This window comes from Microcaecilia unicolor, chromosome 8, assembly GCF_901765095.1.
Source record: "Microcaecilia unicolor chromosome 8, aMicUni1.1, whole genome shotgun sequence".
Classification (NCBI taxonomy): Eukaryota; Metazoa; Chordata; class Amphibia; order Gymnophiona; family Siphonopidae; genus Microcaecilia; species Microcaecilia unicolor.
The window spans coordinates 166,822,963-166,967,141 of NC_044038.1; the positions used below are offsets into that span (position 1 = coordinate 166,822,963).

Consider the following 144,179-nt stretch of genomic DNA (forward strand, 5'->3'; position numbering starts at 1 on the left):
AAAATGGGGATAGTGAAAAGAGGCAGGATTTGACTAAGGAAGAGATGTGTCGAGAGAAAGAAAGTTGAGAATCAACGGTCACACCCAAATATTTCAGGGTGGTCGCTAGAGTCAGGGGGAGGGGATTATGAAGCAAGGGGGCAGAAGAGGGTTTACTCTATCACCACCAGTTCCCATAAAGAACCCCTCCTTGTGCTGAAGATGTGGCAAAGGATAATGCTGGTGTAGTTGGCCCTACGTGGGCTTACCAAATGCTAAATTGGGACTACCGCCAGCCCAATGTGGCCGCCGGCAGTACTTCCTCCCCGAGCATGCGCCATTTCCAGGGGAAAAAGAACCCCCCCCCCCAGAAATGGTTGTGAGGCGGTAATCAGGCATTGCCGTGCTCTGCCCAGTTACCACCATGTTACTATGGGAGCCCTTATTGCCACCTAATGGGTGACGGTAAGGGCTCCCTGTCGCACGGCCACGCAGTAAGAGTTCTTTTACCGCATGGCCACATTTGTCTTGGGGCCTTTTACCTGCTGCAGTAAAAAGGGCCCTGGTGTGAGGGAAAAATGGCCCCTGCTGCTAGCGTAGGACCCTTTTTCCCAGAGCTTGGTAAAAGGACCCCTATGTATGTTACTATGTGAATATCCTGAAAACTAGACTGGCTTGGGTTCCCTGAATACTGGGCTGAGAAACCCTGTATCCAGATAGCAGCATTGAATATGCAGGACTGGCCAAAGGTCAATCCCCCCCTCCTTTACCTTCCTACCTTTCCCTCCTCTATTACATATATATTGATATTCTTTGATTTGACTATTTGATTATTCCTTGTACTTTGCATTTCTCTTCCCTGTATCATTATAAAATTAATAAAAATTTCAAGAGTAGGACTACGAAAAGCCTGTTAACTGAAATAGATATGCCACATGTTCCTAAACTCTTTGTTAAACTAAAGTTGCCGCAAACCTGCAAAACGTCCTGAAGGAAGCTCTTTTTGGCATGATGCAAGCACTACAATGAGAGTTAGCTGTAATTTTGAGAGACTGAGGTCATACTCCACATACCCTGACTTTGGAGTGAGGTTCATGACTGTCATAGTATGTGCAAAACTAATTTATTTGGAGACTTTATCTCCAAGTTTGTGCCTCACATTTACATGGAACACTTCAAAAACTTTAAGATCCTTCAGCAAACATCCTTCTAAATCAAGGGTGGGCAACTTTGGTCCTTGAGGGTCTCAACCCAGTCAGTTTTTCAGCATTTCCCAATAAATATGCATGAGATCTATTTTCATACAATGGAAGCAGTGCATGTTCAATCCTGAAAACCTACTGGGTTGTGGCCCTCAAGGACCAAGGCTGCCCCCCATTCTAAATTGAACTTCAGTGTCTAACAGATACTGTAAACTCCCAATGAAATCCATAAGGTGATGGATTTCATTGGGAGTTTACAGTATCTGTTAGACAGATATAAAGCTTCAAACAATCATATTTGACAGGATATTATCACCAAATACCCCCAAATGAGCTCAAACACTCATTCTGAACCACTAATGTACACCAATAACTCACTATTACATCAACAGTTAGCTAGCAATGTCCCTGTTTCATATGTCTTTTCTGCATAGAACACTGTACTGTAAACTTCATTTCCCTTTAAATACTTGCCACTTTTGACTGCAAGCCTGTGCCAGACAAACTAAATCTGATCCAGTTCAATCGCTGGCTCCAACTGCCATAAACAGTCTAAAACACCAAGAAAGTTTTAGCTCTACAGCCTCTGATTGGTTGAAGGAAATTCCAATAGTTGCAGCTTTTCAGTTTCATTGGTTAGAGTAAAAAACATTGAACTTGAGTGACATGGCCCCTCAGCCAATCTATGTGGATATAAAAACATTCAAATGAGTTAAGATGTACACTCCAAAACCAAATTTTATTCTCATGTTAACAAAGCTCAGATTAAAAGCTTGCAGATAATATTCAAACTTAGAAGAACAAACGTTAACAAATAAAGGGGCCGTTTTACTAAATCATATTAAGCACTTAACTCGCAGTTTACCACACGGTAACTGCTAGCACAGGACTGCATTAAAAGGCTGTATGATAATTTAGTGCTTACCAGGCTTTAAGGGACAGATCTTCAGACCGCAAGAGGTAGCTGAGCTGCTACTAAAATGGTCAGTGGTCTTTGTCATAAAGTGTATGGGGACAGACTTAAAGATCTCAAAATGTATACTTTGGAAGAAAGGTGGGAGATGGGAGATATGATAGAGACATTTAAATACCTATGTGGCATAAATGCACAGGAGTCGAGTCTCTTTCAATTGAAAGGAAGCTCTGGAACGAGGGAGCCTAGGATGAAGGTGAAAAGGGACAGACTCAGAAGTAACCTGAGGAAATACTTCTTCAAAGAAAGGATGGTGAATTTATGGAACGGCCTCCCAGTGGAAGTGGTGGAGACGAAAACTGCATCTGAATTCAAGAGAGCTTGGAAGACGTACATAGGATCTCTAAGGGAGTGACAGGGAGAGTAGACGGCATGGATGGACACACTGGACAGGCCATATGGTCTTTATCTGCCTACATTTTTCTGTTTCTGTGTGATAATATGTGTGGCTAACACTACACAGCATAATGTGATAACTGAAGGACTTAAATTCTTAGTTTCTGATCCGATGTCTATCATCCATGACCAGTACAACTTGCATCCACACACAATAACTAGAGCTACTACAACTTCCATTGAATATGTCAAACTTTATTTGTTTTTGACAACAACACTGTTCAAACCACTCCAATAACCTAGTCAAGGGTGGTATACGTACAGCAGAAACATTGGTGTAGGGTAAGATAGCAGTGCTACCTTATTCAGAAGAACAAAGATAAGTAATATATATAAATGTACTTTTGTCATGTAAACAATATCTGGTGATTTTGATCTATAATTTTACAGTCTTTTAGCCCGGGTTATCCAATTGCTTTTTCAGTAATTATAACATTGATTAAGGATAGTGAGCTATGTTCATAAGTCTATACAAATCTGTATACATGTATCAGAACATCAGGAAGCCACATTATAAATACACATCCATGGATTCAAAGCAGGAAGGAAATGTAACTGCAATTATTAATGCCTACAGCTCTATTGTAATTCTGAGTGCATTGTAAATAATTGTCAATGCATTGTTTGTTGCTGTTTCTATATTCTTTTAAAGTTCCTCACTTTCGTACATTCCAGCATAAGAATCCATATGTTGGAACTCTGTGCCCGGGATGAAGGCTTGTCTCATATTCACTCCTTTTCCATTGAGTGTGGCATATTTGCTAAATGTTGGTCTGACTTTTAGTGGTTTCGTGTTCTGAACCCCTTTGTTGGCATAAGCTGGAACAGAAACAAAACAAAAACACACGGGTACGTTGGTTATTCAAGTAGGAAACGCCAGCCCTGATTTGTCAAAAATTCCCTCATGCTGTACAAGAGAACATATTCCACTGATAAATCAGATATAAACCCCCTAATTGTATAAATGTGCGTGCACAATTTTATGCTTAGCGTGCAACGTTGCATGAGCAAGTTATAGAATAGTGTCAGTTAAGTGTGTAACTCAATGTAATAATGAGCTGTTAATTGGCATTAACTACCAATTTTTGGATTTATGTGCTAATTGGCACTAATTAGCAGTTATCCCCTGGATTCTATATATGGCGCCTGAAAATGTGCTTACGTGCTATTCTAAACTTAGGCACAGTTTAATGCGTAAATCTAGGCATATCCATTTGCACCAACGAAAATGGTGGTGCAAATGCCCATGCCTAAATTTACAAGCAGAACCCCCTTATTCTATAATTGCACATATAATTGCAATCCACATCCACACTCCACCCCGAAACGCCCATGACCGTCCCATTTCCATGCCCACTTTTCTAGGATGAGCATACAATTTAGGCGTGGACCACGTAGCTAAATTTACATACGTACATATTAATTGATTTCAATTAGCACCAATAATTGCTTGTTGAAAAGCCAATTATTGGCACTAATTGGCTCGTTATTCAAGTAAATTGTGTATGCAAATTGGCACATGCCCAAATTTGCTCATGCATTTTTTGGTGACTTTTATAGAATCAGGGGGATAACTTCTGTATGAAACTTATGGGAAACAGGGTGGAATTTTACAAAGCATAGCATAGGGAAAGGAACAGGCCTAAAATGAAACAGTTCTGAGGAGGCAGGAAGGGATGAGAACCAGGAGCAGATGCTCTGGAATTTATTTTCCTTTCCAAAAAAATATAAATACATTAGGGCCTTAATTTTAGAAGCCCAATTCACAATTTACATATATATATATATATATATATATATATATATATATATATATATATATATATATATATATGTTGAAACCCAAATTTTGAAAAACAGGATTTACACATGTAAATTTGCAATACGTGCATATGGCAAGTGGGCGAGGTTTGGGTAACACTAGGGTTGGGCCCAAAATACACAAATATTTCCCAATTCAGAAATGCAATGCACATCTCTGACAACTGTGATCCCCATCAGGATTTGCAGTTGCTGTTGGGTATAAATAGGTTTTGCAAAAGTGCTCATTTTGGACATTACTCTACAGGAGGGATTAGAAGTGGTCACATTTTAATCCCCCCCCATGTTGTTCCCCTTCTAAAATCAATTGTGCTGAATGATTGCGGGTTCTGTACTTAATTGGGAACACAGACATGCAGGTTTCCAAAATGGCATCCACACACATCTATGTATTGGCACTTAACACATCCAGAGGCCATTTTACTAAAGGGTTGCCGTGCGGCAACCTGGAACTACCGCCAGCTCAACACGGCCGCCAGTGGTAGTTCCGCCTCCAGCATGTGCCATTTTCGGTGCTGCTGGATTTTAAAATATATATATACCACAGGGGCTTACCTGGTGGTAATCGCTTCCTGGTTACTGCTGGGATAGCATGGGAGTCCTTACCGCCACCTCAGTGGGTGGCAGTAAGTGCTCCCCCTCCCCCTCCAGCATGGCCACATAGTAAGTGCAAGCTTACTGCATGGCCATGTGTTTTTTTTAGTTTTTTTATCTGCTGCAGTAAAAAGGATCCTGGAGTGCAGCAAAAACAGCCACCGCCACTGCTGCAGGGCCCTTTTTACTGCAGCTTGGTAAAAGGAACCCCCTAGGTTCTGAAATATCAACATACGAGTTACATGCTACCACTTAGACATGTACGTTGCCCAGTTGTGTCCACTGATGTTTTAGACCTTGACAAATGTAAAATGGTTTCTCTTATCCAAGGGTGGCCCTACCATTAGGCCATCTGAGGCAGGGGGGGGGGCCTCAGGCGGCACTCTTCAGGGACTGGCATCTCCCCACTCTTCGGGGAGCAGCATTTTCCCCTTCTTTCCTCCACCCTGTTCGCGGCGTTTACCCGTTTTGTCACGCTCTAAACCTGGCAGCGATTTCCATATGCTGCCCTGCCGCTGGCACCTGCCTCTTCCCTTTACTGTGGCCGCCTCTCTGATGTAACTTCCTGTTTCGTCAGAGGCTTAGGCAGCCGCAGTAAAGGGAAGAGGCGGGTGCCGGCGGCAGGGCAGTGTATGGGAATCGCTGCCGGGTTTGGAACGTGACAAAATGGGTAAATGCCGCGAACAGGGTGGAGGAAAGAAGGGGAAAATGCTGCTCCCCGAAGAATGGGGAGATGCTAGTCCCTGAAGAGTGCTACCTGAGGCCCCCCCCCCCCGCCTCAGATGGCCTAATGGTAGGGCCGCCCTTGGATAAGAGAAACCATTTTACATTTGTCAAGGTCTAAAACATCAGCGGACAGGTAAATGCCGTGAACGGGCTGGAGGTAGGAAAGGGGCAGCATCTTGGCCCGGGAGGGGGAGGTATCTTGGCATGGGGGCAGCATTTTGGCCTGGGGGGGGGCGGCATCTTAGCTCCGCCTCAAGCAGAATCTTGCCTTGGGCCGGCACTGCTCCTACCACATATAACCAGTGTATACGTGTGCTTTTCAGTGTGCATTTAAAAAAATGTTCCACATGTCCTGACATGGACTTCCAAATTCTGATTTCAACATTCTGTCTAAAATGGGGCTGTAAGTGAAAAATATGACTGCACACTTCTGTTAGTTTCAGAAGCAGACTGAAATTCAGGATTCCTATATGATTCTTCTCAGCTCTCCTACTTGTGGTAAGTATAATTGGAAAACTGTAATAACAATGACGCTATTTGTGTCCCACTTCACGGACATCTTGTGCACCCTCTAGCTCCTAAAGTTGGCTGCTGGGTCATCCAGCTCAGTCGTTAACTGTATTACACTCCTGGCACACTGGACTTGGAGTGTACTGGGACCTTATTTGCATAAAAGTGAAATATATAACAGTGAACTGTCTCTTACTTGCAACATCGAGTCTGGCATGGCAGGTTTCTATTCCGGCCTCATTTACTGCAGATATGGTATACCATCCAGCATCTTTCTTGCTTACATTGTGGATCAGTAAGCTAATTTTTCCACTGCTGTCTTGCAAGAGGCTGTAAAAAGAAAGGAAAGGTTAGGCAAACCAAGGCAGATTTCTTAACTTTCACTGTGTTAAACATTGCTTAGTTTAGCTATACTGTATTTTCATTCAAATGACCCCCTGCAACCATAAGGGCTATCGTATAATCCATTATTAAGATAGACTTGGGAAAATCCACTGCTTATTTCTAGGATAAGCAAAGAGAGGTGGGAGAGAGGGGATATGATACAGACATTTAAATACCTCAGTGGCGTGCATGTACAGGAGGTGAGCCTTTTTCAAATGAAGGAAACTTCTGGAATGAAAGGGCATAGCACGAAGTTAAGAGGAAACAGGCTTAGGAGGAATCTGAAAAAATACTCTTTCATGGAGAGGGTGGTGGATATGTGGAATGGCCTCCCAGTGGAGGTTGTGGAGACGGGGACTGTGCCAGAATTGAAGAAAGCGTGGGACAGGCAGGTGGGATCTCTTACGAAAAGGAGTTAGTGGTTACTGAGTATAGGCAGACTGGATGGGACGCCATTCGGCCCTTATCCGCCATCATGTTTCTATGTTTCTAAATGACCTTGCAATTAAAAACTTTTTTTTCTCCATTATTGAGCTCAAACCTGTTAATACTAACACCATATCAGTGACCTGTATGAATTGCTGCAGCGGCTGGTGATCTCAAAGACACGTTTGAAGGGTGCTGTAGCGTGAATATCTCACTTATTCACCTGCTTGATTACTCCCTATTCTTGGCATCAGACATACTGGCATTGCTCCTGGATACAGTCAGGAAAGGAAAAGATTACGTCTGAATAAGTTTTTGGCCGGGTGAACAGTTTGAGCTATTCCATTAAGCCATTGAAACGCTGGTAAATGCACAGCAATGATAGTTGTTATGAAGTTATTCACTGAGGAAGCCTAAAAGTGTGAAAGGCAGGCCATCGTTGGGACCAAGGACATAATATAGGATTTTTTGAGACAACTAATGCTAAGATAAGTGTTTCTTTGATTTGGCTGATATGGTATTAGTATTAACAGGTTTGAGCTCAATGAGTGAGAAAAAAAAAGCTTTTTTAGGCCTATGAATGATAACTACTTAACATTTCTAGAGCGCTACTAGGGTTATGCAGCGCTGTACAGTTTAACAACAAAGGACAGTCCCTGCTCAAAAGAGCTTACAATCTAATGGGCGAAATGTCAAGTATCAAGTGGGGGCAGTCTAGATTTCATGAATAAAGATATGGTGGTTAGGTGCCGAAGGCAACATTGAAGAGGTGGGCTTTGAGCAAGGCTTTGAAGATGGGCAGGTAGGGGGTGTGGCGTATAGGCTCAGGGAGTTTATTCCAGGCACGGGGTGAGGTGAGGCAGAAAGGGCGGAGCCTGGAGTTGCCGGTGGTGGAGAAGGGTACTGAGAGGAGTGATTTCTCTTGAGAGCGGAGGTTACAGGTAGAAACGTAAGGGGAGATGAGGGTAGAGAGGTAGGGAGGGGCTGCAGATCAAGTGCATTTGTAGGTTAATAGGAGAAGCTTGAACTGTATGCGGTACCTGATCGGAAGCCAGTGAAGTGACTTGAGGAGAGGGGTGATATGAGTATATCGGTCCAGGCGGAAGATAAGACGTGCAGCAGAGTTCTGAACGGACTGAAGGGGGGATAGATGGCAAAGTGGGAGGCCAGTGAGGAGTAGGTTGCAGTAGTCAAGGTGAGAGGTGATGAGAGAGTGGATGAGAGTTCGGGTGGTGTGCTCAGAGAGGAAAGGGCAAATTTTGCTAATGTTATAGAAGTCATAGTTTAGCCACCATATTAACTGGCTAAAAATTTTAGTTCTAGACGGTGAGCATGCAACTGCTGAGGCCTCTTCCTCCAGTAGAAGCTGAGCCGATCACTTCTAGGAGTTCATGCAGTTATCATTGGCTAAAACCTGAGAGCGCCTGACGTCAATCTATATATGTGAACGCCATTTTTTTGTGTTTTTTGACATTGCAAGAAGCTGAGCTAAACAGCCACAAAGTGGAGTGAGCCTAAGTTCCACAGACCCTGAGGAAGGTTGCGAAACTTTGGCCTTTGTTGGTAGTGGAATAGAGATATCTGGAGAGATGAAAAGTCAATACATCTCAAAAAGCTCAAAAAGCTTAGTAAATCGCTTGCTTGGACGTTATATATTTTATTTATTTATTTGTTACATTTGTATCCCACATTTTCCCACCCATTTGTAGGTTCAATGTGGCTTACATAATTTCGGAGAGGTAGTTGCGAACTCCGGGGTTAGCAGATACAAAGTGTGAAATATAGTAAAATAGATCAGGTATGGACCGTTCCGAGCAGATTTCAAGGGGTGGGATCCTGTGGCAGGGGATCAAGTGTCATTCGTTTCCTATTTTCGGTGCTATCATTCATTTTTGATGACTACGTTGGTTCTGAGGGGTATGCCTTTCTGAAAAGATGAGTCTTTAGTTTTTTTCAGAAGTTTAGAAGATTGTTCGTGGTTTTCAAGTCTTTTAGTAGCGCGTTCCACAGCTGTGTGCATATGTAGGAGAAACAGGAGGTGTATGTTGATTTGTATTTCAGTCTTTTGCATCTTGGGAAGTGAAGGTTTAGGGATGACCTTGCTGAATCAGTTGTGTTTCTAGTAGGTAGATCGATCAGTTCAGTCATGTAACCTGGAGCTAGGCCATGGATTATTTTATACACCATAATACATATATAATTTAATAAAAAATTTGGGGAGGATTTTTTAGCCAATGATGACTACATGAACTCCTAGAAGTGATCGGCTCTGCAGCCAAGAAGGAGTCAGCTGAAGCTTTTCCTTCCGTTTTTAGTAAAATTAACAAAATTGTTAAAAAGTGATAAAGTTGTATAAGCTTGCACTAAAGTTGCCACTAACACACGGCCATTAAAAATCCTTAGCATGTGAGAGACTTACCGACATCTATTTCGTAGGTGGTATGGACTCACATGGTAGTCCTGCCCTAATCAGTTAGCGAGTGGTAAAGTGGATGTGCTTATTGATTAGCTCAGAAACGCCCACTCTCTGTGCAAAACACACCCCCCTCCAAGAATTTTTTTTTAAACATTTGTTAGCATGCAGGTAGTGAGCATCATTTGGGAACTTAATGCAGGATGCCTGAGCACATCCTGCAGTAAACCCTTTTAAGCTGTGGTAAGCATGAACTAGCGCTTATCGCAGCTTAGTTAAAGGACCTGGAACTGGAATTAGGAAAGGTGCAGAGAAGGGCGACGAAAATGATAAAGGGGATGAAGTATAAAATGTTTAGTACTTTTTGGGGATCTTGCCAGGTATTTGTGACCTGGATTGGCCACTGTTGGAAACAGGATGCTGGGCTTGATGGACCTTTGGTCTGTCCCAGTGTGCCAATACTTATGTACTTATGACCTCTTTGTGACTTAGAACCTTTGAATTAGGGGCTTTGCAGCAGTTTTCCTCATCAAAGACACAAGGGGTCTTTTACAACCTGCACTAGCGTTTTTAGCTCCTGGTAAACACCAAGATGCCCATTATATTCTTATGGGTGTCTCAACGTTGACCACATTTACTGCGAGCTAAAAACGCTAGCGCGGCTTTGTAAAAGGCCTCCACAATGAGGATTCTTGAATAGATAGAAAAACCTATTCATAGCTACCTAGTTACTCAGTTCCAGGTGGGAGATTTTAAGTCATTCCTGGATTTTTAGCAGGTCCCAAAAAACACACAGGCAAGCAGTCTGCAAGATCCAGTACAGCAGGAAAGAAGATCAGACCCACATGATGAAATAGGACAACATTTATTCAATACAAATAAATGAAATCAGCATACAATTGTTCTCTAGCCACACAAGGGCTGTGTTGTTACACCCTGGCACATTTAGGGGGTCTTTTACTAAAGCTTAGCTCGAGTTATCTGCAGCAGGGCCCATTTTATTCCTATGGGACTTGCTGCAGATAACTCGAGCTAAGCTTTAATAAAAGACCCCCTTATTTATTGAAAAATTGCATGTCTGTGCTACTTGGCCTGAAAATGTTAAACTGAGCATGCAAACAGTTAATTCATGTTAATGGATCTCAGAGTAACATAAAACATTGGAATAATAATAATAATAAGATTATATATGTGTATATATATAAGTGCATGCCTTATATGTATATACATATATAATCTTATTATTATTATTATTCCAGTGTTTTATGTTACTCTGAGATCCATTAACATGAATTAACTGTAAAAGTATATTTTTGGAACATCTTACACCACAACATTTGTTCCATTGTTTATACAACAAGTGTCATATCTTTTACTTACATATAAGCATTTTCTCGTTGTTCCACATCATTAGAAGTATATGCTCACTGCCTACAGCGGATAAATGTTTACACCATTTTTGTGCTTCGTTTTACAAATGTGTTAACCATGTCACTGTTTTTCCGTTTTTTTTTTAAATTCCTTGCTTAGAGTTTATATATGATATTGATGTGTCATTCCTATCTCTCTGCGCATTTTAGGAATTTAAGTTTTCATCTGCAACACCACATCTTATTTGGTTTTGTTTGTTTTTAATAATGTTTTAAATTTTGTTAATTTGTAATTGCTTTTCGTGGAAACATTTCATGCATTTTTGTACTTATAAATTTATTTGATGTCTTTTTAAATTATAATTCATGCTTTTATAGATGTCTTCTATTTTAACATATCTATAATATTCTTTTATGATCATTGTTGTTTACAGTTTACAGTCATATTTATGTTTTATATTTGGCTTTGTAGACTCCTGAAGAAGGTGCTACGTCGCCGAAACACGGCTGTGTCGAGTCGACCTGTTATAATAAACATTATACCTTTTTCAAATATACGTCTCCCTGATTGATTGGAAGGAGCCTATCTTCCCCCACTCTTCTCTTTTTTCTTCCTGTATTGTTTCGTGGGGATTAAGTGCACCTCCACACTTTGTGTGGCTTCGTCTTTTACTTCAAACTGAGCATGGTCCCAAGAAATGAAACCAGGTGGAGTAGAAGGATAACTTGGCCTCCATAGACAGAGGCAAACCCCAAACCTTCATGATTATGAGCAATTTTCTTCATGGTTCAGACCCTGTCATTATAATTTGGGGCATAAGAGTCGATATTCAGCTGGATAGAAACCACCAAGCTGTGTTTCGACAGCAGAAATTAAAGAAATGCATTTTTATTCAACATCAAAAAATCTTGCAGAACAGAGGCTACAGTAAGAAGATATGATTGTACCTAATTCTGTCAGTGTTGTTCTGAAGCATTTCATTGTTCCGTTTCAACAAAATCTGCGGAGCAGGCATGGCAGAGATGAGACAATCCATTCGGACAGACTCCCCTTCAAATGCTCGTTGGCTCTGCGGTTTCTGGATAAAAACTGGAGGCCTCCTATGTGCTTGTGCTGAATGGCAGGGAAGGAAAGAGAATTGTTCAAATGGACGACGTTAAATGACATTTGCATTCTCCTGACAAACTATTCACTTTTGGCTCCGAACAATTAAGCAGGGCCAGAAACAAGTCCTGTTCGTGGCTAACTGTTAATTTTCAGTGACGCTTAACCAGTTAGCGCTGCTGAAAATAACTGGTTAGAGTCTAACTGCAAACCAACTAAGTTGGAGGCATTCTGGGAGAGGAGCTGGCATTTGGCTGATTAAGTTCCCATATTCAGCAAACCAGCCCGATTAACCTCATAAATGGGACTGCATAAAAGGATTTATGTGATAACTCATAGCCACAGCGGTGGCCCAAGGCAAGATGCCACCTGAGGCAGGGCTGAGATGCAGTCCACCCCTCCAGGCCACAGACTGGCATCTCCCCCCTTCCTTCCTCTACTCCTTCCCTTAGTCTACCTTCTTTTCACATTTTCCAAAAGGCAACAGCAGCAGCAGCAGTTCCCATGCGCTGCCCTGCCGCCAGCACCAGCCTCTTCTCTACTGCAGCCCACATCTGAGGAAACAGGAAGCTACATCAGAGAGGCGGGCCACAGTAAAGAGAAGAGGCCGGTGCCAGTGGCAGGGCAGCGTATAGGAATCACTGCCACCACCTTTTGGAAAATGGACAAAGAAGGTAAACTTGGGGAAGAAGATAGAGGAAGGAAGGGGGAGATGCCACTCCAGGAAGAGTGCTGCCCGAGGCCTCCGCCTCAGGTGGCCTAATGGTAGGGCTGCCACTGCATAGCCGGTTAAGTGTTGAACATCGCACTTAACCGGCTATTTGGGCCACCTGAGGCGGAGGCCTCGGGCAGCACTCTTCCTGGAGTGGCATCTCCCCCTTCCTTTCTCTATCTTCTTCCCCAAGTTTACCTTCTTTGTCCATTTTCCAAAAGGTGGTGACAGTGATTCCTATACGCTGCCCTGCCACTGGCTCTGCAAAACCAGATATTCAACACTGAAGCTCAGACAGGGCCTGCAATTGAATATTCAGGAATAATACCTCCAGTGGTCAGCAAAACACCGAGCACTGCCTATTGAATATAGACCCCATAGAAGTTATCTTTTCTGTCTTGTTTTGATTGCTCTTTAAAAGAATCCCTAGCATGACGTGACAAATCTTTGACGCTTTCTCCTTCATAGATGGTGGTACTAAGGAACATATTCTGCAATGAGAATGTTAATTGTGGAATGTCTAAACCTTACAAATATCATGTAACGAGACTTGTGCATACACCTTTCATACAACCCTTTGAAAAAGGAACCTTCTTTCTTGTGTGGTTCATGAAACACAAGAGTGGGACAACTTCCACAGCAGAAAACCTTTGAGAAAAGATCAAAGCTGGGCAAGAGAAGGCTTGGTTCATGAAAGAGGTGTAGCCAGACTCAGTAGTTTGGATGGGCCCAAAGGTAAATTGGATGGGCCCTTCTATGCATACGTATCCCACCCCCCCCCCCCCCAAACCAATATGTTCCCAGAGATATTTTTTAAAATACAGATTTTTTTTTACCCCACATCTCTCCCCTCTCCTACACGGCGTCCTGGCATCTGTGCTCTTGTCTCTGAACCCCGTCCTTCCCCAGTGTACAGTACAGGCTTCCTCGGTACCTGCAACGATTTATTCTTGCTGCTTGTGCCGACCCCGCAGGCTTCCATCTGTTACATCCCACTCTCATTGATGTCATCGCCTGTTTCCTGTCTGGCAGAACACAGCAGATGGAAGCCTGCAGGGCCGGCGCAAGCACCGAGGATGCCTGTACTGTACACCGGGAAGGGCTGGGTTCAGAGACAGGAACACAGATGCTGGGACACTGCGGAGGAGAGAGGAGAGAGAGCGCAGTGTAGTGCTGCTGCTGGGTGGGCCTGAACCAAGAATGGGTGGGCCTGTGCCCACCCATAGCTACACCACTGCTTCATGACATACAATGTGAATTGGCAGGGATGCCTGTTGCTGGTAAAAAATCATTATAGGTTTGTTTGTTTTTTTAAACAGATGAAAAACTGAAAAGCTTCCCTATGGATTTATTCTTCTTATCCTATATAATAAAAAGCACCTCCAATGTTCTGAAGCTGACTCCATAAAAGTGAAGCTTTGAAGGGCTTGTGCTCCTGCTGTATCCATCTCCTGAATTGACGTCACGTACTGTGAGAAAGGGGGTGGCAAACCGGAGGGGTGGTGGAGGAAAGGGCTATCTGTGCCCGCCAGGGATCAAAAGAAGAAAGAGTGGGACTATAAGAACTACAAGTCCCAGAAGCCCGAGCTGAGCAGGAAGCAGGAGTGGGAGGAGAAGTCCTCTCAGAGGGGGAAGGGGGAGGAGGTTGATTGGGAGATGAAGTCAGAGGGAGGGGATGAGGAACACCTGTGGGAGAAGGGAGTGGTGGAACAGATGGATTGGCAAGGGGGGGAAGGGGGAGGGGAAACAGAAGAAATGGATATCTCAGCATTTGCTCAGGGCCATGAGGAGAGGAGAAAGAGGGCTGTGTGTACTGGATCACAAAAGGTATGAATTCTTTAACCCGGTGGGTGGTTGTCAGGAGTTAGTGCTGACAAATGAGGGAGGTGGGTCTCTAGGTGTAGCCAGTATGCAGGGCTAAACCTAGAGGAATTCATACCGTAGGGGAAACTTTGGAACTTTATAGTGTTGCTTGAGAAAAGCTGAACTGTGTGATAAACATTTGATTCTGAATAGAGACTCTAAAGAAAGGGGCCTGTGCCAGGAACAGGTCCCGGTCCAGAGGCCTGGTCGGGGACTTAATAGCTGGACTGGAAAGAACCTAGGCGGCTAGTCTATGAGGAGTGGGACTCCACCAGGAAACAGATACTTGCCAGTAGCCGGTAGGGGTTGAACTAGAGGGTGGGCTACTGGCTGGAGAGAACACAACTGTGTAAGCCTGAGGGAGGTTTGCATAACTTGCAAGGATTGCAGACAGCACGGAGAGGTGCGGCTGGATGGTAGACAGCACGGAGAGGTGCAACTAGAGAGCAGACAGCCCGGAGAGGAGCAGGAGTCTGACAGTGGTGCGGCTGGAGTACAGACAGCACGGAGAGGTGCGGCTGGATTGTAGACAGCACGGAGAGGTGCAACTAGAGCGCAGCCAGCCCGGAGAGGAGCAGGAGTCTGACAGTACGTCCGGGTTCATCACAAACAGCAGTGACCAACCACTGGAAGGGAATGCTGCAGAGTTGCCAGGCAATGAAACGCGACGTCACACGCATGAGGGTGTCGTCGTTCCTCCCTTCCTCCCTCCCTCCCTTCCAGTTCTAGGCCCTCTCCCTCCAAATTTTAAAAGTCATCTTCACTTACCAAGTCGAGTTTACAGCGGCCGGCAGCAGCGGTAAAAGGCGTGCAGGCTCGGCCCTTCTCTCTCTCTCAGCTCCAGTCCCGCCCTTGCAGAAACAGGAAATGAGGGCAGGACCAGAGCTGAGAGAGAGAGAAGGGGAACTGGGAGGGAGGTGGGATCCTGGAACTGGGAGGGAGGGGGACCCTGAAACTTGGAGAGAGGGAGGGGGACCCTGAAACTCGGAGGAAGGGTGGGACCCTGAAACTCAGAGGGAGGGAGGGAGGGGGAACCTGAAACTCAGGAGGGAGGGAGAGGACAACCCTGGAACTCAGAGGAAGGGAGGGAGGGGATGACCCTAGAACTCAGAGTGAGGGAGGGAGGGAGGGAGGGGGGGACAACCCTGGAACTCGGAGGGAGGGAGGTAGGGGATGACCCTGGAACCAGTGTTGCCAGGTGGGCGGTTTTCCGCGACCCGCCGCGGGAAATTTTTGCCCGCGGCGGGTTGCGGTTTTTTGGGCGGTTTTTAGGGCTTCCGGGCGGCTTTTTGGGCGGCTTTTTGATTTTTTTCGGCCGCGGGGGGCGGGGTTAGTGACGTTTTTGGGCGGGGTTAGTGACGTTTTGGGCGGGGCCGATGACGTGGGAGGCGGGGCCGATGACGTGGGAGGCGGGGCTGATGACGGGGAGGCGGGCCCGATGACGTGGGAGGCGGGGCCGATGATGGGGAGGCGGGGCTGATGACGGGGAGGCGGGCCCGATGACGTGGGAGGCGGGGCCGGTGACGGCGGGGGCGGGGCCGGTGACGCGGGGGTGGGGGTGTCAGGGGCGGGGTTTGTGTTTGGGCGGGTTTTGGGCTGGTTTCTGGCCTGGATTGGGCTGGAAAAAAAATTTCTACCTGGCAACCCTGCCTGGAACTCAGAGTGAGGGAGGGAGGGAGGAGGGGGCAACCTTGGAACTCGGAGGGAGGGAGGGAGGGGACGACCCTGGAACTCGAGGGAGGGAGGGAGGTAGGGAATGACCCTGGAACTCGGAGGGAGGGAGGGAGGTAGGGGATGACCCTGGAACTTGGAGGGAGGGAGGGAAGGAGGGAGGGGACGGATGACCCTGGAACTTGGAGGGAGGGGACGGACGACCCTGGAACTTGGAGGGAGGGGGGGGGACGACCATGGAACTCGGAGGGAGGGATGACCCTGGAACTCGGAGGGAGGGAGGGAGGGCGGGAGGGGGGCCCATGGCACACACTCTCATTCTCACACACACACTCTCACTCTCACAGACACACTCGCACCCAGTCTCACTCTCTGTCACACACACACACTCGCACATTCACTCTCTCTCTCACACACAGTCACTCTCACACACACTCTCTCAAACATACACACTCCGAGGAAAACCTTGCTAGTGCCCGTGTCATTTGTGTCAGAAACGGGCCTTTTTTTACTAGTTTTAAAATAAAATATTAGCAACTTGCAATACCGGATGCCCTTAGCAGGGTCAGTTATCAGAAAGGGTGGTTCAGCAAAAAGCTAGGTGTCCTGGGTCTGTTCAGACTGGCAATGTAATTGGTTTACTTAGGGGTATCAGACTTCTGTTCTGTTGCTGAGAGGTCAGCACAGAACTTTCATTTTTTGAAGTGAATCACAGGCCTTCACCACTGAAGGAGGCTCTATTTGTGTTACCCTTGCCTGGGGCTAGAAGCTTTGTAAAGGGCAGGACATGAGTCCTGGTTTACATTTGCAGAACTAATCCCCTCTCTTGCCTGACTCCTGTGTACATTCATCTGAGTGAAACAACTCTAATGCCCAATAATATGGATGAGCACTTTTGAAATGATAGGAAAATCACAGTGATATTGGTTTCATTTTGTCTTGTCTTCCATTCAAAAATGGCCAAAAAATTCTCACAGACTTAGGGGTGTAGTTATCAATGTGGGGTACCATTAAGATGTGTTATTTTACCTCTAACTTATGCTATTTTAGCACAGGTCCCATTTTATGCAATGAGGCCTTGTTACTAAATATCTGGGGTTAACAGTAGAATAACACGTCTTAATGGTACCCAAGCTATACCTGCCTCCCTTAATTAAAGAAAAAAGAACTGTCTCTAGAACTGCTTTATGTCATAAAAGTGAGCCAAGTATAGGGCAATCAAGCCACTGTGACATCACTGATGAGGTTGGCTCTTAGGCATTGGTGGAATGAGGAATTATGACATCACAATATCAGCTCTGGTTACTGCTATATGTAATAAACATGAGCCAAGTATAGGACAATCAAGCCATTGTGACATCACTGATGAGGTTGGTTCTCAGGCATTGGTGGAATGAGGCATTATGACATCACAATATCAGCTCTGGTTACCAGAGACTGAAACTCTTCACACTAAGGGGGTAAGTTATCAATGTGGGCTACCATTAAGATGGGTTATTTTAGCACTAACTCATGCTTTTTAGCACAACTCCCATTTTATGCAATGAAACCTAGTTACTAATAACTGTGATTAATAGTAAAATAACACATCTTAATGGTCACCCACATTGATAACATCCTCCCCTTAATTTTGGTTCATTTTTGCATTCTAGTGTGTGCAAAACTGCAGAAACCAAACCAAACGAAAAAATCAAAAATTAGTAAATGAAATGGAAAATATCATTTTTCTATGTAGACCCCAAACTACAGCTTACCAAGCACATCCAGTTGCACCCTAAACTTGGCTTGTCCAGCACGATTAGAGGCGACACATTCATACTGTCCTGCATCATGGGCTCGAACTACTTCAAAAATAAAGGAATGGAAGCCCTTTTCAGATACTATCATTTTATGAAAGTTATCGGGACGGACCAGGCTTCCATTTAGGTACCAGGTAACATCTGGAGTTGGAAGTCCACTGACCTGTAGAAAACAAAACCAGACAAGCCCATGAGAAAAGAAAAATTCTATTAAGAGTTCCTTGTGTTATGGATATGTATTGTGGGCAGGTGTTAATTTTATTTTTGTTACATTTGTACCCTGCGCTTTCCCACTCATGGCAGGCTCAATGCGGCAGGCAATGGAGGGTTAAGTGACTTGCCCAGAGTCACAAGGAGCTGCCTGTGCTGGGAATTGAACTCAGTTCCTCAGGATCCAAAGTCCACCACCCTAACCACTAGGCCACTCCTCCACTAATGCCTCTCAAATTGATTAATCCAAATCTGATAGAGATAATATTACATAATATCCTCCCTATAATGCTAAACCTCAATATTACCTTCAAATCTAGCCTACAGAATCTTCCCTCTTCAATCGCTAAATCTTCAGGTACTTGCACAAAACGGGGTGGGAAAAACTTTTCTTGAATTGACCCGTGTTCTCGTTCTTCTCGGGAAGATGGTCTGCTCCTGTAAAATATATGCACAGAAAGGGGGGGGGGGGGGGGGGAGTCACATGTGAAGCTTTTGTATACAGAGGCTGGTACACCCAAACAAAGACCATGTTATTTAACGTCTGTGTAGGCTTTTGCCTGGTCTCTGATGCAGCCACATTGGGGTTAATTCTTTAAAGTGGGTGCTAACATTTATGTGCTCAATATGCATTTAAATTATTAGGATAATAGCATATACATGGGTATGTGTGCACATATTTGTGTATGCTAAAATTCCACCTAAGGGTTATCCTATAAATGCATGTATATCTTACATAATGTCTATTCTACAGGCAGGTGAACACATGGGTGGGGTTCTCACTTATGTGCATCACTTAGAGAATACTATAAGTTACACATGTATCTACAGCATTTAGCTGCAATCCCTTAAACCAGCTCTATGCTTGTGCCTAAATTCTAGATGCATATTTTTGCTGTTATGCTAGTATTCTGTTTCCTTTACAGAATAGAGGTCACATGGGCGCCCTCTAGGGGCCTAAATAAGAGGGGTCGTTTTACCAAGCTGTGGTAAAAAGGGCCCTGTGCAAGTGGCAGGGGCTGTTTTTGCTGCATGCTGAGGCCCTTTTTACCACTGTGGGTAAATAGCCATGGCCATGCGGTAAGATTGCTCTTACACGTGGCCACATGAGGGGAAGCACTTACCGCTACCCACTGAGGTGTCGGTAAGAGCTCCAGCGCTAATCTAGCGGTAACCGGGTAGCACGCAGCACTGCCCGATTACTACCGGGTAACCCCCTGTGGAAATATTTTTGAATATTTGAAATTTCACTTTAAGCTAAGTGCTTCTTTTCATTGCTGTGTGATGAAAGTGAAATTGTAAAGGCAGAAAGGGTTCCAGATTGTTAATTGATTCATGAACATTGATTTGGACATTGCAGTGGCATTGAAGTCAAGTTGGTGATATTGATGAATGATATTAAAGATGTTTCACATTAAAATTTAAAAATATTGGAGATTTTCGGCCAATGATTGGTCCAAGTCATAAGGTGCTGTGGTTTGTGAAAATGACACAAAGTGGATTAGATGAATTGTACCCTTCTTCCATGGCAATAACCTTTGACTACTGAGGCCTTTTTTCCTTTTAAAAACATTAAGGGGCCCTTTTACTAAGCCATAGTAGGCTCCATGTGCATGAGTGGGTGCCCAAATGAGACTACTGCCAGGCCAGTGCGCCCCTGGTGGTAAATTTCAGATTTGGCGTGCACCCATAACACCTGGATGAATTATTCATTTCCTCCCACACATGCCGCTTCCAGCAGTAATCGGCAGTTGGTGAGCACCGACTGGTCACCACGAGTGTAACGTGTGAGCCCTTACTGCTAGATCAATGGGTGGCGTTAAGGGCTCAGGCCGGTTTTGGACGCGCACTGGTTTCAGTTTTACCATATGCCCTTTTCTCGTCACATTAAAAAAAAACCTTTTTTTGCAGACATGGTAAAAACTGGCCTGGCGTACGCCTAATACATGTGCCTACACTGCCGCAGGCCACTTTTTACTGCAGTTTAGTAAAAGGGCCCCTAAAAAATTAAAAATGTAAAACAAATCAGGAAATTAAGGGCCCTATTTACTAAGTTGCACTGTAGGTGGGCTAGCGTTTTTAGCACTAAAAATTAGCATGCACTAATGCTAGAGACACCCATAGGAATATATGGGTGTCTCTAATGTTAGCACGTGCTAAACTTTAGTGCCCGCTAAAAACGCTAGCGCGCCTTTAGTAAACAGGGTCTTGTTTATATTAGCATTTTTAGCTTGCACTAACCACTAGCGTGTGATAATTGTGTAGGCACCCATAATATTCATATGGGCGTCTACACAACGTGTGCCAGTTTTGTGCACGTGCTAATTTTGTGCACGCACGCTAGCGTACCTTAGTAAACAGGGCCCTAATTTTTTTTTACAATATCACCTTATAATTCTTTGGGTTGGTGTATGGTTTTTCACATTCAATGATTTTTTTTTTAGCTTTCACATGTCAATCATTAAACAGGCCAATATTCAAAGCAATTTAACTGACCAGAAACAGCTCTGGTTAATGCCATTGAAAATAACCGGTTAGCACCGAACCGTAACCTGGTTATTTTAGGGGTGGTCCGGGAGTGAAGTCAGCACTTGGCCAGGTTAACTGCATAGCTGGGACCACATAAAAGTCAGTCCTATCTTTATATGGTAACCTATAGCTGGTTAAGTGTTGAATATCGCACTTAGAGGCCCTTTCAAAACATGGGCTTACTGTTCGCTATTCTGGAACTACTGCCGGGCTACCGCACGAGCCCCACAGTAGTTCCCACCCGCTGCGTGCGCCATTTCCAGTGCTATGTTCTATTTTTGTAGCTCCGATGCTTACCCAGAGGTAATCGGAAAGCGCCGTACACTGCCCGGTTACCACCAGGTTAGCGTGGGAGCCCTTACTGCCACCTCACTGGGTGGCGGTAAGTGCTCTCTCCCAAAATGGCCACACAGCAAGTGGTTCACTTACCGCACGACCATTTCTTTTTGACGAAAACAGCCTTTTTACCCGCTGGGATAAAAGAGGCCTCAGCGTGCTTAAACATGCTAACACAGCTCCCCTTTTACCGCAGCTTAGTAAAAGGACTCCATAACCAGCTATGTGTTAGCTGGCACTGCATAACTGGATATCAATGTCAAAGCCCAAACAGGGCCTGGCATTGAATATTCGGGAATAACGACACCGGCAGTCAGGAAAATGCTGTGCACTGCTGGCTAAATATCAACCTTATTGTTTAAAAAAAAAAATCTTTAAAGAATAACTTAAAGAGGTCAGAACAGATACTTCAATTTGAAAGTGTTTCCAAAGATTCTAAATGGTCTTCAGTCCCTGCTCTTTTTATAGATTTATTAAGCGTGTCATGTGTGCTTATGTGGAATGGAATGGAGTAAAATTACCGCAGCCCTCAAGGCTCTGGTCACAGTGGTCATATAATACTCTGCAACTGGCACAGCAAGCACTGAGAGACTGGAAACTGCTGTACACATCCAGGCAGAGTAGCCTCGTGAATTGAATTTGCTTGAATTAAAAAGAATTACCTGATCAGTGTCGTAGGAACTTGCAGTCTTGAATTCTCAGAGTTTTTCTGTATGGAAATAAGCAATAAGTGTGCACAGTTTTAGATACATCAATACATCTGTTCATGACATAGATGAGTACCAAGTAAATGGAAAATGCAAGCAGTAAAAATCCAGCATGTTGTAATGAGACTACAAGAATTCAACCATAACATTAGCAGTGTTTTCTTGGAATTTGATCACTGTACATGAAGGTCTCTATTCTGCAGCTGATTCAGCAAATCTTAACAAATACATGTGAACAAAACAAAAATGGCAAATAAGAAATGTATTGATAGGTGACATCACTCCCCAGCAGACTCCCCCCACCCTCTACCCCTGATCCTCATCCCCAACTTTTGACTGGCCGTTGCTTTCCCTTTTTTTGATGCATTGAATCAGGGCATAATCTCTAGTATTAAGACTGAGACGTATGTTGAAGCGTTTGCTCTCTTGGTAAATGCTGAGATATGTTTTAGCAATGACAGAGCATTTTGGGGTTGATATATTTTAACACTTTTGTTTTTCTGTGTCCCAGGTTAGAATTTCAAGATTTTGAGCAATCCATGGAAACCCCTTGCCAGACAGTTTTTCTGCTAAATGCCCTCAGTACTTTTCCACTCTCATCTCTCCCTACATTCCTCCCCGGGAACTCTGTTCACTGGGTAAATCTCTCTTATCTGCACCCTTCTCCTCCACCGCTAATTCCAGACTCTGTTCCTTTTATCTTGCTGCACCATATGCCTGGAATAGACTTCCTGAGCCGGTACGTCAAGCTCCATCTCTGGCCGTCTTCAAATCTAAGCTAAAAGCCCACCTTTTTGATGCTGCTTTTAACTCCTGACCCTTATTCACTTGTTCAGAACCCTTATTTTATCATCCTTTCTTTAATATTCCCTTATCTCATGTTTGTCCTGTTTGTCTGTCCTAATTAGATTGTAAGCTCTGTCAAGCAGGGACTGTCTCTTCATGTTCAAGCGTACAGCGCTGCATACGTCTAGTAGCGCTATAGAAATGATAAGTAGTAGTAGTAAGTAGTAGTAGTAAATGCCAGCTTCAGGGACTAACGTACAAGAAGCTCCATTTTACCTACCCCTCTGCTTGCTAAGACGCACTAGCAGCTGCCGTGCGCTAATGCCGACGCAGCCCATTTACTTTGAATAGGTTGTGTCTGCATTGCCGCGCAGCAACTGCTAGCATAGCTTAGTAAACAGGGGAGATAGAATGTAGAAATAGGAATTGAGAGTTCCAGGTTGGGACATGTCAGTTTCTGCTAGTATTTATTAGAAAAGGATCTGACATCATAGATTCTTTAAAAAATATGTGCAGGAATGAATGTGTACATACGTGTGGAGGGAGCGTTGATTTTACAAGTGCCAGCATCAATGGAGCCAACATGACAACATACAAGTCTATGTGCCGGCATATATGGGCATGCCTGTCATTTTAGAAACCTGCAAGATTGTCTCCCCAAACTGGAGCATGGCCCGGCTATATTTTTGCACTAAATTTGCGGTAGGGTGAAGACTCTATCCTGAACCTTTGAGCATTGGTCCTCTGATGTCATTTGCCAGGATCACTTTCAGGGAGGACACTAGGGAATTAAGGGAACATGTTGCAAAATGAGTACCTTCAAATAACCTAAAAGTTTGCAAGAACAGCTGTAAATCTTACATTTCAGTGTTTGAAAACTGCTGAATATCTCAAGAGATTTGACACTTTACTCATCCAATTTTTGAAATACGTTCAAGTTTTCCTTCTACATGTGAGCACTGATGAGGTATATGATTATAATTGTTCCACTGAAAACTCACAAACACAGAACTATTTCAGGATGGTATTTTTGATGCCTCTACAAAATGTTTTTCAGTATAGATATTGTTGATATATAATTTATATCTTTTTGCACGTTCGAGTGGATGCTGGTGTAAATAAATAACATTTAGTAGAATCTGTTTTATGTCTTGATAAGTTTTATAACAGATGACACAGGGACCACTATTTTGTCCCATAACAGGTTATCTCAAAACAATTATGCTTCTAAGAATGCTTTGGAAAGGCCCAGAAATCCATTTCTGTGCAAAATATTTTTACAGGAAGAGAATGGGTACAGAATGCCCTTCTAACAAAGCAAGAATAGAAGTTAGGTCACTTGTGTACCAACAGTCCTACACCTAACCTAATCACACATACTGCCATCTGAAGCTGAAAATGTTTCCACTGTTACATCAGTGAAACATCGAAGCAGCCAGATAATCCGCACACATGTTATCAGCACTATAAATGGACTGAGGATTGTATTCTAATGCTAAGGAACCTTAAAATAAATTTAAAACTCATTGCATCAAATATGCTGATCAGCAAGCAATGTCAGTTAGAATCTTCTGTTGCAGGCTAGAGGGTCAACTGCTTTCTGGAGAGCTGGCAAAGAGCAGTAGTATCAAGTCAAAACAATAGATCATCTCAGCCTCAGAAAGCCATCAGGGCTGGGTGAGTGGACAATTTTCAAGTAGACATTTACCTAGATAAATGGCTTTGGAAATTTTATAAGTTGCTTGAGTTTACAGAGTAGATTTATTCCAAATCTCTTCAGCACAATACAGTAGAGAAATTGGGATTTAGATCAATAAAACAGTCTCTGGTACATGGACACTATTGCTGTCAATGTGTGCTTGTTACAATTTATTACTTATTTGTAGCATTTGTATCAGGGACGTAGCCACGGGTGGGCCTGGGTGGGCCGGGGCCCACCCACTTTGGCCTCAGGCCCACCCAGCAACGGTGTACGCTGCAGGCCTTCTTTCCCTCAGGCCCTCCCTCCCCTTCGGGCAGCGCCACAGTCTACCTGTACAGGAAAGCTGCATGGCACCAGGTCGTCCTGCCGCTACGCTGCTGCCCTCCACTCCGTTGTCATTATCTTTCTGGCACAGAGTTGTTACTCGTTCTTCTGCTGCTTATCTGCAGTGGATCCTTCAAGAAGGCGAGGCCAGCGCAGAGGAAGCAGTCGCAGCAGCATACAGCCCTGGCAGCGCGCGGATCCGCTGCAGATAAGCAGCAGAAGAACGAGTAACACCTCTGTGCCAGAAAGATGATGACAACGGAGCGGAGGGCAGCAGTGTAGCGGCAGGATGACCCGGTGCCGTGCAGCTTTCCTGTACAGGTAGACCGGCACTGCCCAAAGCGGAGGGAGGGCCTGAGGGAAAGAAGGCCTGCAGCCAGCATGTCAGTGAGTGGTGGCTGGGGAAGGAGGGAAAAAAACCTGCAGCATGCTGGCGGGTGGTAGGTTTGTTTTGTGTGTGTGTGTGTTGGTGGGGGGGGGGGGGGTCAGGGAGAGACAGGAGTACTGTTGGGATGAGGGAGTGAGACAGGTAGGGGGAGGGACGGAGAGATGCTGCAAGGGAAAAGAGAGGGAGAATGGTTGGATATGGGTGGGATGGGGAGAGGGAGGGAAAGGGCATGAGAGAAAAAACGTGGTGTACATGAAAGTGGAAGGGAGGGAGAGATGAGAGGGGAAATGTTGAACATGGCATTGAGGTGAGGGAAAGGAAGGATGGAGAGATGGTGGGGGGGGGGGGGGGGGGAGAGAGATGTTAAACCAGGGGCTCAAGGCAGGGAGAGGGAGAAAAGTTGGAGATGAAGAAGGTGGAGAAGAGGAGGGGAAAGGAGAGATGCACAAGCGGGGGAGGGAGAAAGAAAGAAAGAAAGAAAGAGGGAAGATGGATCCAGGGAGAGAAGATAGACAATGGATGGTAGGGAAGAGAAAGGGAAAATGCTGGACAATGGGGGAGGGGAGAGAGATGGGACAGGAAGATGCTGGTGGTGGGAGGTTAAAGGTATAGGGAAATAGGCTATGAGGGTGAGGAGGGTAGAAAGAGGGAACAGATGCTTGGCTGGGGGGGGGGGGGGAGAGAGAAAATTTTGTGCCCACCCACATTGTGCTCAGGCCCACCCAAAATTGGCTGTCTGGCTACGCCACTGATTTGTATCCCACATTTTCCCACAGATTTGCAGGCTCAATTACCTGAGAATCCTGCATGTTTTCTTCATTTTGAACACCAAAAACAGACGCAGCATTTTCTGGTCCCAGCAGCCTGCGAGCCATTCTTTCTTCATATGTTAATCGCTTGAGGAAAATCAAATAAAAATAAATATTCAGAATGTGCTTTTCCACAGGTCTGATTAACCTTTCATCCCTTGCAACATAAATTTACAGTTGCATGCAGGGCTCCCTGTTATCTACCATGGTGATGTGCAGATGCACAGAAAAGCACTGCATTTAATCACAGCAGGACATTATTCAGAATTATTTAAACAAAACGTTACCATTGGTGCACAATACAAGTAGGATAGTGTTATCTTTCTGTGAGCTCTTAGTCTATGCTGACTTCATACATTTCAAATTCTTGCTGACCTCCTTCCAGTGTGCTCTTTTACATGCCAAACAGGACTATTACATCCAGTTGACAAATTCTCTTGGCTCAAACCCTCGATGTCTCTTTGCCACACTGAACTCTCTCCTCAAAGTGCCTTCACCTCCAACCCCCCCCCCCCCCCCTTCACTTTCCCCTCAGACTCTGGCTGAGTTGTTTCATGATATGGTTCACAAGATTAAACTTGAATTCTCAACCAGGTCACCTCCACCTCTCCTTCCCTAAGTCCATTCTCTCAACCTTCCAAACCCTGCCTCCTTTTCTTCCTTTTCTGAAATCACTGAAGAGAAAACTACACATCTTATTCCTTCCTCGAAACTAACTACCTGATCCTCTGATCCTAGTCCCACCCATCTACTTAACACTATCTCTCCTACTGTCATCTCTTTTATCTGTCATATCCTCGATCTTTCACTGTCCACTGCGACTGTTCCCGATGCCTTCAAACATGCCGTAGTCACACCACTCCTTAAAAAACCTTCACTGGACCCTACCTGTCCTTCCAACTATCGCCCCATCTCCCTCCTCCCTTTTCTATCCAAGATACTTGAACATGCTGTTCACCGCCGTTGCCTTGACTTTCTTTCATCTCAAGCAATTCTTGATCCACTTCAATCTAGCTTTCGCCCCCTTCATTCAACTGAAACAGCGCTTGCTAAAGTCTCCAACGATCTGTTCCTGGCCAGATCCAAAGGTCTCTATTCTATGCTCATCCTTCTCGATCTATCTGCTGCTGTTGATCACAGCCTACTCCTTGATATGCTGTCCTCACTTGGATTTCAGGGCTCTGTCCTTTCCTGGTTTTCTTCTTATCTCTCCCAGTGTACCTTTAGTGTATCCTCCTCTACTTCTATCCCACTGTCAGTTGGTGTACCTCAGGGATCTGTCCTGGGACCTCTTCTTTTCTCCACCTATACTTCTTCCCTTGGTACTCTGATCTCATCCCATAGTTTTCAGTATCATCTTTACGCTGACTCCCCCCAGATCTACCTCTCCACACCAGAAATATCAGCCGAAATCCAGGCCAAAGTATCAGCCTGCCTGTCTGACATTGCTGCCTGGTTGTCTCGGCGCCATCTGAAACTAAACATGACCAAGACTGAGCTTCTTATCTTTCCCCCTAAACCAACCTCTCCTCCTCCCCCATTGTCTATTTCTGTGGATAACACTCTCATCCTTCCTGTCTCATCAGCTCGTAACCTTGGGGTCATCTTCGACTCCTCCCTCTCCTTCTCTGCACATATTCAGCAGACTGCTAAAACCTGTCATTTCTTTCTCTATAATATCACCAAAATTCGCCCTTTCCTTTCTGAGCACACTACCAGAACCCTCATCCACACTCTTATCACCTCTCGCTTAGACTATTGCAACTTGCTTCTCACAGGTCTCCCACTGAGCCATCTCTCTCCTCTTCAATCTGTTCAAAATTCTGCTGCACGACTAATATTCCGCCAATGTCGTTATGCTCATATTAGCCCTCTCCTCAAGTCACTTCACTGGCTTCCTATCCGTTTCCGCATACAGTTCAAACTCCTCTTATTGACCTATAAGTGCATTCACTCTGCAGCTCCTCAGTACCTTTCCACTCTCATCTCTCCCTACATTCCTCCCCGGGAACTCCGTTCAATGGGTAAATCTCTCTTATCTGCACCCTTCTCCTCCACCGCTAACTCCAGACTCCGTTCCTTTTATCTTGCTGCACCATAAGCCTGGAATAGACTTCCTGAGCTGGTACATCAAGCTCCATCTTTGGCCGTCTTCAAATTTAAGCTAAAAGTCCAACTTTTTGATGCTGCTTTTAACTCCTAACCCTTATTCACGTGTTCAGAACCCTTATTTGATCATCCTCACTTTAATATTCCCATATCTCTTGTTTGTCCTGTTTGTCTGTCCTAATTAGATTGTAAGCTCTGTCAAGCAGGGACTGTCTCTTCATGTTCAAGCGTACAGTGCTGCGTACGTCTAGTAGCGCTTTAGAAATGATAAGTAGTAGTAGTATGTTATGCAACTCTCTTTCCTTCTCACCTACCCCTGTCGTCATCTCAACTGCAGCTTACTTTACAACCCTATGACGTTTGTACAATAGTTTAAGGGCTTAAAAGCTTTCCAAACAAATGCAATTCGATAAAGTGATGCCTAGAGTTAGGTGCCATGGTTAGGCATCTATATGCACTAGGTGCTGTTCTATAAGATAGCACCTAAGTTCCATAGAGGGTCTTTTATGTAGGTGCGCTGGCGTTTGTAGCGTGCATTAAAAATAGGCACGTGCTAAACACTAAAGATGCCAATGTATTCCTATGGGTGTCTTTAGCATTTAGTGCACGCATATTTTTAATGCGCGCAAAAAACGCCAGTGCACTTATGTAAAAGACCCCCATAGTGCCTAACCACAAGGGGGTGTCCATGTGGGCGGAGCAAAGGGTAGAAGCAAATATCACACTATCTTATAGAAGTGTTCGTGTTCAGAGCAAAGGGTAGGCCAGGTTAGGCACATAGGGGGGGAATTCTACGTATGACACCTAAAAAATCTGTGCGTAAAACAGTGCTGACTAAGCGTATTCTATAAGCGGCGCCAAGATTTAGGTGCGGTATATAGAATACACTTAGTTGATATCCTAGTGCCTAAAACTTATATGTTACATTTTTGCTTTGCCCTTCGCTATCACCTATAATGTTCTATTACATATTGTGTTGACATTGTAAGTAGTATACCATGCCATACTTTGTATTGTTATTTGAATATTTTTACTGCTGTAATTGTCTATTGCTCATGTTTGATCTATTCTTACTGTACACCGCCTTGAGTGAATTCCTTCAAAAAGGCGGTAAATAAATCCTTATAATAGATAAGTAAATAAATTCCGGTGCGTTGATTTAGGTGCACTGGGCCATAGTCTATAATTCTGAACGTAAATTTTAGAACGTCCATGAAACGCCCACTTTCCCGCCCATAACCAAGCCCCTTTTTGCCTGCACGTGTTAGAAAGGCGTATTGCGACTTGTGTGCATAAATTGTAATTGTTGCCAATTAGTGCTCATTATTGGTTGTTAACTGCTGTTATCAACACTGTAAAGCCAATTAAGTTATGCGCATTGTTATAGAATACGCTTGGATTTTGGCATGGATCTCTAGGTGCGCTATATAGAAACCGGGGGATAGAGTTTGATATTCAGCCGGTGGTGATCAGCGTTTTGCTGTCCACCGCCGGCGTTAAACCCAGAAATTCAATGCCAGGCCATGTCTGAGCACCAGCATTGAATTTCTGGAGTCAGCTAACACATAGCTGGTTAAGTGCGATATTCAGCACCTAACCAGCGATGGGTTACGCATAAAGATAGGACTGACTTTTATGTGGTTAACCTGACTGGTTAACTGCTGAATATCTGCACTTAACTTGGTAAGTGCTGACTCCACCCCTATAACGTTCCCAAAATAGCTAGTTTTCAGTTCCGCACTAATCAGTTTTTTTCAGTGGCACTAACCAGTTACTAACCACTGAAAATTAGTGGTTAGCCCCAAACAGGTGATTTAACCGGCTAGGAGCCGTTTCTGCCTGGTTAAATCATTTTGATGGTAGTTTATAGGATGCTATAAAGTACACATGTTCTCTAGCGTACCAAAGGCAGGGGGTGGGGGCGGTCTGCCCCTGGGTGCAAGCACCAAGGGAGCGTGCTGAGCAATCACTTAGCTGTCAGCTCTACCAGTCTCCAGCCCCCTCCGACATCAACTTCCTGTTCCGGGGCAGGGGACCAGCAGAGCCAACAGCCATGTGACTGCTCAGCGCACCCCCTTGCTCAGAGAAGGGAGGGTGGGGGGACGCACCTGGAGGAAGGGGTGCTCCACCCCAGGTGGCAACCAAGGAAGGTACACCACTGCGCATGTTACTTGGTGCACCTAGGCATGCCAACTTATGCCTGCCATTGATAAGCATGCCATTGCTGACTTTTCAGATGGGGGCACCAGTGCCAACCTTCTGCTAGTATTCTGTAATGGAATCTTGGCGCCAAGATGCCATGACAGAATTGGCGCTAAGCGCCTGGCATTAGGGTGTCTAGAGCAAGGCACCAATGAATAGAATTGCCCTTCAAAATTTGTACTTGTCTCTTCTACTATTGTTTTGCTGACCAAAAGAGAGACTGGGGGGGTCAGATCCTACACTTTTCCACTCGAGTGCCTTAAAAACATTCTCACCTGATTGCCGTTATGCAGAATGTTATCTTTCAGTCGCAGTTTTCGTTCCAGGTCTTGGATTAGAGCATCTTTCGTTCCTTGTATCTCTTCATCTGAAGTCTGCTGGGCTAGTGTAGGCATTTTCTTAGTCACTGACTTTGGATAACTACAGTAAAAACAAAATTGTATATTTTTCTACTGCTATAATCCCCTACCCCCTGCTGTTATTTTATTTTAAACTGAAGTGAATTAAATAGTAATAGTAGTGTCTATTGACTAAGAATCTGTGTATTAGAATAAAAATGTATGTTTAAAGAAAATACAAGTGACAAGAAATAAAAGAAAAATAATATCAGCTGTTTGTAGGCACAGCTGATCACTGGGCTTCCAGGAACAAGGAGCAGAAAGACACAGAGGCTAAACACCTTGAGTTCCTGCTGCTAGGAATAAAAGCGTGTGGAGGGGCATAATCGAACAGGGTGCCCAAGTTGTCATGAGGGCGTCCTCGCAGGACGGCCCTGTAAAGAGGTGGGGCAACCCGAATTATCGAAACAAGATGGATGTCCATCTTTTGTTTCGCTAATATGGACGGGGATGCCCAAATCATGAAATTTAGGTTGACCTTAGACAGGGCCAGTCTTAGCAAGTGCGGGGCCCTATGCAGACCAATCTGATGGGGCCCCATCCTAGCCCCACCCCCACCCTAGCTCCAGGGCCGGCCACCCCTCCCTCTGAGCTCCAGGGTGGCCACCCCTCCCTCCGAGCTCCCGGACCATCCCCAGGGCTCCCCAGCTCCAGGGCTGGGCTCCCCAGCTCCCTCCCTCCCAGCTCCAAGGCCGGCTGGCCGGTATCTCTCTCTCTCTCCCTCACACCCACTCCAAGGCCCCCCTCCCTCCCTCTCTGATCCAAGGCCTGTCTCTCTCTCTCTCTCTCCCTCCCACCCACCAGCTCCAAGGCCCCCCACCCAGCTCCAAGGCAGTGGCGTTCCTAGGGGCGCTGACACCCGGGGCGGATCGCCGATGCGCCCCGCCCCCCCGGGTGCAACACGCCCTCCGGAACAGCGTGACCCCCCCGGCGAAATAACCCCCTGGGTGCAGCGCGACCCCCGGCGAAAGAACCCCCCCCGGGTGCATGCCGCTGGGGGGGGGGGGGGGGGGTGCCGCGCGCCTGTCGGCTCTTCGTTTCCATACTCCCTCTGCCCCAGAACAGGAAGTAATCTGTTCTGGGGCAGAGGGAGCATGAAAACGAAGAGCCGACAGGCGCGCGGCACCCCCCCTAGCGGCATGCACCCGGGGCGGACCGCCCCCACCACCCCCCCTTGGTATGCCACTGCTCCAAGGCCCCCCTCCCTCCCACCCACCAGATCCAAGGCCCCCCACCCAGCTCCAAGGCCCCCCTCCCTCTAAATTTTAAGTTATCTCGTCGTCGACGTCGGAGCGGCTGGCAGGTAGTAGCAGCAGCCGTGAAAAGCGTGCGAGCTGCTGGGCGGTGCTTCGGGAGCCTTCCTTTCCCTCGCTCAACTCTGGTCCTGCCCTCAAAACGAGGGACCAGAACTGAACGAGGGAAGGGAAAGGAAGGCTCCCGAAGCACCGCCCAGCAGCTGGCACACTTTTCACGGCTGCTGCTACTACCTGCCAGCTGCTCTGACGTCGACAATGAGGTAACTTAAAATTCAGAGGGCGGGGGAATTGGAGCTTGGGCAGTCGAGGTGGGGCAACTTCAGGCACGCTGCGTGGGGCCCCCTTGAGCGCGAGGCCCTATTCGGTCGCCTCAGTCGCCTCGCCCTAAGACCGGCCCTGATCTTAGAGATGGTCGTCCTTAGGTCATTTTTGAAATGGTCGTCCCTGGTTTTTGGCGATAATGGAAACCGAGGACACCCATCTCAAAAAATGACCAAATCCAAGCTATTTGGTTGTGGGAGGAGCCACCATTCGTAGTGCACTGGTCCCCCTCACATGCCAGGACACCAACCGGCACCCTAGGTGGCACTGCAGTGGACTTCACAAATTGCTCCCAGCTGCATAGCTCCCTTACCTTCGGTGCTGAGCCCTCCAAACCCCCCCTCCCAAAACCCACTCCCCACAACTGTACACCACTACCATAGCCCTAAGGGGTGAAGGGGGGCACCTACATGTGGGCACAGTGGGTTTGGGGGGGGGGGGGTTGAGGGCTCAACACTTACCACCATAAGTGTAACAAGTAGGGGGGGGATGGGCCTGGGTCCGCCTGCCTGAAGTGCACTGCACCCACTAAAAACTGCTCCAGGGACCTGCATACTGCTGTGATGGAGCTGGGTATGACATTTGAGGCTGGAAAAAAATGTTAAATTTTTTAGGGTGGGAGGGGGTTAGTGACCACTGGGGGAGTAAGGGAAGGTCATCCCCAATTCCCTCCAGTGGTCATCTGGTCAGTTCGGGCACCTTTTCGCGGCCTGGTCATGAAAAAAAAATGGACCAAGTAAAGTCGGCCAAATGCTCGTCAGGGACGCCCTTCTTTTTTCCATTATTGGCAGAGGACACCCATCTCTAAATCACGCCCCAGTCCCGCCTTCGGTATGGTGCCGACATGCCCCCATGAATTTTGGTCGTCCCCGCGACGGAAAGCAGTTGAGGACACCCAAAATCGGCTTTCGATTATGCCGATTTGGGCGACAGGATGCCCATCTCCCGATTTGTGTTGGAAGATCGACGTCCTTCTCTTTCAAAAATTCACCTGATAGTTTTCCAATCTGCAAGTTAGAGGAAGCGCAATAGGCAATGAGAATATCTAAGGTTAGAATGCCTTTCTTCTACTAAAAGAGAAAGATGGCTGAATTAGAATACTCTTTCAGCTGTTAATAACAAGCCTATGCCAAGATTTCAGCCCTGGTTACTATTCATTCACCCATTACAGGAGGCGCTGAACGCTCATGAAATGTCCCAGTAACAAAACCTTTAATGATGGCATTATTGCTCACAGATTTCTAACTAACTGTAAGGTACAAAGGGTGGGGCAGTAGGGGCAGTCTACCCCGGGTGCAGACAAGGGCATGCGCCAAGTAGGTGCGTAGCTGTTGGTTCTGCCAGTCGCCTGCCGCAGGACAGGAAGCTGGCATCAGAGGGGGCAGGGGACCAGCAGAGCTGACAGCCACATGCCTGCTCAGCACACCCCCTTGCTCGGGGGGGGGGGGGGGGGGATGCTCCGCCTCAGGTGGGGTAGGTACACCATAGCTAACTAGTGTCATGTCTATTCTTATTTCCATTTCTAGCCTTATGCTCAATTTCTGCTGTGCACTTTTGGGGATAAATTCTACAATTGGGCATCTCCATTTAGGTGCCCCAGGCCATTCTGTAGCGGCTTATCTAATCAGTAATCCAATCTGGGCACTCTCAGTTAATGCTGGGTACAGAATTGCGGTGGACCTGGAAGTTATCTGAGCCCTGCTGACAGCGCCAATGCCCAAATAACCACCTAGGTGAGTAGGACCACAGAAATAGTTGTCCTAACTTCACTATCCCATCCTATCAGTGTTCTATCACTGATATTAAATGGAGAGTTATAAATACTGGAAAAAAGAGAGCAGATCAGTGGTAGAGGTGCTTAAATTTTAATAGTAGAGCTGCCAACAAGTACTTTACACTTCATGTAAAGTGTTCCGAAGATGTAAAGCAAGCAAGTGAAGTTATAGGACCTGTTTTTTTTATTGTTTTGGATGTTATATATGAGAGAACATGCTGATTTTGGCTTTTCTTCACAGAGTCGCTTTCCCTGATGCAGCTAGTAACTGAATCATGGCGCTATGTCGGACTGACTTGCTGTGAAGGAGTATAAGCTTACTAGCTTATGGGCAATATAAAATAAGTAAAATCTTCTGAATTGAATTGAACTGTGTTGGGACTATTTTAAACGAAGACTTGGAATTTACAACTATTTTTGGAGAAGTTTTTTACGGAAAATAAAAAGATTAAAAATATTATAAAAATCATAAATTAAAAATGGATTAAAATGGCTTTGGACCGATGAGGAATCTTGTTACTATTTGACTACAACATTATGGTAAAATCAATCCACCTTCCGATGGTTCTGTGTATGTAGAGAGCTGTGGTTCATACACCAGATCATCTGTCAACACTTTGCCCATGATTGCCGTTGCAATCCGAAATGCTTTTAAAGAAATGAACTGTAAATTATCATATTATCAAATGCGAATTATTCAAATTCAGATTATTGTTTGCAAAAGCCTACCCTACTGTGATGTCATTAACAGTAAGCTGGTACCCCAGTTTGTTTTCCAATAATAGTAGTTTTACAGTGCAAACATTAAAAATCGCTGGGTGGTCACGCTAAAAAGTCTGTAACTTCACTGTGTTTAAAGAAATCTCATTCCACTCAACATATAAATGTAGATCGTAACAACAAATAAAGCTGTAAAATTTCATGTTGAAATTACAAGTGGTTGCTGAAAAAACAGCAAAAAATTGTAGGGGGGGTTACCTTTTTTTTTTGCCTCATCCTGTATATGACGTGGACCCAGTAAAAGTGAAATAAGGATATTTAATACTCACTTTGATTGTACATTAATAGTAGGAGCTTGGTAATGGCTGTTGTATTCAGGATGTGATGGTAATACGGAGGTCAGATAGGCTGCAGGTGACTGACTTTGAGGAAGGGAGACCTGCCCTCGTGAGATGCTTGTAGAAGAACAGGGAGGGGCAGATTCATTAGTGGAATTAAATGGAGGCGATCTCGGGGAACTCATCGATGAGGAAGATGAAGGATACTTCTGCATGCTAGAGCTCTGGGGATGGATTACAATGGAGGTCTGCTTCAGCGGGCTGCTCGTACACTTAGCTGCTTCTGTTCCATTGGGCTGCAATGTTGCTGAACACGTAGGTTGTGACTGGATAAAATGTTTTGGACGCTCGTAATTAAACATGCTTGGCTGATACATGGAAGAAACTGAAGGCAGGCTGGTAATGTTCATGTTAGGTGATTCTAGAGAGTCCTTGACTTTGGTAGTATGTGAAAGTGGCCCTTGAGAGGTCAGAGTCTGGTAAATGTTTGTAGAGTATTTTTGCTTTTTCTCTGAGTTGGATGCTTGGAATTCAAAATCTCTGTCTTGAAGATGTGGATTCCTGCAAAGAAAACAGAAACTGGGTTGAAACAGTTGAAGTAATGTTACGACATCAACATTTGAAAATTCAGAAAACTGGTGACTTTGGCGTACATGTTGGGTATATTTCCACTACTACAATTATTAAATGTCCACAGTACTCTAAGACACCAAAGTGACAGTCCCTGGTCCACAGAGCTTACCATTTACTCAAGAAACTTACAGTGTAGAATATACAACAAACCACAACATATTTAATCTTGAAAAGCAAAAGGGGATCTTTTACTAAATTGCATTAAATATTTGTAAGAAGGGATATTAACATTTACATTTAATGCTTATATGCCGCATATACCAAATGTAGATCACAATCAGAAAAGATGTAGGACATAATCCTAGAATTACAACAATATAAAGCAGTAACATCCAGATAAAATAAATCAAAGCTAAATCCACCAGATGATACCAGCTTCTGAAATAGCCAAGTTTTTAAAGCTTTCTGAAACATCACATAATTAAATGTATGGCTTATCCTTTTCAGTAATTTATTCCACCACTTGGCAGCTTGGTAAGTAAAAGACAATTCTAATTCAGTTTTATAAACAGCCCTATGGGGTGAAGGAAAGGTCTAGACATCCAGAAATGGCAAGTTCAGATCCCACTGCTGCTCGTGATCTTGGGCAAATCACTTACCATTGCCTCAGGTACAAACTTAGATTGTGAGGCTTCCAGGGACAGAGAAATACCCAGTGTACCTGAATGGAACTCACCCTCAAGCTGCTACTGAAAAAGTTATGAGCAAACTCCAAATAAATAAACGTATAGCAGAGCTACACCATGAAGAATAATAATAAATAAAAAATTAGGCAACATAAAAGCAGAATGTGCTTCAATTGGCAGCCAGTGAAGATTTAGAAGCACAGATTTGGCACTCTCAAACCTATACACTTTATAGACCAGGCGGGTCATTATATTTTGTGATATTTGAACTCACCAACCTGAATATTTATAACTATTGAAGAGTACTGTATTTCTCCAGCAGCATTATAAAAATGCTAAGTAGTACTATTAGGAGGCCAAGAGAAAAAGTGGAGGAGTAATCAAGTGATCACAGCACTCAGTTAACGGCCAGGGAAGCCCAGTTCAAATCCTGCTACTGATCCTTGTGATTTTGGGTAAGTCACTTTAACTCTCCATTGCCTCAGGTACAAAATTAGGGGTTCTTTTACTAAAGGGTTGGTGCACCGCAATGGGCTTGCCATGCATCAATCCGGAACTACCACTGGGTGACTGCAAGAGCCCGGCAGTAGTTCCCACCCCCAGCGTGTGGCATTTCCAACGCTACAGTAATTTTTTAGATTTTTGTAGCATGGAACTTAACCAGCGGTAATTAGAAAGCACTGCGCGATGCCCGGTTACTGTCAGGTTAGGGTGGTAAGTGGTGTTGTGGTAAGTGGTTCACTTACCGCACAGCCATTTCTTTCCCCCCAAAATGGACAGCCTTTTATCCACTACGCCTCAAGTCAAAAACATACGCTGATGCTAGCGCAGGCCCCCTTTTACCACAGCTTAGTAAAAGGACCCCAGAGTGTGCTAATGCACATTATACCCCTAATTCTGAAAGTTGTCAAAAATTGCATGCACAGATTTGGCAGTGTGGCCAAATTGCGTGTGCAACTTAATTGTTTAACATGCCATTTGGCGCTAATTGGCCAAGAATGAGCAATTATCAGCCCTAATGGGCATTAATTAGAATTTACTCATGCAACTTCCTACATGTATTCTGTAAAGTGATGCGTGCAAATTTATTTATTTATTTATTATTACATTTGTATCCTGCGCTTTCCCACTCAAAGCAGGTTCAACGCAGCTTACATAGTAAAAGGAATACAGAATATTGTCAGAGAGGGTAAAAGTTAATTATACCAGAATAATAGACGAGATGAATAGGTAGAAAAAGGCAATGGAGAGGGAAGTAAGGTGGGAGATGAAGTCTGGGTCAATGTTGTTATCATGGGGGTATGTGTTAGGTAGATGGTTCATAAGATTAATCTGGATCGTTTGGATAGGCTTGCTTGAATAAATGGGTTTTTAGTGCTTTCCGGAAGGGTAGGTAGTCACAGATTGATCGGATAGATCTGGGGAGAGCATTCCAGAGTTCTAATACGCAGATCGTAAAAGAAGGAGTGGCCATGGGAGGGGCATGGGCATTCCTAGAAACTATGTGTACGGTTGTAGAAAATGCCCGATCCACACCTAAGTTAGGTGTCAGCATTTGCACTAGGTTTTAGCTGGAGTAAATCTGGTCACACCAAAATTTAGTCATGGTCCAGGCGCTATGCATATTCTATAAACCATACCTAAAATTAGACACGTTTTATAGAATAGTGCTAAGCACGTTTTTTTCTACACTGATTTTTCTGACACCATATGTAGAATCTAGTCCTATGTGTATTAAGTGCCATGTGATCCATAGGTATAAAATACGTCATACAGCAATTAGCACGCTCTAATGTCCGTTAGTACATGCTAAGTTTTAGTAAAAGGATTGTAAACCCTCCAGGGACAGGGAAATTCCTCCTGTGCCTGAATAAAAAGGTGTGAGCAAAATAAGGAAAGAAAACCACATCTGGTTACTGTATGGTTTTCATATAGGGATCTTTTTACTAAAGGGCATTAAGTCCTTAATGCAGTTAGTGTGCTATCCCGTGAGGGTGTATTGTGGGCGGAGAATAGGCATGGAAGCGTTAACCAGCTAATGCATTATACTCTGGCTAATGAAGAGTTAAATTGGGAGCATTTAGTCTCCTAACTAGAAAGGTGGTAAGTGATCCCCAGGTTAATGCTGTGCAGGTACCACATGCTAATTACAATATGCGCATGCAACATGCAATAAATATATTTTAAAAATCCCCCAAACTGCTGGGTTAAATCTGGGCTTAGCGCATGGTAAAATTCCATGTTACCATGCATTAAGGCCAGATTCGAGCACATTTTAGTAAAAAAGTTCCTTAGTTTCTGAGAACACGATCAGTTTATTGAACAGCTTCCTACTTAGCTTATCACATGGATCTAGGAGGATATGGGAAAGAGATGTTTTAAAATACAGTTTCTGCACTTACAAGGGACTCCTAATATTTTTTCTTAGAAGCATGAAAATACATTAGGAAAAAGGTATGGAATATGTTGAATTTATCCAGTATTAATTTAAAAGAAAAATAAAAAAATATACCAAGTTGGTGGGGGGGGGGGGGGGGGGGAGGGGGAAGGGAGCAGCGAGAATGTTCACCTTCCACTGCAGCTGCACTGAAGAAAAGGAAGATAGTTTGAAAAGGCTGTGGATTGGTGATCTGTCATGATCTAAATTTATCTGATACGGAGGCATCATGCAACAGGCACCACATGCTAAACTTTTTTCCATAGACACAAAATTGGATTAACTGTATTAGAACATCTGGCCTGTAGGTTGTTAGACAAGGCTCTGTTCTAAAAATAAAGGTGCCCTTTCACTATAGTACATTTTTGCACTTATCACGTTAGGCACGCAAACTAGCACATGGTAATTTCAAGGGTGGTGCAGTAACCATTTGGGAAACGTGTCTAGCATTCCCCCAGCAGTTACACACAGACACAATCCCTAACCCACTTACCCCCGGATTCTGTATAGGTCACCTAAATTTGGGTGTGGATCCCAGATCTGCGCACAAACTAATTAGATAATGAGCTGTTAATCAATACTTGGTGTTAATTGACTAGGATTTGTGCATGGATCTGCCTATGTGCTATTCCATAACATGGGTGCCTAAGCTGTGCAACTCAAAAGGAGGTGTGGCCATAGGAAGGGCATGGGCAGGTCAAGGACATCCCCACAATTTAGGCAACTATATAATAAAATAGGGTCATTTGCGCACCCAACTGCCATCGGTTGGGCTTGAGGATTTATACCAGGTTTCAGCAGGCGTAAGTCCTCTTACCCAAAGTTGGGAATCTGCTCTAAGCGCTATTCTTTACAGGACGCTCTGCACGGAATGCTCTTTATACAGCACAGTGCACATTTTTCCAGCGCCTAACTCTGAGTGCCATTTACTGAATCCGGTCCCTAATGCCAAGCGCAATTGGCATGTACACATCTAATGCCACCTCTTGAGGTGGCGTTAAGCGCACCCATGCTAACTGCACGTTTGACAGCATGGTAATTGATGTGTGCTAACCACACCTAATCTCTACCCATGACCTACTGAGTCATCGCCCCATCCCGCACTAAGCGGTTAGGATAGGATTTTTACCCCAATGGCTGTTATTAACATGGCCATGCACTAATGATTAGCACACACTCAAACCTTCACTAATTGCTCAAAGCGCTTTAGTAAAAGGGCTTCAAAGTGTCAATTTGACCTCAGTGGGACATTGAGAATGCTTTAGGCATGTCAGAATAACCCAATAGTCCATCCATGATAACAAGTATGACTTCCACTAACCATTAAATCATAAAACAGACTTCCCACGGATGTTTAACCATATAACATAAAAAGACATTTATCATAAGTAAATGAGCTTCCTATAAAACACACAATCTTTTCTTGTATTGAATTAGAAAGTGAAATTATGGAAACCACCTCAGAATTTCCCAATAATGCCGATTTCCCTGTGCATACTTGAAACACGTAAGCAATCCTGCCTTTGGATGACTTCCAAAACATTGCATTTTTTAAACCATTTGAGTGTGCCTTATTTTAACCAGTCTCAGATTCATTGCAAGTGTTGCTGAACTTCAAGGACTCAGGGGCGTAGCCAGATGACCCTTCCCACCCCCACCCCTGTATATACATACAAGGGTTTTTTAACCTTTTCCTCTGCTACTGAGACTCTCCCTCTTTCTTCCTATCCATTCCTTCTGCGAATATCATCTTTCTCCCCCTCTGCACACAGCCTGGAATCTGCTACCCCCCCCAACCTGGCATCAGCCTGTGTCTCTCTATAATCCCCCTCCCCCCCCCCCGTGTATTTCCGAGCTGTTGCTGCCAGCAATTCCTGTAGGCAACCTGTGCTGCGTCCCCCACCAGTGAATAAACAGGAAGTGAGGTCACTGAAGGGGAATGTGGTACAGGGCAGCCTGCAAGGCTGGTGAAGGCTGTCTACAGGAATCACTGCCATGATGGCTTCGCGGTAGATCTGGGGGGGGGGGGGGCTGGGGGTTTCAGGGAGAGACAGGCAGATACCATGCTGCCAGTGAAGAAGAGAGAGAGAGAGAGAGAGAGAAGAATGAGATGTTTTGGGAGTCACTACACTGGGTGGGCCTGAGGCAAGAGTGGGTGGGCCCATCCATAGCTATGCCACTGCGGAGTTATTTCAACTGCTTTATTTTCCACACCATGCACAAAGAGGGGGAATTCAATAAATAAAAACTGGGTGTGACTTTAGGCGTACTTTATAGAATATGTGCATGTGCTGTTCTTGCACCTAAAATTTAGGTTCATTCATTTAGGCCACCTAAAACTAGGCCTAAATACCTGCGCCTAACTTAGGTGCAGGTCGAGTGTATTCCATAATAATATGCATAGTTTTCTGAAACACCCACCACCTACCCATTCCACTCCCATGGCCGCACCCCCTTCTAATTAAAGCCAATTAGTGCTGCTAATTGGTTGTTAAGTACCAATTACAGACGCTGATTGGCTTGTTAATCAAGTTGTGTGCACAAGTTGGCCATGTGGCCAAATTATCAGGCACAACTTAAGGCGCCATCTATAGAATTTAGGGGTAACGCATAAATGACACCTAATTTAAGGTAATCTACATCCAATGCATCTGCTGTTCTCGCTCATATAATCACTCATAAAAGATGAAGGACCATCAGGAAGCAATATTCTGCTTGGGATTGCATTACTTTAAATTGTCATCAGTCCATGCTGATCTTCAAAGCATTCATTTATCAATTAATTTCACACTTATTTTTCATGCCTAGTATTTACATGTACAGTTTATTGAATACTCTCATTTATGTGCCTAATTGCCTACATGCCAATATTCCACCTAAGTGTTATTCTCTAACTACACACCTATCTTTGATAATTGATGGTTTGCAGGTGGATATACATGGGGGAGGGGAGAGGGTCTGGGCAGAGCATGGGGGGACATACGGTTATAGAATTACCTTCTTAGGAGGCAGTTTTGAAACTTGCTCACATAAGAACATAAGAATAGCCATACCAAGCAGACCGATGGCTCATCTATCCCATCTTGCTTCCAGCAGTGGCCACTCTAGGTCACAAGCACCTGGCAGAATCCCAAATAGTAGCAAGATTACGGAATCCCAAAGAGTAGCAAGATTTCTTGATACCAATTCATGGGACAGAAGCAAATTCTACAGGTAGGAATATATCAGAGCCAGCCCTACCATTAAGTGGCTAGGCAACCACCTAGGGCAGCACAATCCTCAGTGTGCTGCTGGCACTGATGCAGCACAACAACAGCCACACAAATGCAAACAGAGCAGCTCAATGCCTTGAGCACAGGTATATGCTCAGGCCTGAAGAATCTCACCTCCTTTGAAACAGGAAGCACTTTTACTGAAAAAAAAATTGTATCCAATGTTAACTAAAAATTCTAAACTGGCCAATAATAAAAACATACACAATTTTTAAAAATGTACCTATAAAAATAATAAAACACAAGAATCACAAAAAATGAAATACAGTTCAAAATAAATCACTGCAATCTTACATAAATGTATTAAATCTCATACACAAATAAAAATAAATATATATAGAAATGTATATCATTCTGGCACCTCATTTCCATACTCTAAAGCACTTATTTACTCTAGCTCCATGAAAAACCCCAGAAATAACACACATGTAAAAACAAAAGAAAAAAAAACCTTGGCTATCCCAAACCAAACTACTATCAGTGACTTGGTAAAGTACCTAAAAAACACATGCTGCAGTCTTTTAAGCAATCCAGTCTTTACTATCATTACATTTTGATTAACAAAGAACTGTACTAAAGGGAATGAGAGTAACAAGAAACATTAGTGCACCGGCTGACTTTCTCTGGAAGACAGCTAGTGTTATATGCAAACAAACGAGAGATCAGCTACACTTATTCCTGCTCTGATTTGAGGAGGACAATAGAAACTCTTACGATGGGTTAATAAGCCTTCGGGGGTGGAAAAGAGGGCAAAAAGAAGCCTGACATTAGAAAGTACCGATAGGCTCCATCTCATGCTGGCTCCAAATATCTGTATTCTGGTTCTTGCCATTGACTTTTTAGTGAGTTTGAAAACACAGAAAATAGTAATAGTGACCAATGATTCACATTTCCAGCAGAAAAACTGAAGCTCAATTGTGATTTGCCTGCCGAAGGCTGAAAAATAGCTGGGGGGGGGGGGGGCTCAAGCCCGCAGTCTTTAATTCACAATGGTCACTTCCTAACTATACCCTGCCAGCATTAATTCTAATATTTCAATACAAACATAAACTCTTGCTACACTTTGAACAAAGACTTATTTTTTTCAGTTAAAAAAAAAATAAACATAAAGTTTCTTTGTTGCTGTGTCATCAGAGAGATGTCACTGGGCTGTATATCTCTTTGCCTATTGTCTCAAGCAAGCAAGCCATCCATACACCTCCTAAATCATAACCCCCCTCCCCCACCTCTGATTGCAAGTTTCAAAGCAAAATACTACTACTAATAATGATAATCTGAAAAACACTCTTCTCATGATTTACCTCTGATCTCGGTTCTCTTCTTCACCCCAGTACTGTAAGCAGCAGCCTTACCTTATGGCTGGTGACACCTGAGCTACAAGCCGTGCATGGGGAATGAATAGCCATTCAAAGATTGTAATCCGAGCAGCAGCTCTCTTTAGTATTATAAGACCACTGACTTTTATCTTCTGCCAGTGAATGACATCCAGTGTGGGCACTGGTCCACCTACCAAGGTGAGCATGTCAAAATAAAAGTCCCCAGGCCAAGTGCTAAGAGCTCTATGGAAGCTTTACTGCTCATATCACACTGCCTTTATCAGACCACAACTTTAGCACACCCTAGATCGGAACTCTATTGAAGCTTTTTCAAAAATTAATTTGCACCGACAGCATGGGTATAATTGAAAACAAATTAACAGAATACACATTGCATAGCTTATTTTGCAAGCTGCTTAAGGAATGCAGCTTGTTACATTGATCTTCAGAAGGATTAAATCTCATATTCTAATATAAGAACAGACCTTTTTAAATAATACATTCTGTTGTCTGTTTTACTCATAGGGGTTAATATTACCTGAGCTATTTTTTTTCTATAAACATGAGATACATTTGTGTGACTGCCCTACCTAATTGAATATGATTACTACTATCTTAACTATGGTCACTAAATTTAATCATGTAAATCAGGTGTTTGAATGAGAGTCGATGAAAGTTGCTTATTCTGGGTGTCAATGCAACAGTCATAAAAAAAAGAACAACTTTCATTTGCCAATAAACAATGTTAGTCAAGTAGAAGTTGAAAGGATTTACCTAACGCAATGATCAGTTGAGTGAACATTGAGTAGAGAGATCTGAAAGACAATTCATTCATTTCTAAGTTTCAGGGTCTGCTGACTTTGAACATCAAACTGAAACCGAAGAACAAAGCCAAAGTCCATAGGAGCAAAGGCTAAATAGCAACAAGAAAAAGACAGGGCACCAGAGAATGAAAGCATTGTTCTAAAGCGAAATGCGGTTTTGTTTATGCCTTGATAATGTTGTATGAGTACTAGGCCTAGGGATGAAAAATGCCAGATAAAAGTGGATGTCTGGGTTTAACATCCATTGAACGTATATAACCAAATCAAAAAGAGGCAAGGAAAAAAGCTTCTGTTCTTGAAAGACAAGTACCCTTGTAAAGAAATATCAATGATCAAAGAAAGTGATAAAAGCATGCCACCACTGTTACCATCATCAGCTGTTACCAAATTATCATCTCTTAACCATCACTATGGCCTCCAAAACCATTGCCAAAAATGCCTATGTCCAAAAGAGAAACTCTTAAATTACTTTCATAAAAAGTGTCCATTTAGATTAATTTCAAAAAGTGCTGTGATAAAGTCCTCATCAACTGTTATTAAGTCTGCAGTAGATTTAACAACAGTCCCACAATAAATTAATTTACAAACCAAATTTTCACCTTCCCTTGTTACTTAGGCTCCCAAGGCCGCAGTGTTAAACTCCCCACATGGCCACAGTTTTACCATAGGCTTCTTCAAGGAAGGTTTAAACATGGAGCTGTTCCCTTCTCAGCAGCAGATTTGATCCAAAAAAGGGTACCTTAACTCAGTGTTTTTCAACCACTGTGCCATGGCACATTGGTGTGCCGCGGCTGGTCCACAGGTATGCCGTGGGAGTTCAGGGTCATTAATTAGTAGGACCAGCTTAATTTGTGCTGGAATGGAGTGCACCTTTTAAAAGTTTCCTTCTCTATAGCGGTCAGTGCCAGCGAGCAGCGATTCATACAGCCTGCTTGCGCCAACTTCGGAGCCTTCTCTCTGATGTAACTTCCTGCTTCCACATAAGTAGGAAGTTACATCAGAGAGAAGGTTCCAGGATTGGCACGAACAACCTGTATGAATCGCTGCTTGCTGCTGCCGACCTCTGGAGACAAGAAAACCTTTAAAAGGTAGATGGGGGGGGGGGGGGGGGGGAAGGAATGGTCAGAGACAAGGGAAAATGCCTGGTTGCTGGCTGGAGAGGAAACAGGAGGGAAAGATACTGGACTATTTGTGAGGATGGAGGGAAGGGTGGAAGAGAAGGTAAATGCTGGACTATTTAATTGAGGGAGAAGGTAAAATGCTGGACCATATGTGTGGGGGTAGAAGGTAAAATGCTGGACCATTTGAGAAGGTGTGCCTTGACCATTTTAGCGCCATGTAAATGTGCCGTGAGACAAAAAAGGTTGAAAATCTCTGCCCTAACTGATAGCAGGTACTAACTTCGCTGTTCAACAGCTAATGTAGAAAGAGTTAGGTAATGACTGGGGACTTGTCTTATGGTTTACGCAGAGGTTGTCACTGTGTGCCAATTATTAATGCGGCAAACAATACAAAGCAATTAAAATACAATTCTGTAAGAGGGCATCTCCATTTACACAATAGACGAGCACATAAATGTACAGCAGAACAGATCGGCAGCCTAACGGTGGGTTAAGAACCTGGGGAACTGGGTTCAATTCCCACTGCAGCTCCTTGTGACTCTGGGCAAGTCACTTAATCCTCCATTGCCCCAGGTACAAACACTTAGATTATATGCAGAGAAAGCACCTGCATGTAATAAATGCAAACTGCTTTGGTTGTACCACAGAAAGGTGGTCTGTCAAATCTACGATCCTTACAGAATACTATCCCCATTGCAAGTAGGTGTACGTTTACACCTGTGGCAGAAAAATTGGCATGAACATTTACAAAATACGGTATGTTACACATACTCTTGTTGCATTTAGACCCCAGCAGGTCTATGACTGGCAGCACCTAAAGTTTAGGTACTGATGCTGGGTTACACTAGTATTCTATAGAATAGGATCTCACTGTGCAGCATCAGGCTGCCGAGAAGGAGGCATCATTTGCAGTGTTACCCCCTTAATGCCACCTCAAGAGTTGTAGCTAACTGCATCATCATGGGCCAGACTGTTAACTGACAGTAGTGGTGCTTTCTGTTCCTTAACAGCACAGCAGCCCTCCCCCAAAATGCTGGGAACACCCTCAGCAGTTACTGCATCTGAATAAATGCAAGTTTTTCTGCTGTATCTTTCCATGCGATTACAGTCTGAGCAGGAGTTCTGCTTCTTTTAACATGAAGACTACAGAAGAATTATTTTGTTTTGAAATACAATTTTTTTGTTGAAGTAAAAAGCCACCAAGAAGTTCAAATCCCAAATGGGGAATGTCCAGTCTCACCGAAGACAACATCTCATGTTTCATATTGATTATCGTACAGCTATTTAATCTCACAACACAGCAGCTCAGCTCCAGTTGTTAAAGGCATTCTTAAAGCTAGTAGGACAACATTCCAAAATGAATTAGATCCTAGAAACAATGAAACTATTGAATAGAACATTTTAACCAGTCAGAGTGGCTGATTTCCTTTGGTTAGGTGATCTTCTCCGACATATTTTTTTAGCCTCAGAGTCACCTTTTAGCAGGCCAAAACAGACACCCATTTTCTTACCTTACCTCCAGATTCTATAAATGGCAACTGAAGTTGAGCGTGCAAATCTGCATGCATAGCCAATTTGCGTGCACAACTTAATTGTTAACAAATTAATCCATGTCAATAATTGGCTGCTAACAAGCAATTATTGGCACTAATTAGGATATATCTGTGAAGGCTTCCATTGACCGGGTCCCGCCCTCGCTTTCATCATTTCCTGTCTGGTGGGACCTGGCTGATGGAAGCATGCAGGGCCAGTGCAGGCAGCAATAATTGTATCACTGCAGGCGCTGGGGACACCTGTAAGGTACACCAGGGAGGGACGGGGTTCAGCGATGGGTGGGCAGATGCTAGGATGCCGCGGAGGAGGAGAGATGTTGATGTGAGGTAGGTGAAAAAGTCTATAATTTTTACAATACCTTGGGGGGGGGGGGGGGGGGGCTGTAGAATGCCGTGCCGTGCAAGGGTTCATCTAAGTTAGCTCTGGGCCCATCCAAAATAATGGATCTGGCTATGCCACTGGTTTCAGCAGACTTGTTGCCTGCCTCAGGGGTCACAGGACTTGGTTGAGTCACTGTTCTGTGTATGGTACCTTAAGTAATGTTTGCGTAAGTGTATAGACAACAAATGGATACTGCCAGGGAGGGCAGTTCCGTCAAAGAGTAGCGAGGTTCAAAGGCAATGCCATCATCAGACCTTTTTGGATTTTTCAGCACCATTTATAAAATTCCTCCCTAAATGTAAGTACCATTTGCAAGCCAAGATTGCAGAATACTAACTTTCCTGCACGTGAATGTTGCATTCACTTGCGTAAGTGCTAGGACCATGCTCAGTGATAATTCTATTCTATGAGGGTGCAAGTCATGCAACATGTAAATGCCAGGAGGCACATGGGTGGGGCGAGGATGTGTCAAACATTTAGGTGCCCACCTTTAGACCTGCTATTGACATGGTAGAAGTGGGCACATCTAAACGCAAGTAATAAATGCCAACTTACGCCAACATTCTATAATGGAACCTGGGTGCCCAGATGCTGTTATAGAATTCACACTCGGTGCACTGCAACTTGGCATCTACATTTTGGCCCACTTTATGAAATTGCCCCTAAGCCCTCAGATTCTATATATGGCACTCAAAATTGCACATGCAAATTTGAGTGAGTGCACAATTTTAATTAAGTAATGAGCCAATTAGCACTAATGATCGGGTGCAGACAATCAACTATTGGTGCTAATTGGCAACAGTTTGGATGTACCTGCGCATCTTGCTAAATGCAATTCTATAATGTTGCGTGCGTAAACCTTTTAGCGTGCAACTGAAAAGGGCATGGGTCAGGTGCATTCACTAAAGATATGCAGTGTATTATAGAATTTGGGGAATCTGCGCCTAATTTACACACGATGATTTACACCAGGTAAATCCTCGCGCCCAAAGTTGGGTGCAGATCCTGGCACTCCATGCTTGGAGCCAGGGCCATCCCAAGGCAAGATGCCACCAGAGGCAGAGCTAAGATGCCGTCCCCCAGGACGAGATGCTGCCCCTTGGCTTAGATGCTGCCCCCTTCCTACCTGCTGCTGGCACCTGGCATCTCCCCTTTGCGGCATTGCCCGGCAGTGGCAGTGATTCCCATACGCTGCCATGCTGCTGGCACCTACATCTTCCCCTTACTGCGGCTGCCTGAGCCTCTGATGAAACAGGAAGTTACATCAGGGAGGCGGCCTCAGTAAAGGGAAGAGGCAGGTGCCAGCGGCAGGGCAGCATATGGAAATTGCTGCCGCGTACTGCTGGGGAGATGCCACTCCTGAGAGTGCTGCCTGAGGCCCCGGCCTGGAATACCGTTTATAGAATAGAGCTCAGCGCACATTTTTTTAGCACCCAAATTTGAGCATCATTTACTAGATCTAGTCCAGGATGTATAAGTCAGTCACATAAGTGGATTTTCAGCTGCATAAAAGTAGCTGTTTACTTCTATAACAAAGACAAGCATGACTGTGTAAAAAAGAGGAATTTTTTTTTTGGGGGGGGGGAGGAGGAAGTATTTTGGAAATGTTTTGCATTCCATGTATGCAAGCACCTTACTTTTCAAAAGATATATATGCAGATGGCAGGTCACTAATGAACTTTACATTCCTGCTGAGCATCACCTTTCTATGTGACAGCCCAGATTTCAAGTTCACTTTCAGCAGGTATCTTGTATTTTTATTTGAAAACCAGCTAGGTTTGTGCAGGTTTAAAAATACATGCAGTTACTGTAGGTGCTCCTTTGAAAATTTAGAAAAACTGTACAAATTACTCAAGTTAGGTATTTGTTTTTATTCTCTGGACCCATGCATCTTTTAGTCACTATTCTGTAATAATGTTTGCGTAAGTTTTGGATCTGTGTGTAAAAGAGGGGGTGTGGCCATGGCGGGGGGGGGGGGCATGTGTGGGTCAGGGATGTTCTAGAATTTGCATGCAGTGTTACAGAATTAGGGAGATCCATACCTAATTTAGGTGTGAGAATTTACACCATGTTTCATTTTATGTAAACCCTCGCACCCATAACTGGGTGCAGATCCTGGCGGCAAATGGCATTTAATAAATGTTGCCTAACTTGGAGAATTTTGCCTAAATTTAGTCCTAAATCCCTCTTACTAAGTTCTAAGAGACAAGCTCGTAACTGGTCACTAACTAACTCGTCCTCTCTACGATTCTCTAATGTGTCTGTAACACATGATTCTTATTTGACCATAACACCATTTTGTATTTGTTTCTCTACCGGAGACGGTGAACACCTTCACGGTACTATGTAAGCCACATTGAACCTGCAAATAGGTGGGAAAATGTGGGATACAAAATGTAACAAACAAAAACAGCACAAAAAAAATGACTTGAGCAAAGTTGCTTTAAAAAACAAACAAAACAGAAAACATCTCATCCAGCATTTATGCCCGGATTCTATATAAGTCACTGACATTTGGGTGTCTAGCTTTGGGCATGAATCCCAGTTCTGCACGCAAGCTAATTAAAGAGCGGATAATCCTCAATAATTAGTATTAAATGTCACTCATTTGGGTTTATGTGTGGATCTGCTCTGCACCCTCTTCTATAAAATGAGGGCCTAAATTTTATAGCCAGTGGCGTAGCTACGTGGGCCCCTGTAGATTTGGCGGTGGGAGGGGGGGCAGCGGGGGGGGGGGGCTAAAATGTGCCCCCTCACCTCGGGCTCTTGACCCCCCTCCCGCAGAAGTCTGGCTACTCCCCTGTATAACATACAGGTCAAAAGGGGACGTGACCATAGGAGGGGCATGGGCAGGTCAGGGGGGTTCTCAGAAATTAGTACAATGTTGTAGAAGAATGGAGTCATTTATACACTCAACTGTCATTAATTGTGCACCAGCATTTACACTAAGTTTCAGCAGGTGTAAGTGCCGTTCCCAAAGTTAGGCGTGAGATCTGTTCTGTGCTAGTATTCTATAAAGACGCTCCACACAGAGTGCCCTATGCAGAATACCAGTTTAGTGTGGATCTTGCCAGTGCTTAACTTTGAGCAGCATTGAGACAGACATGGAATGTTGCTACTCTGACATTCTGCATGGAATCTTGTCAGAATAAAACTGTCTTGAATGTATTTAAGTTTTGTACTAGAGATAAATTCAGTAAGTACTTTCACAGTTAGTGGACATATATCTTGTCTAGTGAAGATGTGAACCAATTTAACAGTTAATCAGCTCTCCTAAAACTATTATGCAAGGTTTCTGTGGAAACCGTTCCAGCAGATCTGACAAATACTTCTGGAATTCAACTCCTAGGGAGGCTTAGTACCCTGTCAGACTACCACTCTACCTGATGTTTTTCACTGATTTAGTGTAATCCCCATGAAAGGACTACAATTAACACACCCTTAATCACATCTCACCTCTTCTAAGGATACTGATTATTTCTGTTATTCAGCCAGGTTGCTGTTACTCTTTTTAAAATATATCATTTTACAGATGGCATACTGAACCACATGGGGCAAGGGAAAACAACTGAAAATAGGAGAATCCACTGAACTTTCTTGGTTCAAAGTATCTACCATGAATTCCTGGAGCCTTTTGATATGAGTTTATAGTTTTTTTTCTTGGTCAAAACTAAGTTATGCTTTAAACTAGAACTCATGGAAAGATATGTAGTTGGCACCAAAGTTGGGATGGTCTTACCAGTCAGATGAGGGTGTGGGCTCCAGTGAATTTTCATAGACACCTCCAAAATCTTCAAGGGTTTTATACTTATCATCTTCCCTGCCAGGACTCAAAAACCCAGCTAGATTGTCCAGTTCTGGAAGCCACTGTAAATTGCTTGATGAGGATTTAGATGCCATGTATGTTTCCTGGTTAATGCTTTGACTTTTGTTGGGGAAAAGCTTGCTTTTGGTGGTTTCATGAGAAAACGGCAACTCTTCCAACATTTTGGAATCTGAAAAGCAAAACTGCAGGTCACTATATAACTACTAAGACTGAGACAAATACATAACTTTTCAAATTGATGTTGAAATACAGAAAGACAAATATTTGATATCTTGTTGTACTGCACTACACAACACTTTGGGACCGTTTAAACTAAAGAGCAATAATATTTTGCATTTACCACGTTAACAGTAAAAATTAATTTATGGTACGTGAACAAGCTGTGCAGTAATTGTTGAGGGAGTGCTCAGCATGTTCTCTGCATTTACCCTCCCCTCCCCGCAGTGAAAGTTAAGCGCCAAAATTTGGGCACACTGGGTTTAAAAAAGGTTTGGACAAATTCCTGGAGGAAAAGTCCATAGTTTGCTATTAAGACAGACATGGGAAACAACTGCATGCCTTGGGATTTGTAGTATGGAATGTTGCTACTCTTTGAGATTCTGCATGGAATCTTGTCACTCTTTAGGATTCCAGAATCTTGCTAATCTTTGGGGTTCTACATAGAATGTTGCCACGATATGGGTTTGGCCACTGTTTAGAAAACAAGATACTGGGCTACTCATTAGTCTGACCCAGTATGGCTACTCTTATGTTCTTATGTACGCGCAAGTTAATAGCTAATGAGCCATTAACAATCAATAATTGGGTGCCAACAACCAATTATTGATGTTAATTGGCTGCAATTAGAATTTGCACATGCATCTGGCTGTGCGCTATACTGTAATGCAGGGCGTCTAACTCTTATAGCACACATCCCAAAAGGGGGTGTAGTTATAGGAGGGGCATGGGCATGTCAGGGCGTTCCAAACATTTGTGTGCATTCATATAGAATAATGGCTTAGCACATCCAACTTGGGTGTCAGCGTTTACACCAGATCTCAGCAAGCATAAGTCTGGAACCAAAAGCCAGGTGTAAAATCCATGCTTGGGTGCTATTCTATTAAGGGCATGCACCCCTTATAGAATAGTGCTTATTTATATATTTACTAGGAAAAAATGCCCGTTTCTGAGCGGAATGAAATGGGCGCTAGCAAGGGGCCCCCTCCCTCCGTCCCTCGAAGCTACTTGCCTTGTTCGCTGTGGGCCGTTTCGGCCCTCAAGTGTCAATAGCTCCGCCCTCGACGTCATGACGTTTTGACGCGAGGGCGGTGCAGACACTCCAGGGCACACCGGATATCTCGGGCGCCTCAACTTCCATGGAGGCTTCAGAACGTTGGGGTTGCCTTTTATATATATAGATTAGGATTTATTTACTGCTGTTTTGAAGGAGTTCACTCAAGAAAGCATACAGCAAGAATAAGTCAAACATAAGCAATAGACAATTACAGCAGTAAAAATATTCAAGCAACAATACAAAGTATGGCGTGTATACTACATTACAATGTCAACATAATACACAATAAAATATTTTAATAGACAGCACATGGTGTAAGAAAAGATGGAATATAAAGGAGTCCTTTTACTAAGTTGGGGGAGAAAGGGCCCTTTGGAAGCAGCGGGGGCCATTTTTCCCATGCGCCAGGGCCCTTTTTACCGCAGAGGGTAAAAAGCCCCCTCCCGAAAATGGCCATTTGGCAAGCTAACTTTTAATACATGGCTATGTGGCGGGGAGCGATGCCCGATTACAGCTGGGTTAGCACTACACTATAAAAAAATATTTTTTTTCTGGTGCACCGGAAATGATGCGCGCTCGAACCAGCTGCGTTGGGCCGATGGTAGTCCTGAGTTAGCGTGTGTTAAGTCTGCATTGGACATACCGACACTTTGTACAAGGGCCCCATAGATAGATAAAATAGAGTAACAGAAGAAAATAAGGGACTAATTTAAAGAAAGTTGCAAATGAAGTCAGAAAGGTGCTTGAACATTATCTTAGCTATGGTAGGATAAACATGGCCTACTCCTGTATGATATAGTATAGTATAGCTTAGGGTCAATCTTTTCTGGCACCCAATTTTGAGCGTCATTTATAGAATCCAGCCCTTAGAGCACAGAAATATTCTTTACCATGTGTTAAGGTTATTTGCGATTAGCATGGATGCACTTAAAGCTTCCATTTTGAGGAGACACGTGGAGGGGCATAATCGAACGGGGCGCACAGGTTTTCCTGAAGACGTCCTCACAGGACGTCCCGGTGAAGGGTGGGGAAACCCGTATTATCAAATCAAGATGGGTGGCCATCTTTCGTTTCGATAATACGGTCGGGGACGGCCAAATCTCAACATTTAGGTGGAGTTTAGAGATGGTCGTCCCCGGTTTTTGGCGATAATGGAAACCAAGGATGCCCATCTCAGATATGACCAAATCCAAGCCCTTTGGTCATGGGAGGAGCCAGCATTCGTAGTGCACTGGTCCCCCTGACATGCAAGGACACCAACCGGGCACCCTAGGGGATGGACTTCAGAAATTGCTCCCAGGTAAATATCTCCCCTACCTTGGGTGCTGAGCCCCCCAAAACCCACTCACCACAACTGTACTATACTACCATAGCCCTAAGGGGTGAAGGGGGGCACCTACATGTGGGTACAGTGGGTTTCTGGTGGGTTTTGAAGGGCTCACATTTATCACCACAAGTGTAACAGGTGGGGGGGGGGGGGAATGGGCCTGGGTCCGCCTGCCTGAAGTGCACTGCACCCACTAAAACTGCTCCAGGGACCTGCATACTGCTGTCAGGGAGCTGGGTATGACATTTGAGGCTGGCATAGAGGCTGGCAAAAAACATTTTTAAAGTTTTTTTTTATGGTGGGAGGGGGTTAGTGACCACTGGGGGAGTAAGGGAATGTCATTCCCGATTCCCTCCGGTGTTCATCTGATCAGTTCGGGCACCTTTTTGAGGCTTGGTCGCAAGAAAAATGGACCAAGTAAAGTCGCCCAAGTGCTCGTCAGAGACGCCCTTCTTTTTTCCATTATCGGCCAAGGATGCCCATGTGTTAAGCATGCCCCAGTCCCGCCTTCGCTATGCTTCCGACACGCCCCTGGGAACTTTGGTCGTCCCCACGACGGAAAGCAGTTAAGGAGGCCCAAAATCGGCTTTCGGTTATGCCAATTTGGTCCACCCTGGGAGAAGGACGCCCATCTCCTGATTTGTGTCGAAAGATGGGCGCCCTTCTCTTTCAAAAATAAGCCTAAAAGTGCACTCAAACTGCACAAGTGACAGCGTCTGGAAAGTACCATGCACTAACTGCCATGTCCACGTGCAATTCACGCCCATTCTCCACCCATAACCTGCCCAGTTCCTGCCCCTAACACGGCATATACTTAACGCACAAATGAGTCTGTGCTGTCATGCCAGTGCATTTGGTAAACAGCCCTTTGATTGTGTTTACTGCATTATTTTTCTGAACGGCTCAACTCACTTCCTGAATCCTATACAACATTCTATGGGGTCCTTTTAATAAGCTGCGCTAAAAAGTAGCCAGCGTTACCCCAGCAAGGGGCTTTCTTGAGCGCTGAGGCAGTGAAATGGCCCCATTTTCCATATTAATGGCCATGAACTAATTTCTTCATTAGCGCTTGGCCATTAACGCCTGAGTACTTACTGACAACCTATCTTCTAGGCGGTAAGGGCTAATCACATGGTAATCGGTTAGCGCACAGCGATATAGCTGCACTAACTGATTAACATAGTACATGCCTACTCTCTGCCCCCAGACACACCCAAGCACTAAAAAATAAAATCTGTATTTTACGTGGAGGGGCATAATCGAACGAAAACGTCTATCTCCACGGGTGTTTATCTCCAAGAACAGGTCCGTGAAGGGGCGGACCGAACCGTATTTTCGCAAAAAATAGACGTCCATGTTTTATTCGACAATTTGTGAGCTGGGCGTTTTTGTTTTTCAGCGATAATGGAAAATGAAAGCGCCCAGCTCAAAAACGAATAAATCCAAGGCATTTGTTCGTGGGAGGGGCCAGGATTCGTAGTGCACTGGTCCCCCTCACATGTCAGGACACCAACCGGGCACCCTAGGGGGCACTTTTATAAAAACAAAAAAAAAGGTAAAAGAGCTCCCAGGTGCATAGCACCCTTCCCTTGTGTGTTGAGCCCCCCAAATCCCCCTCAAAACCCACTGCCCAAAAGTCTACACCATTATTATAGCCCTAAGGGGTGAAGGGGGGCACCTACATGTGGGTACAGTGAGTTTGGGGGGGGGGGGGTTGGACGACTAATAAGCATTAAGCAGCACAATTGTAACAGGTAGGGGGGGATGGGCCTGGGTCCACCTGCCTGAAGTCCACTGCACCCCCTAACAACTGCTCCAGGGACCTGCATACTGCTGCCAGGGAGGTGGGTATAACATTTGATGGTGAAAATAAAAAGTTGTGAAACATCATTTTTTTGTGGTGGGAGGGGGTTAGTGACCACTGGGGGAGTCAGGGGAGGTCATCCCCGATTCCCTCCGATGGTCATCTGGTCATTTAGAGCACTTTTTTGGGACCTGTTTGTGTGAAAAAAGGGTCCAACAAAAGTGTCCTAAATGTTCGCTAAAAACGCCTTTATTTTTTCGATTATCGCCCTAACGCATACATCTCTCCTCGGCCGATAACCACATCCAAGTTCCACCTTCGCCACACCTCTGACACGCCCCCATCAACTTTGTCCGCATCCGCGACGGAGTGCAGTTGAAAATGTCCAAAATCGGCTTTCGATTATACCGATTTATTCGTTTTTGTGAGATAAACGTCTATCTCCCGATTTGGGTCGAAATCTAGGCGTTTTTCTCTTTCGATTATAAGGTGGATAGTAACATAGTAGATGACGGCAGAAAAAGACCTGCACGGTCCATCCAGTCTGCCCAACAAGATAGGGCATGGGAAGTGCGTGCTGATCCCAAAACTGCCACCGGATGCCTGAGTGCACCCTGCGGCAATTCACATCAGTGCTAACCACAGCTTAGTAAAAGGGCCCCTGTATTTCCCACAGCTATTATCTAATAGACCTTTGCAAGTGTCAGAAATAACTTAAATCCTATATCCTATTTAGGAAGTGATTTTAGGAGGGTCAGGCACCATTTACAAGTGACAAAAGTAGATTTATATGTGCAATTTGCTATATTCTTATAAGTCCTAATTTTTGAAAAGCTGCTACCTATATGTGGATGAGGCACCATATACAGTCTTAAGGGAGGTGTGTTCTGGGCATGATTTGGACAGACCTTCAAAAATATTTAATTAATTTAATTTAGGAATTTGTAATCTGCTTCACTATCAAGTTCAAGGTGAACAATCACAGATTATATGCAGGTGCATTCTCTGTCCCTAGAGGGCTCACATTGTGTATTCCTCCATATTTCACAATTGCGGGATGTGTAAGCCTGAGAAAATTTCCAAGCAAGCATTTTGCTCCGCCTTTGAGTCACGAGTAACTGTAGGCCCCCAGAGCAGGACCTCTTCAGTTGGTGGGGCTTGGAGATCTCCACCAGCTCAGGTAGTGATTGAATTAGGGGGGATCTGAGGTGGGGGAGGGGGAGAAAAATAGTGTTTGCACATCCACTTTGGGCTCAGGCCTTCCTAAATTGGCATGTCTGGCTACACCCCTACAGGGCCTATTTTCATAGCTCTGAAAATAACAGCAAGTGCCTTCTCCATATTTTGAAAAGAAAGGAACTTCATACACTGGTCCACAGTGCATCAGTTTCTGGGAAAGCAGAAGCAGCAGGAGCTGTCATTTCAAAGCTTGCATTCTTAGGTTTACAAATGATACTAAGCATGAGGGTGGGAGAGAGAGAATTCCAAGTAAATGGTGAAATGTGGACGTTGTAGCAACTAAATATAGCGAAGACGGACTCCAACTCTGTAATTTAACACTGCAACTACAGCAGCACAGAGGAAAACTCCATAGCCATGTTAATTTATGCCCTGAAGCTACTTTAAAATGACAGATTCATTAAAATAAAATATGCAGCATTTACCATGTAAATTTAAAATGTTGTCTGTTCATCTGCATGTCACCTTGAGATGGTCTAGTCCTGGATTTTTGTGATTCCCATTCTAATTAATTCTTCAAATCAGAGATACTTGAGCTATATCAATACTTGAGTTACCGAACCAGGACTGGACTCAGGGTGATGTGGTGGGAGTCTGGCATCAGTACATGAGTTACCAATCAGGAGTGAACTCCTTCATGATGACACAGGGGGAAGCTGGGAGCCCTCAATTGGTTCTCTTGTTGAAACTGAATTAAACTGCTCCTGCGTAGATGCCAACCTCAGAGAATCCAGAGAAGGGAAGAGCTATTAACCACTGCTGAACTGGGTTTCTGGTAGAAAATGGACTACAGGGTTATTTTTCTCAAGTAGATGGATCACATTCTAGCAAATATTACCTTCGTAGACATCAAGGTGTGCACTGGATGCTACTCCACCGTATTCATTTTCAGCAAAGCATTCAAATACTCCAGAATCCTCTGGAAAAGCTTCAGTAATAACTAAGGTACAAACTTCCTCTAAAATAAAAAAAAAAAAAAGGAGAAAGTCAGTTAGAATCATCCACAATTTAAATATTGGTACAAAATTCTGTCCGGGGGGGGGGGGGGGGGGGGGGGGGAGGCCACTAACTTCTGTGCAAAGTGTGAAGTCATTTAGGTCCTCCAGTGTCAATATTACATCTGTCAATGTCACTGCATTGTACATATGTCCATTTTGTTTTGAAACAAAATGACAAATGCAATAAGTTCAATTCATTTTCTTTCAAAATTCAACAAAAACAGGATAGATATGGGGGGGGGGGGGGGGGGGTCATTCTGTTTTGCTTCAATGGAACAATTAGGAAGCAGCTAGTGGATGCACCAAAAACAAAAGCAATGAAATGTGAAACTAGAAAATGAAATTTGAATGAAATTTTAAAAATGTTGAAACTCCCCAGCGGGAGTGTTCATTAGTTTCCCTGCAGAAGGCATGTAGAAGCAGATTTCCCAATGAAGCAATGTTTGAGTCAAAAGTAGGCTATTTCAAAACTATACAACATTACAAGCCACCTGGCTGCCCGTCTTTTGGCTAAAGCAGTGCAATCTTTAAATCTTCCAATATGGTTCCTGGGGGCCACTTTCTGGAAACTGCTATATCTATTCAGGGTCGACTTAACCATTAGGGAAATTAGGTGATTGCCTAGGGTGGCAGCTCAAAGCAAATAATAGGTCCTGACAGCCACATTAATTCAAAGAACCATCAATACATCTTTTTAACTGAAGGAAGGATGAGCACTATTCAAACAGCCCACTTACCCAAGCAAAAGGCTTTCAGAAACTGACCTCATTAAATATAGGTGTATGATATCTATACAGGACAAAGTTTAATATGTATGATGTCTAATTATGCATTTTTACAGGATTGTTCTGGAAGGGGTGATTTTGGGTTGATCATAATCCCATCAATATTCAGCAGACAGCATGATTAGCTGCTGCCATCGGTGCTGACCCTGGATATTCAATGCTGGGCTATATCCGGTGACCAGTATTGAATATCTGGTTTCAGTTTTTTCCATAACAACTTGACCCGTTCAGCCGATATTCAGCGCTAACTGGTTAAGTGCTTAGCAGTTAGAGATAGGCTGCATAAATAGCAGGAGGTGTGAAGGAGTGGTCTAGTGGTTAGAGCACTAGTCTAGATTTTCTGACTGACAGTACATTATTAAAAAATTAGAAAAAAAGAAAAAAGAGAAAACAAACAAGATAAAGATATCAATAAGGAAGGTTTTTTTAGCCAATGATGAGGAGAGGATTGTTTGATCTGTTCAGCTCTGTAAAATCTATATGATTTATGAGCTCTTTGAGGCCTTTTTCCTTCCTTTTATAGGATATTTCTATAAGACATTTTCATATGGTGAATTTTTGTTTTTTGTTTAGTCTAGTGAACCCCAAAGAATAAGAAGATTCTGGAATCCTAAAGAGTGACAAGATTCCATGCAGAATCTCAGAGTAGCAACATTCCATACTACAAATCCCAGGGCAAGCAGTTGCTTCCTATGTCTGTCTCAATAACAGACTATGGACTTTTCCTCCAGGAATTTGTCCAAACCTTTTTTAAACCCAGATACACTAACCACTGTTACCACATCCTCCAGCAAAGAGTTCCAGAGCTTAACTGTTCGTTGAGTGAAAAAATATTTCCTTCTATTTGTTTTAAAAGTATTCCCATGTAACTTCCTTGAGTGTCCCCTAGTCTTTGTACTTTTAGAACGAGTAAAAAATTGATTTACTTCTACTGGTTCTACACCACTCAGGATTTTGTACATCACACCTCCTTGCTTGGCAATATTTATTTATTTATTTGTAACATTTATATCCACTTGGAGATAGCGAGTGTTGAATAGCAATTGTGAAACAGTCAATGAGAAACGGGAGAGGAGAGGACCTCAGACCATTGCCACCTTTTTAATCAATAGAATGATATTCATGTGGCCGTAATCATATAATCACTGGTCCTCTACCAACCTCTATGACGGTGCTACCTATCACACACGTCTATTAACAAATATTAAACACCACAGCTACTTAGCTTGTTGCTGCTCCAACTAGGGGCTCCCCGACGGTCCCGTTTCGCCACCTGGGGCTTCGTCAGGGGAAGAGCTCCCTGCAACACCAAACTGTGGTAAATATCGGGCAAGCCAGTAAAGCCGCACATTTTCTTGGATAGTGGAGGTTCAAATAAGTACGTGACGCTCTGGTTCTGTTTCTGGTCGGAAGATCTATCAAGTCAATCATATATCCTGGGGTATCACCGTAGACAATCTTGTGGACCAAAGAGCAGATTTTGAAGGTAATGCGTTCCTTGACTGGGAGCCAGTGCAGTTTTAATTGGAGAGGTTTAGCGCTATCGAATCGTGTTTTATCGAATATCAGCCTGGCAGCTGTGTTTTGGACTGTCTGGAGCTGTACTTTACATCCCGCATATAATCCATTGCAGTAATCTGCATGGCTCAGAACCATTGATTGTATCAAGTTACGGAATATTTCCCTCGGGAAGTAAGGTCTTATCCGTTTAAGTTTCCACATAGAATGAAACATCTTTATAATGGAGTTAACTTGGCTCTCAAGTGTAAGATGGCTATCAATAGTAACACCTAAGATTTTGAGGCTATCAGAAATAGGAAGAGAATAAACAGGAGTGCTTAGGGTTGTGGGTTTATAATTATTGTATGGGGATGAGAGGATAAGACAATGTGTTTTTTCGGTGTTTAGTTTCAGTTGAAATGAGTTAGCCCATGAATCCATGATATTTAGACAGTGTGTGATTTCATTGGAGATTTCAGAAAGGTCATGTCTGAAAGGGATATAAATTGTGACATTGTCTGCATAAATGAATGCGTGAAGACTTTGACTGGATAAGAAGTTGGCCAAAGGGGACATCATTATATTGAAGAGTATTGGTGATAATGGGGAAGCTTGAGGTACTCCACAATGTGCATTTCACGGTGATGAAATGTTTGTTTTTGATTTAACTTGGTATGTTCTGGTGGTTAAGAAACCCTTGATCCAATTAAGTATATTACCTCCAATCCCGAGGTCTTCAAGTAAACCCAAAAGTATACTGTGGTTTTATCATGTCGAATGCGCTCGACATGTCGAATTGGAGGAGGAATATACTTTTACCTATGGCAATTTCATGTTTGAATTTAGCTAGAAGAGTGACTAGTACAGGTTCCGTACTATGGAAGGGGCGGAATCCTGACTGTGATTCATGTAATAATGAGAACTTATCCATATATTCCATTAGTTGTTTGGACACCATGCTCTCCATCAATTTTACTACTAGTGGGATGGATGCAACTGGGAGATAATTGGTAAGGTCTTTCGATTTTTTGTTTGTATCTTTAGGTACTGGGGTAAGTAGGATGTTGCCATGTTCTTCGGGGAAGAGACCCTGTTGCAGCATGTAATTTAGATAAGATATAAGGTCTTCAATGAAGCAATTGGGGACAGATTTAAGTAGGTAGCTTGGGCAAGCATCCAATTTACAATGTTTATTGGAGAATTTCCAAATCGCTTGGGTAACAGATTCAACAGTGATCAGAGCAAATTTAGTCTAGTAACGGTCAGCTGGGTATTCTTCATAGTTTGGATTCAGAACATTGATGAAGTTAACAAAATCAATGGTGTGTTGAGGAAGTGTATTATGCAAATTTATTATTTTTTCCCTGAAGTAGTTGGCAGTTTCATCTGCAGATGGGATGTCTGTGTTATTTGTTGTGATTTGGGTGGTATCTAGTAACTTGTTTACTAAATGAAATAATTTCTTCAGATCTTTGTAGTCTGGTCCTATTTTAGATTTGTAATAGGATCTTTTAGTTCGTCTTATGGTATATTTGTATTTTCTTTGTGTTTGTTTCCATGCATTAAGTGTATGCTCGTCCTTAGATTTTTTCCATGCTCATTCGAGTTTTCTGGTTAGTGAATATAATCCATAGAAGATACTAGAAACTACGAGGTATCTAGACTGGAGTGGAGGAGTAGCCTAGTGGTTAGTGCAGTGGACCTTGATTCTGGGCGAGTCACTTAACCCTCCATTGCCCCTGGTACAAAATAAGTACCTGAATATATGTAAACTGCTTTGAATGTAGTTGCAACTCCCCCCAGAAAGGTGGTATATCAAGTCCCATTTCCCTTTCCCACTATCTTTGATCCATACCGCCTCCTTCTGCAGTTACTCTGGAACCTCTATGAATGTAATAAATGTTCTCAAGAGACAATCAACAAAAAGATATTGAAAGAGCTACTACTGAAAAAGTGTGATAAAAAATCTACATAAATAAAATTACCTGCTAAATTTAGCCAGTTAGCACTGAATATTTTTGCTTAACAAATTAAGTCATGTGACTGGATTCAGCAGAGATAACTGACTATCTTATAATGTTCTAGTACATATTGTGTTGTCATTGCAAGCAGTATACCATGCCATACTTTGTATTGTTGTTCGAATATTTTTATTGCTCTAATTGCCTACTGCTCATGTTTGATGTATTCTTACTGTACACTGCCTTGAGTGAATTCCTTCAAAAAAGAGGTAAATAAATGCTAATAAATAAATAAATATCTCATGCTGAATAGTAGTGGTTATCTGGCCTGGAGCCATTTCTGACTGGTTAAATAGCACTGAATATTGAGCCTAATGAGTTTAATTATCCAATTTTGAAGGGTGGGAAGGGACCTGACTGTACGTTTGGGAAGGGAGGACCAATAGTGTAGGGAGGAATTTTTCCAGGGGGGGGGGTGCACAGTAAGGTTTTGCATTATCCAACAGAATTTTCTTTGGAGCAGGAAGGATGACACTAATGAGAATCTTGGGGTGGGGGAGGGGGAGACTAATGCCCCTTCTTGCCCCTCCTCCCCACCCTACACCCATAGATTCAGCCAGGGTACTTAATATCCTTGCACCAGTCCTGGCTCTGGACTATGTGCTAAGCAGAAATCAAAATGAAGACATGTCCTGTCATGTGACTGTCTCCTTTGAATTCAATGTTATTTATACTTTTTACTCCATCGGTTTCTCCTCTGCTTTCATTTATAAAAATAGTCCCCATAAAAACACAGAACATTTGACTAGCTTATAAGGAGGGAAAAGTGAAGTTGCTGAGAACCATCTCTCCCCATGATTCTTCCAAAAATCTCAAAATATTACTAGAATAATAGGGTGAAGGAAAAGTGAACCTACCAGGTACTGCTGATGAACAAGCTTCTGAAAGGTAGGTAGAAAAAGAAAGAAAAGATGTGTTAAATACTCAGAGAGGAGAAATTCTAAATATTCTGTCAATTAGAATAATTTAAAAAAATACAATAGAGCAGGTTAGATGATCAGATCGCCAGACATTATAATACAGGTGGGCATGCAGTGATAAATAATGCTCATTATAAATGTTATATGCAATAGCTGGTGAAAGAACAGACATATAGTAAATGACGGCAGATAAAGACCTGAACGGTCCATCCAGCCTGCCCAACAAGATAAACTCATTTTACATAGTATGTGATACTTTATATGTATACCCAAGTTTGATTTGTCCTTTCCATTCTCAGGGCACAGGCCATAGAAATGCTACATTTTTCAAACAAAAGCCGAACTATGTGGATTTTAGAACAGACCTCTTGTCTATAGTTAAGTGGACACTTCTAAATTTAAGACATTATTTTCAACCTAAAAGCACTTTTTTCTGTGCTGTAATTTTGAAAGTTTTTTTTTTAGCATGGTTGAAGAAAAAACTCTCACTCCTAGAGAATTGTTTGATTCTACCTTATTTTCATCCTGATGTCTGCTTTCAAGTAAGGCCAGAATCATTTCTTGGCCATTATGAAAACAAGGAGTTGATATTCAGACTGCGGGAGTAAGACTGGCTAACTCTCGCAGTTGGCGCTGAACCAGGATATTCAATGCCGGATTGTTTCTGGTGACCAGCTTTGAACATCCGGTTTATTTTTGGGCAGTTTAAAGATAACCAGCCAAAGATATCCCACCTTTTCACGTGGCCGCTAAACCAGCTTTAAAATAGGCGAATAGCCAGTTCTATTGAGCGATATAACTGGCTATCAGCTAGCTGCTGGGGATATTCAGCAGGAATAACTGGTTTAACTGGTCAGCAGCCTTTCTGGCCTGTTAAATAGCACTGATTATTGGGGGGACTGTATCTTGGTCATGCTGAGTGGATAACGTATTTTTTGTAGTAGATAATGATAGTTGGGAGATGTTACTGAAGATGTTTTACAGTCATTTTCTGAGTATGCTGAGGGAATGAGCACGTCAGAAAATATTGTCAAATAGATTCTCTGGGACTATTTTGAGGTACCAACAGCTATATGATGGCTTATTGAAGAGATGGATGATGGATTAGAAAAGAAAACAAAAATAGAACAATAGTAGAAATATATGTTTGATCAAGTGATGTGAATTCTGTCCAAGCAGTTTCCAGCAAGGGGCATAAGACAGAAGGAGGCAAGATGGCCCACCGTCTCCAGAACAAATGAAAATGAACAGCAAAGATTATCAGGTATTAGCAGCAGCAACCAAAAGGAAATCAGAACAGGACCCCTCTACCTCCTTTCACAGGGGCTTCTTCCATGTGGGGAGCAGCACTGCAGGACCTCTAAGCATGTGCCAGTCCACAGCCATCATGTTGAATAATCCCTATTGCTGCTGCTGTGGGGCCCAGGACTGGCCAAGTGAGATGAGAATAGGTAAGTGGAGGGAGGAGTCAGGAAGAGCTTCTGAGGAGGGGTAGAAGGGGGATACCCCAGGAAGTGACCTGGGGAGAGGGGACAGGAGTAAGAGGAAATGTCAGTGTCCTGATTGTTGTTACCCTTGGGTTAGCCTGTGAGTCTCTATGCCCTTAAACAGGTCAGATGGGTCACTCTACTCTTCTCTTTAAGGCCCATGAACTTGTGGACTGGTTGTAAATGTTGAGAAGAGAGGGCAAACTCCCAATGCCTGCTCTTTCAACTTCAGAAGAAGACTCCCAATGTCCAAGAAGAAGCAATGGGTGGGGCCCTTCTGAAATTTTGCTTGAAAACCTGGAAGTAGAACTTAGACCACTACTCTCATGCCCAAGCTTAAATGGATGAAATGTGCATACATGGTGGATGTCTTTAGATTTGGACTAGAAAGCTGTGTTTGATGGTCCACATTTTGCCCTTTACTGGCCTACAATGTTCCAGTTTGCCTAATGCTAAATGAATTTAAGTCTTATGCTTCCATTTCAACAGCTATAAAAAAGTAAAAGAGACAGTGTATCATTGCATACTTTTTCGCAGAATTCGGAAGTCTGCAGAATCCATGATGAGTTTACATTCTCTGTACCAGTGAACTTGAAGAGAGGGTGTTGCCCGTATGCGACATTCAAATACAACTAATTGACCTTTTGTAGTTGCAATGTTTTGTAGACTCTGAAGGAAGAAATATATGCTAATTATTGAACCAGACCAAGATACTAATTTAGTTCAAATGAAATCTGAGTATTATTATTATTGTTTTTATCTCGTGCTTGATACCGTCCTCATGGTCACTCAAGGCCCTTGAGCGACTTATATTATAACACTAGTAAAAAAGGCCCGTTTCTGTGAGAAATGAAACGGACGCTAGCAAGGTTTTCTTCAGAGTGTATGTTTGAGAAAGAGTGTGTGGGAGAGATGGAGTGTGTGTGTCAGAGAGAGAATGAGAGAGAGAGAAAGAGTGTGTCAGTGTTTGTGTGTGAGAGTGTGTGTGATGAAAGAGGTGGTAGCAAGTGTGTGTGTTTGTGACAGACAGAGAGAGAGAGAGAGAGTGAGTGTGTGGGAATGAGAGTGTGTGCCAGGGTGCCCCCCTCCCCCAAGGTGCCCCCCTTCCCTCCGTGGTCCCTGTCTGCCAGATGCAAGTGTGTGTTTGTGACAGAGAAAGTTAGTGTGTGCAGTGTGTTTGTGAGAGAGAGAGTGAGTGTGTGTGTGCTTTCATCCCTCTGCCTCTCTCCCCACCTCCTACTCCTCCTGCAGCTTTTTGAGGCTGCTAGCCCTGATGTGTGCTCCTGCTGCTCCTGCAGCTTTCCTGGCTGTCCACATATCCACTACTGAGAATAGGTTCTATGTGTTGTATTTTATGAGGATTTGAATATGTTATGCTATCTATATAAATAAATCTCACCTGAAACATTCTGAAGCTTTGAAGCTCACTCTGTAGCAGGGACACTCACTGTCACTCATGCACCACTCACCTGGCCTCCCCCCCTCCGAGATCGATGCAGGCATCGTTTTCAACTGATTCACCTGACTGAAGTACTCCTGATTGTAAAAGATGCACAGAAGAGCAGAGGGCAGGCTGGTCTTGAGCCTTCCCCTGCTCTCTCTCTGCCTCTCGGCCAACAGGAAATGAGGGCGGGTCGCTGAGAGAGCAGGGGAAGGGTGAAGGCGAACCTGTCCTGTGCTGTTCTATGCTTCTTTTACAATCAGGGGGACACTTCAGTCAGTCAGGTGAATTAGTTGAAAGCGATGCATGCGTCGACCTCGGGGGAGGGGGGGTGGAGGATTCGCGTGGACCTGGTGGGGAGGAGGTGCGTCGATTTTGGGGGGAGGGAGTGCGGTGGTAAGTGCGAGCTCCTGTCGCAGCGGTGGGGCGCTTCCTTTTGAACACAGCTGACATTGGATGGAGGAAGGGGGGGGGGGGCAATGTGTGAATCCGCTGCTGCTGTCGGTGCGGTGGGCGACTTCCTTTTTAATAGAGCTGACGACGGAGGGGGGGTGCAGCGGCGATGTGTGAGGCGGGCATCGGTGCTGCTGTTGCTGCAGTGGGCCGGTTCGTTGTGTAGACAGCTGACGTGGAGGGTGTGCGTCGGTCGCTGTTTGTTGTTGTAGGGGGGTGGAGCATCGGGGTCAGTGCACGTGGGGGGGGGGGGGGGTGGAGCGTCAGAGGGTGGTGGAACTGGGGATTGGTTGAGTGTCATAGCCCTGCCCTTGACGTCATAACGTTAGGAAGCGAGGGCGGGGCAGACACTCATGGGGAAAAAATTTTTGGTCTCTGCCACCTCAAAAACGGAAGTGGCAGCTTCATTTAGAACGTTGGGGTTGCGAATTATGTGCGGAAGGGGCGTGGCTGAGGGCGGGTGTATGAGTGAGAGTGAGTGGTGCATGAGTGACAGTGAGTGTCCCTGCTACAGAGTGAGCTTCAAAGCTTCAGAATGTTTCAGGTGAGATTTATTTATATAGATAGCATAACATATTCAAATCCTCATAAAATACAACACATAGAACCTATTCTCAGTAGTGGATATGTGGACTGCACAATGAAGAGTTCTAAAACCAGAAATTTAAGTTTGGTGTCTACCAAATCATAGATGAATTCCTAGTTGCATCAATCCATTTGGAACAAGAGAATGAAATTAGAAATATGTCCTAAAAGCCAGTGCTTCAGATGGGGCATATTTAAAGCCCTCTGTAGTATGTTTATGTGTTAAAACATATTTTTCTTGAACTGACGGCTCAGTTCATCCTAAATGTGAGACTTCGAAAATTTTTTAGCAGAAAAATATTTGTTTACTTTGATGAATAACTTGCTTAGGGTCCCTTTTACTAAGGTGCAGTAAACAAAAAGGGCTTAGGAGTATATTCTATTCTATAAATAGCGCCTAAAAATCAGTGCCAAAAATTTAATACGCTTAGAGGGCCTTTTTACAAAGGCGTGCCAAAAAGTGGCCTGCGGTAGTTTGGGCACATGTATTGGACGCACACTGGACCATTTCTCCAGTGCGCCTGGAAAAAAGGGGGGGTTTGGCCAGGAAATGGACATGCGGCAAAATGAAAACCAGCGTGCGTCTATTTAAAGCCTGAGCCCTTAACACCACCCATTGACTTAGTGGTAAAGGCTCACACGTTACCCACACGGTAACCATCCAGTGTGCGCCAACTATCGATGACCACCGGAAACACCCCCGTGGTAGAAAATTATTTTCTACTGCTTGTTTTTGGCGCATGTCAAACTCTGAATTACCGCCAGGTGCACGCACTAGCCTGGCGGTAATGCCGATTTCATGTATAGGCCCTTAAGCACCTTTGTAAAAGGACCCCTTACTGTCATTCTATAGAGTATGTGCCCTTTATAGAATCACGCTTAGGCATAAACTGCGCCTAAGTGTAGGCGCCTGAAATTAGGCCTACTATGAACAGGCTTAATGCCGGTGCCTATAGTTAGGTGCAATTTGGCCATTTTCTATATCAACATGCATAACATTTGGGAACACCCCCAGAAATACCCCTATTCATGCCCCCAAATATGTACACACATTAGGATTTACACACACATCGTTATAGAATGTGATATGTGTGCAAATCCTAATTATTGCTAATTAGTACTGGTAAATGGTTATCATCCAATTATCAGGCTGATTGACTTGTTAGTTAATTAAGTTGTATGTGTTAAATTGGGTCCATTGCCCAATTTGATGCACATAACTCGTAGCGCCATATATAGAATTTGGACCTTAGCGCATCCTAATGTGAGACTTTCACATATGCTCATCCCATTTTTACCACAGCTATAAAATAGGCCTTTTTCTTTTTTTCTTTTCGCTGATTTTTCCACTAGCACACTGGACTGGCAAAAATATTAATGTGGGGGCATTTACTGCCTCCTGTTAACTCTGTGTTAACCAGTTAGCACACACTAATGTGAATATGCTAGCTGGTTAGCGCTTCCATGCCCATTCCCTGCCCATGTTATGCCTCTTCCCAAAAACTAATTCCAAGAAATATTGTGTGATTAATATGCGCAAACAAAGAAATTACCATAGGATGCTTTAACACGTCCTTTGGTAAGTTGTTTTTGGTGCACCAAGCCTGTGTTAAGGCTTTGCACACCTTAGTAAAAGTGGCCTTTAATTACTGAACTTCCCAAAGTCTGTTTTGTACTAACGTTTATCTAAGAGAGGGGAGGGGGAATGTCTCTTCTATATACTTCTACTCTGCTCTGTATGTGCACCAGAGCTATAGAAATAATAGTAACAGTAGTAGAAGCAATCTACCTTTGTAAACCAAGGCGCTGCACCATTTGAAGATCCAGAAAAACTTCCAGGACTGTGAATCTAAGGAAGAAAGCAGATTTATAAATATTTTCGGCGATAATGGAAACCGAGGACGCCCATCTCAGAAACTACCAAATCCAAGGCCTTTGGTCGTGAGAGGAGCCAGCATTCGTAGTGCACTGGTCCCCCTGACATGCCAGGACACCAACCGGGCACCCTAGGGGGCACTGCAGTGGACTTCATAAATTGCTCCCAGGTGCATAGCTCCTGTACCTTGTGTGCTGAGCCCCTCAAAACCCACTACACACAACTGTACACCACTACCATAGCCTTATGGGTGAAGGGGGGCACCTAGATGTGGGTACAGTGGGTTTGTGGTGGGTTTTAAAGGGCTCACATTTACCACCACAAGTGTAACAGGTAGGGGGAAATGCACCCACTAAAACTACTCCAGGGACCTGCATACTGCTGTTATGGAGCTGGGTATGATATTTGAGGCTGGCATAGAGGCTGGAAAAAATATTTAAAATTCTTTTTTTGACAGTGGGAGGGGGTTAGTGACCACTGGGGGAGTAAGGGGAGGTCATCCCCGATTCCCTCTTGTGGTCATCTGGTCATTTAGGGCACATTTTTGTGGCTTGGTCGTAAGAAAAAAAGGACCAGGTAAAGTCATCCAAGTGTTCGTCAGGGACGCACTTCTTTTTTCCATTATCGGTCGAGGATGCCCATGTGTTAGGCACGCCCCAGTCCCGCCTTTGCTACGCCTCTGACGCGCCCCCGTGAACTTTGGTCGTCCCCGCGATGGAAAGCAGTTGAGGACGCCCAAAATCGGCTTTCGATTATGCTGATTTGGGCAACCCTGTGAGAAGGATGCCCATCTTGTGATTTGTGCCGAAAGATGGGTGCCCTTCTCTTTCAAAAATAAGCCTGAAAGGGTTAAGTGATATTTGCCCACAGTCACACAAAACCTGAGTGGGATTTGAACCTGCCTTGGGTGACAAAGGTTTAAGTGATATTTGCCCATAGTCACACAGAACTGAGTGGGATTTGAACCTGCCTTGAGTGACAAAGGGTTAAGTCAGTGGTTCCCAAACCTGGTCCTGGAGGCAGCCCCAGCCAGTCAGGTTTTCAGGATATCCACAATGAATATTCATGAGAGAGATTTGCATGCACTACCTCAACTGCATGCAAATCTCCTCATGAATATTCTTTGTTGAGATCCTGAAAACCCTCCTGGCTGGGCTGCCTCCAGGACCAGGTTTGGGAACCACTGGGTTAAGTGATATTTGCCCACAGTCACTGAGTGGGATTTGAAGGGTTAAGTGATATTGGCCCACAGTCACACAGAACCTGAGTGGGATTTGAACCTGCTTTGGGTGACAAGGGGTTAAGTGATATTTGCCCACAGTCACTGATGGGATTTGAACCTGCCTGGTCTGATTCTCTACCTTCTGCTCTAACCATTAGGCTGCTCTTCCTGTCCTGTAGTATAGCCTTCTTTTGCAGTAAGCACCAGTCACTTTGCTGGACCTTGTTCCTTGCTTGGCAGGAGTCCTCAGTAGGCATTACAAAACATTAGCTGTATTATCTCATGGTTTCTGTCAAACTGTTCTCATATATCTTTAACAACTAGTGGGACTGTTTTTGTTTTGCCATATAATAGTACAGGAAATGTTCGATTTTGAAGAAAATATACCATAAAAAATACTGAAAACGTTCTCTTTCTCCCTTCTCTCCCTCCTCCCCTTCCCCAGTTTTGTTTTTCCATCTAGCCAGTTTTTAAGCCTCTGATACTTTGAATTTCTTGTCCCAGGGCCAAGGCAAGCAGCTGTCTCTCCAGGGTCATGCCTGTCACTTGTGAAAAATGCTAATCTGCCACAAAGGCAAGTTATTTCTAACCGAAGCAGCTTACTGTGATTCTCTTTATTTAGTGTTTCTAGGAATAAATGCAACAACCCACCCCCCCCCCAAAAAAAAAAAAATCCCTAACAAAAATGTTCATCTGATTTGAGAAAGACAAACATTGTAACATACTCTGTGATAGTCATGGGATAATGGCTGAACCAAGGTAGAGGAACTCTGATGAGCTGTACTTCTTCTAGAAGTTTCCTTGACTGGTGAACCAATGGTCAGGGAAACGCTGATAGATTTTCTATATGGCCTGAGAAAAGAAAATGGAATCAGATTGATATAGTGAAGTGATAACCCTCTTTAGCTCTCCAGTATGAAATGTGAAATGTTTTATGCACTCAATCAAACCATTCATTTGAAGCAATTACGGAGTTTTATAAATAGTCTGGTCGATATTCAGATTGATTTAATTGTGCAGGGGAGGCTCCTGCCCACTTAAATCACTTGTGGAAGTCTAACTGCCAATATTCAGCGGCACTGAAAAACAAGCTCTCTCTGGTCGGCCATGTTTGAAATGGGCAGGGTAAGTGCGGTACAGGGGTGGAATTGGGGAGAGTTGGGCATTATGTAGGTATCAGCAATATTCAAAGCTGGTACCTGCATAGCTAAACGGGTGAATTTGGGACTGCTTTTGAGTAGTCTTAAATTTGACTGGTTAGCTATGTTGACTGGCACCTGCATAAATAACAAAGAGCCCTCTGCTCCTTCCCCTCCCCTCCCCTCCCTCCCTTCTTCCCCTCCCCTCCTTCCCCTCCCTCCCCTCCCACTGCTCCATTCATGATCCCTTCCCTCCTGAGGCTCAGAATCCTCTCCCATCCCTTTGACAAGGCTCTCCTCCTACCAAGTTCTACATCCCCTCTCACCCTTCACAAATTCAGACCCCCCTCATACACCCCCACAACAAGGCTAGACCTCCATACCCATCCCTGTCAAGGCTAGGCCCCCTCCCAACCACCCTCCCAGTCAGGATAGACCCACCCCCAAGCTTATATAAATTCCTTGGTGGTCCAGCAGTGAGAAGGGGCAAGAGTGAACCCTACTCACTCCTGCCCCTAGTGGCTGTCTTGACAAAAGGCCTACCCCAACCTCTAGCCCAGCTAAATTGCTTATGCAGGACTATCCACTGATGTTCAGTGGCACTTAACTAATTTGTGACACTGAATATTAACACTAACTGCAATTTTGGGGGCATTTTGTGGACAAATCAGACCACGTAAAACACAGTCCTTTCTTTGCCTAGTTTCACTTAGGTGATTAAGTGCTGATTATTGCACATAGGGGTTCTTTTACTAAGCCACGGCAAAAAGTGGCCTGCAGTAGTGTAGGCATGTGTTTTTGGCGCACACCAGGCCAGTGTTTACCACATCTGGGAAAAAGGGCTTTTTTTCAATGGGCCGAGAAAAAGGCCTGTGGTAAAATTGAAACCAATACGTGCTTATTTACGGCCTGAGCCCTTAATGCCACCCACTGATCTAGCAGTAAGGGCTCACATGCTACATGTGCGGTGACCATTTGGTGCATGTTGACAGCCGATTAACACCAGAAACGCCATGCATGGTAGGAAATAAAAAAAATAATTTGTCCCAGCAGCATGGACACGTGCCAAATCTGAAATTACCCATGTTTGTCTGGGGGCTTTTTACCTGTTGTGGTAAAAAGAGCCCTGGCGCAACGGGGAAAACAGCCCTTGCCGCTAGTGCAGGGCCCTTTTTCTCGCAGCTTGGTAAAAGGACCCCTCAGTGCGGAATATCACATTTAACTGGCTATGTCTTCACTGGCTCTGTATATTCAGAAATTCAATGCCGAAACCCAGATATGGCCTGATATTGAATTTATGGGTATAACAGCCGGCGGCAGACAGCAAAACACTGATCACTGACAGCTCAATATCGTGCCAAACATTTATTTATTTATTTATTGGGATTTATTAACCGCCTTTATGGAGAGATTCATCCACTCAGGATTCTCAGGGTCAAATTTACACATAGGATAGACAGGCTACAGCTTAGGGTCTTGCATCACAAGGGAAACCATTAAACCTAAAATTTACTTCATATTTAATCAAAAAGGGGTCTCTTTAATGTTATAGCTTAGGGACCACAATCCCACCCTGAAGGTATTAATCCCAAGAAGGAAGTACTTCATTTTATCACATCTAGGGCCCTGTTTACTAAGGTGCGATAGCATTTTTAATGTGCCTACAATTAGAGCGCACGCTAACCATGTAAGCACCTAGAGGGATATTGTAGGCTTGTACACAGTTAACACGCGTACATAGTTAATGCGCGTTAAAAACGATAATGCGCCTATAACGTGGCTTAGTAAACAGGGCCCCTATTGAGCTCTGCTCCAAGGTCACTTCAGAGTCACACATTTTAAAAACACATATCAGCATTTAAAAACATTGTGACCTTTTTTCGTACTCACTGGAGGAACCCCCCCCCCCCCCCCCCCCGAGATTTTCTAACCTGAGGGCTGCTGGCAGGGTGGTGATACTGTGAGATAACGGTAGAGCCCATAGAATTCTTGTACTAATCACGCTGAGCTAAAATGTTATCTCTTTAACCACCACACATTTCCCTGCATGGGTAAATGTCTGATATGATAGGTATTGTTGAAAGTGACTATGATAGACAAGACAGCTTATTTCTGTTTCTACATTGGCAGGTTGTTGATGGTACAGAACGCGTTGATGTGGGATCACAGTTTCAGTACTTCATCAGGGGTTGTAGCTGCTATTAAATGACAAATGCAGGGGCGTAGTTAGGTGGGGCCACGGGGGCATGGGCCCCCACAGATTTAGTTCGGGCCCCCTCCACTTTTGACCCCTCCCCGCCGACCCTCCCCCGCCACTTTCGACCCGCCACCGCTGCCGTAGCCACCAAGAGGGGGGGCAGGGGGGACAAAATTCCCCGGGCCCGGGCCTCCAAGGGGGGCCTGGCACCACAGTCCCACCTGCCCTCTATCGTTGACCATCTGCCACCGGGCTGGGTCCCCTGCATTGAAATCACAGCACCTCTCACCACTGTGTGAAAGCGCTGCAGGCAGCAGGGCAGCAAATCGCCTCTCTTCAGGTCTCCTTCCCTCCCTGTGTCCCGCCCTCATCTGATGTAAGGGGAGGAGCGGCGGCAACCTCAGGGGGAGTGGAGGGGGGAGTAGCAGCGGTGGCCTCGGGGGGTGGAGGGGGGAGTGGTGGTGGTGACCTCGGGGGGAGGCGGAAGGGGCGGGGCCCCAGGGGCGGCCTTGCCCCCGGAGCCGGCCCAGTCGCTCAGCAGCCCTGGCCGCCGCAAGGTACCTTTGCTGGGTGGGGTCCCCAACCCCTGCCAGCCTTAGTCTTCTTCAGCGCTGGTCTCCGGCGCGTTCACTCACTTCACTGATCTGTGCTGTGAGTGGAGCTGAAGAAGACTAAGGCTGGCGGGGGTCCCCAATCCCTGCCAGCCTTAGTCTTCTTCAGTGCCGGTCTCCGGTGCGTTCGCTCACTTCACTGATCTGTGCTGTGAGTCCTGCACACCACGTGCAGGACTCAAGACTCACAGCACAGATCAACGAAGTGAGCAAATGCGCCAGAGACTGGCGCTGAAGAAGACCAAAGCTGGCGGGGATCTCCAATCCCTGCCAGCAAAAGTATCTTGCGGCAGTGGGGGGGGGGGAGTCGAACGTGGCAGGGGAGGGTCGTTGTTGTCGGGGGGGGGGGTCCGAATGGCGGGAGAGGGGCGGCGGTGGCGGGGGGGTCAAAAGTGGCAGGCGGAGGTCGGTGGCGGTGGGGGGGGGGGGTCGAAAGTGGTGGGGGGGAGGGTCAGCTGTTGGGGGAGGCAGGCTAAAATGTGCTCTCCCACCTTGGGCTCTGGACCTCCCTCCTGCTGAGGTCTGTCTACGCCCCTGGACAAATGTACCAGTCTTGAAAATGTTTCTTTACTCACTGTGACATACTGGTGGGTCATCGAATCAACAGCTGCTTTCTTGAGTAAAGCTGTGCAAGACACAAAAAACTCCTGTTAAATCTGAAAAGAATCTTTATCTGCAAAATTAATTTAACATCCAAGAATCGTACCATAAAAAATAAAATAAAACTACAACTGTACTAGGATAAGTCACTTAGGGGTCCTTTTATGAAGCTGGAGCAAAAGGGGGCCTGTGCTGGCATCGGCGTGTGTTTTTGACATGTGCTGAGGCCCCCTTCTACCGCAGTGGATAAAAGGGAGATCTTTCTTTTTTTAAAGAAATGGCCGTGCGGCAAATGAAGCCATTCCTGTCCAGTTAAATAGCGCTGAATATTGGGCTGTAGTTGTCTAAACATTTACATGCATAAATGTTCCTGCCAGATCTATAAAAAATGCCATGAAAGCAGCTACTTGGAGTTTATTCTATAAAGAAAAGTAATACCTATTATTATAGACATGAGCCATAGAGATAATGTAGATGCTCGTGCTTAGATGCCTCTGGGAAATAACATTTTTATTTATGTGTTCAATTTTATAGCCTGTTCTATCAACTATGCCCAGAAAGGTTTACATAATTTACATTCATACTAAAAACACAAAATTACACATAAATAAAATCAATTAAATCAATCTGCCAACTTATCAAACAATCAATGGGGCCCTTTTACAAAGGTGCACCAAAACGTGGCCTGCAGTAATGTGGGTTCCTGTATTGGACCATTTCTCCACCACGTCTGGAAAAAGGGAGGTTTTGGGGCCGGGAAATGGACGTGTGGCAAAATTAAAACCAGCGTGTGTCTATTTACAGCCTGAGCCCTTAACGCCACCCATGGACTTAGCGGTAAGGGCTCATGCATTACCTGCACGGTAACCGTCCAACTGCCAATTACCACTGGAAACACCCCCGCGGCAGAAAATAGAAAATTATTTTCTACCGCGGGTTTTCGGTATGTGTCAAAGTTGGAATTACTGCCAGGCGCATACGCTAGCTGGGCGGTAATGTCGATTTAATATGCGCTGCACCCACATAGGTCCTTACGTACCTTTGTAAAAGGGCCCCAATCTATATAATAATTGGTAACTCTGCTTCCCTGGATGGCTGGGTTTGTAACAGCATGTTGACATCAGCTCGCCTCCAGCGTTCCCTTCCATCTCAGTGTCCTGCCCTCACGGAAAGATGAAATGATGTCAGAGGAGGGTGGGACACTGAGAGGGACGGCAAGGGAACGCTGGAGGCAATGCGAGCCCAGTCTGCCGCTGCTGCGAACGGAGGTAAGGAACGGCAGGGCGGCAGGAAGGACAGAGTCACTGGCCATGGATGGGAGGGCAGGGGAGGGGAGGATCACTGGACATGGAATGGGATGGGAGGGCAGGGCAGAGGAGAATCACTGGAATGGAGGGGATGCCAGAATCGCGGGACATGGAGGGGATGGGAGGGGAGGGAAGAATCACTGGACATGGAGGGGAGGGCAGGGGAGGGCATGGGAGAGAGGAGAAATCGCTTAGAGGTGAGCCTTCCTAGGGCCCGTTTCATTTTTCACGAAACGGGCTTTGTTGCTTGTATTCTATAATTTACATGTGTAACTGAGTGCACTGCCCATGCTTTGCCCAGACTCTGCCCAACTGTACAACTACCCTCAAACTATGCATTGTTGCATTTAGGTGCCAGTTTATAGACTAGGGCACAGCTGGAATGTTGACATATGCACACAAACATCTGTATGTCGGTATTTTTAGATTGTGATTAAATCTAAAAAAAACAAATGTTAATGACAACAGGAACAACCACAAGTTTAAGAGTTGATAAAGAAGAAAGAGAACTCGAGGACAGTTTCTGCTTCCTGGGATCAATTATCAATGAGTCAAGAAATATGCTGCCAAGAATAAGTCTGGGAAACTCTCTTGCAGCAGTTACGTTGTAGTTATTTTTTCATTTTTGCTTCTCCTTTGTTTCCAGGTCTTGACCATAATCATAACTACTGCTTCATTCTTCTTTAGTCCTATATTGGCTAGCTTCAGTGGCAAGCAGTATCGATCGGCTGTAGCAGCCTTGTGGTGCTTGCTTTTGATACACTGTGACACAACTCCTGAGGCAGGCACTGTGCGCCAAAACCCAGGCGCACGTCAAGTCTGCTTGCATATTTACCATAAAATATCTTCATTACTACTAAACATCTCTTTAGTTGGATTGGAAGGCTATTCATGCAGCCCTACTTTTTCCTGCTTGGACTTTATACGTAGGGTTGTTTTTCCTTTTTTGATGTGTATTTGTAGCTTCAGGAACACCACCATGAGTTTTTCCCTCATCCATTTACCCTTTATATGTTATGATTACATTGTATTTAAATTGTTATTCTCTTTGTGCTTTCCTTTTTGTTTTATAATTTTTGTTGTTTATCCTTGTTGTCTTTGTATAAGTTATTCCTTCCTTCCCCTTTTTATAATTTTGCTAACTGCTTAGACATATTTTTATATGATTTGCGGTATATCAAAAAATATATGTGAACCATTTTTAATGTCACTGTTACAGACTTTCCTCTGCTTTTCGGTTATTTAATCTCCTCCCCACCGAAAAGAAAATTCTCTGTGGATAGCATTACATGATATGACCTAACTAGCCTAGAGAAGCAATTGTGTCATCCTTATTTCAGTATTGTGATGTCACAGGACAGTGCCTCCTGCATACATCACCAGGAGATTTCATGTCTCAATAAACTCACAAAGTTTACATCGTTGGAAAACAAACCAGCATCGGATTTACCTTCGTGAGTCTATCTAGCAAACACAGTGTCCCACGCAAATGGCAACCTTTACTTACTGCAACCCTAGAGCTTTGTGAAAAGGACGGAATTAGAATCGGCCAAATCAAGAGCCTGGGACCTTTGCAACCCAACACCCAAATGACTGTTAGGTACATCCAGATCACACATGCAGTTCACACAAACAAAGACCACAACCCTGAAACTTCTGCAGAATTGCTCTTTGCCCATTAACTGTCTGAGTGCAACACAGAGGGGTCCAAAAATTACAAGATCTTCACTCAACCAGCAATAAAAGGGCCCCTAATCTGTTTTGGAACATAGTGAGTTTCCGACCAGAATTAAATCACATCACAATCCTGCTGTCCCTCCCTTCCCCTCAAACCATAGGGGAAAGAAGTACACTAAGGACTAGATTCTAAAAAATTGACGCTGAAAAAGTGCTATTCTATAAGCCACGCTTAAAGGGCTCCTTTTACTAAGTGGCGGTAAGCCCAACACAGGCTTACCACTCGCTATACAGGAAGTACTTCCTATCCCTAGCGCACCATACCCAGTGGTAATCACTGCAATGAGTGGCGGTAGGGGCTCCCCCCCCCCCAAATGGCCACGTGGCAAGTGCTTTACTTGCTGCGTGGCCATTTCCTGTAGGAAAGCGAGACTTCTATTTTACCAGCTGCAGTAAAAGGGGGCCTTGGCGCGCATGAAAAACACGTGCCGATGCCAGCGCAGGCCCTCTTTTGCTGCAGCTTGGTAAAAGGTGTCCAAAGTTAGCACAGTTTGTAGAATAGCATTTACACCAGAGAATTGCGCCTAACTTCAGGCATAGCATTTGCACCGATTGAAACGTGGTGCAAATGAACGCACCTAAATTAGGCGCATATCCCCATTATTCTATAACAACACACATACATTTTAGGAACATCCCTTTATGCCCATGATCCTCCTATTTCCGTGCCCCCTTTTTCAGATCATGTGTAAATTTTAGGCGCCGATCCGGAACCTAATTTATGCATGTAAATGCCAATTAAATCTAATTAGTGCCAATAATTGTTTGTTAAAAAGCCAATTATTGGTGCTAATTAGGTCGTTATGCAATTAAATTGCACACACAAATTGGGCAAATGCCCAAATTTGCGCACACAATTTTGGGCAACTTTTATAGAATTGATAGTAAGGGAGTAATTGTATAAAAGTTTCCTGAAGTTTGGTCACTAAGTGAAAATTCTATATCGTAAATTATACACATAATTGCTGCTATAGAATGCTAGCGTAAGTCCATGTTATGCGCCTAACTTTAGATGCGAGCACTTACGCTAGCTCAATGACTGGTGCGAATTATTGCGCCTAACTGCTGTCAGTTACGTGTGAAACTGACATTATTGTATAACCTTAGTACATAAGTGCTCGGCATGCCCCTGACCTGACCTTGCCCCTCCCACATCTACACCCCCTTGCCATTGCGCACTATGGATTTTGTGCACTAAGGACTGGATTCAGTAAATGGTACCCAAATTTGGGCGCTGGAAAAAAATCAGCACCTAACGCTATTCTATAAAGGGTGCTGTGAGGGAGTGGATGGTATAGGGAAGAGCACTTCACTATTGATACAGTTCAGCCACCTTCTGGTAGGTGGTGCTGATCTGCCCAGGCGAAGGCTGAAACTGAGCCTGAGTCAGAGGGGTAGGGCTCAGGTCAGGACGATGTTAAATTCCATGAGCCAGAACAGTTCAGGGAGGCCCCGAAACAGAGGTTTCCACCAGGGAGGCCTAGGAGGAGAGAAACTGCCCTGGAGTGAGGGTCACTACAGCATAGTGTGTAGGAGCTACTCAACCTAAGGTAGGCTAAGTTTTAAGCTTCCTAAGCCTTAAGGACACTGTTCTTAAGGTCTGGTGGGAGGCAGACTCGTATAGTAAAACTTGGCAAGTGGATGCATCTATGTGTACAGACTGTTGGGATAAAGCCAGTAGTTTACAAGCTTGTGTAAAGGTTGCCCCTGAACTTAAGAAAGACTTGATTATTTATTTTGCTGCACTGTGAAGAAACAGGGCTCAATGCCTGGTTCATGAAGGAGATTTATACCACTTTCCCCGTTTGTTTGGCTGTATTTTTATGAGGGCCTCCTGCCCTACTCAGTTAACACAATCACAGGCGCTCTGGGTTGAGTGCTCTTTTTGGAACAGTACGTAGTGCTGATTCTCCAGGCCAGATCTGAGCACCAGGACTTACACTTGCTGAAATCAGGTATAATTTCTGGCACCCAATTTAGGTGCGCATCTGCAGTAGTTTATAACAATGTGCAGAAATTTCCGGAACTCTTCTGACCCACCCATGCCCCTCCCACAGCCATGTCCCTTTTGGGTCGCACCATGGGATTTCGGCACACAGTTTCTAGAATAGTGCACAGCAAGATGCATGTGGAAATCCAAATTGGTGCCAATTACCATCAATAATTGATCGTTGGCGCCCAATTACTGATGTTTATTGGCTCATTACCCAATTTAGTTGTGTGCTCATCTCAGGATTGTGCCCAAATTTGATTTCCTTTTATAGAATCCTCTTGTAACACCCCCTGTTAACTAAGCCACGCTTGTGGCTGCCTTGTGCTAATGCTGACACAACCCATTCACTAAGGGGCTGTTTTACAAAGGCCTGCTGAAAAATGGCCTGCAGTAGTGTAGACGCGTGTTTTGGGCATGCACAGAATCATTTTTCAGCGCACCTGTAAAAAATGCTTTTTAAAATTTTTGACAAAAATGTACATGTGGCAAAATGAAAATCGCCGCGTGTCCATTTTGGGTCTGAGACCATTGACCTAGTGGTAAAATCTCACGTGGTAACTGGCGGTAATGGTCAATGCACATAGAATGACAATTACTGCCTGATTACCGCATGTGTGCCAGAAAATAAAATTACTTTCCGGCGCGCCTAGCGGACATGCATCAAAAATGAAATTAAAGCAAGGGCCATGCGGTAGCCAGGCGGTAATTCAAAATTGACGTACATTGGGCGCATGTAGGCGCCTACACAGCTTAGTAAAAGGGCCCCTATGAATAGGCTGTGTTGGCATTGCCACACGGAAGCCGCCAGTGCGGTTTAGTAAACAGGGGGTAAATTTATAAAGTACTGACTAAGTGCAGTTACGTGTGTAACTGCAAATTAGGGCTAATTAACTTCAATTATTGCCAGGGATTGGTTGCTGATGCCAATTAGTGTCTAATTTAATAATTAAGTTATGTGTATGCCATTATTTCATAACCTGCGCACACAAATTTGTATGCTAAGCTCAAAAATGAATGTGCCAGATTCTAGAATGGGACAAGCGTACCTCTGGCATTTCCATTTAGGTGCCCTGTGGGTACGCAGTAGGTTGCTATTCTATAACATCACCTGGCAACCAGGCTCCATTATAGAATATTAGCGTAAGCCCGTATCAGCACACCTAGCATGTGTCCACAGATCAGGGCCTTTTTTGATGAGGTACTTGGGGGTACTGAGTACCGGCACCTTTTCCATTGTCTGCTAAAATTGACCCATGGATCCCAAGTTTTAATGATAGAGCTCAGGCTCTACACACCAACTCTGCATTGTCCTAGATTCTGTAACCGGTTGCAGGGGGTCTGGCTATTGTGGGGTGGATCCCTCAGTGATCACCCCACCCCTAAAGGGTGGCCTGGCATTTGAGTACTGGCACCTTTTTCGCTAGACAAAATACACTGCCACAGATACGCCAGCCACAGACTGCAGGCCAGGGACAGATGAAAATTACAGTATGAAGCCTAACCAAAACAGAACAAAATGAGCAATGTTGTGCATGACACAGGAAACACAGAAACAGAGAAAACTGTAGGTAGGTCAAGACCACATGGCCTATCCAGTCTGCCCATCCATGTAATCTATTCTCCCTATCACTCCCTTAGAGATTCTATGGACTTGTCCCAAGCTGTCTTGAATTCAGATACTGTTTTCATCTCCACCACTTCCCCAGGAGGCTGTTCCATGAATTTACCACCCTTTCCATGAAGACGTATTTCCTCAGGTTACTTCTGAGTCTATCTCTTTTCACCTTCATTACTACTACTACTACTATTTAGCATTTCTATAGCGCTACAAGGCATATGCAGCGCTGCACAAACACCAGAGCTTCCTTTCAGGTGAAAGAGACTCGCCTCCTGTGCATTTATGCCACGGCAGGTATTTAAAGGTCTCTATCATATCTCCCATCTATAGTGCTACTAGATGTACGCAGTGCTGTACACTTGAACATGAAGAGACAGTCCCTGCTTGACAGAGCTTACAATCTAATTAGGACAGACAAACAGGACAAACAAGAGATAAGGGAATGTTAAAGTGAGGATGACATCGCCCACCTTTCTTCCAAAGTATACATATTTAAATATCAGTGACTAATTTAAAGAAAGGTGCACATGAGGTCAGAGAGATGGTTAAATATTATCCTGTAGTATTTTGTAGTAATCAGTGGAATACATAAAGGAGTCTGAAATAATTGGCTGAACCTCTGCAGTCTTGCGCCTTCCTCTGCAGCATAATGTCTCCAAACTTACCAAAGAGGGACAGGATCCTATGGGCTGCAACTGAGAAAACAGAAGGCCCTCTCTCCTCACTCATCTCAGACTTCAGAACCATTTTTAATGCTGCTCTTTGACTGACCACAAGGTGTCAGCATAAGCTCAGTTCCTTGCTCAGCAATCTTCAATGACCATAGCAGACTGAAGAGCAGAAATCTTGAACTAGTAATAATGTGGTGCCAAATCTCTCTCCTTTAGCTATGATCTCTGTGTTTTGTTTTGTATTGTTTGCTTGCTTTTGTTTTGGCAATTCTTCCTTTATGCTTACAAATTTTTTACTGAAAGTTGTACTTTAAACTATTTCAGCTTCTTCCCCAGTGACTTAGCCAACTAGAGCAGTTCCTCTTGCTTCCCCAGTGCCGGGTCATTCAGAACGTAGGGAGAAGCCTTGGAATATGATCTCCTTGGACAGCTGTGCAGATGTAGCCCTACTGACTGCTCCCAAGGGAGTGTGAGAAGGAAATGAATGACTTCAGAGTGGCAACTTCTGCTGACAAGTCTGAGCTCTATAAAAAGTTTGATGCACTGGTACTTGTATTCTGTGCCAGACTATCTGGTGTCCACATACTTCAGGTGTTTGTGAGACAAGGGTGTTTGTGAGACAATTTAATTGTTAATATGTATGTATGTATGTATATAACTTTCTATAGTTTTTCCCTTTTCTGTATTCTGTCTAAAATTGCAATCTTAATATGTATTTAAATACCTTCACATCCCCTCCTTTTCTCATCTTTATGCCATGGGCAATGCCATGTGCGGATTTTCTGCTTTTAATTCCCATGCCAAAAAATTATGAGCTTTATAGTTCTGCTTTCCTTAAGAAAACTATGAAAACAGGCGTTTATTTATTTAGATTTTGCTCATCCCTTTTTCAGTAGTAACTCAAGGTGAGTTACATTCAGGTACACTGGATATTTCTCTGTCCCAGGAGGCTCACAATCTAAGTTTGTACCTGAGGTAATTGAGGGTTAAGTGAGTTGCCCAAGATCACAAGGAGCAGCAGTGGGATTTGAACCAGCCACCTCTGGATTACAAGACCAGTGCTCTAACCACTAGGCCACTCCTCCATAAATCCAAACTACACAAGATTATACCCTATTGGCATGAGAGGCATCTGACTGGCACGGGTTTGGTATAACTGTGCAACCATAAATCTTTTTGAAGCTGAGTCCCTGTCCTTTAGACCTTGCAAGGCAGCAGTTATTTGGAAGATCAGCTGTACCTACTGCATCTAGCATGGCTGCAGTGCCCCCTACTGACAAATTACTGTACCTTCAGGAAACAGGTAAAGACATGTTTGTTCTGTCGGGCTTTTGGCATATGAATTGCTATTTTGTACATTTGATTTTAAACACACGATCCGTGCTGAACAAGACTATGTTAATTCATTATATTATTATTCAGCATGCAGTTGACATGGTTATTTCATGGGTCATGGTTAGAATCCTCTGATATACCTCTTGTTAACTCATGTTGCTATAACTGGCAGTGGGCATGTAGAGAAGTCAGGCAAAGGGGACCGCTGTTGATGATATACTCTGATTGTCTATGGTTTTAAAAGGTGTATATAGATAACATTGCCATGATTGATTTATTGGTGATGAAGAATGCTCAAATGGCTATTGTTTACTTTATTCTCCTCCACTGACATTGCAGCCTGACTGTTTGGCTTTGTGGAATAGTCTGGTTGCTTTGCTTGCAGTCTCGACAGCCATTTTCAAGAAGTATCAACAGTGGGCAGGAAAGAGTGGGGTTCTTTCCTGCCCTGAAGAGGTCCCTAGACCACCAGGGTCATTATGGTAGGTTTGGGGAGAATGGATGGAGTCGGGTGGGTGGGTGGGTGGGTGGAGGGAGGGGGCTGGGAAAAAGACTGGTGATGAGGACATACATGGAAGGGGAGAAGGAAAAAGGGGGAAATAGAGCACATGGATAGAAGGGGATGAAAAGGAGAGGAGAAGGAGACATGCTGCTCATGGATGTTTGTATTTTTTTGGAAATGTACATCTTTTCTAATTTTGTATTTAGCAGAGTATGAAAGAAAATGCATTTCTTTTACTTTTACCAGTATTTTCACAGTTTATAGAATCTGGCTTTCTTGGGGGGGTCAGGGCAGGGGAAGGGTGGCATTTTATTTTGTGTCCTCTTTTTTGTCTCTGCAAATATGGTAACCCTAGAATATCTTTGGCTGGTCTGAATTTAACCGGCTATCAATGAATATCAGCTTGGCCAGTTAAATTCTGACTGTTCAAAGTTAAACCAAATATTTGATGCCGGTCACAGCCTGGCATTGAATTTTGGGTCTCATCGCAAATAGACTTAACTGGTCTATTTCCCATGGTCTGAAAACTGGCCTCATAGAGCCTTTTTGCTGTTCTAACTTTAACAAGGTACTGAATATTGCTGCTAACTGGTAACTCCTGGATCTGCCCAGACTTAGCCCCTGGCCTACCCCTACACTGCCCAAATAGTACCAAGGTGGTTTGTCTAGATATTCAATGGCTGATGCTCTTAGGGAACCTTATTTAAAGGGGTCAGAATTGTAAAAATAGATGGCTTTCTCCCCTCTCAAAGCCCCCCTCCCATTGGCCTGCCAAAGCAACACTTAGTCATCTAGTAGAATGAGGTAGATGCCTGTCCCTTGTGGCTTTGGATTCCTAAAAAGCACGTGACCCCTAGTGGTAGTCTTGCAGTATTACCACTAGGGGGTCTAGCTGCCATATATAAGGGCATTTTCAGCCTTTGCTCATTTGTTAGTGACCCAGTGCTCCTTGGTCCTTCCAGTCTGCCTAGTGAAGTTTCATGCAGTTTGGGTAGATAGTGCAGAGGTGGTCTGTAAGGATATTCAGAGACCCTGTCTGGATAGTGCAACGGTTGTCCTTAAGACTCAGTTATTTCTGAAAGCTGTTCTCTAAGGTAGTGGCAGGGGCGGCCCAACCATTAGGCCACCTGAGGTGGGGACCTCAGGCGGCACTCCTTAGGAACGGCATCTTGGGGGGAGGGCTTCACGGTGTTTTACCTTATCATGGTGACTTCCCAGCAGAGATTCCCATTCGCTGCCCTGCTGCTGCCAACACCCACCTCTTCCCTTTACTGCGGCTGCCTGAAGTAACTTCCTGTTTATCTCAGGCAGCCGCAGTAAAGGGAAGAGGCGGGTGCTGGCGGCAGCAATTTGGGCAGCAGCAGGGCAGTGCATGGTAATCGCTGCCAGGTTTGGAAAGTCACTGTGATGAAATAAAACATCTATGGGTGGTGGCATCTTGGCCCGAGGGCAGCATGCAAGCTCCGCCTCAGCCCTGGGTAGTGAACTGGTTTATAGTGCTTTCTTTGTCTGTAGTTAAAAGATAGTTAAAATGTTAATTGTGTTATAATGTTTTAAGTGACGCTTTGTACTGTGTATGTTTGGAAACCGCTTAGCTGTAGGTGGTATATAAGTACATTAAATAAATAAACAAATAAAGATCTTCATAAGCAGTATCCGGATAGGGCCTCCGAATATTCCGGTCAGAAGCAGTTGTCTCAGTAGCAGGTGCTGTTATTCGGATAAGTACTTTTGAATATTGACCCATAGATTTTCTAATATTAAGGGGATTAACATGCTTTGGATATTTTGAAACACACTTGTTTGCTACAGATGCTTTTATGTAGTTTCTCAGTTTCATGTTACTACATTTTGGGGGCTTAGTTATTCCTGTTCTGCTAATACGGAATGACAGCTATGTGTGTGTGTGTTTATACATCGCATGTCCCATTTGAAATGAAAGATGGATGTTTGTTTCTTTAAGGATGACATATAAATAGATTGTTTTCTGCTTGAGTTAATTTGTGGGGGGGGGGGGGGGGTTTCTTGTTATCGTTTGCTTTGCTCGAGGGGAGGGAGTCGGTACTGGGTTGCATAAGGAATTTTGGAGCCCTTTTCCAGCGCACGCCAAAATGAGACTACCACCAAGCTAGCCTGCCCCCCTGTCATTTCAGATTTGGCACGCGCCCGTACCGCTGGGACAAATTATTTTTGTATTCCCTACCACGCGTAACGTTTACGGCATTAATCGGCAATTGGTTGCGCTGATCGGTCACCGCACGTGTAGTGCGTGAGCCCTTACCGCTAGATCAATGGGTGGCATTAAGGGCTCAGGCCGTAAATAGGTGCACGCTGGTTTCTAGTTTACCGCAGGCCCTTTTCCTGGCCCATTGAAAAAAAGCCCCTTTTCCCAGATGCGGTAAAAAGTGGCCCGGCACGCACCAAAAACACGCGCCCACACTACTGCAGGCCACTTTTTGCTGCGGCTTAGTAAAAGGACCCCTTTGTGTGTGTATCTACCCAAACTGTACGCAACTTTGCTAGGCAGACTGGAAGGACCATTCCTGTCTTTATAACACGTAAAGTCAAAGCAACTAGAGAGGGTAATACAGCATACACAAAAAGCATGCCAAACAAAAAAACCACAACTAGACCTTCAAGACTGAGACAACAGGAATCCTTTATTAAGATCAGACACGGGCCATGTTTCGACGTGAACAACGACAGCCTCAGGGGTCGATACATAGGTAGGGAGCTCAACTCCCCACCAAAGAAATTTGACAGACTCCTGTAGAATGCCGTTGGTCAGTGAAAACCGCGTTCTACAGGAGTTTGTCAAATTTCTTTGGTGGGAGTTGAGCCCCCCTACCTACGTATCTTGATACTTAACCTAGACCCCTGAAGCAGGCATTGTTTACGCCGAAACACGACCCGTGTCGGGTCTGATCTTAATAAAGGACTCCTGTTGTCTCAGTCTTGAAGTCCCAGTTGTGCTTTTTTCTTTAACACGTAAAGTCAGAATTTAAACGGAAGAGATTAAGTTACATTTGTATTGTATCACAGGACAGTGAACCTTTTCCTCTTTGTTTCTACAGCTGTTCCTTTATCCGTCTGTCTCCCGGTAGAGACAAAGTCCATCTGTTTTCTGTATTTTTTTTTTTACCTCTGCAGTTGTTTCAACTATGCTGCTATTGGCCTGACATGTGCTAGTCTGACCCCTATCAGCTTAACATGCTGGATCTTCATCAACGAGTGATTTAGTGTCTGACTTACAAAGTTTTTCTTCCATACTCAGAGAAATGGTAAAAAAACAACAACCATCACCACTTTAGGGGGTCTTTTACTATGCCATGGTAGGCAGTAGCGCGTGTCTACACGTGGCAAAAATCACTGCCACGGGATGTGCTAAGGCATCCTGTGGTAGTGTGCCTTTCAGCGTGCACTAATCCCGTGCTAAAATGCAGTTTTTCTTTTTTTTAGCAGGGGAGGTGTGTCAACGGGTGAAGAGTAGGCGTGCCCTGCGCTCATTGGGTAGCACGAGCACATTGCCGCGTACTGCCTGATTAGCACAGGGTGAGTTCGGGAGCTCTTAGCACCTACAAGATAGGTGGCGGTAAGGGCTGCCGCAGTAATGGCCACATGCTAATTGGGGAATTAGCACGAGGCCGTTACTGAAAAATATACAAATGCGGCCATTTTGCCACCACACTAAAAGTGGCTGTGGCATGTGGGAAACCCACATGGTAACAACAGCACTGGTCACTTTTTAGCATGGCTTAGTGGGAGGGCCTAGAGGGAGATGCCACTTAGGCACTTCACAGGTGCCATTAAGTGGCAGTGAGATGCCTATTTGCACTAGCTGCTGTTATCTAAAGGTAGTGCCAAAATGTCCTGGCTGCCAGCGACTTTATGCCAGAAATTCAATGCCAGGCTATGTGCAGTCTTTGGCTTTGAGTTTCTGGGTTTGCAGAGCAGGTTAACGCATAGTTAGTTAAGTGCAAAATTCAGCACTTTACTGGCTATGGGGCACCAGATAAACGGCGGTAAAAGGGACCCTGTGGTGGCATTGATGAGCAGATTTGCCGCACGCCAAGGCCCCATTTTACCATTGCCTGTTAAAGGCTTTTTTTCTTTTATGGAAGGAAATGGCCTTGTGGTAAGTTAAACGCTTGCCACGCAGCCATTTCCCAAGGGAGCCCTTAGGAGGCAGTAGTGGCTCAAGCAGCAGTAACTGGGCAGCACACGGTGGGAATCGGAACTACCGCTGGACTCCCCCTTAAGCTTGACAGAAGGGCTGAATTGCCACATACCAAGCCGGCACTACACCTCCCGCCCTTTTGTAAAAATGGCCCGAAAGATAGGATTGACTTTTATGCGGTCCTAGTTATGTGGTGACCTTGGCTGGTTAATTGTTGAATATCGGCTGTTAACTAGCCAAATACTGACTTCTCCCCCGGAACCCCCCCCCCCCCCCCCCTCAGCTGGGTTTGAGATAGGTGCTAACCGGACATTTTCAGCGGCCTAATCGGTTACGTGCCAATGAAAATGACCGGTGAGCCCCAAACAGGAGACTTAACCAGCCAGGGGTCGTTTCTATCTGGTTAAATTGATTTGAATATCGACCTGGCCATTTATAAAATGCTATGAATTACATACATCACTTGGTGCAGTTAGGCTTTGCCAACTTACTCTTGCCATCGGCATGCATGGGCAAGCCAATGCCAACCTATGCTGGTATTCTAACATGAAATCTTGGTGCCAAGATGCCATTAAACAACTGGCGATAATCACACGGTATCGGGCCACCTAAACTGAGGTGCCAATTTATAGAATTGCCACCTTAATGTCCAACTTTTCACAGCTAGACAGATGTGATCCATTGGTTCATCTTCCTAGGATTATCAAACCTCTACCTCTTCTGCTCAGAGGCTACTAGCAGGACTTTGATTTTACAAATATGTTACATTTGCCTAACTAGGATCTGACAGTCTTCTACCATGAAAGACATCAGAAATGCGTTTATTGTCGCCACTGGGGTGGCAGCTGATCAGGATTCACCAAAGCTTCAATGGCAATGCAAGAATTCATTAGCATACATCTCATTTTGGGCTTGATGGTTTATGTCAGTTCAGTAATGAATGTAATAGTGTTTGTGAGTTTCTATCTTGGCGGTTACTGATAGAATATCCTCATAGAAATATGAGCTGTCTAATTTTACTTACAAGTAGCTTTTAATATAGAGACAGATGGTACTGAATAAATCTAACTGCCTGTCAGACAGGGATAATATTCTGCTAAATCATATATATTAAAGAGTACAAGAAAAGTTTGATTTCTCTCTTTTTTTTCTATTGAATAAATGTTAACCAAAATCATTGTGTTACCTACAGATCCAGCTTCTGATGACGCCAAAATGTTGGTTCTAGATTATCAAAAATGATGATTAAAAACTACAAAATCAGATTCTGCACTTATAAACGGACACAATTCCACATGAGCTTACGCTTTTCACATACCTTTTTGCTGGCAAGATATATTGCTAGGATCCTGTTGTGGAAGTGCCGTGAAGTACGGTGGGTACCCCGGCAGCTGGTGTAGGAAATCCCCTTAATGCTGAACACGTAACACCCTAGGAGAGTTTTCAATTCCTAGCCCATCATGATCTGAGACTCCGTCAGGGGTAGGTCTCTCAAGTCACTGGATGCCATGCTAATTATTTAGGGACAAGTCAAGGAAGTGAGCTCAGAGTGTAGTCAGATTTCTGGCTCTTTGACAGCTGACTTCAGATTGCAAGGTAGAAAGCACTAAAAATAGAAGACTTCAGCAAGGTTGGAGAGGGAATGCCTGGCTTTAAGTACTCTGTTCTGCACACTTGTTGACGTGTCCATATCTTTAATGCCTACAATGATATGAATTAAAAATCCCCAACAAATTAATAGTCCATATGTAGACATCAATATCAACAGTAATATGTAGACCATAAAACACAGACCCCCAGCTCAAACAGTAAAGAGAACCTATTCCTAGTTTAAATGATAGTATTGAGGCTGGGTCTGAAGAAAGGCAACCAAAGTTCTGCTTAGGTTGCCTATTTGGTCTAAAGCTCTTCGGACCTAGTTTTCTGGTTGACTCAGGACAATTCTGGCTGGCCATCACTGACTGGCCAACGTGAAACCATGGGAAAATTACCAGTATCGCCTTGTTTCGTCAGGTTAATAAATAACCCTGATAATTTATCCTCTGAGTGGGAGGAAATTCCATCCATTGGGAGTTGTCCTAATAACTCCAAAAATTAGATGAAAACTTCATTTTTAATTCAAATATTTTATAATCTCTATATACATTTTTTAAAGTGATCAAATCTTTCATTATTGGCGTGCATGTATCTTAAGCCCAGAGTTTCAATTGCAACCCAGCTTTCTCCCTTGAGGGTGCTGAAAAAGTGGAACGGGGCAAAATTGAATGATGAAAACGCAACCCAATGTTCTCTTGTTACTCAAAAGGGGAACAAGTTTGATATTACACCATAGAGAAGATCACCCAAAAGCCTCTTCCCCCTTCATTAAACCAGGACTAACTTGGCAGTTCCTCATGACCTGGAGTTAGGGGGTCGTCTTAACAGTCAACATGCTCTCCTGGGCTCTATTGTGTTGAATTACAGCAGTATACATACTCAAAAAGGAAAGTATTCTATTAATTTCTCATGGTTCAGAGAATGTCATGCATCAAGAGACCATGTTTTCCTGCCTCAGCAGCACTCCGAGCTCTACAGAATTTACTGGGGGATGGAGGAAGGTTAAAGCACATCAATGCATGGCATTCAGATGCAAACTCTGGGCATAAAAAGATAGCACACTTTAAAATCTACTTGCTCCTTTTGAGAATTCATTTTTATCTCTGCAAGGCAGATGTGCTGCTCTGAAAATACCAACAACTTGATTACTCCATTGGTATCTAATAATTCTTCCTGTATTAAATATAAAGCATGAACACATGCTTACCGCACGCCAATTCTGCACTAGAAAATATAAAATGTTTTAGCATGGGGGTGTGTTTGGGGTGGAGAATAGTTGTGCCCTGCACTAATTGGGAAATTGCCGCATGCTGCTGATTAGCGCAGGTTTAGCGTGGAAGCTCTTACCACCTAGTGGGCGGGCAAATTGGACCACATAAATAGCAGACCTATCTCTGCCTGCTAATAACTTAACTAACCAGCGCTGAATATTCACATAGCCGAGACTGAGCTAGCCAACCCCCCTCCCCCCAGATATTGAATACCGGTCACTGGAAACAGGCTGACATTGAATATCTAGGCTGCCTCTCTCCGGTTCAATATCAGCCCCTTAGTAAATAAACCTTATATGAGGATTTTTAAATATTGCCTTAAAATAGTAACCAAGAAGACTCAAGTGTAAAAACCTACAGGAATAAGTCACAGGTAGCAGTCTCCCTGCTCCTTGCCCCAGAAAAGCTATGAACTATCTGCATTAGCTGTAGACAATACCCTGAAATCTTCTGCCCAGCATGCAGCAGTGGCCAAAAAAGCAAAAAAGATGCTAGGAATTATTAGGAAAGGGATGCAAAATAAGACTGAGAATACTATAATACCTCTATTGCTCCATAGTGCGACCGCAACTTGAGTATTGCGTTCAATTCTGGTCACCGTATCTTTAAAAAGATATAGTGGAATTAGAAAAGGATCAAAGAAGAGTGACCAAAATGATAAAGGGGATGGAACTCCTCTCATATGAGGAAAGGCTAAAGAGGCTAGGGCTCTTCAGCTTGGAAAAGAGACGGATGAAGGGAATATAATTGAGGTATACAAAATCCTGAGTGGTGTAGAATGGGTAGAAGTGAATCGATTTTTCACTCTTTCAAAAAGTAGAAAGACCAGGGGACACTCAATGAAATTACATGAAAATACTTTTAAACAAATATGAGGAAATATTTTTACGCTCAAAGAATAGTTAAGCTCTGGAACTCGCTGCTGGAGGATGTAGTAACAGCGGTTAGTGTATCTGGGGTTAAAAAAAAGTTTTGGACAAGTTCCTGGAGGAAAAGTCCATACCGGTCTATATTCGGTGCTATTTAATTGGTCAGAATGGCTGCTGACTGGTTAAATAGTGCTTAACTGATTATCCACCAATATTCAGCGGGAGATAACCAGCTTTCCCCTACTGAATATCCCTTGCTAGTGGTTAGTGGTTAGCGGCTAGCCGGTTATATTACGCAATATAACCGACTATACACCGATTTTTTAAAAATGGGTTTTGTGCCCATATTTGGTTGCATCAAATCCTGGAATATCTCTGTCCAGTTTAAGGATAACTGGCTAAGTCTGAATATTGACTTAGCTGGTTATCTTCAAACCGGCCAAAAATAACATGAATACTCAATGCCGGTCACTGAAAATGGCCCGGCATTGGATATCCGGGCTTAGCATAGACTGCGGGAGTTAGCCAGTCTAACTCCTGTGGCCTGAATATCGGCCCCATAGTCTGTTATAGAGATAGACATGGGGAAGCCACTGCTTGCCCTGGGATTGGTAGCATGGAATCTTGCTTCTCTTTGGGATTCCAGAATCTTGTTACTCTTTGGGAATCTGGAATGTTAGTATTGTTTGGGTTTCTGGGTTGGCCACTGCTTGAAGCAGGATACTGGGCTAGATGGACCATTGATCTGACCCAGTATGGCTATTCATATGTTCTAACTATTAAAATGATTGAACAAATGGAGGAAGTTTTGTGATAACAGCAAAAAGAAAAAAAACAAAACAAACAAAAAACAAAGAAAAAAATAAAAAACCCCAAACCATTTCTATTAATGAAACTAAAAGTTAAGTCCAGGAATGACTCATGGCACAATGTAAATAAGTCACAATTTTGGCTTCCACAGATGTCTTAAGTTATTTTCTAAAAGTAAGATATTACAAGCCTCTAAGATATATGCAAAAGCAGACCAGAGTATCAGATACCTGAAATAAAATTATTACCCATCTTTATGTGTCATCGGTTCAGTTTTGGTCTTCTGACATCAGTTTGTGTAGAGCACTGGCCAAGTACAGCTTGTCTCTGTCCAGCAATATTTACAGGCAGCATTTCTCAGAGCTCTGATCTAGCTAAAGTCTGGCTTCAAAGCTGGAATCTACCAATTCCCCACCATGAGCAATGAGGAAGAGCATTAGTTATATCCAAAGATACAAGATGAAGAGTTTGGCAATGGTAGAATCTGGAATCAGAGGCGCTAAGCATCTTCCACCCAGTGGACAGCCAGATTGATAAAGCAGTGTCTGAAGACTGTGGACAATGATCTAATATCCTTTATATACTGAATAGGGTATCTTGCTCAGAGTTAACACTGGAAATTCCAGAGAACAGATGACATACAGTCAGCTTAAAATATCAACAAAGCATGGTATTTGCTCCATCAGGAATGCTGGGAATTTCTAACTGATCTTCTGTGGGATTAGAAGAATGTCTAAGCATTACCTTTGCCCCACATCATCACTAAAGAATGCTCAACACACCACACCATTATTTGGGTCACTTTCCTGACTCTAAAGAATGGATACCAAGACAAGCCTGAAAACAGGATTCCTGGAATTTCTATTTTGCTCACACCTTTAGCTATATTCAGGTATACTGGGTATTTTCCCTGTCCCTGGAGGGCTCACAATCTAATTGTGTACCTAAGGTTAGGGCTGCTGAGGGACAGAGCCAGGCCTGGGGCAGGGCTGCTGCTGCCCACCCACCATCCCCCCCACTTGGGATGCAGCAGCTGCTGCTGCCACCACCCCTCACTCATTCAGGTCCCCATAGGAGCAGGAGAGACACAGACCCTGGTGCCAAGCCAAGATCACAAGGAGCAACAGCAGGATTTGAACCAGCCATCTCTGGTTGTCAAGACTGGTGCTCTAACCACTAGGCCACTCCACTCCAGAGACAACGGTCGCTTTGAATTTTAAGTTTCTAAAAGACAAGTAGCCAAACCTGGCTCTCAACAGCCAGAAAAAGGGCTGATTTTTTTTAGAATATCCACAAATCTTCAAAATTATATCCCAAATTAACTCCACTACCTGTGTTCTTGACCTACTTCCATCACAATGGCTTTAACTTCCAACTCTTGGCCTCATGCCAATAATCTACTCTATCACAGTCTCTTCTCATAGGAACGGTTCCTTCCTTGTTTAAATTTTCACTTGTCCGTCCTGTTCTTAAGAAACCTACTCTTGACCTGTCAAATCCCAACAATTATCAACTGATTTCCAATATTCCCTTTATGTCTAAGCTACTTGAACATATTGTTTTTACCAGTTTCAATATGAATCTGTTGCACTCGCACCAGTCAGGTTTTCGTACTGATTTTAGTCCAGAGATAGTTTTAACATCTTTAGTGACTGAGCTTATTGTAAGCTTGAGGCTGGCCTTATCGCCTTTGTCATTTCTCTCGATCTTTCCACAGCATTTCATTTGGTCCATCACACACTTCTTCTAAACAGACTTTCTGCTATTGGTATAGGCAGGGAACTGTTTTAGCCTATCTGCAGAATCATTCTTTCAAGTCTCTACCTGAGTTTCACGCTCTTCATCATAAGGAGTAACAGAGGAAAACATCCATGGGGGGGGGGGGGGGGGCAGAAAAACTTTCTAGTAGGAGAAGTACAATCAAACACAAAATCTTTGTAGGAGCATTTTGGAGAGGAGCCTCCAACTGGGAAGGCTTATAGAAATTGTGAACCCCATCTCACCAGGAATTTACATGTATATTTTAGCAAAAATGTTGCACCAAGCTACTAAAACAAACAAACAAACAAAATAAAACAACCAGAAATAAAAACTGCTTGCATTTTTCCTGAGTACCTGTTTGCCCTGGAGTAAGTGCATGCAAATCTGCCTCATGCATATTCATTGTGGATATCCTCAAAGCCCACCCAGCTAGGTGTGCCTCTGGGAGAGAACATAAGAATAGCCATACTGGGTCAGACCAATGGTCCATCTAACCCAGTATCCTGTTTCCAACAGTGGCCAATCCAGGTCACAAGTAACTAGCAGAAACTCAAACTCAAGCTCCCAAAGGAAAGACACAAACATAATTATTGATTCTGTTTGCAACATGTTTATGCTGTTTGCTTTTTAAATCAATTTCACTACCAACAGAAGATGGCAGTAGAAGGCTGTCTCTGACATTAACCTTACTATTAGCAGTGAATATAAAGGAAAATGTGTTCTTTGGGGTGTAAAGATGTCAAACTGCACAACAGCAGAACCTGCTCCTCAGCATGAGAACGAGCGCTGTGCTCTCCTATTTGCAAAACTAGTCTGTTGTAGCAGGAGGACTAGGAAAGAACAGGGATATTTAAGATTTAAGTGCTTGTAAGCACAAGGGTCACTCTGAATTTTAAGTTTCAAGCGCTTGTAAGCACGCTTTATTGAAATACCGAAACATATATTTAGCCAGTGTACAAGCATTTTCTAAAACACCAGCCGTGGCATTTTAAAAATCAAGTACATTCAGTGCCATTATCCAGAGAGTCAGTGGCACTGACAATATGAGGTGATGGCTGACCTCCACTGGCTGTACAGAGAGCAGTGATATTCAGTTGCTCTCTGTACAACTTTTTCACTGTCCTGAATGAAAGCACTTAGCTATTTGGAGAGTGGCTATATCACTGGCTGTCTGTAGAGTTAGGAAGAACAACTACCCTCTGCCCTTGCACTGCCTCAGCATTATCTGAATAGTGGCAGGGTGGGTTGCAACACTCTCAGTGACCCTGTGGCGCTGTCAATATACTGCTGCTGAAAATTCATGGACAGGGGACTTATCTGTAGAGTGGCGACTATTATAGGGAGATAGATGGCTCATAGAACACGATGGCACATGATCATATGGTCTATCATAGTTACATAGTACCATAATAGATAAAGGCAGATAAAGACCAAAATGGTCTATCCAGTCTGCCCAACACTCACTCGCATTAGCAACTTTATTTATTTGTTACATTTGTATCCCACATTTCCCCCACCTATTTGTAGGCTCAATGTGGCTTACATAGTACCGGAGAGGCGTTTGCAGACTCCGGTGTGAACACATACAAAGTGATGTTGTGGTAAGATAAAATTCATGTGGTAAAGCCACATTAGGGAATTGTAGAATGGAAGAGTTGTGTTATGTCCATTACATGCTTTAGTTTGGTTGTGTTGCAGAGATTAGGCATTTAAGTTGGTTCAGTAGGGTATGCCTTTTTAAACAGGTTGGTTTTTAGTGATTTCTGGAAGTTTAGGTGGTCGTACGTCGTTTTCAAGGCTTTTGGTAATGCGTTCCACAGTTGTGTGCTTATGTAGGAAAAACTGGATGCGTAAGTTGGTTTGTATTTAAGTCCTTTGCAGCTTGGGTAGTGCAGATTTAGATAAGTTCGTGTTGATTCAGATGTGTTTCTAACTGGTAAGTAGATCAAGTCTGTCATGTATCTTGGGGCTTCACCGTAGATGATTTTGTGAAATAGAGTGCAGATTTTGAAGGCGATGCGTTCTTTGATTGGGAGCCAGTGTAGTTTTTTGCGGAGGGGTTTTGCACTTTCAAATCGCGTGATCATATAGAAGGTTTCTTCTGATGTCACAGTGTGCACAGAGAGGCTTTCAGATGATTATGAATGGTACTGAGCACTACAACTCTGCAGGAAGAAATTGCACTGTGCTTTCAAAAAGGTAATTGACTGGATGCTCCTGTTTCAAGAAGGTCTATTCATATTTCTACCTTGCTGACATCGCAAAACACTGGACTTGTTTTGCAGCCAATTTTTTTGTGCTTTCAGATTCTGTATTTGCGATGAATCTTAAGACACAAAAATTCGACACTGTTTGCAGAGCATCCAGTAGGCAGTTTTCATTTTTTTTTACATGTGTTTCACTCCAGCTGTAAATATCATGATATCCCCCACCTGAGCCTCATGGTACCATCTGATTGTTTGTTGTTGGACACACTGGACTGTGAAACTTTATTACCCATAAAGAAAGGGATTGGGACTTGATATACTGCCTTTCTGTGGGGTTTTTTTGCAACTACATTTAAAGCACTTGCTTTCGACTCCTAACCATGACTCTCTTACTCAGCACCCTCACTTATCACCCCTACCACTGCAATTTCCCCACCCCTAGCTGTCTGTTCGTCTGTCCAATTTAGATTGTAAGCTCTGTTGAGCAGGGACTGTCTTTTCATATTAATTTGTACAGCGCTGCATAAGTCTAGTAGCGCTATAGAAATGTTTAATAGTAGTATTAGCAGTGGCGTAGCCAGACTGCGAATTTTGGGTGGGCCTGAACCCAAAGTGGGTGGGCACAAAATTTTCTCTCTACCCCCCCCCCCCCCCAGCAAAATTTAGTCACACTCAGATGCATTTGTCACACAGGGTAAAGTGCTACTTTTCAGTGCATCCGATTTCAGACAATTTATTTAATAGCCTAATCCTTTTCAGTGAGCTTTCAGAGGCCAAAACCTCCTGCCTCAGGTCAGTATAATGCTGTTACGGTATCCTCGCCTGACCTAAGGAAGGAAGTATTGGTCTCTGAAACTTTATTAACATCATATTACTTTATCCTAAATTAAAAATACAATTATTTTCTTTACCTTTGTTGTATGGCCATTTACTTTTTCTCATCGTGTTGCTCCCAGTCTCTAGATTCTGCTTTCCTTCGTTTTCGCTTAACTCTTCTGCCAAGGTTTCCTGGCCATTTGTCATTTTTCTCTCCTTTTTCTTTGCTTTCTTCAATATTTTTCTGCCTCTCTCTGTGTCCAGATTTAATTCATTCTTACTATCCATTCTTTAATTTCCTTCATCTACTTATGGCTTTTCATCTTTTTCTCACCCTTGTTCTCCCCATGCCCCTTCCTCTTATTCTCCAATCTTTCACTACTCCCCCTTTCCATGCAGCAGCTCTCCTCTTTCTCTCCCCATCCTTCCAGTGTCTCCCCTCTCTCTCCCCATCCTTCCAATAGTCTCCCCTCTTTCTTTCTGCATCCTTCCATCGTGTCACCTCTTTCTCCCTACCCTTCCATCCAGCGTCTTCCCTCTTTCTCTCCCCATTCTTCTACCCATCTACCCTCTCTCCTGATCCTTCCATCTAATGTCTCTCTCCCTCCTTCTAACCAATGTCTATCTCTCTACCCTTTTCTGTTCAGTGTCCCTTCTCTCTCCACATCCTTCCAGTCTCTCCCCTTTTTCTCTGCATCCTTTCATCCATCTCCCCATCCTTCCATCCAGTGTCTCTCTCCCCATCCATCTGTTTTCCCTCTCTCTGCCATCCTTCCATCCGTTTTCCCTCTTTCTCTGCCATCCTTCCATCTCTGTACCTCTATCTTCCTCCATGTTTAGTATCTCCTTTTCTCTGTGTCCCTATATTACTCTGTCCATCTTCTCCCCTCTCTTTGTCCCCAGTGCCAATATATCTCTACCCTCTCTGACCCTACCCCATCCAGCTTCTCTCCCTCCTCTTTCCAGCATCTGGTTTGGTTGCTTGATTTCCTGCCTCCCTCCCTCCCTCAAGCTGTAGGTTTAATATTCCCTTTTCCTTCATCTCCTTGGTCTGGTATCTCTGTTTCCCTTCCCTCCCTCCTTGTGCTGAACCAGCAGTTCTCTCCCTTCCCTCCAGTTCTCCTCCCATGTCCAGCAGCTCTCTCCCTTCCATCCAGATCCCCTCCTCCTCTTCCTCCCACATCTAACAGCTCTCTCCCTTCCACCCAGATCCCCTCCTCCTCTTCCTTCAGCAGCTCTCTCCCTTCCATCGTCCCCTCCTTCTCTTCCTCCCATGTCCAGCAGCTCTTTCCCTTCCCTCCAGTCCCTTCCTCCTCTTCCTCCCTTGTCCAGCAGCTCTCCAACCCCTTCCTCCTCTCCCTCCCATGTCCAGCAGCTCTCTCCCTTCCATCCAGTCCCCTCCTCCTCTTCCTCCCATGTCCAGGAGCTCTCCCCCTTTCCTCCAGTCCCTTCTTCCTCTTCCTAGCTTGTCCAGCAGCTCTCTAGCCCCTTCCTCCTCTCCCTCCCATGTCCAGCAGCTCGCTCCCTTCCATTCAGGCAGCTCTCCCCCTTCCATCGTCCCCTCCTTCTCTTCCTCCCATGTCCAGCAGCTCTCTCCCTTCCCTCCAGTCCCTTCCTCCTCTTCCTCCCTTGTTCAGCAGCTCTCCAACCCCTTCCTCCTCTCCCTCCCATGTCTAGCAGCTCTCTCCCTTCCATCCAGTCCTCTCCTCCTCTTCCTCCCATGTCCAGGAGCTCTCCCCCTTTCCTCCAGTCCCTTCTTCCTCTTCCTAGCTTGTCCAGCAGCTCTCCAGCCCCTTCCTCCTCTCCCTCCCATGTCCAACAGCTCTCTCCCTTATAAGTACATAAGTAGTGCCATACTGGGAAAGACCAAAGGTCCATCTAGCCCAGCATCCTGTCACCGACAGTGGCCAATCCAGGTCAAGGGCACCTGGCACGCTCCCCAAACGTAAAAACATTCCAGACAAGTTATACCTAAAAATGCGGAATTTTTCCAAGTCCATTTAATAGCGGTCTATGGACTTGTCCTTTAGGAATCTATCTAACCCCTTTTTAAACTCCGTCAAGCTAACCGCCCGTACCACGTTCTCCGGCAACGAATTCCAGAGTCTAATTACACGTTGGGTGAAGAAAAATTTTCTCCGATTCGTTTTAAATTTACCACACTGTAGCTTCAACTCATGCCCTCTAGTCCTAGTATTTTTGGATAGCGTGAACAGTCGCTTCACATCCACCCGATCCATTCCACTCATTATTTTATACACTTCTATCATATCTCCCCTCAGCCGTCTCTTCTCCAAGCTAAAAAGCCCTAGCCTTCTCAGCCTCTCTTCATAGGAAAGTCGCCCCATCCCCACTATCATTTTCGTCGCCCTTCGCTGTACCTTTTCCAATTCTACTATATCTTTTTTGAGATACGGAGACCAGTACTGAACACAATACTCCAGGTGCGGTCGCACCATGGAGCGATACAACGGCATTATAACATCCGCACACCTGGACTCCATACCCTTCCTAATAACACCCAACATTCTATTCGCTTTCCTAGCCGCAGCAGCACACTGAGCAGAAGGTTTCAGCGTATCATCGACGACGACACCCAGATCCCTTTCTTGATCCGTAACTCCTAACGCGGAACCTTGCAAGACGTAGCTATAATTCGGGTTCCTCTTACCCACATGCATCACTTTGCACTTGTCAACATTGAACTTCATCTGCCACTTGCACGCCCAATCTCCCAGTCTCGCAAGGTCCTCCTGTAATCGTTCACATTCCTCCTGCGACTTGACGACCCTGAATAATTTTGTGTCATCGGCGAATTTAATTACCTCACTAGTTATTCCCATCTCTAGGTCATTTATAAATACATTAAAAAGCAACGGACCCAGCACAGACCCCTGCGGGACCCCACTAACTACCCTCCTCCACTGAGAATACTGGCCACGCAATCCTACTCTCTGCTTCCTATCTTTCAACCAGTTCTTAATCCATAATAATACCCTACCTCCGATTCCATGACTCTGCAATTTCTTCAGGAGTCTTTCGTGCGGCACTTTGTGAAACGCCTTCTGAAAATCCAGATATACAATATCAACCGGCTCCCCATTGTCCACATGTTTGCTTACCCCCTCAAAAAAATGCATTAGATTGGTGAGGCAAGACTTCCCTTCACTAAATCCGTGCTGACTTTGTCTCATCAGTCCATGTTTTTGTATATGCTCTGCAATTTTATTCTTAATAATAGCCTCCACCATCTTGCCCGGCACCGACGTCAGACTCACCGGTCTATAATTTCCCGGATCTCCTCTGGAACCCTTCTTAAAAATCGGAGTAACATTGGCTACCCTCCAGTCTTCCGGTACTACACTCGATTTTAGGGACAGATTGCATATTTCTAACAGTAGCTCCGCAAGTTCATTTTTTAGTTCTATTAATACTCTGGGATGAATACCATCAGGTCCCGGTGATTTACTACTCTTCAGCTTGCTGAACTGACCCATTACATCCTCCAAGGTTACAGAGAATTCGTTTAGTTTCTCCGACTCCCCCGCTTCAAATATTCTTTCCGGCACCGGTGTCCCCCCCCAAATCCTCCTCGGTGAAGACCGAAGCAAAGAATTCATTTAATTTCTCCGCTACGGCTTTGTCCTCCCTGATCGCCCCTTTAACACCATTTTCGTCCAGCGGCCCAACCGACTCTTTGGCCGGTTTCCTGCTTTTAATGTATCTAAAAAAATTTTTACTATGTATTTTTGCTTCCAACGCTAATTTCTTCTCAAAGTCCTTTTTTGCCCTCCTTATCTCCGCTTTGCATTTGGCTTGGCATTCCTTATGATCTATCCTGTTACTTTCAGTTGGTTCTCTTCTCCACTTTCTGAAGGATTGTTTTTTGGCTCTAATGACTTCCTTTATCTTACTGTTTAGCCACGCCGGCTGACGTTTAGTCTTTTTTCCCTTTTTTCTAATACGTGGAATATATTTGTCCTGAACCTCCAGGATGGTGTTTTTAAACAGCATCCACGCCTGACGCAAGTTTTTTACTCTGCGAGCTGCTCCTTTCAGTCTTTTTTTCACCATTTTTCTCATTTTGTCGTAATCACCTTTTCTATAGTTAAACGCTAGCGTACTTGATTTCCTAGTTTCACTTCCTTCAATGCCAATATCAAAACCGATCATATTATGATCACTGTTATCAAGCGGCCCTCGTACCGTTACCCCCTGCACTAGATCATGAGCACCACTAAGGACTAAGTCTAGTATTTTTCCTTCTCTTGTCGGCTCCTGAACTAGCTGTTCCATGAAGCTGTCCTTGATTTCATCAAGAAATCTTATGTCCCTTGCGTGTACAGATGTTACATTAACCCAGTCTATATGCGGGTAATTGAAATCCCCCATTATTATTGTGTTGCCCAGTTTGTTTGCGTCCCTGATTTCCTTTAACATTTCCGCATCCGTCTGTTCGTCCTGGCCAGGCGGACGGTAGTACACTCCTATCACTATCCTTTTCCCCTTTGCACATGGAATTTCAATCCACAGTGATTCCAAGGAGTGTTTTGTTTCCTGCAGAATTTTCAATCTATTTGATTCAAGGCTCTCGTTAATATACAATGCTACCCCTCCACCAATCCGATTCACCCTATCACTACGATATAATTTGTACCCCGGTATGACAGTGTCCCACTGGTTATCCTCCTTCCACCAGGTCTCAGAGATGCCTATTATATCTAATTTTTCATTTAGTGCAATATATTCTAACTCCCCCATCTTATTTCTTAGGCTCCTGGCATTCGCATATAGACATTTCAAACTATGTTTGTTGTTCCTAAGTACATCATGCTTAGTACTTGACAGTATTAATTGGCAATCTTTTGTCTGATTTTTATTGTTATTTAAGGATACCCGATCTACTACAATCTCTTTTGCAACCTCACTATCAGGATACTCTATCTTCCCTGTTATGGTGATATCTTTGAAAGATACCTTATCCCGAACCATGCTCTTTTGAGCGACAGTCCCCTCCTCCTCTTCCTCCCATGTCCAGCAGCTCTCTCCCTTCCCTCCCTCTTCCTCCCTTGTCCAGAAGCTCTCCAGCCCCTTCCTCCCATGTCCAGCAGCTCTCTCCCTTCTATCCTGATCCCCTCCTCCTTTTCCTCCCATCTCCAGCAGCTCTCTTCCTTCCCAGTTCCCTCGAATCCCCTTCCTCCTACAAGTCTGACTCTGGGGCTCATTTTCAAAGCACTTAGCCTTCCAAAGTTCCATAGAAACCTATGGAACTTTTGAAGGCTAAGTGCTTTGAAAATATGCCTCTCTGTCTCTGGCAAAAGTATCCCTTCCCTCTCCCCCCCCAACCAACCAACCAACCAACCAACCAACCACCCACCCACAAATCCAGCACTTACTTTCCAGGCCCGCCCATACAAATCATTTATCGCTGTCGCTGCCTTTTCTCCCGCGGCTTCGGGGAACGGCCACCCGGGAGGCAGTGATCAGCGTTACCTGTCAGTGCCTGCCCTAAAATTGTGCTTCTCTTCTCCCCGCTCTTTTCTTCGCTCGTCGCGCAGCACTGCGCTGCTATTCAAACAGGCAGCTCCGCTCCTCTCTGCCGCGTCTATCCGGCCCTCTGATGCACTTCCTGATTAGTAGGGCCGGATGGACGCGGCAGAGAGGAGCGGAGCAACCTGTTTGAATAGCAGCACAGCGCTGCGCGACGAGCGAAGAAAAGAGCGGGGAGAAGAGAAGCACAATTTTAGGGCAGGCACTGACAGGTAACGCTGATCGCTGCCTCCCGGGCGGCCGTTCCCCAAAGCCGCGGGAGAAAAGGCAGCGACAGCGATAAAGGATTTGTATGGGCGGGCCTGGAGGGAAAGTGGGTGGGCCTGGGCCCGTCCAGGCCCACCCGTGGCTACGCCCCTGGGTATTAGTAGTATAGTATATACAGGTATTTGTTTGTCCCTGGGGCAGTGGAGGGTTAAATAACTTGCCCAGATTCACAAGGAGTTGCAGTGGGAATTGAACCCAGTTCCCCAAGATCAAAGTCCGCTACACTAACCACTAGGATGCTCTTCCTTCCACAGAAGAATTAATACATCAAAAAGTGCTCATGCACTTGTAACTTTAGCTATTTGTTGCTATTAAGTAGCAATGAAACTGTCAGGTCAATATTCAAACATTGTAGCAAGCATTTAAAGCACCAGCCATAGCGTTTCAAGAATCCACGTCTATTCAGTTCTGCTATCCTGATAGGTGGAAGCACTGACTATATATGAACAGTACTCACTGCCCATGACTAGAGACTTTGTGGTGATATTCAGAACCTCTGGGAAGTAATTCTATAATTGTCCATTGAACATTATTGGGGGGGGGGGGGGGTTGCCGGGTTCTTGGGGCCTGGATTGGCCGCTGTTGGAGACAGGATGCTGGGCTTGATGGACCCTTGGTCTTTTCCCAGTATGGCGGTGCATATGTACTTATGTGCACGTATAGGGGCCCTTTATTAAGCTGCAACAAACAGGGCGCTGCGCTAGTGATGGAAGCCATTTTTGCCGCATGCTAAGGCTCTTTTTACCGCAACGGAGAAACAGGCCGAAAAAAGACATGGCCATGCGGTAACATTGCTCTTACCACGTGGTCACGCAGGGGGGATCACTTACCGCCACCCATTGAGGTGGCAGCAAGGGCTCCCGTGCTAACCTGGCAGTAACAGGGTAACTCCCTGCAGGGTAACTCCCTGCAGAAATATTTTTTGAACATTTCCGCTAGCGCCAGAAATGCCACACGCTGGGGGTGGAACGACTGCCGGCACCTGCGTTGGGCCAGCGGTAGCTCCAGAGTAGCATGCGGTAAGCCCACCTTGAGCTTTTACCGCCACTTTGTAAAAGGGCCCCATAGTCAGTGGCGTAGCAAGGGCAGCTGCCACCCAGGGCGGTTCGCCACTGCGCACCCCTCCCCTCGGTGCATCGATACCCCCCAGGCGCAGCACGACACCCTCCCTCGACACATCAACCCCCCCCCCCCCCCCCCCGGAGTGCATTCTTACCTGCTGGGAGCTGCATCGGTTCCGCTGGTTCCCTGCTCTCTCTGCCTTGGAACAGGAAGTAACCTGTTCCGGGGCAGAGGGAACAGGGAACCAGTGCAGCCGACACCCCCCCCCCCCCCCAGTGGTGTGCACCTGGGGTGGACCGCCCCTCCCGCCCCCTTCCTACGCCACTGCCCATAGTAAAAGAAAAATGAAACAAAACCAAACGATTTCCCATACACACTCCTCCAGTCTCTATGTTTATCAGTTTCATTTGTATTAGTTTAATGATAGAAAAAGGAGGACGATGAACCATCATCTGCTTTGGTTAAAGTCTACAAACACTGAATTGATAGCAGAACATGTCCTCGTTTCCACTAAAAAGCAGGATCGCCTGCTGAGAAGGCGACTAAGGATGATGGATTACACTGACCATCTTTGCTAATACATTTCTTGCACCAACGCATTCCTCATTTTAACTTATCTCTTGTGTTTTAGCTTCTCTGGTGAGTTCACTTGCATATGTCATTCCATAGATAAGGTAGAGACTTAGTAAAATAGCTGATATAATAACCTGTTTGAACAATGTAGTAATCTGAAAAAAGTTAATTTTCTCCCTTTGAGGTGGATAAATCAGGCTTTGGGGAGATGGATGCTTCTTTTAACCACTGGGGGGGGGGGGGGGGACATATTTAAAAAAGGACTCCTGCCATGACAATGACTATTTTGATTTTAGAATGACAGTCTGCCATTTTGTCTAAAAGGCTAAGGTGAGTAAAAGTTCCTCTGACATTACCTTGGCAACAGCAAAGACAATGTGCTAATGTAGAATTGCCTTTATAGAAAATATTGATGCCATTATCAAGCAGCCATATGGGACTGGCTCAGTGGCATCAAGGTGAGTGTAAGATGCATTTCCATTTTACAGTTCTTGTAGTTTTGCATTCAAGCTTCAAATTCAAACCTTTAGGTACCAGAGTATGTACTTCAAAGATCCATCCTTGTTTATGCCAAAGTAATTTTTTTTCTTTTTTTATCATGCACGCCACCTTGTTTAGACGGTCTATAATGGTAAACCTCTGATTTTCAAATGAATGTTGAAAATGATCACAATGAGCCACCCATTTAACCTCTATGTTCTCCTTAGATGCAACTTCTGCACTCAGGGGCCCTTTTACTAAGCTGTGTAGGTGCCTATGCACGCACAACGTGCACCAAATTTGAGTTACTACCCAGTTACCATGTGGCCCTTGTGGTAATTTCAGTTTTGGCGCACGTCTGCTACGCGCTTCTGAAAAATATTTTTTTATTTTCTGACATGCAGCAGCTATGCGCGTCAAGTGGCATTTGATGCGCGTAGACCATTACCGCCTGATTACCGCATAAGACCTTACCACTAGGTCAATAGCTTGCGGTAAGGTCTCAGACCCAAAATGGACGCGCGGCAGTTTTAATTTTGCCACGCATCCATTTTCGGCAAAAATTTTAAAAAGGCATTATTTGTAGGTGCGTTGAAAAATAATTCTGCGTGTGCCCAAAACATGCGTCTACACTACCGCAGGCCATTTTTCAGTGCAGCTTAGTAAAAGGACCCCTCAGTTAGCAGAAATAGAATCATTCTCTTGGCTTCATCTATTTACACTAAATCTCAAGGATAGATATTCCACTAGATTTAAAGTGCATTGCACACTTCACAAGGATACTACCAGCACTGGTTACAAAACTAAGATTCCACTGCTACTACTTATCATTTCTATAGCGCTACAAGGCATATGCAGCGCTAAGATTCCCTGGTAAAGCATGAACACAATCCCCCTGATTCTACATAGGGCGCCAAAGTTAGGCACCTAACTTTAGTCACCCAAACGGAAATATGCTCCCAAATGGGGGTAAATGGCAGTTAAGCACCTAACTGCACTTCAAAGCTATTTTATAAGTGAGCACCTAAGTGCTTTAGGGCTAGATTCTATATATCACAGTGTTTCCGAAGTCCAGTCCTGGAGTACCTCTTGCCAATCAAGTTTTCAGGATATCCATAGTGAATATGCATGTGATTTGCATGCATTGCCTCCATTATATGCAAATTTCATATAGTAACATAGTAAGTGATGGCAGATAAAGACCTGAACGGTCCATCCAGTCTACCCAGCAGTCACATTCACTATCAATTTAAGATTAAATCAACCATGAACATGAGATTATATACTTGATCATTGTCTTTCTTTGGTGTTTCTGGGACATAGATCGTAGAAGTCCACCCGGCTCTGTCCTTATGCTCCAACTGTTGGAGTTGCCGTCAAGGCCCACTCTAGCCTATCCGAATCTGTCATGTCATTCGCGGGACGCAGATCGTAAAAGTCTGCTTGGCACTGTCCTCACATTCCAAATTATTGGAGTCTCCATCGAAGTCCTCTCCAGCCCATCCTAAACTGGATTGCTATATGTAGGATGTAGACCATACAAGCCAGCCCAGCACCGGCTTTATAGCTAGAGTTGCCTTCTGAGCACCACTTGACATACCATTCATTTTCTAATTAGTAATCTTATTTATTTATTTATTGCATTTGTATCCCACATTTTCCCACCTCTTTGCGGGCTCAGTGTGGCTTACAATAAGATATGAATAGTAGAAATACATTTGTAACAGCTTGAATATGGAATACATTGTGCAGAGTTGTGTGAGACATGCGATTATCATTAGGAATATAACAATGGGACATCAACATGGAAACATTAGGAGGAGACAGTGGGACAATTGATTACAGGATGAGGGATCTGAAGTGGATGTATGTTGCATTGATGAACAGTGAGTATGGACTCTATGTGTTCATCCCACCAGGGCCACCGAGAGGGGGGACAGGGGGGACAAAATTCCCTAGGCCCGGGCCTCCAAGGGGTGCCCGGCGCCGGGGTCTCTCTCCTTCTCCTGCTCCCAGGCCTCCAGCGCTGCAGTCCCCGGTCTCACCTGCCCGCCCTCGGCTCCGTCAATAGCCCCCCTCTGTCCGCCACCTTGACCGGGCCCCCTGCATTCAAATCGGCAGCGCCTCACCTCCGTGTGAAAGTGGCAGATCGCCTCCCTTCGGGCCCTCCCTCACTGTGCCCCACCCTCGTGGAAACAGGAAATGATGAGGGTGGGACACAGTGAGGGAAGGCCCGAAGGGAGGCGATCTGCCGCTTTCACACGGAGGTGAGGCATTGCCGATTTGAATGCAGGGGGCCCGGTCACGGTGGCGGACAGAGAGGGGCTGTCAACGGGGCTGGGGTGGGTGGGTGGAGACTAGGGAATGCGGCGCTGGCAGCCTGAGAGCAGGAGAGGGAGGCGACAGTGGTAGGGATTTGGGGGGTGGGCGGTGGCGGCCCCAGGGGGGGCCTTGCCCTGGGCCTGGCTCGGTGGCCCTGCATCCCATGCCTTTTTCAATTCTGCCACTGTTTTTTTCTGCACTACCTACCTTGGGAGGGCATTGTGGATATCCTGAAGGCAAGGGGTACTCCAGGACCAAACTTGGGAAACACTGATATATCACACCTAAAAATTGGTGCCAAACAAAAAATTTGCCTAGGCATAGTCTATAAAGTATGCCTAAATTTACTTTATAGAATACGCCTAAATTTCAGTGCAGTTTACAGAATATGCCGAGTGCCTGTCTGCGTGACCAAATTTAGTCGCGAGCAGTTACTCCAAGTCGAACTTGGTGTAAATGCCAAAGCCTAAATTAGGTGCGAACTGGGTGTATTCGAGAACAACGTGCATAGATTTTGGAAACGCCCATGAACCGCCCATTCCACACCCATGGCCACGCCCCTTTCCAACTATGCAACTTAGAATTTACACACATCACTCTATAGAATGTGCTTAGACAGTTGTGCACATAAATTCTAATTAATTAATGGGGGGCGCTGTTGAGCCACTGATGAGAGCAGACGCTTAGAGACTCCCTTCCCTGTATTTCTTACAAGATAATCGTTTTAATATACTTACATTGTATTTTTTTTTGTTCTTAATTGCCTTCATTTAACTCATAAACACTATCTCTCTCTAAATCAACGAAATCAGACTCTTTCTTGATTCTCTTTCAATCGGGATCAAAAAGAACCAAGACCGACCCGTTGACGCCAGAAAAGACTGCTCAGTCGAAACTTCTGAACTCGGCTACCGAAATCTTGATGGAAGAAATTCGGGCTTTGAAAGATCTCACTACCAAACATTATCAAACCACGTTTGATCTAAAATCGGAATTGCAGGCTCTCGCTGCTTCTTTATCAGAGTTTCAGGACAGAATCAAGTAGCTGGAGACACATGCCGATGAATCAGCACTAAACATGGCACAGTTATATTCGAAAGCTAGAATTTGAACTGGAAGACCTGTTTAATAGAAATCGGTGAAATAATATCAGAATTATTGGGCTGAAAGAGGGTGTAGAAGGATCAGACATGATTCAATTTCTGACAACCTGGCTTCCTAATGTCCTTCAACTATATCTAGACTCGCCTCTACAATTTGAAAGGGCACACAGATCCCTGTCGCACCTCAGGCCAGGATCACAGCAGCCCCGCCCGATCATAACCAAACTACTCCATTTCCCTCAAGCTCTGCAGGTCTTAACCGCAGCCAGAAATTCTAATAATCTCAAATTTGATGACAAAAGATTTCTCATTGTTCCGAACTTGGCAAAAACTACAACCTGAAAAAGACAAACCTTCCTGGAAATGAGGGCCCGTCTCAAATCTCTTGGAGCCAGGTATGGCCTTCAATACCTGGCCAGAATGGCAGTGACTATACATAATTCAACAAAGTTCTATGATTCCCTGGACCAACTTCAGCTTTTTGTAGACCACCCTCCAATCTACAGGAATGGACACGTACTTTGTCTCTTTTTCTTTCCTTTTTTAACAGTCACATGCTCTCTGTAGTATGTCTGATAGTATTTCTATTACACTGAGTCACACTTTTATCATACTAACTTGGCAATGTTTATGATTACATTTAAATTACCTTAATATCCAGCTTATAATCGAACGAGAAAAACGCCCAAGTTCCGACCTAAATCGGGAGATGGGCGTTTATCTCACAAAAACGAATAAAGCGGTATAATCGAAAGCCGATTTTGGACGTTTTCAACTGCACTCCGTCGCGGATGCGGACAAAGTTGATGGGGGCGTGTCAGAGGTGTGGCGAAGGCGGAACTGGGGCGTGGTTATCTGCCGAACAGAGATGGGCGCATTTCACAGATAATGGGACAAAAGTATGCGTTTTTAGCTAGAATTTAGGGCACTTTTCCTGGACCCTGTTTTTTCACGAATAAGGCCCCAAAAAGTGCCCTAAATGACCAGATGACCACTGGAGGGAATCGGGGATGACCTCCCCTGACTCCCCCAGTGGTCATAAACCCCCTCCCACCACAAAAAATGATGTTTCACAACTTTTTATTTTGACCCTCAAATGTCATACCCACCTCCCTGGCAGCAGTATGCAGGTCCCTGGAGCAGTTGTTAGGGGGTGCAGTGGACTTCAGGCAGGTGGACCCAGGCCCATCCCCCCCCCTACCTGTTACAATTGTGCTGCTTAATGCTTAGTCGTCCAACCCCCCCCGAACCCACTGTACCCACATGTAGGTGCCCCCCTTCACTCCTTAGGGCTATAGTAATGGTGTAGACTTGTGGGCAGTGGGTTTTGAGGGGGATTTGGGGGGCTCAACACACAAGGGAAGGGTGCTATGCACCTGGGAGCTCTTTTACCTTTTGTTCTGTTTTTGTAAAAGTGCCCCCTAGGGTGCCTGGTTGGTGTCCTGGCATGTTAGGGGGACCAGTGCACTACGACTCCTGGCCCCTCCCACGAACAAATGCCTTGGATTTATTCGTTTTTGAGCTGGGCGATTTCATTGTCCATTATCGCTGAAAAGCAAAAACGCCCAGCTCACAACTTGGCGAATAAAACATGGACGTCTAATTTTTTCGAAAATACGCTTGGGTCCGCCCCTTCACGGACCCGTTCTCGGAGATAAACGCCCATGGAGATAGGCGTTTCTGTTCGATTATGCCCCTCTATGTATACCTAAAGTGTATTTTCTCCTGTAATATGTTTGTGTTTTCATAGTTTCTTAAATCAAGTTTTTCTCTTTTGCTGATGTTCAGTAACGTGTTTTATTGAAGAGTTTCCTTACATGCTGTATAATGACTAATCTCTCCGATTTCTTTTATTAAAGTCTCATTTTTCTACTATGCAGATTTACCTGTTTTATCAGATAGTTCATCGATTCCTCCTGTTTCAATTTTATTTTCTGATTTTCCTATGTTGTTGCCTATTATGCTTTAGGTGTCTTAAATATATATTTTTCATGCTTACATGTGGCAAACTGTATAATTTGAGACCATCGTTATTTTTCCATTGGCATATAATGCTATGCTTTTTTTTTTTTTCTATGTATAATACAGGGAATTTTTTAAGTGTTCTCTCATCCCTACTCTCAGTCTCATTCACTCACTTTTCATTCTATTGGTGGAACTATTGATTTAGTTCCTCATGCCGTTCTTATTTTCTGCTGGTTTAGTATGCTCTTGGTATTGCAATTTTGCTGATATTTTCCTCTTATGCTGTGGACCTCTAAGTCGCTCTCTCTTTTCATCTTATACTGATGAAATTTTACTGATCTATCTATTAATTTTGTGACATGGAATGTAAATGGTCTAAGGCACCCCATTAAAAGAAAGAAGGTTCTTATATATCTTAAAAAATTGAAACCAGAAATTATTTTTCTGCAAGAAACACACTCCCCAAACACTTCACAATTCATTAAGCAATGTAATTGGATCTCCTGCTCAATAGATTCCCCTCCCAAGGCAAAAGAAAGGGTGTCTCAGTTTTATTTAGCAAAGACTGTAACCCATCTATACTAGATCAACACATAAATCCTAAAGATAGATGGTTAATTGTTAAAGCCTCTATCAACAACACACCAGTACTGTTAGTTAACATTTATGCTCCCAACATTGACTCCCCAGAATAAAAGGCCCGAGAGCTGGTCTTGACGGGCCCCGTTAAACGAGGGCTGGGCCCGTTCGAGTCAGTTCTGCATGGGCATGAGCAATGGGAGGGGGTCAGGGGCCATGGGAGTGATGTGCGAGGAGGGACGCGATGTGAGTGGCCCGTTTAAAAACTGCTCACTCGGCGGGCCTCATGGGGAGGGCTGCTATTGGTGGATGGTGGCATTGGGGGGCGGGGCTAAGGGGGAGATTAAAAAGACCCCCTCCGTGGATACGGGTGTTGTCCCGTTCCTCGGAGACAGTTTGCCCACCCTCCCGCCCCAGCATGGGCTATGGGTTTGGGAGGAGGAGGTTGGAGAGGCAGTTTTTCTGGTTGTGTTTTTTCTTTTATTCCAGCAGATGGCCTGGGAGTTTTTGTCGCAGCAGCAAAAAGAAGCAATCAAACCCCAAGCTACAGGAGCTATGGCTCATGGGGGCTGAGCCAGGGCATGACAGGCGGGTCGGGCGACCCGGAAGATGTGCGGAGGTCCGCACGGATCAGGGCCCTTGCTGGTAGGGTGGGGCCCTGGGAGATGCCGACAAATTGCCGCTTTGCTAATTTGGCGAGCGGCAGAAGGGGGCGAACTGTTGTTGTTAAGCCTGGACATATGTAGCTCGGGGTAGGGGGGCACATTGTTTATTCCTGTTTTATTCATGTTAATAAAAGTTATGTAATACGTGGTTAATAAAGCAAGCTGTGGCCTATGGTTACCCAACTCCAGTGTCGGAGAGTTATTAGAAGGGGAGGAGCAAGGGCAGCAGGAGGGGGCGTGGTAAGTGGGGTTGAACGGGGTCCCAGCTCCAAGGTTTATTGTTTTCCAATCTCTTTCATATTGTTCAATCTCAAGATCCTATTCCCATTATTATGGCTGGAGACTTTAATATACCCTTGGATTATCTCCTTGATAGACACTCACAAACCAAGTTGTCTCCCTCCAAATCCTCTATCACTTTACACTCATATATGGAACAATTGCACTTTATAGACCCATGGAGAATATGTAATCCTACATCTAAAGAATTTACTTTCTACTCAGCCCCGCATAATAGTTTTTCCAGGCTAGACTACTTTTTAATCTCCAACTCATTAGTGGAATCTATCAAATCCTCCTCAATTTCTCCTATAGTAGTTTCAGATCATGCCCCAGTCTCTTTAATATTCAATTGCACAGCAATGGCACCTAGAAAATCACCAATTTGGAGGCTACCTACGAGTCTATTGGGAGATGAGGAAGTTCTTGTGAAAATTAGATCTTTTATTGAGCAATTCTTTCAGATTAATACCCCCTCTTCTACTAATCCTATTTTGGTGTGGAAAGCATTTAAAGCCACATTAAGAGGCGAAATCATCTCTTTGGCATCTTACAAGGCTAAGCAAGAAAAAATTCAGATTTCTGAACTTGAATCACAAATTAAAGATACAGAATCTGAGTACATAAGATTAGGTCATGCCTCCTTACTCAATTCTCTGTATAACTTAAAATACAAATTGAATAAATTACTTAGTCTTAAAGCTGGACAACAAAGTTTTGATATATATTCTAAATATTATGCTGAAAAAAATAAGAGTATTACCTTATTGGCAAACTATCTCAAAAGAAAAAGACTCAAAGTTCAAATCTCTGCTATCAAATTACTACTACTACTACTTAGCATTTCTATAGCGCTGCCAGGGTTACGCAGCGCTGTACAAGTTTAACATGGGGAAGGACCATCCCTGCTCAAAAGAGCTTACAATCTAAAGGTTACAAACTATGTAGTCAGTGTAGGTATCATGAGTGGGGAAGGTGGTTATGCGCCAAAAGCAAGGGAGAAGAGATGGGCTTTGAGTAAGGACTTGAAGATGGGCAGGGAGGGCACATGACGTATGGGCTCGGGAAGGCCGTACCCAATCAAGCTATTGCTATATCTAACTCTGAGGTTTCCAAAGCCTTTCATGACTTCTACTCTAATTATCAATCTGAATCAATGAACACTCAACGCAAGGCATTTGAATTCCTATCTACCCTTAAAGGTCCCAAATGGTCTCATACTGATATAGAATCACTTAAGAAACAAATTTCAGAACAAGAATTTTATAAAGCAATTAAAGAATCCCCTCAAAAAATACACCAGGCCCTGATGGTATTAATATTTGAAGAAGCTATGGTGCATCCATTCACACTTCCAATGTTATTATCATCTTCTTTTCCTTCTCAGAATATAGATTCTATACTCTCAGCATGCTGTAGTGAGGCTTTACTGCTTACAAATGACTAGATAGGCTCACTTCCACTCCTAGCCTATCAAACCTCCCCGTAGCAGTTCAGAAACTTGCAAGCTGCTTTGAGTGAACCGGATGACGGCTGTGCAGAACTGGGGAAACAGAGATTAATCAACTCGGCTCCCTTGCCTATAATGGACTGGATAGGCTCACTTTCACACCAGTCTACTCTAGTTAAATAAATCCCCCACGTACGTATAATTGATGTTATGTATACCTAGAACTGCTGAGACTGATTAATACTAATACAGTTAATTGTTTAATGCTGACAATACTTGTTGTTGACACTGCTTGATGCAGATACTGCTTGTTGTTGACATTGCTTAAGGTTGATACCGCTGATGTTAAGACTACTTGCTGAGACACTGCTTGATGCTGATACTGCTTAATGTTGAAACCGCTGATGTTAAGGCTGCTTAATACAGATAATGCTTGATGTTGACATTGCTCAAGGTTGATACCGCTGATGTCAAGACAGCTAAATACGTGTAATGCTAACACCACACTTAGTCACTACTCAAAGTTCACCCCACTGATGTTGACACTGCCCATCGTGGTAACTATTTGATAGTCATATAATATTTTAGCTATTAACACCTTCGGACACAACCAAAAACCACGAAACACAGCCAACATGAACACCAACACATTGATCATGATAATTTACTTCCTCCCCCTAATCTACCACGCATGGACTACCCCCTACATAAACAACAATCTACCCACAATATACACACCCTACAGACAACCCACTCTCAATTCACCAGACCAAAAGATCAACAACCAACAAAAAGGAAAAACAAATACATACGGAAATAACCATCAGAAAGGAAAGAAAGGACACAACAAAGCCAGAGACCAGGAATACAGACAACTAATAAAAATTAACACATCCTCGCCCCAAACCGAACCTTACCATTCGATCCAAATGGGATACGTAAACGCCAGATCAGTAGTAAATAAAACAGAGATTATAACAGACTGGATCACTACAGATAATCTTGACCTCCTATTCATCACTGAAACCTGGATCCATGACCTTAAAGACCCCATAATATTAGACCTATCCCCACCAGGATACAAAATTACCCATTGGACAAGAGATGGAAAAAGAGGAGGAGGAATAGCCATAATATACAAATCCGAATTCACCATCACAACCACAGCTGAATCCATTCTGCTACAACTTGAAATTGCCTCGGTAAGAATCAATCACCCAAATTTGCAGGAACACCTTAACATAGTCATACTTTACAGACCACCAGGCAACTGGCAAGATTCCCAAACACACTTCATGGACTTTATCTCGAACACTTGTGTCTCTACCTCAAACCTCATCATAATAGGAGATATCAACCTGCACCTTGAAGATCTCACCACAACAAGCACCCAAGAATGGAAAGAGTTCCTACAATTGTGGGACCTTCACGAACCAAACACGCAACCAACTCATATTAAAGGACACACATTAGACATAATCACACACAAATTCGACCACGACACAAACCTTATTTTAACAGGTGCAAAATGGATACCTACACCATGGTCAGACCACTATAAAGCACACATCTCCCTCCAATGGCAAACGAAAGACTTACTTAACAAACAAATACAAATACGGAAAACCTACACCACGAGAAGAAAAGATAGACCCGGTTATATTCTGGCAACAGATCTACCACAACGGATGGACAATAAAGGCAGATACAAACCAATTCCTCTTAGAATGGGACAATAGATGCAAATCAATACTAGACATCATTGCCCCAATTCAAACCAGAACCTCACACAGAAAGAACTCAACACCATGGTTCAATGAAGAACTGAAAAAACTCAAAACAGAAGTTAGAAGATTAGAACGTGCGTGGAATAAAAGGAAGGACGACCCCACACTTAAAGCATGGAAACAACTTCAAAGAAAATATAAATATACCATAAGACAAACCAAAAGATTATACTACAAAACTGAAATTGGACCAACCTTCAAGGATACACACAAACTCTTCCAAATCGTGAATAAACTACTAGACACCACACCAGTCACAAACAACAGTAAAGACACACCAGGAGCTGAAAACCTTGCGAAGTACTTCAAGGAGAAAATCGTATAACTGCGACTCAAAATACCTGTCAGCCCCACCGAATACGCTGTACTCCTAGACTGCCTAGACCCAGACCCTGGAGTATACCCAGCAGATAGAACCTGGACCGAATTTGAGATACTATCGGAGGATCTCATCTCCCAAATGCTTAAAAGATTTGCCAAATCTCATTGCAAACTAGACATATGTCCAAACAACCTCATGAAATCGGCCCCTCAACAATTTATAACAGACCTAACGAATCACTTGAACTTCATGCTACAAAAAGGAATCGAAGGAGAAAGGAAACATTCTACTCACCCCCATACCCAAAGATGCAAAGAAAAATGCTAGTGAACTAACCAACTATAGACCAGTAGTATCCATTCCCTTAATAACCAAAATAACGGAAGGAATGGTGACCAAACAACTCACAAACTATCTAAACAAGTTCTCAATACTACATGACTCCCAGTCAGGATTTCGTTCTAATCACAGTACCGAAAAAGTACTGGTTACGCTCATGACTAAATTCAAACAAATGATTGCACCCGGCAAGAACATACTACTTCTACAATTCGACATGTCTAGCGCCTTTGACATGGTTGATCATGAAATTCTACTACATATCCTCGAGTACTTCGGAATCGGAAGCAATGTTCTCAACTGGTTCAAAGGGTTCCTAACCACACGATCATATCAAGTGACATCAAATTCGAGTACATCAGCCACATGGACACCTGAATGCGGAGTTCCACAGGGATCCCCCCTCTCACCGACCTTATTTAACCTAATGATGATACCCTTGGCCAAATTACTATCAAACCAAAACCTCAACCCATACATATACGCTGATGACGTAACGATCTACATCCCATTCAAACAAGATTTAAAGGAAATCTCCAACGAAATCAACCAAAGTCTACACATCATGCATTCATGGGCAGATGCATTTCAGCTGAAACTTAATGCAGAAAAAACCCAATGTCTAATACTCACCTCTCAACACAATACGAACAAATTCACCACCATCAACACACCAAAACTGAATCTACCAATTTCGGATACCCTAAAAATTCTTGGAGTTACCATTGATCGACACCTAATGCTCGAGAGTCACGCGAAAAACACAACCAAAAAGATGTTCCACTCAATGTGGAAATTAAAAAGAGTAAGACAATACTTCCCAAGGATCATCTTCCGTAACCTGGTACAATCATTGATACTCAGTCACCTAGACTATTGTAATGCACTCTATGCTGGCTGCAAAGAGCAAATATTCAAAAAACTCCAGACAGCCTAGAATACAGCAGCCAGACTCATATTTGGAAAATCAAAATATGAAAGTGCTAAACCCCTACGAGAAAAGCTACACTGGCTCCCACTCAAAGAACGCATCACGTTCAAAAAATGTACCCTAGTTCACAAAGTCATCCACGGCAAAGCCCCAGCCTACATGTCAGACTTGATAGACTTACCACCCAGGAATGCTAAAAAATCATCTCGCACATTCCTTAATCTTCATTTCCCCAACTGTAAAGGTCTAAAATACAAACTTATGCACGCATCAACCTTTTCATATATGAGCACACAAATCTGGAATGTGCTGCCGTGCAACCTAAAAACGACCTATGATCTAACCAACTTTCACAAACTACTGAAGACCCATCTCTTTAACAGGACATACCACAAAGATTAACACATGTGAACTCCCCCACATGTATCCAAAACTGTCTTAAAATGTTCTCTTGTTATATTACTATCATGTTTTTCATTATCATGTAACCCAAAATCCTTCTGTAATACCAAACATCTATTTTCTTCTTATTTCCACTATTCATGATGTATTGTAAGCCACATTGAACCTGCAAAGAGGTGGGAAAATATGGGATACAAATTCAATAAATAAATAAATAAAATTGTGAAATCACTTCTTGAGCTAGATAAATTATTTACTGTGCCTGTTTCAAAATCTTTATTTATGTCATTGTGGTACAATCCATATGTACAACTTAACAAACTTCCCTTCTTTTGGAAAGAATGGATTGACAAGGGAATAAGGACTTTTTTTTTATGTACTTCATGCAGATAAGTCCTTTCGACCATTTACTGATTTTAAGGAAAAAAATTCCTTACCTTCTTCTGCATATTTCAAGTGGTTACAGATAACTCATAGTATTGCTGCTTCTCCATCATTTTCTCTGCTGTCTACACTACAGCCTTCATTATTTTGACACTGCACAAACTTTAATCGCTGAAGGTCATACTGCATCACGGATCTACAAGATATTGATAAAATATTCCTTCAATTTCAATACAGTTCTTCAAGCCAACTGGCAAACGGATATAGATAAATCTCTTACTGATGTTCAATGGTCCTTTTTCTGGTCAAAAGTTTTGAGGCCGTTGTCTGCGGCATCAATTCTTCAGTCTATGTACTTTCTATATCATAGGGTCAACTGGATTCCTCGTAAATTAGCAAGACAAATGCTGGCACTGTCATCAAAAGACAGGAACTCTTGTTCATATGTTATATGAATGTGATTTTGTACTCAAATTCTGGCAATCAATTTGGCCCACAATTCAGAAAATTCTCAAAATGGACTATACTTTATCACCAACAATTGTAATTTTCAAATCGTGTGCGCAGCAAGTAAATTTGTCGACCTCTCAAGCAAAGCTGATGGATATTTTACGCACTATTGCTCAAAAACATATTCTACTCAACTGGAAATCTGCTCATTTGCTCAACCTTCACTTCTGGTCGAATTCAGTTCTACAATAACAAAGAATTGAATTTACATTAGCAGAAAAGCAGCGTACAGTTCTCTCCAAAAAGAAGATATGGGGACCACTTGAACATTATCTACAATCTCTTTAATCAATTTGTTGTCCACTTGTTTTTTTTTTATTGAAAATGATTGCACGCAATGCTATCGATTTGATTTTGCATACTAACAGTAGTACTCTTTTCCCCTTTCCTTGTTCCATTGTTCTATTGTTATTATTGAAAATTGTTCAATAAAATATTTGGAAAAAAAAATCTAATTAATGCCAATTTGTGTCAGTAATTGCTTGTTAATTGTCAATTATCGGCATTGATTGGCTTGTTATCTAATTAAGTTGTGCACTTAAATCCAGAATATGACCAGATTTGTATGCGTAACTTAAGTCGCTCTATATGGAATCTGGGGGTTAGTGCCTACATGCAAAAGGGTACTCTATAACATAGTAACGTGGAGGGGAATAATCGAACGGCTCCGGCAAAATACATGGCCGGTGATGTATTTTGGCGGCGCCACAAACAGCTGGCCAGACCCGTATTTTCAAAAAAGATGGCCGGCCATCTTTTGTTTCGATAATACGGTTCCGGCCAGCCAAATGCCTTGAATTTGGCCGGGGTTTGAGATGGCCGGCTTCTTAGCGATAATGGAAAGTTATATCGGCCATATCAAACCCCGGCCAAATTCAAGATATTTGGCCGTGGGAGGAGCCAGCATTTTTAGTGCACTGCCCCCCCTGACATGCCAGGACACCAACTGGGCTCCCTAGGGGTCACTGCGGTGGACTTCAGAAAAGCTCCCATGTGCATAGCTCCCTTACTTTGGGAGCTGAGCCCCCCAACCCCCCCCCCCAAAACCCACTACCCTCAAATGTACTGCACCCACTAAAACTGCTCCAGGGACCTGCATACAGCCTCTTTGCTGCTGTATAACTTTGGCAAACCAGTTCACACCTGAAGACTAATCTCTCTGAAAAAGTCATTTCTTGAAATAACCACGTTTACTCACAGTTAACTGCAGATCAGAGGTTGTGCCCCACTGGCAAAGAGTCCCCTGGTACTAAGATTAGCAGTAGGTCAGAGCTGGCACAATGGTGTACAATGCCCTCTTTCAGCACCATTCAAGGTAAGAGCTACGTTCTCTAACGTGGGTAACACAGGAAAGGGAACTAAAACTGGCTTACAAAAATGGCCACTACTGCATGGACTACAACAGGAAACAAAACAGGGCACACTCTGACCCAGTAAGCAGGGGGAAAGCACCAGGGGAGTAGAGCCTACCAACTACCAATACCTACACCCACCACAATGCATTGCTGATGTGACCCTGAAGTGCAAATAACAGAAAAGGTGTCACACTCACCCCAGAGCCACATCACAAGCAGGAAAAGGCTGTCGGAGGACAGAACACATTCTGCTGTCATGGAGGTGGGTACGGCATTTGAGGCTAGCATACAGGCTAGAAAAAAAGTGTTTAAAGAGGGGTTTTTTTGGTGGAAGGGGATTAGTGACCACTGGGGGAGTACGGGGAGGTCATCTCAGCTTCCTTCTGGTGGTCATGTGGTCAGTTTGGGCACCTTTTTGAAGCTTGGACCTGAAAAAAAAGGGACCAAGTAAAAGCGGTCAAATGCTCTTCATCGCCGCCTTTTTTTTTTCATTAGGGGCTAAAGCTGGCCATTTCATAACCCTGCCAATGCCCGTCCATGTCCTGCCTTTGCGTCGCTGCCAACACGCCCCCTTGAACTTTCGCCAGCTCTGCGACGGGAAAGCAGCGATGGTGTCAAAATAGCGGCTTTCGATTATACTGATTTGGCCACCGTTGCGAGATCGCTGGCCATCTCCCGATTTGTGTCGGAAGATGTCCGGCTATCACTTTCGAAAATGAGCTGGATAGTAACATAGTAGATGACGGCAGAAAAAGACCTGCACAGTCCATCCCGTCTGCCCAACAAGATAATTTCACGTGTGCTACTTTTTGTGTATACCTTACCTTGATTTGTATCTGCCATTGTCAGGGCACAGACCATATAAGTCTGTCCAGCACTAGCCCCGCTTCCCAACCACCAGCCCCGCCTCCCACCAGCCCCGCCTCACACCACCAGGAAGATTGTACTACTACTATTACTACTGCTATTCTTAACCTTTATATATGTGCATTAGGAAGAGTACCCTCAGTGATTTCCACACCCACTTAGTGGTCCATTGTAACCACCAATGGGTGACATAGCACTTCGTTCATTGGTTCACTCTCTCCCTTGTGGAAAGTGCAAAATGTGCTATTTTTGTGCTTTCTGTGCAGTTCAAACTCCCAGCTAAACTCAAGCTCAAAGAACTGAGCTTAAACCAATTAGCCAGCTGATAGGAAATAGAAAGTAACAATTGCAAATGTTAATAACCTTAATAAAGATGAATAACTTATCTTATGAGCCCCGCGTTCTAGCGTGTTCTAGCACTTACATGCCAGGGTTCCTTGAATGTTCTCGCGGACAATTCTTTTATGCAGGACCGCTGTCCCCTGTAACTGGAAAAGGGAGCACGCATGTGGGTGGGGCATGGGCAGGTCACACATTTATATGCCAGACTTATAGAACACTGTAAGTTGTGTGGCTAGGTGGTAACATTAAATACTAAGATTCAGACCTGCCTTTTACGTAGTGCAAATATTAGTGCCTAAGGGGCCCTTTGACCAAACAGTGGTAAAACATGCCCTTAGCGTGCCCTTATGTGGGCTATTCCCACGTGCTAAGAGCAGTTGTACACCTGGGGTAAAATGGCCACAGTATGAAGAAAGAAAGAAAGAAAGAAAGAAAGAAAGAAAGAAAGAAAGAAAGAAAGAAAGAAAGAAAGAAAGAAAGAAAGAAAGAAAGAAAGAAATGTCTAAGTCCAACTTTGAATGTTTTTCACAAAGTGATGAGAGAGAATAAAGCTGTTTAAGGCCTCCCGGAGGATTCAGGTCCCGGCCCTGGTCCCTGTTTCTGTAAAAGGGTTATCCAGATTCCAGGTACACACTAGCAACCGCCTACCAAATATAACAACCCTCCCCCCTCTTTTGTATCCCTGTAACATGTTCATCACCACAGCTTCCTCTGAACTTTTCTGTGGCAGTGACATATGACAGCCACCTTGCTAACCCCCCTGCCTTTCATATAGGTTAGGAACTTTATACAAATGATGTTCTGGGTCACGCTAACATTATACGAACACCAGGCCTCATCCTGTGTCTTCATTAAAAATATCTATGGATGCAGCCAGTATACCGTGCAGCATGGGACAACTGAACTGATTGGCCTCTCACAATCGTATTTTCAGCTGCTCATGTGGTTTAATAGGTGTTACATTATTGCACTGAAATAAATATAAACTTGGAAGACCAGCTGTGTAAAATATAGATGTAAAAAAAAAAAAGTTAATCTAAAGCATTTCAAACCATTGATTTGGCCGTCTTTCCTTGCCAGAGCCAAGAGTATGGCAGAGGAATCATAGGCAGACCATGAGAGGAGGTGAAAATGTATTTGTCTAGAAGTGCCAAGACAGTTCCTTCATCTCTCTTCCAGTAGCCAACAAGATCAGACTAGTAGCTCTATTGCGGCTGGAAAATGGGGGAAGGGGATGCATTCAAGTATCCTTGCTGTTGAAGTTCACCTTACAACAAAATTTACATTTTCTAGAGCTCTGTGTTGGCTAGGCTTTGTGTTTAGTAGGAATGACACTGATGCTGCTGTATTGTCTAATAAGTGGATTATGCAAGCTGTTGCATTCCTAGTTCAGAATCGACTGCCACCCCTGGAATTTTTCCTTGGATTTTATCTGGAGTAGTTGGTCCTTAAGAAATAAGGGGTCCTTTTACTAAGGTGTGCCAAAAAATGTGCTGCACTAATATAGGCACGTGTTTTGGGCGCGCGCAGATCCATTTTTCAGCATGCCTGCAAAAAAGGCCTTTTTAAAAAAATTTTTGCCGAAAACGGATGCGCGGCAAAATAAAAATTAGCACGCATCCATTTTGAGTCTGAGACCTTACCGCCACCCGTTGACTTATCGGTAAGGTCTCATGCGGTAACTGCGTGGTAATCGTCTATGCGCGTAGGATGATGACTATGCTCGGTTTCCACCGTGCGCAGGAAAATAAAAATTATTTTCCAGTGTGAGTAGCGGATGCACCTAAAGAATGAAATTACTGCCTGGGCATCACGGTAGCTGGGCGGCAACTCTAAATTGACCTGCGTTTGGCACATGTAGGTGTCTACGCAGCTTAGTAAAAGAGACCCTACGTGAGGTCATATAAACTTTGCTAAGGATCTCTTGATCCAGAGCGCGTATGATTTCTGACGGCTGAGAAAAGCCCTATTTTGATTCATCCAAAGTCAGACTGTCTTGAAACATGCTGCCTTTTATAGTGATTTGTAAACCAACATTGAATAACAGGTGGGGAAAGGAATCGAAGAAAACCTCAGGTTCCCAAGATTCCAAAATATCCTGATCAGTTTTTACCTACATGGACCTATCAGTCAGAAAACAGATAACTCAATCTGATGAGGGGTCCTTGACATGTATGTGCAGATGATGTCACATTAGTGCTTCCATTTTGTAATACTCTGTCAGAAATAAATAACAGGATTGAGCGGGGCTTTAGAATTTTAAATAAATGGACCTCTGTGTATCATTTAAAACTAAGGGCCCTGTTTACTAAGGTGCGCTAGCATTTTTAGCATGTGCTAAAATTAGCATACGCTAAATGCTAGAGACACCCATATATTCCTATGGGTGTCTCTAGCATTAGTGCATGCTAATTTTTAGTACACGCTAAAAATGCTAGTGCGCCTATAGCATGTCTTAGTAAACAGGGCCCTAAATAATGAAAAATCTAAATTTATAGTTTTGGGTACTCCTTATAAACCATTTGAAGAATCAATTCTTAGGGCCAATAATATTACATGGAGGAGTGGAGGAGTGGCTTAGTGGTTATAGCACCAGTGTTGGCATCCCAAGGTACCCAGTTCAAATCCCACTGCTGCTCCTTGTGATCTTGGGCAAGTCATTTCCAACTGCACTCCGTCGCGGAAACGAATAAAGTTGACGGGGGCGTGGTGGAGGCGGAACTGGGGCATGGTTAGCAGCCGAGGAGAGATGGGCGTCTTTAGCTGATAATCGAAAAAAAAAAAAGGCGTTTTGACCACGATTTTGGGTCACTTTTTTTGGACCCTTTTTATTCACGAACAAGTCCCAAAAAAGTGCTCCAACTGCCCAGATGACCACTGGAGGGAATCGGGGATGACCTCCCTGGACTCCCCCAGTGGTCACTAACCCCCTCCCACCAAAAAACCCCCACTTTAAAAACTTTTTTTCCAGCCTATATGCCAGCCTCAAATGCCGTACCCACCTCCATGACAGCAGAATGTGTTCGATCCTCTCACAGCCTTTCCCTGGGTCAGATGTGGCTCTCGGGTGCAGTACAGGGTCACATCAGCATTGCATTGTGGTGGGTGTAGGGTATTGGGCTCCATGATTTCATTAGCTTGTGTTACAGTCTCACGATGTTGGTAGTTGGTAGGCTCTTCTCCCATGGTGCTTTTCCCCCTGTCTACTGGGTCAGAGTGTGCCCTGTTGTGTTTCCTGTTGTAGTCCATGCGGTAGTGGCCATTTTTGTAAGCCAGTTTTAGTTCCCTTTCCTGTGTTAGCCACGTTACAGAACTTAGTTCTTCCCTTGAATGTGGCTGAAAGAGGGCATTGTACAGCATTCTGCCAGCTCTGACCTACTGCTCATCTCAGCACCAGGGAGACTCGTTGCCAGTGGGGCACAACCTCTGATCTGCAGTTAACTGTGAGTAAATGCGGTTATTCCAATAAAGGACGTTTTCGGAGAGATTAGTCTTCAGGTGTCAACTGGTGTGCCAATGTTATACAGCAGCAACAAGTCCTAGAGGCCTGCGTGTATGCAGGTCCCTGGAGCACTTTTAGTAGGTACCGCAGTGCACTTCAGCCAGGTGGCCCCAGGCCCATCCCTCTCTACCTGTAACACTTGTGCTGGTAAATGGGAGGCCTCCAAAACCCACTGTACCCACATGTAGCTGCCCCCTTCACCCCTAAGAGCTATGGTAGTGTTGTACATTTGTGGGTAGTGGGTTTTGGGGGAGGGGGTTGTGAGCTCAGCACCCGTGATAAGGGAGCTATGCATGTGGGAGCTTTTTCTGAAGTCCACCGCACTGACCTAGGGTGCCCAGTTGGTGTCCTGGCATATCAGGGGGGCCAGTGTACTACGAATCCTGGCCCCTTCCATGACCAAATGGCTCGGATTAGGACGTTTTTGAGCTGGGAGTTTTTAGTTTCCATTATCGCTAAAAAAACAAACGCCCAGCTCAAAAACATCCATTTTTTCAAAAATACGGTTCGGCCCGCCCCTTCACGGACCCGTTCTCGGAGATAAACGCCCATGAGATAGGCGTTTCCATTCGATTATGCCCCTCTATGTGAATCAAATTTTAAAGAAAGATTTTATAACATGAAAAGATTGAGGCGATTGAGATCTAGTTTGGATTTTAATATTTTTCAATTATTGGTACAGTCTTTAATTTTGCCTCAAACTGCAATGCAATTCTAGTAGACTTATCGGAAGACTTATGGAAGAAACTTCAAACACTTCAGAAGATGGCAGCTAGATTGATCTGTAGCTCATCTTGTTATGAATCAGCTGCTTCACTTCTATGAAAACTGCATTGGTTGCCTATAAGAGCACGAGCTGTGTTTAAATTATGTATGATTACTTTTTGTATTTTAAATGGTTTTCCTCCTGCATATTTATCGAACCTTGTAACTTTGTCACAACGTCATGGTACCGTAGCGAATAGACTGGCTTTTTTTTATTGCAGTACCCTCACCCTAACGATGTTATTTATGGGTCTGTTTTTGATGGATTATTTTCTTATCAGTCTGTGAAATGGTGGAATTCTTTACCAGTGAATATCAGAATATTAGGTCAGATTAATTGGTTTAACAGAGCTGTTAAACATATCTTTTTAAATTGTTTGATAAGTAATGTATCTTTAGATGTGTAGCTTGCAAGGAATGCCTTGTATTTTTATCTTATTGTAAACCTCAGAGAGCTCTCATTTTGGGATTTTGAGGGGTATTAAGTGCCTGTGTGAACTACAGCTGAGCAGGGGAGGTTGTGGAAATGAAAGCCTAGGATGAAATACATCTGGAAACAGAAGAACCTGTGCTTCACTGCTCCTGGTGCATAAGATTAATTTTCTTGCTTAAATGATGATGATTAGTTAATTACAATGGGAACTTAGCTGCATGAAATTTAATGCAAAACAGATACACCAGAGCTATATTGGAGGGGAACTCATGGTTTATGAAAGCAGGGTGTCTCATTGCGTGTAGACGAGCCAGAACCTCTCAATAAAGAATTGGTAGGGTAACCCATCAGCCAAAAGCACTATGTTCTCAAAGCATTCTGCATAGTTATGGAAACTATAGTAATATGTAATATAGAACTTCTCCGAAATACCTTTGTGATTTATGAGAAGGTAGTGAGGTTTTATTTTATTTTATTTATTAGGATATATTTACTGCATTTTTTAAGGAATTCACTCAAGGCGGTGTACAGTAAGAATAAATCAAACATAAGAAATAGACAATTGCAGCAGTAAAACATTCAAATAACAATACAAAGTATGGCATAGAGTCTCATTTTCAAAGTACATAGACTCACAAAGTTACATAGGTTACCATGTAACTTTGTAAGTCTAAGTGCTTTGAAATGAGCACCATAGTATGCTACACACAATACGTAGTAAAACATTTTAATAGACAGCATAGGGTATAAGCGAAGATGAAACATATAGATAGATAAGAGAGTAAGAGGAGTTGGAAAATAAGGGGACTAATTTAAAGAAAGTTGCACATGAGGTCAGAGAGATGGTTAAATATTATCTCAGCTAGGGTAGGAGTGGATAAACAAGTCCTGCCGCAGTATGTGCAGCCTGTGTCACTCCTTGTGTGTGGGAGTGAGACTAACAAGTTAGTTACTTCTTCCATTGAAGGCCTGGTTGAAGAGTCAAGCTTTCACCTGCTTCCTGAAGTATAGATAGTCTTGTGTTAAGTGGAGCCTTTCAGGCAGTGCATTCCAGAGTGTGGAGGCTCACTTGTGGGTATCACATCGTGTAATGTCTTTTGGAGAGGGTGTGGTTAGGCATACTTCTTGGGAGGACCTTAGTGTCCTTTGAGGTGTGTAGAGGGTGATCCTATTCTTCAAGTACTTGGGGTCATTTCCTTTAAGAGCCTTGAAGATCAGACATAGAGTTTTAAATTTAGCCCTGTATTGTACTGGTAGTCAATGAAGTTTTTGCAAAAATGGTGTGATATGGTCACGTCGCTTGCAACCTTCTGTTAGTCTTGCTGCAGCATTTTGAATCAATTGGAGATGGTGCATACCTTTTGTAGTCAGACCAATGTAGAGTGCATCACAGTAATCCAGTCTTGATGTTATCATGGCATGCACAACTGGGATAAGATTTGCCTTCTCAATGTAAGGAGAGAGGCAGCGTAGTTGTCGCAAATAGTAGAAGCAGCTCTTGAAGGTTGCTTGGATTTGGGGAATCAGAGTAAGTGTTGAATCTAACTGTATTCCAAGGTTCCTGACTTGTGATTTGAGAGGGAGTTCGTACTTTCCAAAAGAGATTTTGATGTCAGGTATGTGTCCACTTGTCTTAGGGACCCAAAGAAGTTCAGTGTTACTTGAGTTCAGGCAAAGTTTGTTGTGTTTAGCCCATTCTTGAATTGATGTTAGACAGGTAATCAGTTTATTTAGGGCTGTAGGTAAGTCAAGTTCAATGGGTAGGAGTAGCTGCACATCATCCGTGTAGAAGTGTCCATTGACCAAATCAGCTTGAGATAGATATTGAACAGAATAGGTGATATTGAACAGAATAGGTGACAGTATCGATGTTTGTGGTACCCCACAGGTCAGTGGCCATGGTGGCAATGAGGTGCTGCCAAACATTATGGACTATTGCCTGTCTGATAGATTGGATCTAAACCAAGCAAGTACTGTTCCATTGATACCTGTTTGTGGCCAGTTGTGCTAGCATGATATCATGATCCACAGCATCAAAAGCTGCTGAGAAATCTAGTAGTACTAACACCAAGGCCAATCCCCTGTCTCGGTTTCTGTGAAGATCATCTAGTAGGGATTCAAGGACCGTTTCTGTTCCATAACCGGGTCTGAATCCAGATTGACATGGATCTAGCCAGTTTCTTATAGCCAATCATTGAGTTGAACACAGACTATTTGTTCTATAAGTTTTCCTAGAAATGGGATGTTGGATACTGGCAAGTAACTTTCAAGTTTGTCTTGGTCAAGGTTGTTTTTCTTTAGCAAAGGACACACCACTGTTCTTTTTAATGCTGTTGATAATTGCCCATTAGAAAGAGAGGAGTTCACAATTTTTGTGACACCTTCTATGAGGCCCATACTTGCCTGCTGCACTATCTTTGATTCGCAGGTAGTTGGTAGAAGGCCTCTTAAGATTTTGTCCAGATTCTTCTCTTTTATTGAGTTAAAAGTGTCCTATATGTCTGTGTCAGGAAGGGGCAAGTTTGTGCACTCCTGGTTAGCTGATTGGAGACTGGGTGGGACTGCATGTAAATCCTGGTAGAGACTTTTAATTTTGTTGACAAAGTATGCAGCAAAATCATTGCAGTTCAGTTTTGACTTGGCAGACTGGTTCTGTTGTGGGGGTTGCAGTAGGCTGTTTACAATACTGAACAGCTGCTTGGTTGAATTGGCAGCCTGTGCAGTGCATTAAGAAAAATATTATTTTTTGTTGCTGTTAAGGCTTGGCAATACTTTGTCATGTGTTTCCTATAGTTTAACCTGTCTTTATCCAGGCGAGTTTTACGCCTTCTCCTTTCCTGTTTCTGTCCTTTGCGTTTAAGGATCCAAAGTTTTGGAGAAAACCAAGGTGAGCGTTTGTGAGTGGGCATAAGACATTTTTAGTGGTGCCATTTTCTCTAAGGACTTCGCTACGTGTGTATTCCAAATGTCAACCTGTTCTGACACTGTTCTTGTCTTTTCATCTACATGTGGATAGTCCAAGGCCTCTAGGAAATTCTCAGCAGTCAGCTTTTTTTTAAACTCTAATCACCTTCCAAACTCTGGGAGGTGGCATTTGTTTCAGATGGCCTCTTAGGGAAAACTTAATTAGAAATGGTCTGACCATGATAGGGGTGTAATTTCAATACTGCTTTCTCCGATTCTGGGATGTGAACCCCTTTGTAGAATACCAAGTCTAGTATTTGACCCTTTTCGAGGGTTGGAGAATTGATCACCTTTGTGAAGCCTAGTGCTGTCATCATGTCCAGGAAGGCAGCTGTGGTGTGTCAGGAGTGCTGGAAGTCAAAATTATTGCTGGACATAAACCAGCTTGACAATATTAAACCAGCTACTGACCTCTGATAAACTCTCCCCCCTCCCCTTCAGGAACCACTGAGGATGGCACCAAATGGTGGTCAGAGGCCTGATAGCCCTTTGGTTTCTCAATTACTCTTGATTAACATACCTTTTGTTCCATCTGGGAGCAGGGCTTCAGCGCAACCAAGGCCAGACATAGAGGCTCCATCACTAGGGATTTCAAAGAGGTACAACCTATGAAATTTGTCAACTTTCTTCCTGACTTCAGAGAAGCTTTCCTGACTTCAAAAAGTAATCTGGAGTTCTGTAAAGAAAATAACTGGGAAGGAGAGAAGTTATTTGATCTTTTTCTGCTCCTGTTCCCTCTCAGTTCTTATTAGGTATAAAGCAGAGCTCAGGGCACTATGTGGGGCTCTGTCTTTCTCTGTGCAGCAGAGCACAGAGCTCTGCTTGGGGTCTACTGCTTCTCTCTCTGTGCAGGGCACTTCTCTGTGTCCAGGGCACTACCTCTCTCTCTCTCTCTCTCTCTTGGTCTCTGAGCCCGCAGGGCACGGGACTCTGCTAGGCTGTCTTTGTTTCTTCTTCTTCTTTCTCTGCATACCTCCATCTTTAGCCACCAGAGCACCTGGCTCTGCTCCCCCCATTCTCAGACAGCCCTATTCCAAGGTTCCTTTCTTCCTCTGAACAAACACCCTATCCTTTCTTTCTCTCCCTAAACACACACAGATACAGCCCTGTACCAGTTACCTGTACTAAGTGCTGTGAGCCAATGCATATATGCAAATATAATATACTTTATATATCCAAATCCGTGTGGATTGCGTATTCTTTGGAAACCCACTGCCTCTGTGAAGTGGACCCCGGGACCAACCCTAGACAACGATAGCTGACATCTTGGGCGCTTGTCTCGGTTTCAAAAATGAGGATATCCAGCTGGGTAAGTAAGACATTGTTTTGCTTTCTGCATGTTTGCATATGTACTTCTAGGCTTGTTAAGGGGGATTGAAAGTTGAAGTAATTTAATGCTGTGTTTGGGGCTGCTCAGAAAAGACTGATAGATCTTCCAACTTTATTGGAAGGGGTACCAAGTGAAACAGTCCCACATTTTTAAACACTACATATCTGTCTTTGGTAATCACTTAATTTCCTGTCACTTTGAACTATTTCTCTATATCCGGCCATTACGTATTCTTTGGGAACCCACTGCCTCTGTGAAGTGGACCCCGGGACCAACCCTAGACAACGATAGCTGACATGGTGGTATCTGGGGTTTCGATGTATAGATTGAAATCTCCCATGATCACCATCCTAGGGTAATTCAGGGTCACTTGAGTAATAGGTCCAGGTGCTCGGTACACCATGAGCGGCAACACTGGTTTCTGCTCTTCAAGCTGGATATAAAATATATTCTGATTCATTTAGTTGGGGAATGATGATTCTGTGCAATTTGATTGTATCCTGAATCAAGACTGCTACCCCATCCACCCCATCTTCCTGGTCTTGATTGATATTGGATGTTGAAATCTGTTGGACATAGTTCAGCCAGTGGTAACCTCCCATTTTCATCTAGCCAGGTTTCACTTATTCCTAAGAAGTTAAAATGCTGTTCATGGATGACATCATGGATCACTGAAGATTTCTTTGGAGCTGATCTGGCATCCATCATTCCTATGGTTCCAAAGGATGATCTGGGGGTGCTGGGGGTAGCTTTGGTATGGCAATTAGGTGATCTTTTAAGCACTGTTATGTAGGTGTTTGACCTCTTGCACTTTGCTGTCTCTTTGATTGGTGGGGATTATAGTTTCCTCTGCCACACACAACTGGGATCCCCATGGTCTCTTGGTTTGCTGGGCCTAGGCACATTCTTTTTCACTGGGTGGTACTATAGCCCTAAAAAAAACTCTGAGGATCAGCTATCTTACCAATTGGCACTGTAGGATTAAAGACTTTCCCAGTTATTCGAGAGAACAGACCTTTTAAGTTGTAAATTCAGACCAGGCTTGGGAGATCAAAGATGTCCAGTAAAAGAGAAACAAATGACTGTACTTTGTACTTCTGTGTGAATTTCTTTGGAGACTAATGCAAAGAGGGTTGATGACGGACTTTAGTTTTTCCAGAATCAGAATCTTAAAAATAGATTTGTAGTTAAAATAAAATTTCAACTCAGATTGTAGTTTCTGGTTCTGATATCTTTGGATGATCCAATTGAGGTGTTCAGAACCATCTTTTAAAGAAAGGGATGACCTATTCTGGGAACAAATCTGATAAGGCAGCAATTGCTTGGTTGCCAAAAAAGGATACATGTATATACTGATTAATTGTCTCCATATCTTCCTTTTAATGGTCTTTCTCTGCTACCTTTCTTCCCTTGGTTCAGATCACGTACAATACCTAGCCTTCAAAACACTCCTCCATTGTACTGATCCACTTAATGCCCTCCTCTTGATAGTACATAATAGACCGTGCGTGCATTCAGAAATTATGGAAAATTACTCAGACTTTTTTAATCCCTCTTTTTCAGCTCATAGGATGGTCATTTTGATATTGAAGGATGATAGATTTGTGTATTCAGGCTTCTTATTTATAGCAGCTTCAGTTGCTATAGAAATTGCTGTTCCTTTTTTTGTCAAAAGTGTTCTTTCAAAACACCATTGATGATTCTTATCAAACTATGTCTTTTTTTTATTTTAACATAATGATAACCTTCAGACTACTCGCAGACTCTGCAATTTCTCATAATCTTACTTGTAATCATCTCTCTCAAGCCCATACAGCAGAACACTGTCTGTAAGAACCTTTTGATAAATAGGAAATTTAATACTTGCAGGGCTGCCAACAGATAGAGCCGCCCCCTGCCCCCTTCAGTGATGTTCCTTGGTCGACTGCCAACCGGGGTGGATCGTCACTGTGCACCCCTACCAGGTGCAGCATTGACCATCCCCCTCTGGGTGCAGCATCCCCCCCCTGGTGCATCACCTCCAAGCCCCCCTGGTTGTAGCACGACACCCTTCCAGGTGCAGCGTCCCCCCCAACACATCACCCCCCCCCCCCCGGTGCATCTCCTCCAAGCCCCCCTGGGTGCATTTTTATTACCTGCTGGGGTTCTGGGAGCAGCCACGCAGCTTTCAGCTCTGCTGGTTCCCTGTTCCCTCTGCCTCAGAACAGGAAGTAACAGCAGTGGGAGCAGGGAACAAGCGGAGCCAACAGCCACGCGGCTGCTCCCTGCACCCCTCCTGCAGCATGCACCTGGGGCGGACCACCCCATCACCCCGCCCTTGGTACGTCACTGGCCCCCTTACCTTCCTGTTTCTGATCCTCCCTCGGTCTGTCACTCTCCTGTTCCTGTGTTCCGGGACCCGGGTTATCGTGTTAACGCAATCACCTGGGTTCCGACACTGTGGAGCAGGAGAGATACAGACTGAGGGAGCAGAACCTTCTGCTTATCTCCGGAAGCCTGGCTGACACTGGATTCTCCTTGGAAGCCAGGCCTGGGGAATCTTGCTCGCTCCCCCCCTCCCTTGGCAGCCCTGGTACTTGGTATTGAAATTGAGCAGGAGGAACTCAATGGAGCTTTTTTCTTGCATTTGTATTGCAATTAGAACTTGACAAGAAATAAAGATTTTAGCTTTGGGGTAAGGTGATGATATAAAGCATTTTCTGCATATGAAGGAATTTTCCAAAATTAACTGGGTATACATGCGTCAAAAGTAGGTGCATGGGAAAAGTACATCTACTTTTACATGAACTATGTATAGGCATTTCTGGGGCATGTTCATGGGAGCAGCGTGGGTGAGTTGGGGCATTCCTAAAATTTATGCACATTGTTATAGAATTATTGGGATCCACCCCTAATTTACACATAGAGATTTACACCAGGTTTTTATTGGTGTAAATGTTCACGCCTAAATGTAGTCATGGTTCTTGGTGCTAAGCACTATTCTATAAACCACGCCTAACTTTAAGCATGGTTTATAGAACAGTGCTATTTTTTTCAATGCCGATTTTTTTAGGCATTATTTATAGAATCTAGTTCATATCATACATGGAGAAAAGGGTTATTAAATCTAGACAAGTTTTGTACCTGAGACAATGGAGAAGGGTGTGACTTGCCCAAGGTCTCAAAGAGCAGGATTTGAACCCTGGCTGAGGCTGTCCCCATGAAGTTCTGATGTTACTCTGTCAGGTCTCAAAGCAGCAACTAGGTTTGTGAGCCCTTGGGCTGCTGCCAAGGAGCGGCAGCGGCAGGCAAAACCACCCCAACTAGCACTGGGCTAACACACACACAAAGCAGGGACTGCAGACAGGGATAAGCAAAGCAGGAACACACTGGACAAGAACACTTGGACTGGAACACAGGACTGGAGCAAGGCTTCACCTGCACTTGACCACCCTTTCCCAGGAGTTGAGCCCCTGGGTGCAGGTGGCCGGCAGGACTTACCGGACTGGGCAGGAACTGGATACCAGCAGGAAACACACAACAGAGTCAGGACTAAAAGCTGCCAGGCAGCCACTAAGACAGAAACACAGACAGGTGAAAGTCAGGACTGAAAGCTACCAAGCAGCCACTAAAAAGAAACACAGACACAAGACAAGGGAATGCAAACCAGAAACAAGACTAGGAACTAAGCAATAAAACCAAAGCTAACTACACACAAACAAACTAGAATCGGGCAAGAAACTCAGAATAAAACTGGACTAGGCAGAAGTGCACAGAGCATACCCACATACCAGGGACCTTAGATGATGCAAAGGCAAACACAGAAGTTTCTAGGTGATTAATAAAGCCCATCAGCAGCTGAGGCTCACTGCAGCAATCTCAAGGCATCTATGGGTGCTATTCAGGCACAAACAAGAAAGACAAGTCTGGCAGCCTGGAAGATCCAGACCGGACCAGGCTGAAGTCTGGAATGGGTAGGGACAGCAAGACAGTCCATGGCAGCCACCGGTTCTGGCCACCAGAGGGCAAGAGGAGCACAAACCAAGAAGCAGGCAGAAAGCATACTGAAGCATAGAGAGGCTCAACATACATAGGTGCAGCACAGAGGAGCAATCAGAGCCATGCTGGAAGCAGCCAGTACACAGAGACAGAGCTAACTTAGAATGGACAGACAGAAGCCAGCTTAGAAGCCGACCGCCAGAAATAAGGTAAGCCTGAGAGGGGTCACGACCACAGACGTGACATACTCTTCCACTTCTTTACTTATAAATTACTTTAAATTCAGAAGTATTTTAATTCTAAAGACCTCTGGATCCTCTAAATATGAAGGAAACTATGCAAATGCAGGTTATTGTATAATCCTAAGTATATTATTATAATAATCTATTAGGTTTCTGTCTTCCAACCCTGATCATGAGCTTGAAGGATCCTTCCTCTTTGTTTTGTCCCAGCATCTGTTATGTAAAGCAGCTCATTAACTATGAATTTGGGATTCTCCTTTATCTTTCGCTTCCTCTTCCCCTCTCCTACAGTTTCTAGTCCTCCAGTTTTCACAAGATTAAATTTCTATAGCTTGAGTCACAGGGTTGCCACACTGTATATCAAATGTCTCTGTTATGCTTTAGGAAAACTTTGTGCTATTTTAATCTACCTTAAATATGTGATTAGTCCTGTCAGATCTTCACACTGAGCACAGTTTTCATCAGTACAGGTTGGGAAGCAGGTCACATTGCTTCAGTCAGCAAAGCACCCAGCACTGGTGTGAGGTTGTACAGCGACATATGACTGCCGGTGCAGCGATAGACTAACATTTCATGATGAGCCCAGGTCTGTTACCTGTCTCATTTCTAAAGTTGCTTTCAGACAACTGACTTTATCAGTGACAGTATTAATATTTTAACGAACTCTTCATGCCACTGAGTGCCAACCATTTCATTCTATATTAGAAGCCATCTTGGTCTCAATGAAAACTGGAGTCTGTGTTGGTTCTGGTAATTTTTAATGGAGAAAAAAAATGGATTTAATAGACATGGGCTTCTGAAAGTACCTAGATGGCTTTTTAAGATGCTCTTATTAAAATCTGTTTACTCAGGTGTGGTGTGTTATTGCTTATTAGTAAAGAGGGTCCATTAGAAATAAGAGGAAATCACAGTATTTATTTGGATTTTGCTCACACCTTTTTCAGTAGCAGCTCAAGATGAGTTACATTCAGGTACACTGGGTATTTGCATAAGTACATAAGTATTGTATTGCCATACTGGGAAAGACCAAAGGTCCATCAAGCCCAGCATCCTGTTTCCAACAGTGGCCAATCCAGGTCACAAATACATGGCAAGATCCCAAAAAAAGTACAAAACATTTTATACTGCTTATCCCAGAAATAGTGGATTTTCCCCAAGTTCATTTAATAATGGTCTATGAACTTTTCCTTTAGGAAGCCGACCAAACCTTTTTAAAACTCCGCTAAGTTAATTGCCTTCACCACATTCTCCGGCAATGAATTCCAGAGTTTAATTACACATTGAGTGATGAAACATTTTCTCCGATTCGTTTTAAATTTACTATATTGTAGCTTCATCGCATGTCCCCTAGTCCTAGTATTTTTGGAAAGCGTAAACAGACACTTCACTTCTACCCGTTCAACTCCACCCATTATTTTATAGAGCTCTATCATATCTCCCCTCAGCCGCCTTTTCTCCAAGCTGAAGGGCCCTAGCCGCTTTAGCCTTTCCTCATAGGGAAGTCGTCCCATCCCCTTTATAATTTTCATCACCCTTCTCTGCACCTTTTCTAATTCCACAATATCTTTTTCGAGATGCGGCGACCAGAATTGAACACAATATTCGAGGTGTGTTCGCACCATGGAGCTATACAAAGGTGTTATAACATCCTCATTTTTGTTTTCCATTCCTTTCCTAATAATACCTAACATTCTATTTGCTTTCTTAGCCGCAGCAGCACACTGAGCAGAAGGTTTCAATGTATCATCAACGGCGACACCTAGATCCCTTTCTTGGTCTGTGACTCCTAACGTGGAACCTTGCATTACGTAGCTATAATTCGGGCTCCTCTTTCCCACATGCATCACTTTGCACTTGCTCACATTAAACGTCATCTGCCATTTAGATGCCCAGTCTCCCAGTCTTGTAAGGTCCTCTTGTAATTTTTCACAATCCTCCCACGATTTAACAAATTTGAATAACTTAATTACCTCACTAGTTACTCCCAACTCTAGGTCATTTATAAATATGTTAAAAAGCAGCAGTCCCAGCACAGACCCTTGGGGAACCCCACTAACTACCCTTCTCCATTGAGAATACTGACCATTTAACCCTACTCTCTGTTTTCTAGCTTTTAACCAGTCTTTAATCCACAATAGAATACTACCTCCTATCCCATGACTCTCCAATTTCCTCTGGAGTCTTTCATGAGGTACTTTGTCAAACGCCTTTTGGAAATCCAGATACACTGTATCAACCGGCTCACCTTTATCCATGTTTGTTCACCCCTTCAAAGAAATGTAGTAGATTGGTGAGGCAAGATTTCCTTTCACTAAATCCATATTGACTTTGTCTCATTAATCCATGCTTTTGAATATGCTCTGTAATTTTGTTCTTAATAATAGTCTCTACCATTTTGCCCGGCACCGACGTCAGACTCACCAGTCTATAATTTCCCGGATCTCCTCTGGAACCTTTTAAAAAAATCGGCGTTACATTGGCCACCCTCCAATCTTCTGGTACCACGCTCAATTTTAAGGATAAATTACATATTACTAACAATAGCTCTGCAAGTTCATTTTTCAGTTCTATCAGTACTCTGGGATGAATATCATCCGGTCCAGGAGATTTGCTACTGTTCAGTTTGTAGAACTGCCCCATTACATCCTCCAGGTTTACAGAGAATTCATTAAGTTTCTCTGACTCGTCAGCTTCAAATACCATTTCTGGCACAGGTATCCCACCCAAATCTTCCTCGATGAAGACCGAAGCAAAGAATTCATTTAATGTCTCCGCTATGGCTTTGTCTTCCCTGATCGCCCCTTTTACTCCTCGGTCATCTAGCGGTCCAACCGATTCTTTTGCCGGCTTCCTGCTTTTAATATACCTAAAAAAATTTTTTTTGCCTCCAACGCAATCTTTTTTTCAAAGTCCCTCTTAGCCTTCCTTATCAGCACTTTGCATTTGACTTGACATTCCTTATGCTGTTTCTTATTATTTTCAGTCGGTTCCTTCTTCCATTTTCTGAAGGATTTTCTTTCAGCTCTAATAGCTTCCTTCACCTCACTTTTTAACCACGCCAGCTGTCGTTTGGTCTTCCATCCTCCTTTTTAAATACACAGAATATATTTGGCCTGGGCTTCCAGGATGGTGTTTTTGAACAGCAACCATGTCTGATGTAAAATTTTGACCCTCGCAGCCGCTCCTCTAAGTTTTTTCTTCACCGTTCTTCTCATTTTATCATAGTCTCCTTTTTCAAAGTTAAACGCTAACGTATTTGTTTTCCTATGTATACTTACTTCAAAGCTAATATCAAATCCGATCATATTATGATCACTGTTATCAAGCGGCCCCAGCACCATTACCTCCCGCACCAGATCATGCGCTCCACTAAGGACTAGGTCCAGAATTTTTCCTTTTCTCATCGGATCCTATACCAGCTGCTCCATAAAGCTGTCCTTGATTTCATCAAGGAATTTTACCTCCCTAGCGTGCCCCGATGTTACATTTACCCAGTCAATATTGGGGTAATTGAAATCACCCATTATTATCATGTTGCCCAGTTTGTTTGCCTAGTGGTTAGTGCAGCAGACTTTGATCCTGGGGAACTGGGTTAAATTCCCACTGCAGCTCCTTGTGACTCTGGGCAAGTCACTTAACCCTCCATTGCCCCAGGTACAAAATAAGTACCTGTATATATGTAAACCGCTTTGAATGTAGTTGCAAAATACCACAGAAAGGCGGTATGTCAAGTCCCATTTCCCTTCCCCTTCCCTTTAACATTTCTGCATCAGTCTGTTCATCCTGGCCAGGCGGATGGTAGTACACTCCTATCACTATCCTTTTCCCCTTTACAAATGGAATTTCAATCCACAGTGATTCCAAGAAGTGTTTTGTTTCCTGCAGAATTTTCAATCTATTTGAGTCAAGGCTCTCGTTAATATACAATGCAACCCCTCCACCAATTTGATCCACCCTATCACTACGATATAATTTGTACCCCGGTATGACAGTGTCCCACTGGTTATCCTCCTTCCACCAGGTCTCAGAGATGCCTATTATATCTAATTTTTCATTTAGTGCAATATATTCTAACTCTCCCATCTTATTTCTTAGGCTCCTGGCATTCGCATATAGACATTTCAAAGTATGTTTGTTGTTCCTATTTACATTATGCTTAGTACTTGACAGTATTAATTTGCAATCTTTTGAATAATTTTTAGTTTTATTTAAGGACACCTGATCTACCACACTCTCTTTTGCAACCTCACTATCAGGATACCCTATCTTCCCTGTTTTGGTGATATCTTTGGAAGATACCTTATCCCGAACCATGCGCTTTTGAGTGACTGTCGGCCTTCCCCCCGTTTCTAGTTTAAAAGCTGCTCTATCTCCTTTTTAATTGCTGACACCAGCAACCTGGTCCCACCCTGGTTAAGGTGGAGCCCATCCTTTCGGAATACGCTCCCCCTTCCCCAGAATGTTGCCTAACAAATCTAAAAGCCTCCTCCCAGCACCATCGTCTCATCCATGCATTGAGACTCCGGAGCTCTGCCTGCCTCTTTGGCCCTGCATGTGGAATGGGTAGCATTTCAGAAAATGCTATCATAGAGGATCTGGATTTGAGCTTTCTACCTAAGAGCCTAAATTTGACTTCCAGAACCTCTCCCCCACATTTTCCTATGTCATTGGTACCCACATGTACCAAGACAACTGGCTCCTCCCCAGCACTATCTAAAATCCTATCTAGGTGACACGTGAGGCCCGCCACCTTCGCACCAGGCAGGCAAGTCACCAGGTGATCCTCACGCCCACCAGCCACCCAACTATCTATATGCCTAATGATCGAATCACCAGCTGTCCTAACCTTTCCCTCCTGGGCAGCACTTGGAGACATATCCTCGGTGCGAGAGGATAGTACATCCCCTGATGGGCAGGTCCTGGCTACAGAGTACTTCCTACTTCACCAGAGTGATGCTGTCCTTCTAGGAGACCTCCAAGGTAGCACAGGGACTACCAGACTGGAGGTGGGACTTCTCTACAACAGCCCTGTAGGTCTCCTCTATGTACCTCTCTGTCTTCCTCAGCTCCACCAAGTCTGCTACTCTAGCCTCAAGAGAACGAACACGTTCTCTGAGAGCTAGGAGCTCTTTGCATCAGGCACACACATATGACATCTCACCAGTGGGAGATAATTATACATGTCCCTGGAGGGCTCACAATCTAAGGGGCCCTTATACTAAGTCATGTAAGCATCTATCCTGCTCATTTTCGAAAGTGATCGCCGGCCATCTTCCGACACAAATCGGGAGATGGCCGGCAAACTTCTGAACCTGGCCAAATTGGTATAATTGAAAGCCGATTTTGGCTGGGTTCAACTGCTTTCCGTCGCGGAGCCGGCGAAATATCAAGGGGGTGTGTCAGTAGGGTAGTGAAGGTGGGACAGGGCGGGATGAGGGTGTGCTCATGAGATGGCCGGCTTCGCCTGATAATGGAAAACAAAAAGCCGCTTGACGAGCATTTCGCCGGCTTTACTTGGTCCCTTTATTTTCAAGCTTCAAAAAGGAGCCCCAACTGACCAAATGACCACCGGAGGGAATCGGGGATGACCTCCCCTTACTCCCCCAGTGGTCACCAACCCCCTCCCACCCTAAAAAAAAAAACAAAAAGAAAACTTTTTTGCCAGCCTCTGTGCCAGCCTCAAATGTCATATCCAGCTCCCTGATAGCAGTATGCAAGTCCCTGGAGCAGTTTTTAGTGGGTGCAGTGCACTTCCGACAGGTGGATCCAGGCCCATCCCCCCCTACCTGTTACACTTTTGGTGGTAAATGGGAGCCCTGCAAAACCCACCCAAAAACCACTGTACCCACATATAGGTGCCCCCCTTCACCCCTTAGGGCTATGGTAATGGTGTAGAGTTGTGGGGAGTGGGTTTTGGGGGGCTAAACAACCAAGGGAAGGGAGCTATGCACCTGGGAGCTATTTTTATTTTTAATTTTTAGAAGTGCCCCCTAGGGTGTCTGATTTGTGTCCTGGCATGTGAGGGGGGCCAGTGCACTACAAATGCTGGCTTCTCCCACGACCAAATGCCTTGGATTTCGCCGGTTTTGAGATGGCCAACATTATTTTCCATTATGGCCGAAAACCGATGTCGGCCATCTCAAACCCGGCGAACTCTGACACTTGGCTGGGCCCAACCGTATTAGCGAAGAAAAAGATGGCCGGCCATCTTTTTCGAAAATATGGCTGGCTCCGCCCACTTATGGCACCGGCCCCAAAGATGGCCGGCCAGCTATTTGGCTGGCACCTTTCGATTATGCCCCTCTGTGTGTGCTTGTGTGTCAAAATGGAGTCACCGCCCAGTTACCACGTGGCTCTTACGGTAATTTCATTTTTGGCGTGCGTCTGATACTCTCGGCTGAAAAATAGTTTTTATTTTCGGACACACATATCGGAAGCGTGCCAAGTGGCATTTGACGCACATAGGTCATTACCACCCGGTTATCACGTGAGACTTCACCACTAGGTCAATGGCTGGTGGTAAGGTCGCAGACCCAAAATGGACGCGAGGCAATTTTGATTTTGCCACACTATCCTGTGCTGTCTTGTGTGGGGGCCTGGAATTAATTTGTCCTTGAGCACACTCACAGAAACCTCCCACCCTCCACTGCTACTATCTGTATGGTCTTGTTTCTCCTTCTGCATGATGTGAATCTTGGGTTCCATTTAAAGTTTTTTAAACACAGAGCATTAGTATGTTTTTTTTCCCAGTGGTCAATGGTGCACACTTTTTTTCTTTCGTCTTTTATATTGTGCAGTGCCCCAGCCATAGGCGTAGTTTGACTGTTTCATTTGGGGGGGCAAAGAATGGGCGGAGCATATTAGCATATCATTTGCATATATACATATGCAAATGAATATGCTAATATGGAGGAAGGAAATGAAATTTACAGGCAAAATATCACAGATGCACATTTCAAAAAGCTGACACATTTCAATTAATAAATTATGAATAAAATACTTTTATCTACCTTTGTTGTCTGATCATTTAGTTTTTCTATTCGCTTTGATCCCAGTGTCTTCTGTTTTATGCAGTGTCTTCTTTCCAGTAGGCTTCCCACTGCTCCCCACCCTCCCAGTCCCATCCATCTCTTGCTCCTTCCCTCTGCTCCCTACCCCTCCCAGTCCTATCCATCTTCTGTTCCTTCCCTCTGCTCACCATCCCTCCGTCCCATCCATCTTCTGCTCCTTCCCTCTGCTGTGCCTGACCTCTCCCAATCCCATCCATCTCCTGGTCCATCCCTCTGCTCCCCACCCCTCGCAGTCCCATCCATCTCTTGCTCCTTCCCTCTGCTCCCCACCCCTCCCAGTCCCAACCATCTCTTGCTCCTTCCCTCTGCTCCCCACCCCTCCCAGTCCCATCCATCTTCCCTCTGCTCCCCCCCCCGCGAGGTCCAAGATGGTGACTCAGTTTACCCCCTCTCTTCCTCCCTCCCTCCCTCCCTCCGGTGCAGGCAACAGTCTTCACCTTTTTCACCTATGCGGGAACAGGAACTTGAAGAGAAGGCTTCGGGGCAGAGCCAAAGGCAGCGTGTACAACGCTACCGCTGCCAGGAATGCTGGAAAAGACTGCTGCCTGCGCCGCGGAGGGAGGGAGGAAGAGAGAGGGGTAGACGGACAACAGCTCCTCTCCGTCCACTTGGCTTCCCTGCCCTCTCTGTCTGCGTCCCGCCTTCCTCTGACGTCAGAGGAAGGCGGGACGCAGACAGAGAGGGCAGGGAAGCCAAGCGGATGGAGAGGAGTGCGTGCCTGCATGTGTTTTTTTTTTTTAACTAATGGCGCGGCGGCGCCTCGCGTCGTTTGGGGGGGCATTGCCCCCCCTCGCCCCCCCCCCCAGTCTACGCCTATGGCCCCAGCCTCTCTTTTTCCCATTTTTTCTTTGGCACCTGCCATCTTATCGTATCACAGTCATGGTAGTGGAGCAGAATAAGGCAGAGCCAGTCAAGACTGGTACCCCTTTGGAGTCAGGAAGCAGGGGGCAGGGTGACCAGTCAGATATGTCACCTGCTACAGTCTAGCACAGGTGTAGTTGAGAGGAACATGGAGAGGAAGGCTCTATTTCCCAAGGAGATGACACAAATGAATTTCGCACACCTCAGATTTATTAATTCAATGAATGAGGCATTCAGTATTCAACTGAGAGACAAATGAACCACCATTTAATTGCAAACTGACAGTTTTCACCTTCACAGACTACAACAGAACGAATTTACATTTCTGGAAAGAAACCCATCTAACTGAAGAAAATTGATATCCACATCTTTAAATACAGTAGCTTTATTTATATACATACATAGGTAAACATATTTTAAAATACTTTGGGCTTGTTGAAGCAAGTGTTTTCACCAATTTGTAGCTTTAGGGAGAAGTCTTGATAAATCATGCTTTTCAGAGGGTAATTTTATAACAAGGTACCTGGTTTAAGACAGCATATAAATGCCTACTGGTTATTTTATAAAGACACACAGGTGTCTAGGTGGTTTTATAAAATACTAGTGTAAGTGGCAGAAATCATGCCAACCTTGCAGGTCCGGACATGTGTCCATGCCCAGATTATTCTAGTACACCTGAAAATTAGTGTAAACCCCGCCCACACTCCACCCCAACCCTGTCTCTGTACACGCCCGCTGGTAATTAGGCACCATCAAGCCAATGCACGTATCATTAGGTCATTGCTACTTTATAAGAACCAAAGAATATCAGAGAAGGAAAAATCACTAAATTATATCTAAACTTCTTCCAACTACTAGAAACATAATCTCGCCCAAAATTTCAAAAATAATGGAGAAAAAGGACCTCAGTGTAACTCTCTGACCCTAAAAAACCAGGAGCCCTGTTTACTAAGCTGCGCTATAGTCACGCTAGTGTTTTAAGCGCGCACTAAAAATTAGCACTCGCTAACATTAGAGACACCCATAGGAAATATATGGGTGTCTCTAGCATTAGCGGGTGCTAATTTTAAGCATGTGCTAAAAACGCTAGCGCACCTTAGTAAACAGGGCCCCATCAGTCTAACTCAAAAACCACCATCATTGATCCTAAATAAACCTCCATTCATCTGAACAATCTCCCCCCCACCCCTTTTAAAAAGCCGTGCTAGCTGCTGCCAGTGCAGTAATGGGTTGGGTCTGCATTGCCACGCGGCTTTGTAAAAGGGGGGTGGTTGTCAATGGTAAATCTCTCAGTACATTTTTAATTTTTAACTCTTTAAGGGGGTCTTTTACTATGGCGGCTTACATTTTTAATGCACGCTAAAAATAGGCACGCGCTAAACGTTAGAGATGCCCATAGGAATGCATTGGCGTCTCTAACATTTAACACACACCTGTTTTTAGCGTGCACTATAAATGTAAGCGCGCCTTAGTAAAAGACCCCCTAAGTCACAGTCTATTGTTTTAATTTTTGGGCCTGTTTACTAAGCCACGCTAGAGGAGCGTTAGCGTTTTTAGCATGTGCTAAGCATTAGTGGCACTAACCATCTACTATAATAAAAAACAGCTCCAACGTTCTGAAGCTGACTCCGTGGCAGTGAAGGGTTTGCAGGGTTTGTGCTGCTATCCATCTCCTGTCCTGACATTAGCGTGCTTCCTGGTTCGTCACACGTGATGTCACACGCATGAGGGTGTCGTCGTCCCTCCCTTCCTCCCTCCCTCCCTCCCTTCCAGTTCCAGGCCCCCTCCCTCCGATTTTTAAAAGTCATCTTCACTTACCAAGTCAGGGTTACGGCGTACGGCCGCAGCGGTAAAAGGCGTGCAGGCTCGGCCCTTCTCTCTCTCAGCTGTGGTCCCGCCCTTGCGGAAACAGGAAGGGAGGGATGGACTTATCTTAAGCAGGAGAAAACTTTCAGTTCAACTTGTTAGCTTCCAGTGCTGCAGTATGTAAAGGAAGGCTGACAGTCTTACAAAGGCACTTTACTGACATTTCCTTCAGTGCTCAGAATTCAATCGAGCGTCCTTTTCTCCCGCTTAAGATAAGTCAAATTATATTTGAAATTTAGAAAATATAATTAAAATAGACAGTGATTTAAAAAGTTATGGAGAAATTTACTATTGACAAAGATTGTTCAGATTGATTGGGGGTGGGGGGGGGGGGTTGTTTAGGACCAACGATGGTGCTTTTTGAGTTAGACCCATGATTTTATAGGGCCAAGGAGTTACACTGAGGACCTTTTTCTCTATTTTTTTTTTTTAATTTTGGGCGGGTATATAGAGTTGTTTCTATTATTTTATAAGAGGCCATTTGCACACATATGAGAACACAGTCATTTGAAAATGACTTTTGAAATTACTCCCTTAATGTTGACACCCCTGTCTCCTGCATTAGCAGTACTCAACAGAACAAATGTATGTGTGGTTGTTTAAAGCACTAGCCAGCTCATTTTCGAAAGAGAAGGACGCCCAT

General features: G+C 44.1%; 1 protein-coding gene across 3 annotated transcripts; it reads right to left on the reverse strand.

Moving 5' to 3' along the window:
* Nucleotides 1-2,724: 2,724 nt before the first annotated feature.
* MYOT (myotilin) lies at nt 2,725-89,147 on the reverse strand. Of its 3 annotated transcripts, XM_030212761.1 has the most exons (17): nt 88,980-89,147; nt 74,297-74,346; nt 70,500-70,626; nt 68,466-68,525; nt 64,725-64,866; nt 62,648-62,671; nt 57,325-57,444; nt 50,757-51,012; nt 34,845-35,414; nt 30,322-30,466; nt 25,721-25,822; nt 21,682-21,728; nt 18,463-18,592; nt 17,900-18,107; nt 11,743-11,908; nt 6,398-6,531; nt 2,725-3,369 (listed from the first exon to the last, which is right to left on the reverse strand). In XM_030212761.1, the coding sequence occupies exons 2-17, from the start codon at nt 74,302-74,304 to the stop codon at nt 3,197-3,199; spliced, it is 2,412 nt and encodes an 803-aa protein (XP_030068621.1). In that variant the 5' UTR covers nt 74,305-74,346; nt 88,980-89,147; the 3' UTR covers nt 2,725-3,196. The 3 variants fall into 3 exon arrangements, with proteins under 3 accessions (XP_030068621.1, XP_030068623.1, XP_030068622.1); XM_030212763.1 differs by lacking the exons at nt 50,757-51,012; nt 57,325-57,444; nt 62,648-62,671; ... (3 more) ...; nt 74,297-74,346; nt 88,980-89,147 and adding an exon at nt 43,174-43,262; XM_030212762.1 differs by lacking the exons at nt 50,757-51,012; nt 57,325-57,444; nt 62,648-62,671; ... (3 more) ...; nt 74,297-74,346; nt 88,980-89,147 and adding an exon at nt 43,123-43,226.
* Nucleotides 89,148-144,179: the final 55,032 nt, after the last annotated feature.

Bases quoted from the DNA above. Each gene is read 5' to 3' on its own strand.
- MYOT (XM_030212761.1), bottom strand. The intron at 35,415-50,756 runs GTAAGACCATCC...TTTTCTTTGCAG, and splicing joins CCCACACCCTCATCTGACTG to GAATCCACATCTTCAAGACA. The intron at 21,729-25,720 runs GTAATTGAGCCT...ATTTCCATACAG, and splicing joins AAAACATGCAGGATTCTCAG to AAAAACTCTGAGAATTCAAG.